This window comes from Phoca vitulina, unplaced genomic scaffold, assembly GCF_004348235.1.
Source record: "Phoca vitulina isolate PV1807 unplaced genomic scaffold, GSC_HSeal_1.0 scaffold33, whole genome shotgun sequence".
NCBI lineage: Eukaryota > Metazoa > Chordata > Mammalia > Carnivora > Phocidae > Phoca > Phoca vitulina.
Window position 1 is genome coordinate 18,796,990 of NW_022589736.1, and position 144,179 is coordinate 18,941,168.

At 38.4% G+C, this 144,179-nt stretch overlaps 1 protein-coding gene across 1 annotated transcript; it reads left to right on the top strand.

Moving 5' to 3' along the window:
* The first annotated feature begins 9,617 nt into the window (after window positions 1–9,617).
* Window positions 9,618–117,792, top strand: MRC1 (mannose receptor C-type 1). Its single transcript, XM_032425886.1, has 30 exons — window positions 9,618–9,800; window positions 22,236–22,637; window positions 26,270–26,443; window positions 30,525–30,689; window positions 39,461–39,574; window positions 42,540–42,686; window positions 46,097–46,282; window positions 62,173–62,330; window positions 63,903–64,013; window positions 70,120–70,235; window positions 72,497–72,645; window positions 74,843–75,042; window positions 77,563–77,690; window positions 78,165–78,252; window positions 80,196–80,340; window positions 81,908–81,949; window positions 83,120–83,283; window positions 84,871–84,938; window positions 86,229–86,329; window positions 87,009–87,151; window positions 87,535–87,649; window positions 93,011–93,177; window positions 96,173–96,275; window positions 99,334–99,566; window positions 101,711–101,876; window positions 102,824–102,973; window positions 113,567–113,680; window positions 114,214–114,378; window positions 115,487–115,528; window positions 116,650–117,792. Exons 1-30 carry the CDS (start codon window positions 9,740–9,742, stop codon window positions 116,898–116,900), a joined length of 4,368 nt encoding a protein of 1,455 aa, XP_032281777.1. The 5' UTR covers window positions 9,618–9,739; the 3' UTR covers window positions 116,901–117,792.
* Window positions 117,793–144,179: the final 26,387 nt, after the last annotated feature.

The following is a 144,179-nucleotide window of genomic DNA, read 5'->3' on the forward strand; positions in this document are numbered from 1 at the left end:
GAAAAAGAAAAGCAAAGCTGGTGGCATCACAATTCTGGACTTCCAGCTCTTATACAAAGCTGTCATCATCAAGACAGTATGGTACTGGCACAAAAACAGACACATAGATCGATGGAACAGAATAGAGAGCCCAGAAATGGACCCTCAACTCTATGGTCAACTCATCTTTGACAAAGCAGGAAAGAATGTCCAGTGGAAAAAAGACAGTCTCTTCAGCAAATGGTGTTGGGAAAATTGGACAGTCACATGCAGAAGAATAAAACTGGACCATTTCCTTACACCACACACAAAAATAGACTCCAAATGGTTGAAAGACCTCAATGTGAGACAGGAGTCCATCAAAATCCTAAAGGAGAACACAGGCAGCAACCTCTTCGACCTCAGCCACAGCAACTTCTTCCTAGAAACCTCGCCAAAGGCAAGGGAAACAAGGGCAAAAATGAACTATTGGGACTTCATCAAGATAAAAAGCTTTTGCACAGCAAAAGAAACAGTCAACAAAACCAAAAGACAACCGACAGAATGGGAGAAGATATTTGCAAATGACATATCAGATAAAGGGCTAGTATCCAAAATCTATAAAGAACTTACCAGACTCAACACCCAAAGAACAAATAATCCAATCAAGAAATGGGCAGAAGACATGAACAGACATTTTTCCAAAGAAGACATCCAAATGGCCAACAGACACATGAAAAAGTGCTCAACATCACTCGGCATCAGAGAAATCCAAATCAAAACCTCAATGAGATACCACCTCACACCAGTCAGAATGGCTAAAATTAACAAGTCAGGAAATGACAGATGTTGGCGGGGATGCGGAGAAAGGGGAACCCTCCTACACTGTTGGTGGGAATGCAAGCTGGTGCAGCCACTCTGGAAAACAGTATGGAGGTTCCTCAAAAAGTTGAAAATAGAGCTACCCTACGACCCAGCAACTGCACTACTGGGTATTTACCCCAAAGATACAAATGTAGGGATCCAAAGGGGTACGTGAACCCCGATGTTTATAGCAGCAATGTCCACAATAGCCAAACTGTGGAAAGAGCCAAGATGTCCATCGACAGATGAATGGATAAAGAAGAGGTGGTATATATATACAATGGAATATTATGCAGCCATCAGAAGGAATGAGATCTTGCCATTTGCAACGATGTGGATGGAACTGGAGGGTGTTATGCTGAGTGAAATAAGTCAATCAGAGAAAGACATGTATCATATGACCTCACTGATATGAGGAATTCTTAATCTCAGGAAACAAACTGAGGGTTGCTGGAGTGGTGGGGGGTGGGAGGGATGGGGTGGCCGGGTTATAGACATTGGGGAGGGTATGTGCTATGGTGAGCGCTGTGAATTGTGCAAGACTGTTGAATCACAGATCTGTACCTCTGAAACAAATAATGCAATATATGTTAAGAAAAAAAGAAGAAGAAGATAGCAGGAGGGGAAGAATGAAGGGGGGAAATCGGAGGGGGAGACGAACCATGAGAGACGATGGACTCTGAAAAACAAACTGAGGGTTCTAGAGGGGAGGGGGGTGGGAGGATGGGTTGGCCTGGTGATGGGTATTAAAGAGGGCACGTTCTGCATGGAGCACTGGGTGTTATGCACAAACAATGAATCATGGAACACTACATCAAAAACTAATGATGTAATGTATGGTGATTAACATAACAATAAAAAATTTAAAAAAATAAAAATAAAAAAATAAAAAGCCTCTGCTTTGTGAAAGACAATATCAAAATTGGAAGACAAACCACAGATTGGAAGAAAATAATTGCAAAAGTCATATCTGATAAAGACTGTTATCCAAAATATACAAAGAACTCTTAAAACACAACACTAAGAAAACAAGCAACCCTGGAGATAAACCATGAGAGATGCTCGAGTCCAGGAAACAAACTGAGGGTTGCAGAAAGCGAGATGGGTGGGGGGATGGGGTAACTGGGTGATGGGCAGTAAGGAGGGCATGTGATGTGATGAGCACTGGGTGTTATATGCAACTAATGAATCATTGAACATTATATAAAAAACTAATGATATGTGAATTTAAATTAAAAAAAAAGAAAACAAGCAACCCAATTTAAAAATGGAAAAGGACCTCACCAAATGAATAGACACCTCACAGATGGCAAGTTAACATAGAAAGAAATGTTCCAGATCATATGTCATCAGGGAAATGCAAATTAAAACAACAATGAGAAACTACTACACCTCAATTAGAATGGCCAAAATCACAACACTGGCAACACCAAATGCTGGGGAGGATATGGAACAGAAGAAATTGTCATTCATTGCTGGTGGGAGAACAAAATGGTATAGACACTTTGGAAGACAGAAAGATGGTTTCTTACAAAATAAACATACTCCTACCATACCATCCAGCAATCATGCTTCTTGGCATTTACCCAAAGGAGTTGGAAACTTATGTCAGCACAAAAGCTTGAACATGGATATTTTTAGCAGCTTTATTCATAATTGTCAAAACTTGGAAGCAAGAAAGATGTCCTCCTATAGGTAAATAGGTAGGTAAAATGGTTAAATAAACTGTGGTAATTCTGATAATGGAATATTATTCAGCACTAAAAAGAAATGAGTGGGCGCCTGGGTGGCTCAGTCGTTAAGCGTCTGCCTTCGGCTCAGGTCATGATCCCAGGGTCCTGGGATCGAGTCCCACATCGGGCTCCCTGCTCCGCGGGAAGCCTGCTTCTCCCTCTCCCACTCCCCCTGCTTGTGTTCCCTCTCTCGCTGTGTCTCTCTCTGTCAAATAAATAAATAAAATCTTTAAAAAAAAAAAAAAAAGAAATGAGCTAGCAAGCCATGAAAAGCCATGAAGGAAACTTACCTGAATATTACTAAATATAAGAAGCCAGTTTGAGAAGGCTGCATGCTGTATGATTCAAATTATATGACATTCTAGGAAAGCCAAAACTACAGGGACAATATAAAAAGATGAACAAGCAGGGGCACCTGGGTGGCTCAGTCGTTAAGCGTCTGCCTTCGGCTCAGGTCATGGTCCCAGGGTCCTGGGATCGAGCCCCGCATTGGGCTCCCTGCTCCGCAGGAAGCCTGCTTCTCCCTCTCCCACTCCCCCTACTGGTGTTCCCTCTCTCACTATATCTCTCTCTGTCAAATAAATAAATAAAATCTTTAAAAAAAAAAAAAAGATGAACAAGCAGAGTACAGAAGATGATTATAATCAAGGAGGCTATGCACATGTAGGGCAGGGGAGTAAATGAAAAATTTGTGTACCTTCCTCTCAGTTTTGTTGTAAACTAAGTGTCTTAAAAAATAATCTTAAAAAAAGGTAGTGTAGTCTTAAATATATAAAAAAAATGATTTTATATGTGCTTGGGATAATATTTACTATAGTAATATTTGCTGTGAAAGTTTGCATTTATGTATCTACAAATCTTAATTTTTCAGGATGTGCCTATTAAAAAACTCATAATTTCTCATGTGTTGAAATTAAAATATTAATGGATTTTTCAGGAATGCCTTCTTCCTCTATAATGTATTTCTTTTTTTTTTTTTTTAAGATTTAGATACCTTAGAGAACATTTCATACCTTAGAGAACACAGATTATTTCAGTGAATAGATATAACATTTACATTCTGTATTGCTAAATATTATAGGTAACATTACACATTTGTGTAGTTCTGGAGAAGAAATCTAATGTTTTTGTCTTGGCTTCCAACTATAAAGTCTCGGTCATTTTCAGACCATAAAGTACATTTTTAATCTTATTCTTAAATTTTTTTTCAAATATAAAATGGATCAAGTAACATTCTAATTAAATTATTTTGCAAAGTTAAATAAGTTTATTATAAAGATGTGTGCGGTGCCAAACAAAACAAAATATAACACCAATTAGAGAACTATAAAACTCACAGGCCCTCAAATAGTCTACATATACATATACATATATATATATATATATATACTGTAAATTATAATCAATCTAAATATTCTATCTGAAGAGAATTACAATTAAAGTCAAATTTTAGATAAAAATCCAATACAAAGATTTTTTTTTATTGCAGAAAGGCAATTGTTTTCTATTAAACTGTAAATGCATTATTGATGTTTTGACATATTTTGGTAAGGGTTGGAAAATATGAGGAATAAGAACATAAAGAAACAGTGTTCCATACTTTAAATTTTTAAGTTTATACTCAGCTGCATCATTACATCTTTTTTTTCTGGGTCATAATTATTGTGATACCATTTGAGCAAATTTGCCCATCAAAAGACAGGCTTGCTTAAACAAAACAAACTTCTGAATGAGAAATGATAGAACAGGTTACAAAAAATGTGTTGAGCTAATTTTCTTGGAACTGTTTCAGAGCAAAAGAGTCATCAAGTTCATCTTTTATGGAATTGAGTGGGTGTGAAGTACGTGATGCTTGAGAAAGAGAATGTCTAGGAGGAAATGAAATAGTTCAGCAATTATCTTGCCAATTAAAAAAGTAAGAATTTTCTTAATTTTGTAGAAATACTTCATTAGCTTGAAGGAAGTGCCAGTTAAAAGCTACCACCATCAACAGCTAAGCAAAAACCAGAACCAAAACTTAGTAGAAGAATATGGTAACAGATTTTATTCTAACGTGGTAAAATATTCATAACATAAAATTTCCCACTTTAACTGTTTTTATGTGTACAATTCAGTAGCTTTAAATATGTTCACAATATTGTGTAACTATCACCACTATCTATTTTTAGAACATTTCATCATCTCAAACAGAAACTCTGTACCCACTAAACAATAACATCCACTCTCCCTTCCTCACCAGTCCCTGGTAACCTCTATTCTTTCTGTCTCTTATGAATTTGCCTGTTCTACATACATCATATAAGTGGAATCATACAATATGTGCCCTTTTGTGCCTGGATTATTTCACTTAGCATAGTGTTTTCAAGGTTGTACTTCTTTTCTTTTAATTTTTTTATTGTTATGTTAATCCCCATACATTACATCATTAGTTTTAGATATAGTGTTCCATGATTCATTGTTTGTGCATAACACCCAGTGCTCCATGCAGAACGTGCCCTCCTCAATACCCATCACCAGGCTAACCCATCCTCCCAACCCCCTCCCCTCTAGAACCCTCAGTTTGTTTTTCAGAGTCCATTGTCTCTCATGGTTCTTCTCCCCCTCCGATTACCCCCCTTCATTCTTCCCCTCCTGCTACATTCTTCTTCTTCTTTTTTTCTTTCTTAACATATATTGCATTATTTGTTTCAGAGGTACAGATCTGAGATTCAACAGTCTTGCACAATACAAGGTTGTACTTCTTGTAGCAGGTATCAGATTCCTTTTTACGACTGAATAATATTCCATTGTGTGAGTGACAAACACTACACTTCGTTTATCCATTCATCTGCTGATAGACTCTTGGGTTGCTTCTATCTTTTGGCTAGTATGAATAATGCTGCTATGAATGTTGGTGTACAAATACCTGTGTTAGTCTTTGTTTTCAGTTCTTTGGAATTGCTGGATCACATGACAATGATATGTTTAACTTTTTGAGGAATGGCCAAACTATTTTCCACAGTGGCTATATCATTTTACATTCCCTCCAGCAGTGCACAAGGGGTCCAATTTCTCCACATCCTCATCAACACTTATTATTTTCTGTTTTGGTTTTCTGATAGTAGCCATCCCAATGGGTGTGAAGTGATATGCCACGGTGGTTTGGTTTGTACTTCCCTAATCACTAGTGATGTTGAATATCTTTTCATGTGCTTATTGGCTATTTGTGTGTCTTCTTTGGAGAAATGTCTGCTCAAGCTCATTGTCATTTTTAAAATTGATTGTGTTGTTGCTATTGAGTTGTACTTCTTTATATATTATGGATATTAATCCCTTATCGGATATGTGATTTGCAAATAATTTCTCCCATTCTCTAGATTGTCTTTTCACTCTTTTGATTGTATCCTTTGATGTACAATTTTTAAAATTTTGGTGAAGCCCAATTTATGTATTTTTTCTTTCATTTTCTGTGCTTTTGGTGTCATATCCGCCACCACCCCCAAAAAACTCATTGCTGAATCCAATGGCATGAAGATTTTTCCTGATGTTTTCTTCTAAAAGTTTTATAGTTTTAGCTCTTAAATTTAGGCTTTTGATCTATTTTGAGTTAATTTTTGTATATGGTATAAGATAAAAGCCCAATTTCATTCTTTTGTATGTGGATATACAGTTTTCCCAGCACAATTTGTTGAAGAGACTTCTTTCTTCATTGAATGGTCTTGGCACCCTTCTGAAAAATCAATTGACTACATATGTGAGAATTGGGCTTTCTATTCTATTCTATTGGTCTCATGTTTCCCCTATGCCAGCACCACACTATTTGGATTACTGTAGCTTTGTGGTAAGTTTTGAAATCAGGAAGTATGAATTGAGTTCTCCAACTATATTCTTTTTCAAGATTGTTTTGCCTATGTGGTATCTCTTGAGATTTCATGTGATTTTTATGATGGTTGTTTTTATTTCTACAAAAAGTATCATTGGGATTTTTATAGAAATTGCATGAATCTATAGAACTCTTTGGATAGTACTGTCATCTTAATGATATTAAGTCTTCTTAATATCTACGAACATGGAATTCTATGAACATGGGATATCTTCCCATTTTTTTAGGTCTTCTTTAATTTCTTTCAGCAATATTTTGTAGCTTTCATTGTATGAGTCTTTTGCCTCCTTGGTTAAACTTATTCCTAAGTACTTTATTCTTTTTGATGCTATTGTAAATGGAAATGTTTTCCTTAATTTCCTTTTCAGATTTTTCATTAACAGTATATAGAAATACAACTGATTTTTGTGTTTTGATTTTGTATCTTTCAACTGTGTTTCATTTGTTTCTTAGCTCTGACAATTTTTTTGGTGGAAGCTTTAGGGTTTTCCACATATAAAATCATGCCATCTGTGAAAAGAGGTAATTTCACTTCTTGAGAGATACTTTTACTTCTTTTCCAGTTTGATACTTTTAATTTTTTTTTTTCTTGCCTAATTACTCAAGCTAGAACTTCTAATACTATGTTGAATAAAAGTGTTGAAAGCAATTAAAAGCAGTGGTCAAGCTTCAGAACCCATAACTGATATTTTGAAAGACAACGTCCTTAGTATCCACCCTGGCTCTAGCAAGCTGCACCAGAAACACAGTATGCCACCCTCACACCACCAGCCACAAAGACTGGGGATGGAGCATGGTAGCCACTACCATAAGGGAAAGGTTGAAATTCATTGAAATTTACCAGTTCTCCACTGGGTGTTCCAAGGTTTCTACTAGAGTCCAGAGTTCCAAAACAGTTACTTCAGACAGTTCCTGCCAGTTCAATAGTTGTTTAGAAGAAATGTGTATTCCTAGAGCTTCCTATTCCATCATATTCTGTGTTGGATTTCTTTTTGCCTGTCCACCCCTTCTAGCCTGATATATTTTTGTTTCAATAAGGTCAAGGCCTTGGGGTAAATTCTTTGTGGGACAGTTGGCTTCCTTTTGTTTCAAAGTCACAGATTTACCACTGATCTTGGTTGGCCATGTGACAGACACATTTGTGTAATTCAAAAAACCTTGAGGGTGAGTATAGAGAGAATACAATTACATTTTCTTTGCTTCTGAAATTGATATAAATCCAAATTAGGCAAAATTTTTTGAATTTATATAAATTATTTACATTTAAAGGCCATGAATGATTCATTTAAAATATCTTTTGTGTGTGTGTGTGATAAATCAGTGAAACAGTATTTCAGAAACAACCATTTTGTTTCATCTGTTTCTTTTTTTTTTTTTTTTTAAGATTTTATTTATTTATTTGACAGAGAGAGAGAACACAAGAAGGGGAAGCAGGAGAGGGAGAAGCAGACTCTCCTCTGAGCAGGGAGCCCAATGCGGGGCTCAATCCCAGGATCTGGGGATCATGAGCTGAGCCAAAGGCAGATGCTTAATGACTGAGCCACCCAGGCACCCCTCATCTGTTTCATAACCAACTTTGTCAGTCAAGTCTTAGCTTAATGAAAAAAAAACCCAAACTTTTGTCCTGTGTCCTACATTTTTACCGCCTTTTGCATCCTGTCTGAATAATCTTAAATTTAGAATGTTTAAAAAAAATTCAGTAAGCAGACTATATCACGTTTCTTCCTAGGAAGCAGTTTATAACTTTTATAACTTTCACAAAAATGGTCAATCTTGGGGCTCTCCACTTGATGATAAACTACTTATTTAAAATTTCAAAAAGGGCGCCTGGGTGGCTCAGTCGGTTAAGTGTCTGCCTTTAGCTCAGGTCATGATCCCAGGGTCCTGGGATTAAATCCTGTGTCGGGCTCCCTGCTCAGCGGAGAGCCTGCTTCTCCCTCTCCCTATGCCTCTCCCCTCTCCTCCACTTATGCTCTCTCTCTGGCTCTCTTTCTCTCTCTCAAATAAATAAATAAAATCTTTAAAAAAATTTTTTCAAGAAAATGCAATGTTTCTAGCAGCTTCATTTTGAATTGCTAATCTTTACCACATTCTAGGTGTGGGTTGGCTATCTAATTACTGATATCCGTATCAAGATATTCTTAATCCATGTTTTACTTCTGAAAAATAAAAGTAGATGTTTAGGGGTTCATATTGTGTTTAATGAACACTTTTGTTTTTATTTTTATTTATTTTTAAAATTATCATTATTTTTTAAGTAGGTTCCACACCCAGCATGGAGCCCAATGCAGGGCTTGAACTCACAACCCTGAGATCAAGACCTGAGCTGAGATCTAGAGTCAGACGCTTAACCAACTGAGCCATCCAGGTGCTCCAATTTTTGTTTTTAAAGAAAGAATTACACCCATCATGTAATGAATATACATCCTTGTGACAAAATGAGCAGATTTTCTCCTCTAAGAGGACCTTTCTGAAGTTGAAGAAAACCAGTATTGTTGAGGCTGGGCATCAAGGATCTTTTGTCACTGTTTTCTATGTTTTTCTGGAGAACTTTCTAGAGAAAGCCTTCTACAACTTTCTGCTTCCCAGCCGTGAGGAGATTCCCTTTTAGGTTTAGCCTCTTACTTTTCTTCTGGCTAAACGAACAAAGCTCTGTGAGAACTGTGTCTTTTGAATCCAAGAAAAAAAAGGCACTCCAAGCACTGAATATAGATAATGAAGGGAATCAGTTACAGCCCTTAAGAAAAGGTTTCCAGCATGAAACTGTCCTTTTCAGTGCCTGCCATTTCTGTCACTCTAGGTTGGGGTTGTCTGCTGAGGGACCATGGGTTCAGCTGCTTCCCAGAGGGAACCCGAGCTTTCCAGCCCAGGTAATGGCCTCCTGCTTGCTCTTCACACAGCCCCTTCTGAACCAGCCCTGAGGCAAACAGCTGTTTCACTTCTCCCCTTCTCTGCAGGCCAGCCTGTCTCTGCGTTTCTCACCATCACCCTTTCGCCACCCCCCCTTCCTCACCCCTCTCCCACATGTGTCCCTTTCTTCCCTTCCTCTGTGTCTGCTCTTCTCAGAAGTTAGCTTACAAAGCAAAGTTGTAACTTTGAATTCCTGTTTTTCCAACTACCCTCATGTGACAGGATATCTCCTTATTGGAGGTTTTCCCTAATTTCAGAAGCCCTTTAAAAGTGAGAGCTTCCTCCACACCTCTTTTCAGCAGGGCAGCTCTGAGAACAGAGTAGCGGAAGGGGTGATTGGGTGCCTGCATTGTTTTGGTTCCTTCTTACCCCCTCCTCTCCATCAGTGCAAGCGAAGGATAAACTCTGGGACATGAGGCTGTCCCTGCTCCTGGTTTTCCTCTCTCTCATTCCGGTCGCTGTACAGCTGTTGGGTAAGTTGACTGAAGCGGAAGCTTTCTGACTTGGGGCCTGGGGGCGATGGCACACCTTCCCTTTTGGGTCAAGGTTAATGGATTCCTTTCAATACCTGTGGTGAGGAGGAAAGCAAAAGTCCCCTGCACCACCGGCTCTGCGGGGAAACCGGTTGCCTCCTCCTGGAAGCCAGGGACCAGGAGTAGGGAGGCTGCTTCTCAGGCCAGAGGAGCCACCTGGCCCCCAGCCCCACAGAACCCCCGTCTCCTCCTGACTTCTCTCATGTCCCATTGTTCCTTCCCTGCTCTGTTCTTAGAAGCATTTCCTCTGTAGTTTGTGTGTTCTGGTTTTCAATTCACAATATTCCTGTCTAACCACCAAGAAATATCTTCTGAAAGTTTTTGGCCAAAAGGAGGGAGGCACTGTTGTCTTTCTTCACGGTGGGTCTAAGGATCGGATCATAAATGATCCTCCAAAGATGGATTCCATGAGATTTTCACAATGCGTCTTTTTCTGTGAACAAACTTTTTAATCATCCGTAGTTTTTTACAGCTACAAAGTTCATCCTTATCAGTATTCTAAGTTGTTCAAACTGACTTACGCTTGTTTTCTTCCTCTTCCCCTCCCCGCCCCTCCCCGAGACTGATGATTACTCAGGAGGAACAGATTCACAGCTTTTCAATTCTCAAAGACGTTGTTGAGTCTCTCTTTTCTAGTTCTCTAGACTCAACCTATTTAACTTCAGAAAGAAAGTACCTTAGAATTTTCATTCCCTTTTTTTTTTTTTTTTTTGAAACGAGATCGAAGGGATCTCAACTTTGAACTTTTCGTTCCTGATCCCCCTTCTTTTCTCCCAAATCAGCACAGGTCATCTGTGTGCAGTCTGTGCAAACGGCACTCCATACTCTCCATGTAATGGTGGGGGCAGGACTGGGAGCACAACAATAACACAGAAACGGCCACCACCAGGAGACTTCCAGAGAGGGTGCAGACCACAGAAAACATTAAATCATAATGAGCATTAAGTAGCAGTGATTATATGGGGCACCTGGGTGGCTCAGTCAGTTAAGCATCCAGCTCTTGATTTCAGCTCAGGTCTTGATCATGGGGTGGTGGGTTCAAACCCCATGCTGGACTCCATGCTGGGTGTGGAGCCTACTTAAAAAAAAAGAAAAAAGAAGTAGCGGTGATTATAAAAGCACAAGTGAAAGTCCCCTGCCCCTGCCAGGAACTTACTCTGTGTTGTAGTTTCCCTGTTCCTAAAATGGGGAGCATAATGTTACCTGCACCATGTTTTTGCAAGATTCAGTGAGTTACAAAATGGAAAATGTTGGGCGCCTGGGTGGCTCAGTTGGTTAAGCGACTGCCTTCGGCTCAGGTCATGATCCTGGAGTCCCTGGATCGAGTCCCGCATCGGGCTCCCTGCTCGGCAGGGAGTCTGCTTCTCCCTCTGACCCTCCCCCTCTCATGTGCTTGCTCTCTCTCATTCTCTCTCTCTCAAATAAATAAATAAAAAATCTTTAAAAAAAAAAAAAAAAAAAAAAAAAAAGGAAAATGTTTAGAACATAGTGTGGCCCATAGGAATTGCTTCCTAAGTGCTAGCTATTAAAAGTAGTGACTTCTTGTACCCACAGTAGTAACAAATTATCCAATAAAAGCAGTATATTAAGCATTTAAAGGAAAGATTTCCCATTAAAGGAGAGATTAAGCATTTAAAGGAGAGATTTCCCAAGAAAGCATGCTGAGGTTCTTGGAGTCTGAAAAGGTATTTTGCCTTATTCCTGATTACAAAGCCTATCTCTCAGTGAGTAAGGGGTGCTGAAGGAGGAGATGCTTAATCCAAATGGGAGAAGACCACAGGCTGATGTTAGACATTAACACAGTGTTCATCTTGGAAGTCTGTCTTGTGGCCCCAAAGGTTAAAATTAAAACCAATGAAAATCTAAGAGTTGTACTGTCTCAAATAGAATAGTCTGCTTAGGAGTAAGTTCCCTGTCACTGGAGGTCTTCAAACAGAATCTGGATGAACAGTTCAAGGGCTCTGTGTGGGACCTGGATTCTAGCCCAGGCAGTCCAATAGAAACATCATTGGTTACATTATGTAGCCACACTAAAAAAAAGTAAAAAGAAACAGATGACACTGATTTTATGAATATATTTTATTTAACCCAATATATCCAAAATACCTCTAGTGAAGATTAATCAGTATAAAATGTATTGGGATATTTTTACATTTATTTTTTAAAAGTTAAATTTTCAAAATCCAGTGTGTATTTTGTACTTAGAACACATTTCAATTCAGACTGGCCTCATTTCAAGTGTACAATAGACCCTTAGGGCTAATGGCTACCATATTGGGCAGCATAGATACTAATTTTCTTCAAACTGACTCTTAATGTTCTGGGGCAAGAAATGTTTCTCAATTTGTTTAGGAAAGTTTCCCTCCTTGAGACAGCAGGATGCCTTACTCTGATGAATGTCTTCCTCTTCATGGGCATAAATATGGGGGAAGCAGGGAGGTGCTGAAGATCTGTTTACTCAAGGAATAAAAAACAAACAAAAACATGGGTGAGGGAGCCCCTTCCGGAATTTTTTTCCTTGAGAGCCTATAATTCTGATTTTACCTCTTTCTTGGTACTTTGTTACTTTGTAACTTAGTACTAAGTACTAAGTAACTGGTACTTAGTAACAAAGCAGTAGAACAAAGGGTATATGAATTCCCTTACCCCCTGTACCCCCTGCCCTGGCTCCCGACCCATGAAGAAAACCCACAGAAAGGTCTCCCTACTTTCTGTGGTTTATTTTTTTTTTCAACCGAGAACTCTTTCTCCCACCTCCCCGAGCGCATATCACATCATCAGCACTGTGAGCATCCATGTCATACCTCGAGGGGCCAGGAGGCCAAGCTTAAAGGGGAGGGAAGTTCTCACCCTTTTCTTGCCCTGCTATCTGTTAGCAAGAAGAATTCGATTTCAAACTACCAATGTGATGTCACTGGAGGCAGAGTTGGAAAAGATGCCAACAATAGGACCTCACTAGCCAGTGAATGTAAAACAAATACAGTGAATTTGATCTCTGGCACAGTCTCATGCTGCATCCAACCTCCATGTTTTATAGGTAAGAACACTGAAGTCCTGACAGGTTAAGTGATCTTTCCAGAGTCTCACAACTAGTTAATGGCACAACACATTTAGCACTCAGGACTCCTGACTCCCAATAGAGTATTCTTTCTGTTAAACAGAAGCAATTCTTTTTTTTTTTTTTTTTTTTTTTTTGCTGAATGAGTGATTGGTTAATACCAATCTAGAATTTCTTCAAGAAACAATTCCCCACTGCCATTCCCGTCATCATTTTAATTTTCATAAAATTTTCCTTATGATATTTCTAATTTTCTTTATTTCTAGTCTCTTCATTTCTTCCTTTACATATGACTTCTTTTAGATGCCGGATTTAAGACATACTTTTTAAAGTTATTGAGCAAAACCAAGTTCTTGTCATCTTTCTTTTTTTCCATTGTTCTTATATTTGTCTATTTTTTGTGTTATTGTTCCAAACTTCATCTGACTTTTCTGAAATTGAGAAATGGAGATCTGTGTATGTAGGATATTGCAGTTAAAGATAAGATGACAATTGCTTTGTTACATGACAATTCAGTGCCTTGTGAGGGTGCTGAACCTAATTTCTCAGTAGGAGGAGTCATCATTGGTTAAATGTGAACTTTACAGAGTCAAATGTGCTCAACCTCAGTTAAAGACAAAGACCCTTGTCTTCAAAAGGGAGCTAGAGAGCACAGGCATCCTTCAACACTCAGATCTGGCCGGTGGGACTGGGACACGAGCAGCCAAGGGAGAACTAAGAGGTCACCGAGGCCACAAGAGGAGTGTAACAAAAGAAAGTAGCTTCTGAGGTAGCATATTTCCATGGCAGAAAGGGAGTCAAACTGATGTCAAAATGAGACCACTAATGTCCTCTTGCCTCTTGGCTACCATCAAGCATTGTTGGATGGAAACATCATGTGGTTAGTTTGGTCCATAGAGGAGACTAGTGGAAATCAGTCAGAACAAAAGTGAGGGTAAAGCAGGTAAGAAAGCAAGTACCCTTTCAAAAAGAATTGAAACTGACCTCGAAAGGAGAAAGTATTCGAAGACAAATTTGTCCACTTAAAAACCAAGCTAAAGTCACAGAGCCCATTCAGATCCTTAGTCCCATTCATTAATCATCTTCAGATCCTTAACAATAGCCCCATGAGGTAAGATGGGTAGATGTTACCATCCACATTTTACTGCATGAGAAAACAGGCTCAGAAGTCAGCTAGCCAATAAGGACCAGAGCTGATTCTTGACTATTGTCTTCTGGCTCTGAGGCTAAGAGTTTGCCAGCTGGAGTGTGTTGACAAGGAAAGACATAAAATGTGTTCAAAACAACAGTACGTCAAAGAAGGACTTAGTCCCTCTATTTGTGTCAACTGTTTAGACTTTTCACTCGGGGAGGAGAAGGAGGGCATTACTCCTGGAATGTTTACTATATGCAAAATGATATGCTGGGTGTTTTATATAAATTATCTCATTTAGAAGTTCATAGCAACTCTATCATGGAGCATTATTATCCCTATTTTACAGATGAGGAAATCGAGGCAGGAATGATTAATTTAACTGAGCAACACAACCAGCGAATGGTGGAACCAGAATTTGATCACAAATTTGCTGACCCCAAAGAATATACCTTTCTCCACCACATTAACTGGTCTCTAGAGTTTGGAATCTCTGGAGTCTCCACCATCTCTGTTCTTCTGTTCCTGTCTCTGAGCTGCAACAGCTCTATTTTCTCTAGTCTCATCCTCTTCTCAACCATTCCATGCTGTCTTCAAGACTGATTTTCCCAAATTAATGATAATACTTAACATGTAGATAGCAGTTTCTATGTGTCAGGAACTGTTCTCAGTGCCTTATTTAGATGATCTCATTGAATCCTCACAACAACCAGCAGGTCCTATTATTTTCCCCTCATTTTTCAGATGGAAAAAAGGAAGCACAGAGTGGTTTAGAAACTTGACCAAAGTCACACAGCCAGTGTGATTATGTCATGATCAGATGGACACGATACATAAAGATTAATTAGGTAGTTAGCATGACTGTGAGGGGAAGAAGGAAGAGTGGTGGAGGTCAACTTCTTACCTACAGATTTTGTTTGTTTGTCCTAGAATTGGGGGAGTGGCTGGCATTCTGAGGTTGAAGATCTAGGAGAGAAAGGAAGGGAGAACAAGTGGAGAGGTAGAAGGGGGTAGAATCCAGGACCCAGGTAAAGAGATCAGCAGACTCAGTAGGGAGACCTACTGAGATGGGAGTGAACAAACCCAGGAAGGGTGTTGCTGTTCATATCTTTAGGAAGGGAGACAGGAAGTTGGAGAAATTCCTTACTCCTGCCCTCTCCTTTCTCCTGAGGTCATAACCCCTATTGGATTCACCCTTGGACCTCCCCAAACAGCCAAATGCAGTGACTTAAATTATTAGGTTCTCTGAATATTTGGTGAATAAATGAAGGATCAATGTGAAAACTAAAATAACTCTCAATTTTTCCTTTATTCTTCTGTTCGACATTGCCAAACCTAACACTGTGATCCTTAGTCTGCCCTCCACCCCCGCCCCCAGCACTTGGCATAGTTTTTTGCAGGTACTTGGTGCATGATAAATATCTGCTTTTCACTTAACTTTAGTTCTTGGAGGACACCTATGTAGGTTTTACATTCATTTACTGAGGCTTTAGGGACAGAATTCTTGGTTTGGGTTGTTTAAGACACTATCTCTGACAGTGATTGGAGTGAAGTAGTTCACGTGGGAAACAGTCCCAGGAAACACTGGCAGAGGAGTGTGAAGGTGAGACTGGGAAGGGGAGGAGCCAGTGACCACTGTGGACACCTGGAGTTCAGCCCTGCTGGGGTGCTCTGGGTGACAATGTAGACTATGTGCCTCAGAGTCATCCCACTCAACATGGCAAGGATTGGGGGTGTTTATTCATCAATTGCTATCAGTCAGTGGTGAAGGGCTACTCCAGGGGGGCCTCCATTCTCTGACCTTTCTTGTCTTCGCGGCATGTAGGCACAGGGTCCTCTGATGCGCCCCAGGCCCAGAGATACTGTGCTGACATTGAGGAGTGGGACTCATAGGCACTGAACTGGCAAAAGGCAAGAAGAAATAAGTAGAGTTCTGGCAGCATCTGCTACAAAATATCCACTTATTTTCCTCATATCCAGCTTCTCTGTCTTGCAAAAGATTGTTTTTCATGTTAGTAGATCAGCATTTGATTTATCGATAGTGGGGAAAGTCTACAAATGTATAAGGAAATAGAGCACATAATAGTTCTATCTCTAGGTAGTCGAATTTAATAACCTCATTTTCTTTGCTAGTCAATTTAGAAATTTAATTATTTGCTCAATGTTATGGAAAAACTTTAAACTGTTAAAATATGCTTAAACGAGTATTCACCCTCATGGGGTGCCTGGGTGGCTCAGTTAGCTAGGCATCTGACTCTTGATCTCAGCTCCAATCTTGATCTCGGGGTCGTGGGTTTGGGCCCTGAGTTGGGCTCCTTGCTGGGTGTGGAACGTATTTAAAAAAAAAGAATATTCAAACTTATGTTATTGGATATCTAATCTTCAGTTATTTTGACTTGAGATATTGAATTGAAACTTACTGCTTCTTTCCTGAGTGTATTTTGACCTTTGAGGTTTCTGCCTTTGAATTAACTACAGGTGGTAGGAGCTCAGTGGGGCACAGAAGTTGTCTCTGGTTTGTCCTTGCAATATCACCTACACAGCACCTGCACATATTTCTTGAAAAATTAATACGAGATGAGGAAGATAGAGATAAGATGGAAGAAGGGTCTCCTCAATTCTATAAATAAATTTCTGATGTGTAAGTATTTAAAAAGCAGAAAGAAAAACACACATTCAATCTCATAATTGAGATGGCAGAGAAATGAATAGAGCAATTTCATTGTCCTCATTTGTTAGCTTTGTACGGTTTCTATTGTAATAACATAATTAGTATAGACAGAGAACAGAATGTTTATACATAGAAAACGTTGGTGTGGTTCATAGTGGCAAAAATACCACAAGTTGCCTTTCGGTCAAGGCCTTGAATCCGTTTCAGAGGAAGAAATCAGAGACAACTGCACAGAGACCATGATAAAAGGAAAACTCCGTGTTGATTAGTGGGGGAGAGGAATAGTGGATGACTGGAATCATAAAGTGATAATGTTACATTTCCTTATATTGTCTAGCAAAGACAATATCAAACTTGCACTGCTCCCTAATGTCAAAGATAAATAAAGGAAACCAGAATAGATAAGGTTGAATTGAAATAGAAACTTTTCATTTCCAAGTACTCCTTTATAAATATTTATAAATTGTTCTTTGCTAAAAATAAACTTTTAAGGGAAGAGGCAACATTAAATACACCCATCATCATTCATCTGTTATTAAATAAAATAATGCATCTGGGTTATTCGTCAAGATGCTTCAGATTAAATTAATGTTCTTTCATTCATTCAACTAATATTTGTGGACAGACTATTTTGCTCCAAAAAGAGAGGATACAGTCCTGAACCAGAAAGATTAAGTCTTTCTACTTGTGGGATTTACATTCCAGTAGAAGGACATGGACAAAACATAACTAAATGATTTTTTAAAAAGAATATATTTTAAGATGGTTATGAATATTATATAGAAAATAAAAGAGCAAAATTTGGATAGTCTGCTCACTAAGGAGTTGACACTTGAGCTGGGACCTTAAAGAGCATTCCAAGAAGAGAGAATTTGAAATATGAAGTTTCTCAAGTGGAAATGAAGTGTTTGAGGAACAGAAAGGCCTTGTGGCTGGAAGGTGGTGGGTGAGAGCAGGGACAGGATCATGTCCCCCCCAGGGAGCTAGGATGTGGAGGTTGATGTTTTTCTCTTGTGTACAGTAGCACACTCTTGAAGGATTTAAATTGTTGGGAAAATATAGTTGGGGCACCTGGGTGGCTCAGTTGGTTAAGCGTCTGCCTTCAGCTCAGGTCATGATCCCAGGGTCCTGGGATCAAGCCCCGCATCGGGCTCCCTGCTCTGCAGGAAGACTGCTTCTCCCTCTCCCACTCCCCCTGCTTGTGTTTCCTCTCTTGCTGTGTCTCTCTCTGTCAAATAAGTAAATAAAATCTTTAAAAAAAGAAAATACAGTTAAAAACAAAATCTCCTCCCAACTTAGAAAACCTCTCACAAAGGTAGAAGAATAAGAAAACATGTTATGGTTGAATAAGCATTCAGCCAGAATGGGATGCACATCACAGGTAATCCGCTAAAGAGCCTGCAAAAACAGAGAGAAATCTGACTCTTTTATATAGTTAAGTGGAAACAACCCATTACATTAGGGAGGTACTGCAATTTGGAGTCAGGTAGCAAATTAGACCCATCTCACCCAGGAAACTGGGAGATCAAGTGTTATCTTCTTTTTTTTTAATATTTTATTTATTTATTTATTCATTTGAGAGAGCAAGAATGAGAGAGAGAGAGCACATGAGAGCGGGGAGGGTCAGAGGGAGAAGCAGACTTCCTGCTGAGCAGGGAGCCCGATGCGGGACTCGATCCCAGGACTCCAGGATCATGACCTGAGCCGAAGGCAGTCGCTTAACCAACTGAGCCACCCAGGCGCCCCGATCAAGTGTTATCTTCTTTGCATTTCAAAGAGAGGAAGACTGGAGTAAGACTATGGTGGCTTGGTCTAGGGTGAAAAGAAAGAAAAGAATGGATTAGAGTGTATATATATTTGTCAGGGTTCTCCAGAGAAACAGAACCAAAAGGGTATGTGAGTGTGTTTATATGTGTGTGTATCCCTCTATCTATCTATCTATCTATCTATCTATCTATCTATCCATCCATCTACCATCTATCCATGTATCAATCATCTTCTGTCTATCGTTTGAGAGATATTGAAGGAATTGGCTCATGCAGTTGTGAAGGCTGGTGAGTCCAAAATCTACAGGGGTAAACTGGCAGGCTGGAAACTCAAGAAGGAGTTGATACTGCATTTCAATTCCGAAGGCAATCTGGAGGTAGGGATTTTTCCTCTTTAGGGACCTCTGTCTGTTATCTCTAAAGGCCTTCAACTGACTGGATAAGGCCCACCCACAGTACTGAGGATAATCTACTTTACTCAAAGTCTACTGATTCAAATGTTAATCTTATCAAACAAACGAATGAACAAACAAACCTTCACAGCAACATCCAGACTGGTGTTTTTGTTTGTTTGTTTGTTTGTTTTAAAGATTTTATTTATTTATTCATGAGAGACAGAGAGAGAGAGAGAGGCAGAGGGAGAAGCAGGCTCCCCGCAGAGCGGGGAGCCCGATGCGGGACTCAATCCCAGGACTCTGGGATCATGACTTGAGCCGAAGGCAGACGCTTAACCATCTGAGCCACCCAGGTGCCCCAGACTGGTGTTTGACCAAATATCTGGGTACTGTGTCCTAGCCAAGCTGACACATAAAATTGTCACAGTATATTTCTGGGTAGAGCCAGGAGATTCTGCTTTTGTTCTAGAAAGTGAAGGAAAGCTGGGTATCCAGGATGTCCTAGGTTTTTGGCTTAGGGATATGAGTGGATGATGGTGCCATTAATGAAAAACAGAAGATTGGATGTTTGCTCATTAAATGCCATGATATTTAGAGAAAAATTAAGATGGAACTGCAGATGAAAATAAAGTACATGAAATAAAAGTCAAATAAGGATAAAAAATCTCTGAAGGAAGAACACTATTTGTGCATGAAAACTCTCAAGCACCTTACCTTAAATGGCTGGTGACCAATGGGTTATATGACTAAATTTGGGTGATGAATAAATGTCGGCTGTTCAATAATGCTGAAGTATGAGGTGGAAGATATTTCTGTTGATGAGATGTTACTGAGCAAAACTATCTGAAAAGTGGAAGATAAGTCTAGATAGGAAAACAATAGGCAGAATAGCAAGGAAATTAAATGTAAAGGGTAGTATAGTTGAGTTTACAGATCTATATGACAAAATTTTCAGACTTCATTACCGTTTTAGATTAGAAGAGCCTAGATTTACATTTGTGTGTGGTAAATGATCACAGTAATTGTTTTTTTTTTTAACTTTTTGTTTTCCTATCTACTGTGTTTTATTATGAACAAAACAGCATATTTGTAATATTTTAATTTTATTGCCAATGCAGAAAGTTACTCATCTTGTCACACTATGGCATGAGCAACAACAAGATGAGATCAAGCCGGGGAAGGAGTTCAGCTAAATGGGAGGAGCTCCGGCCGGGCATTGAACGCTGAGTTGACAGATGTCAACTCCAGAGAAGCCAACAGAAGCAGGTGTTCTGAATTGAGACTCTATTGAGTCCCAATTCCAAGAAATCAAACCAACAGAAATGAGAAACCCAGCCAAGGAAGTCCGGCTAAGATTCAAAGTAGCACCAAATTAGGAACCCAGACAGGAGGTCTCTAACAAGTGTGGGACAAGAGCAGATGCAGGAGCAGGGCAGGGGAAAATAATCTTTCAAGGCAAAGATCCATCGTAAGCCCTAAATTGATGGCCCAAGAACTGATCTCAGAATGCAATGGTGCTAACCTGACAGGGGTGTTGAGGACAGTAAATAGAATATGGTTTGTGAAAATGTTTAGTAAACGGTGAAGGACTCTGCCAGTAGTACTTTTATTACTTTGTTATATTTCACTGGGATGATTTGATTAAAAATAACGAGCTAATTTAGTCAGACCCTCGAATACCTGCAGTACTACCAGCTCATTTTGAAAGAACACTTACGTAGAAGGAATTTAGTAGATCTTCCGAGGTAATGTTTGATATTTGTGTCGTAAAATGAAAAGTACGTTCATTTGTCTATTCTTAAAAAAAATAAACAAAAAGGAAAAACCTTTACATGAATTCAGTTTTAAGTGGAAAAATATGCTTTTCAGATGCTTTTTTTTTCTTTTTCTTCTTCTTCTTCTTCTTTTTTTTTTTTTTTGGCAACAGGAAGTTCAGTTTTGCCAGCTAGCCACTGTGTACCATAAGCCATCTATGCATATTTATTTAAATTACCAGCCCCAAATTATAAGAATAAAACAACACTTTATTTGTAGTTATTCTCATAAGTATTACCTCAAATGAAATAAAAACTTGTATTTATTTAACCTTTACTGCAAACTTGATAAATTATTACACTTATAAGTACATTTTTGTATCTTCTTGTTATACAAAAGCTAGCTTGAGTATGCCAATAAAATGAAAGTTAAAATTATTTTTTTAAGATTTTATTTATTTATTTGACAGGGAAAACACAGCGAGAGAGGGAACACGAGCAGGAGGAGTGGGAAAGGGAGAAGCAGGCTTCCCGCTGAGGAGGGAGCCCGATGTGGGGCTCGATCCCAGGACCCTGGGACCATGACCTGAGCCGAAGGCAGATGCTTAACGACTGAGCCACTCAGGCTCCCCGAAAGTTAAAATTATATAACAGATACTAACTTAGCTCTAGATGCTACATTACTAAGTTATCTATTGTTGCAAGGGAAAACAAAACAAAACAAAACAAAATAAAACACTTCTCTAGCAGGGCTATTTGGAAAGCATTTAGTTCAAAGATTTGCTGGACATAAGGGTAAAATTTCCTAAAATGAAATTATCTTTTAAGTTACAAAAAACCTTGCTAATGTTATAATTAGAATAATTACATATGAGCTTCCTCTATCTCAAAGAGAGTAGGGATGAATCAGACTTCAAAATTCTATTCCAGGGTACACATATATTTAATTCTACAGCTTATTGTATTCATGTATAAATTTTCTTTTTTTTTTAAGATTTTATTTATTTATTTGCCAGAAAGAGAGAGAGCAAGAGAGTGTGAGAGTGCAAGCAGGGGGAGCGGCAGAGGCAGAGGGAGAAGCTGACTCCCCGCTGAGCAAGGAGCCCCATGCAGGGCTCGATCCCAGCACCCTGGGCTCATGACCTGAGCTGAAGGCAGACATTTAACCTTCTGAGCCACCCAGGCATCCCTTATATCTAAATTTTCTTTTCTCAGATGGTTATTATTTCTTTCTCTGTTCTCTACCTTTTATGTTTGCTACACTACAATTTGTGTGCATTTAAGGCAGGCCTTTTTGTAATACTCCCCCTAATGAACTAGCATGTTGTGAGGATTTCCAGCCAGTTGCTGGGGCCCTGTGCTCTTCCAGGAGAGGTCTTTCCCCCCAGTCTCTCTCTCCAGCCTCAAGGACTGCCCCCTCCACCATCCCCAGCCCCTCACAGAGGGAGCTGAGCTGGCCCAGAGTCCCCTTCACACCTTCTCCTGGGATCATAAATTTTATGGAAATGGAAACATTGGGAATTTTGACCTAAAATATTCTTTGTCACATGTATCCACTTAAGCATCTTTTCTTGTTTCTTTCTTTTATTTTTTAAACAGACACTAAGCAATTTTTGATATATAATGAAGATCACAAGCGCTGCGTGGAAGCATTAAGTCCCAGTGCAGTCCAAACAGCAGTTTGCAACCAGGACAATGAGGCACAGAAATTCCGATGGGTGTCTGAATCCCGGATTATGAGTGTTGCTTTTAAATTATGTTTGGGGGTACCATCAAAAACGGATTGGGTTGCTGTCACTCTATATGCCTGTGACCCGAAGAGCGAATTTCAGAAATGGGAGTGCAAAAATGACACACTTTTGGGGATCAAGGGAGAAGATTTATTTTTTAACTATGGCAATAAACAAGAAAAGAATATTATGCTCTACAAGGGTTCTGGTTTATGGAGCAGATGGAAAATCTATGGAACCACAGATGATTTATGCTCTAGAGGTTATGAAGGTAAGAAGCATGGAATGTCTTGACTTTCTGTCCAATTTTTCTCATCTTCTTAGTTGGAACCTAATTCAAGAAAATAAGCATATTCTTGTTTAGTCTGTGCTAGAATTATTAATTGATTATGTTTGTGTTTTAAACTATTCTGTGTTCTATGAGAAAATGACAGTGAATAAGTATAGTAAAAAGTCTTGAATGATATTTTAGCTGTTTATAATTAATGGAATGACTGCTTTGTGTGTGTGTGTGTGTGTGCGCGTAACTTTTGCTAAAGTTTTTTTTTAAACTATGGATTACAATTTTTATTTTTATTTTTTTATTTTTTAAAAAGATTTTATTTATTTTTTGACACAGAGAGATAGCGAGAGCAGGAACACAAGCAGGGGGAGTGGGAGAGGGAGAAGCAGACTTCCCGCAGAGCAGGGAGCCTGATGCGGGGCTCTATCCCAGGACCCTGGGACCATGACCTGAGCCGAAGGCAGATGCTTAATGATGGAGCCACCCAGGCACCCCTATGGATTACAATTTTTAGAAATGAATTCAGAGTGCCTAAAATGAAATCTTGGCATTCCATGATCTTTTAAGTTTCTCAGTGTTTCTCTGTCACTTTATGGGTATTAAAAGACTATAATAATCAGGGAGCGCCTGGGTGGCTTAGTCGTTAAGCGTCTGCCTTCAGCTCGGATCATGATCCGAGGGTCCTGGAATCGAGCCCCGCATCGGGCTCCCTGCTCCGCGGGAAGCCTGCTTCTCCCTCTCCCACTCCCCCTGCTTGTGTTCCCTCTCTCGCTGTGTCTGTCAAATAAATAAATAAAATCTTTTAAAAAAAAAAGACTATAATAATCAGAAGATTAGAAAAGCTAAGAAATTGGCCTGTAAATTAACATGCAACATAGTCAGCTATTTTAGAAAGTGGTTGCACCTGTGGAGCAGAAAATAATTTTATATGAAGTTGGTTCCATAAGCTCTAGAAGGTTAAATAAAACCAGAGTATTTAGTTTTCTCTTATCTTGGCCAAATTTCATTCTCTGGTGGCTGCGCAGAGACAACACAAACAAAACAGAACTTGAAGGCTTTTACAAAGCCTCCTTGTGTCAGATGATGTTATAACCACATTCCAGGTTTGGACACTTAGTCATTTGGAAGTGTTATCGAGAACAACCTCAAGGTCAGATGAAGAGCCTGCCATTTGGGATAAGAGATTACCTGTTTCCAAAATTACTATGTTACTGAGGCTACAAAGATTGGTTGAACCTAGTTGTCATAGCTAATCAGAGCTTGGGAGTTTAGATCTTTGTGAGGCCATAATTTGTCAGCTTTCCATTTTCCTTCATTATGAAGAGGAGGAATAGTAGGCATTGAAGAGTGAGATGAAGAGTTCAGAAAGAGGCTATTTTGAGGCATTTATTGAACATAATGAAGGTTTAGAAGTTACAGGCGAGGCAGCCTAAGTAGAGTAACCTTTCAGGAGAAACTTGATGGAAAACTCTAGCAGGAAAAGAGTGAACCAAACTTGACTGAGTCAAATTCCACAGATGGGACAGTAGTCCTAATTGAGGGATTCAAAACAAGGAAGATTGGTGCTAAGACATTGGACTTCTTATTTTATTTAAAAATACATCACTGAAGTTACATAGACCCCATCCCTAATCCCCACCACCCTTTGTGTTTTCCTGCTTATTTGAGAAGAATATGCATAGGGTTTAGGATAGCGGTTCTCAAACTGTAATATGTTTAAGGATCACCAGGAAAGCTTGTTAAAAGTGAAGATACCAAAGTTCCCCTCCCACCTAGAAGCTAAATTAGGACATGGGGGAAGGGGGGAAAGTTCTAAGAATCTATTGAGTTATTTCTATGAGCACTTGGGTAGTTGGATGAAGTTGGTCCATTGACCACATTTTGCCTGCTCCCCAAGTCTCTCTCAGTACTTAAGATTTTCCTGCTCGAAGATCTAGCCCTTCAGAGTGATCTTGCAATCTACTCATTGGATTACACATTCAATCAGAAGACAATGTAGAGAGGGTCTATGTAGAGTCTGTCTCTCTAAAGAAAACTTGAGGAAGACAACTGGCCGGGGCCAGGGATTATTTTAGAATACTACTAGAATCAGAATTGTAGACTTAGAAGCATCTGAGTGTTGTCTGAGAGTTTGGACCACAGAGGAAGAACAATCGACTGCAGTTACATGACTTGTCAGTAAAGTCGCTGGAATGGAACTTGGTTCTTTTGGCCTCATCAGGGCTTTGTTAAATAAATCGGGTTACTCCTAAAAAGGCCATTTCTGACTGAGAACTATAAATCCAGCACTGAAAATTTCTTGGCTAATTTAATGAACAGTATAACTAGCCCTGAGGTGGTCTTAATAGGTTTTCTTCATATGAAGGAACAGAAACCCCAGTGATTAAGAGTGGCATAATTAAATCTAAATCCAGCATGTTCCTTATACAATATATAATTTGGGAAACTGGTTCTGTAACGTAGTGGGACAAAAGCTAGAATTGCATTTTGAAGTTCCTAACAACTAGCCAATCAATGAAAAAGTAATTTTGCAGTAAATGAAAATAAGCCTAGCTTGTCAGGAGGATTGGTAAGTACAGTGAGGAAAGAGAAAGGAAAGGGTAAGGAACTTAACGTGCATTATGATTTTAATATATGTTAGGTATTGTGCTATATGTTTTACAAACTTTATATTGTCTAAATTGGATTTTGAGATGTCTTTTAGGGACTTTTTAAAGTCACAGAATCTACAAAATTTAATTAAGGAAAGAGTATTTTTATCTAGGACAAATTCTGAATATTAGCTGGTGGTAAGAGGCAAAATACTTCCCTATAGAAGGTTATGGTTTCCCCAGGGGTGTCCCTACAGAGACAGAGACACTAAACATTGTGGAGAATGTGGTTAAGGGAGTGGTGTGGTTGTCAGTGGAGATATAAGCTTCTCTAATTCTTTGGCTTAAGCCAAACCATAGTCAACGATGATTTTTTATTTGTTTCAATTTTCTCTTCTAGGTAAACCCAGAGCTTCTCATTTTGCTCTGTCTGAATTCAGTTTTAAGAAAGACAAATATTGATTGTCAATGGTATCCACTGGCTTTGAGTGCTTCCTTTCCATGATGTGGATTAGAGGGTTATGTCCAAATTCTGACCCTTTCTCATTGTCATTGTGGAGGGACTCCAGTAGAGGCTGGCTTGACAGGAAGTGGTAGGAGGGGATTTCACTTTTGGCTACATGTTTGAGTCACACAGCTGTAATGCTATTTTTCATTCTAGAGATTCAATCATTCTGTAATTCCAAGCAAGAGGAAGACTTGCCTCTTCTCTGTTTCGGGGGAAATGCAGAAGTCAAGGCAGGTGTTAGTAGAGCGGACTACTTTTCCCTCACACGAGGAAAGAGGAAAATCTGTCCTAAAAGAGCAGAAATGAGGTGGCACTAGAGTTGTTCCTAACAGAGACTGCTGTGTGTACTCAGCAAAAGACGGGGGTAGAGAGAGAAAGGAAAGAGAAAAGAATTCCCCGTGTGGGGACCTCAAATGTGGTCAGAAGAGTCAGACTCCATTCTTTTGGCATCCTTCTTATTGGAAAGCCACCGACCAGAAGATTGACTGACATTCTAAGTGCGATCAATACGTCTCTTCTAGACATGTACACGCTGCTGGGCAATGCCAATGGGGCAACGTGCGCCTTTCCATTCAAGTTTGAAAACAAGTGGTATGCAGATTGTACAAGCGCTGGGCGATCAGATGGGTGGCTCTGGTGTGGGACCACAGCAGACTATGACGCGGACAAGCTATTTGGATACTGTCCCTTGAAATGTAAGTAGTGTGATCACCGAGAAGGGTTTGCTACATTTAGTACAGCACCGTGGCGATAATACCATGTGTTTATTGAGACCATTTCCCCCCTCAAAGTTATTTCCCATTTATTAACTTGTCACACGCCACCACAACCCTGTGCAGATGTCATTGTCCCCACTTTACAATGGAGAAGGTGATCCATATTGGCTGAAGACCAGACACAGATCTGACGCTCAGCCCTGGGCTGCATCACATGACCCCTTTATTTCCACCAACTGTTTCTTTCCTTCAACTTTTACTGCTAAGACTGTAGGGCAAATTATACCGCATATGATACAATATATACTGAATACCCCCCCCCCCCGGGGATTTACCTTTATTAAACCATAGATCCATAGATCAAAAATAAAACTTAAACAATGCCATAGACATGTGGTTTGATACAACAAAAGAGATGGGAGGGGCTCCTGACTTTTTGCCAAAGTAATGAAAAGGGTTCCTTTCTCTGAAAGGGATAGTAATGAATAGTAATGATAGTAAATTTAATTTAAGAATGGTATCATTTAATTTAACATAGCTCTGAATCAAATGGAAGTGGATTATTTTTATGCTTGAAGGGATTTTTAAAATGAAAACATATTATTGCAGTAATAACAAAATAAGTGGCTTTTCATGATACTGATGGGAAGCAGCCAGAACAGAAGAATTCTCCTGTGTTCTTTCCACACTCAAGAATCTGTAAAGAGGGACACCTGGGTGGCTCAGTCGGTTAAGCATCTGCCTTCGTTCGGCTCAGGTCATGATCCCAGGGTCCTGAGATCGAGCCGATGTTGGGCTCCCTGCTCAGCGGTGAGCCTGCTGCGCCCTCTGCCTCTCCCCCTGCTCATGCTCTTACTTGCTCATTCTCTCTCTCAAATAAATAAAATCTTAAAAAAAAAAAAAAAAGAATCTGTAGAGAAACAGTGTAGCAGGTTTGGGTGCGGTGGAGGGGCGGGTGGAGGAGGGCATCAGCCTTGGGAGGCAGGCTGGGACTGAAGAAGGAGGCAAGGGAGGGGTCCTTTCACTTTCCCTGTTACCCCACATTCTCAGTCTGTGGCCAGCTATGCCCTTCCCTTTCTACCCCCTAAATTTCTTGCTCCCTGACCTCTTGCTCTTCAGACTATGGATCACAGCAGCTCCCATTTTGTGCTATTACTCAGAACTCTTTCTCCTGCTGACCTGCAGAGGGGTGGGTGCTGGGGGAGAATCTGGGTGCAGATGAAGTCTGGGATGGTTGCAAGGCCACCTGAATTGCAATAGCGTTGCTTACAACTGAGTTTTGGGGACCACACATCCACACACAATCACATTATTCCAAGCATTATTGTGAAATAATTCACAAAAATATTTTAGTGTCTTGAGTTAAATCCCAAAGTCTAAGAATCATACTTATTTCTCTCTTTTGATTTATAATCCCACTTAAAATAAATTTGATTTTTCAGCTCCATATATTATTGTAATTCTGTTCTGTGTGCTGTTCCTATGTTCTGGGTGAATATCTACAAAAACAGGCTTCCCATTCATGGCGACATTGCTCTCCTGTTCTTGGGTGAAATAATTATATTTGCCTCTCTTATAACAACTCTTAAAGGTCTGATTCCTGTGAAAGGTTTATAGAGGTGTGACCACTATATTAGATGTCTTTTTGTCAGAATCGAGCTATTTTTTTCCCTTAAGATGAAGCAATACTTGTTTTCCAATGATTGAGGAGTGTCTTTCACCTTTACTTAGTAGGAATTGTATTTTCTAAATCTGTTATTATGGAGTTTCTTGGGGGTGTGGATTTCGTGGGTCTAACTATAGCATCTTGCACTTAAGTGGTATTGATGAAGGAGTTGTTGGATATATGTGTGATTTAATCAATCATTAAATGCAAGACAAATGGCTAGTCACTAATCACACAAAAAAAACCCCACAAAAAAAAATCTCACAACCTTGGGATCCTGAGTATTCTCTTAAATAACCTTTTAGTCTTATTACTTCTAATTTATGTCTTCAAAGCCTATATACTATATATAGTATATATATATGTATATAAATTTAAATATATATAGTTTAGCTATATATATACATAGTTAAATGTAAAAGTAAAATAACTATGGGGAATAAAAAGTTGTTTGATTTCAACGTGCATTAAAAATTTAAAGCACATTTTATACATTTCATGCCTTTCTTAAAGGGCTTTGTGATTTCCCAATCTACTTCATTTTCCTTGCTTTGTGTTCCTTTCAAAAGAACACTATTTTATATTAGCCTTAAACTAGCAGGCTTAATACAGGAAGATGAGGTACCAGTTATTGACCTAGTGACATTTTAATAATTTCACTCTTCATTGTCCTTTGCATTGTTTATTGTAATGTTTTCCTTCTGTTTAGACGTTGATTTTGAAGTATCATGAGAACAGGAAAAGGAAAAGACCCTTTCTCTCAATTCTCCATAGCTTGCAACTTTAGCTTTCCACATTAGTTATGCTGGTTTACTGCAGGAATTTGAACAATCCAGGGAGGTGTAGAGTCAGCAAGCCTATACATTCATTGAGAAATCGATTTTAATTTCTTGATCTAAAGTGCAAAATATACTTTCTTTAAATGAAGAGAAGAGTCAAATAGCATTTCCTTCTTTGGTCATGTATATCCCTCTCCTCCATTCCTGGGCAAAAAAATAAACCCCCCCCTTTTTTTGTGTGTGTCTGTGTCTCACATTTTCTACCATATTAGACCTCCAAATTTCTAAAAATATGTATTTAAAACATCTCCATCTTCAAATAGCCCTCAAATCAGTCTCATTTGAATGATCTCACTTAATGTGGAGAAGAATCCTTTTGGATATGGAACTAGTAAGATCTCAGATCACGATCATTTAAATTGAACATTACCAATTCAAATTTATTTTTATGTAAATATATAGCAATTTTATAATGAAAACATCTTAGAAATTTCTATGTTGTTGCCTGAATGGAATTTTGATTTATTTTTCTTCCTCTTTTATGTGCCATGGAACCACAAGTTTCATATCATAGTATGTGGTGTGTGATGAAAAAGGTCACATACAAAGATTCATGGCATAGGTTATATGCTTACGGGAAACTGGCCAACTTCTTGGCAAGTTGAACACTTACCAGAAAATTTGAGAAGTTACATGATTCCTTCTTTCCTTCACAAATAAGTGAAGAAATTATTGCTCCCTAGGATTTGTAGGTAGAATTTTATATTGTTAAAAAGAGAAAAGGGACATTTTTATAACACGAAGCACACAGAAATACTTGATTTGTTGACTCATTTCCCAAACATCTTATAGGGAACACACTATAAATAATATTTATCCGTTGATACTATTGGCCTTTCATAAGGTATAACTAAGTTTATAGAGTGTATTGGGAATCATAAAATAGCAAAGGCAAAAATAAGCTCAAAGAATTATTTTTTACTCTGAAGGAAGAAAAACTAACAATCAGCTTCTTCTATTGCCTAGGGCCACACAGATTTAATACATCCTAGAGGTGGGAAAATGAGGCTTAAGAACTAAGGACAAAGCAGTAGTGAGTGACGGTGCCTGGATGTAGGTCCAGGTTAGCCTGGTTGGTGGTAGAGTCCATGACTTTGCCTTCTAACGCCCATGCCTTTGGTCTAAAAAGACCCAACTAGAATGTGCAGGCAAAATATACGCTTATTGAGAGAAGATTTATACATTCTCTTTACCCTATATTTTTTTCTAGATTAAGGAATTTGGGCTGACATCCCTATTCTTAGTATTTGCATTTGCCTCACTTCCCAACTCAATTGATCCCAAACATCCCAACACAAAAGTAGGGAGACAATGCCTCTCTTTCCTTTCTTAGGCATGTGAAAAGAATGAGATGCCAGTCGATCTTTTGAAAACTCCCCCTCTTCATCAGAAAAGCGAAGAAAATCTCATAGGCACTTCAAAAATAAGTAAAAGAAAAGAAAGGAAAACAAATACGCTTCAGGCAGAAATGCTACTAGAATCGTTTAAGAAATATTTTTCCCTGAAAGTCTCTTTTATGCCTAATGCAGCCAATCGCATTTGACTTCTTTTATAGTCGAGGGCAGTGAAAGCTTATGGAATAAAGACCCGCTGACTGGCATTTCCTACCAGATAAACTCCAAATCTGCTTTAACTTGGCACCAGGCGAGGAGAAGCTGCCAGCAACAGAGTGCTGAACTCTTGAGTATCACGGAGATTCACGAGCAAACGTACCTGACAGGTAATGACGGGAAAAGAAAAGAAAGTTGTAAGTAAGATTGTGATGATTTTATTTCTGTTTAGTTTAGCTTAGAAGCAGATGGTACATGTGATTATAGACATCAGGATAGAGTCAGTCCTGAACAGATGTTACAAAGGGTGGGGGTGGGGTGGGAATGTGCCCCTGCAATGGCAAATAGGTTTTGTCTCAGGAGCCAGCTTTCTTCCATCAGTTGTAACAGTCTCCAGAAGGATTCTGAGACTTGATCTGGGCTCAGAGTAGAAAATGTCACAATCTGTAGGTGATGTTCTTGGACACGGCAAGGGGACCATGCCAGTCAGGTATTACAGGTCTAACCTGAAGCCAAAGTTTTTGCATCAGCATCACGGAAGTCAAAAAGGAGAAAAGGAAGTAAAAGCTCTTACCACGAGCAGGGGCGAGTCAAGAGCAGCTCAGAAACCACGTCCTTTTGGCTTCCTGTCTCTCAAACTCCCAGGCTGTACAGGATTTCAGGACTAACTGGTATTCTTTCCATGACGTGTTTGCTTTTTAAGCGTTTGTTCTCGTAGGCTTGTGAAGATGGAAAGAACGCATGTTTGCTTGAGATGAAAGTATTTGTTGTAGCTTCTGAGATCCACACTTGGGAAACAGAGAGATTAGGAGCAGAAATGAGCAGGGAGAAAAAGCATCCTCAGGCCCCTGTTCCAGAATTCCCTTCCTCCAGTTCACCCTGACGCTGCTACCAGATTAATAGAGCTCTGATCCTATGACTTACCATGTTCAAAAACCCTTAGTGGCTTATTTCCTATCAAATAATTAAGAAAACACCTTTGCCTGGCATTCAGAGGCTGTTGTCTGTTCCCTGAATGCTATTCCCCTTCATGCATTTTGCAGTCTTGACAGAAGAGTTTTGGGTTTCTCATCTTTATCTAATACTTTCTCCCATGCCATTCCTTGTACCTGGAATTCCTAAAATTTCATACAGCTGAAGTGCAATCTTAACCATTTCTATCTGCGTTTCTCTTATTTGTTTACTACTTTTATAATAGCTACATACATTTATGTCCCACTTCCCCTACAAGACTAGAAATGCATTCATTTGTTATTTTTTGTTCATTCATTCATTCATTCATTCATTCAACATGGTGGCTGGTATATGTGTGTGAGGTATTATGCTAGGTCCTAGGGACACAATGGTGACCAAAGCCAGTCCTGTCCTGTCTACAAGGAGCTTAAAGTCCAGTGGGGAAAACAGACATAAACAAGAAAACAAACAGATAAATTTTAGTAAGTGCCATGAACAAAGCAAATGGAAGGCTGTGTGGAGAATGGATTATAGGGGCAAATAGCTGAAAATCGGGAATGTCTTACGAGTATTTATGCTCCCCAACCCCCAAAGAGATTCACATGGAACCTTCCAAGGAAGAGAGTCTCAACGAATGTTTGCTGACTGACAAATGATGGTGGAGCCCAATGAAAAGAATTATTTAGAAATTCAGCCTCATGTGTGGACAGGTGGTCAGTTTATGGCAAGAAGACAGTGCCGTGGTTCTTCAATGTGAAGGTGCTTATTAATCACTGGGGAGCTTTGTTAAAATGAAGATGCGTGGGCACAAACTCGAGAGATGCTGGATCAGTAGAGGTGACATGGGGCCCAGGAAGCTGCATATTGTCCACCTTCCAGGTGCTTCTGGGGCAAGTGGTTGAGGGAGCACCATGTTAGCACCTGCTGCTCAGCGCTGCCTACACATTCCAACCGACTAGACCCCAGGCAGCAGAGTGCAGGAGTAAAGGGAGTCAAGCCTGGAGCCACACTGCCTGGGTCTCAGCTCTCTGATGCTGGGAAGCGTCTGAGCCTCAGTGACTTCATCTGTTAAAGGGGAGAGTGTGTGAACCAATACGATGGCTGGAGCGTGTCCCCACCTTGGCCTCTTTTTCTCTTTTTGGGTGATACTCTTTATTAACCAGACCATGTTTCTCCTGTAAGTTATTATTATTTTTAATTGAATTTGCAGATGTTTATTGCAATGTCTTTTTGGAGAAAAGAAGTAACACACATTTATTCAGCACAACCTTGTGAAATGCATTTTTCTATTCTTCCCCCCTCCCTGAGGACCAAAGCACGAACTGCTCCACTGTAATGAAATCTTTCTTGCAATAGTTGGGTGCCAAGTTTAACATTTATTAATGGTCTCCTTTCAGTAGAGGCAGCAGTTGACCATTTTCTTTCCATTATTGTTACCGAGACTGACAGGAGAAAAGCAATCTGACCTCACTGTGTATTCATAAACTCAGAGAAGGAATTATGCCTCAAGTCTGCTCAATTATTCTGTTTTGTGTTGGTCTGGGGGGGCCTTCCTAGGATTGGGGCATAGTATCAGAGTGATTAATATTTATAACCATGTCTAAAAATAAGGACAGAAAGCACGGAAAGAGACAAAACTAAATTCATGTAGATGACCAAGGAAGAGAAAAGATGACTTAGGACAACCCGGGTCTTTTCTGTGCGTGCTGACATGGGTGAGAGAAAACTCTGTCAAAGTTGAGGTGGTTTCTAAGTCAGTGAGAGGAAGACGAATATCATAGGATTTCACTCATATGTGGAATCTGAGAAACAAAACGAACGAGCAAAAGGCAAAGGAGAAAAAAAGAGAGAGAGAGACAAGCCAAGAAACAGACTTTAACTACAGAGAGCAGTGTTGCTGGTCACCAGAGGGGAGGAGGGTGGGGGGTTGGGGGAAATAGGTGATGGGGGTTAAGGAGGGCATTTGTGGCGATGAGCAGAGGGCGATATATGGAATTAAAATAAAAACTTAAAAAAAAGTTGAAATGGTTTCAGTTGGCTTTTTTTTTTTTTTAAGGGAATCTGTTTATGGGTTGTATTCTCTTGACTCTTCCAAGTTTTACTTGTTTTCTGACTTTCTGGAAGCCACAGGACAGAACACAGGTTACTTTTTACCTGCCTTCGGCAGCTGCCTGGAGGAAAGGGGTGAGGCGGGTGGAACAGCGGCTCCAGCTCCGGCTGCAGAAAATGCTTTCCTAATCAGCCAGTGCTATTACTGCAGTAGTCCCTCAGGAGCATAGACAAGCACTAAGAGATTCCGCGGCCCGGTTCCCCTCAGATACGTCTTTGAGTCTTATCTAAGCCTCCGGAATTTTAGTCAGCAAATTTTAACTGAAATCTGGACAAGAATGATTTCACTAATGAGATTTGTAGTATTTCCTGCTTGTCTTTAAGTCAAAAATATCATGCTTTAGGGGGGAAAAAAAAAGCCTAAAGGGGGAATTCATAAAGTGAAACAGAACTTTGGTTTTTGGAAGGAAGATATTCATGACTTTCAGGATTTATTGGGATGTAGTGGGGAAGAATCTAGAAAATAATGGTGTGAGTGAAGGATTGTGATCTATACTCCCTTTGGGGAAATATGCCACTAAAATAAAAAATACATACCCATAAATAGTTATCCTTTTAAAATAAGATTTATTCTATGTGAGTATTGTGAGCAGTGTAAATATTTTTTTAGCGAAATTAGTCAATCAGCGAAAGACATTTATTATATGATCTCACTGATATGAGGAATTCTTAATCTCAGGAAACAAACAGGGTTGCTGGAGTGGTGGGGGCTGGGAGGGATGGGGTGGCTGGGTGACAGACATTGGGGAGGGTATGTGCTATGGTGAGTGCTGTGAATTGTGTAAGACTGTTGAATCACAGATCTGTACCTCTGAAACAAATAATACATTAAATGTTAAAAAAAAAAAAAAAGAAGAAGATAGTAGGAAGGGAAAAATGAAGGGGGGGAAATCAGAGGGGGAGACGAACCATGAGAGACTATGGACTCTGAGAAACAAACTGAGGGTTCTAGAGGGGAGGGTGGTGGGGGAATGGGTTAGCCTGGTGATGGGTATTAAGGAGGGCACATATTGAATGGAGCACCGGGTGATATACGCAAACAATGAATCATGGAACACTACATCAAAAAAAATTAATTAACTAAAAAAAAAAGGTGTAAACTGTTTTTATGACCCGAATCCATTTAGCTGTCATTTGTTGATCAGCTGCTGTGTGCCAGACACTGGGCTTTGTTTCTAAAGCTCACACCAACCTCCTAAATGAATACTATTGTCTCCGCTTTATAGATGAAATAACAGGGAGAACCTAGAAACTTGCCTCATGCCTCCTGTTCAGAAAATAGTTGGATTGGAACTGAGCACTGTCTTTCTATTTCATTCTGCCTGGGTCCCAACCACTCACTGGTGGTCCCCAAAGCACTAAAGAGAATCCTTAATTTAGGTGTCAGCTGCTCCTTGTTCTGGTGAACTTAGTCTTAAACCTGCAATCTGATTCCCCCTTGTCTGCAGGGCTTAGCGTCTGCCCAGCAGCAACTTCTTACATCATTCACGATGATTGCATCGTCCTCACTTTTGTTTCTACCCCAAAATGTTGGGAAGCTATTTAATCCTCAATTCCTGAATCAGAGTTATAACTACATATGTGCAGGATTAGGATTTACAGAACTGAAATAAGATGTAAGAAGTGAAAGTTGGCTTGCTACCTTGATTGTTTTTGGTGTTGGCTGGGAAATGAATTGGACCACAATGCAGAAGAGGTTTAGGAGGTTTAAGCAGAGGCTAATGTTGGACCTGAGTACATCTTCTATTATAAGTAGGTTTGAAAGTAGGTGCATAACTGTTTCAGATAATATATGCAGAAAAATCAAGAATTAAAAAGTTCAGCATGTGGAATTGATATTTTGTGTAGTAATGCTAAAAAAAAAAACAAAAAACAACCCTTGGTCTCTCTATGCATTACAAAAGCACATTAGAGAAAGAAATTTGTGGATGATGCTCATTTGCTTTAAGTGATGATATATTTAACATAAAATTTGAATTTTGTTTCTAATCCTACTTTTTGCCAACTCTGATTCAACATAGAGTACTACTACTAATAATAATACTAATAACAACTTATATTTACTGGGCACAGATTATGTGTTAGGCCCTGGTTTAAGAAGTATTTATTAATTCAGTTCTTCAAAACAAGCCTAGAAGTACCTATGGCAGACTCGGGATGTCAGGGGATAGATAAGTCCTTTAAGAAGCTAACATCTTTGCTTTGCTATGCCAAACACAGTAATTTAAGCAATCTCTGACAAAATCTACTTTAATTCTTCCTATAGTCAGTGAATTGCTTATAGTTCTGAAAACTTATAAATGCTTATTTTCTTAACCAATAAATTTTTTTAAAATACAAGAGTATTTGAATTGGGGGAATAGCTATATTTAGCATTTGTGAAATGCTACTTTCAGCATCATTTTCTCTAGTATACCCCTCTGTAAGTATAGAGATTATTATTCAGGGGACTCCAACTTCAAATAATCTATGAAAAAAAAATCATTCAGTGTTCAGTAGTATTTAACAGAGTAATTACTAATGTAAAATGTAGTGTCAGTATGACACTGATCCCAGAATGACATTTCTAAGGCACAGACTAGTAGACAAGTGTTTCCTCTTGACACATTATAAATTACCTATTACATAAATGAGATAGGATAGAACTTTTTAGTTGATTAATTTATCCTAAAGTGACTGAAGTAATAATACAGTACTCATATACTTTTAATAACTATATGTAAAAAATAATAAACTAAAAGGTAACCATTGATAAGATAAATAATTATAAAATTAATTTCATATGAATGATTTTTTATCACATTATTATTTTTTCAAATGAATGCAGTCATACTTGGTGATGCTCATCCCAGAAATTTAAGACTAAAGAAATACAAAGACTTACCCTTTCGATAATTTCATCTCCTTGGTAGAGTTTACAATAAACATTTCTGTTTTTTGGTAAGATTTCAACTTCGGAGAACGAAAAGCTGAGTCTTCACAGGTGTTAGGAGTGAGTTCTGGCTATTGTTTGGAGAGGAATGCCATGTATCAGAAATAGCTGTCTCATTGGGGAGGGTATGTGCTATGGTGAGCACTGTGAGTTGTGTAAGACTGTTGAATCACAGACCTGTACCTCTGAAACAAATAATACATTATATGTTAAAAAAAAAAAAAGAAGAAGAAGAAGATAGTAGGAAGGGAAAAATGAAGGGGGGGAAATCGGAGGGGGAGATGAACCATGAGAGACTATGGACTCTGAGAAACAAACTGAGGGTTCTAGAGGGGAGGGGGGCGGGGGGATGGGTTAGCCCAGTGATGGGTATTAAAGAGGGCATGTACTGAATGGAGCACTGGGTGTTATATGCAAACAATGAATCATGGAACACTACATCAAAAACTAATGATGTAATGTATGGTGATTAACATAACATAATAAAAAAATATCTATTGGCAAAGGAAAAAAGAAAGAAATAACTGTCTCGTTCATTGTTGTTTATATAAAGGTGCTCTAACATTTAAAGTTATCTAGAAAGGGTACTATAGTAATAACTCACAGGCAAAATTAATTTAAACAGGGATTGAATCCACTGGAGAAACCACATTGAACCCTGGGTTTCAATCCTGATCTGCTGATCCTCTGCCTCTCCCCATGTTTCTTAATCTCTCTGTCTTTAGTTTCTTCCTCTGTAAAATGAAGAGATTGGACTAGATACCTCCCAAGGTACAGAAAGTACCTGTCTGTAAGAACTGTGCTAACTCAAACATTTTTTCTAGAACATTTATAAAAATGAGTGAATCGGAATTAATTTTCACTGATTTTTACATTCCAGTATTTAATTTCATCCCATTATTATTTTATTACTTTATTTAAAGAAATCGCACAATAGGGTTTACTTTTCAGTAAGTAATTCCAGTATTATTAAGTATCAACCTACTTAATCAATATCAACCTAATCAATATCCTCAAGTGGATATTTGGACCACCCTTTGCAAGTGCCTCTCTGCCAGATGCTGAATAAACAGAGTGCAACATTCAGGCCACATGATCTCTAAGACCATCATCTGCACTTTAATGCAAGTGGGTGCAATAAATGTGAGATCTGATTATTTGGCACTGAGTCACTGTGACCTCCATTCATTTGAATTGGTGACATGAATATGTGTATCCGTGAGCTAATGAAAAATTGGGGAAAATATTAGTGACTTTGAGATAGCTCAGTTGGTTACATGAGAACTATAGAGTCTGGGCTTTGATGTCACGAGACACCTTTCATAGTTTGTGAGGATTAAATGAATACATACAGTGCTCCTAATAGAGTAAGTGGTAATTCTCGCATTGACAAGAGTACCAACTTAAATTTAGTATTTTATTGAAGACAAAGGATAGTTTTATTTTTTATGAACTCTTTTTTTAAATTATGTTCAATTAGCCAGCATATAGTACATCATTAGTTTTTGATGTAGTGTTCAATGATTCATTAGCTGCAGATAACGCCCAGTGCTCATCACCACACGTGCCCTCCTTAATACCCATCACCCAGTTATCCCATCCCCCCCACCCCCTCCCTTCTGTAACCCTCAATTTTGTTCCTGGAGTGCAGGGTCTCTCATGGTTTGTCTCCCTTTCTGATTTCTTCCCATTCAGTTTTCCCTTCCTTCCCCTGTGGTCCTCTTTTTAATCAACTAAAAACAATGTAGAAAGAACAGACAATCTGTGGTTTTTTAAAAGTATAGGTAGCAACAAATGAGAGTGTTTGACATCAGAAGATTGAGGTCCCTGTGGCTTGTTTATTTATTTATTTATTTATTTATTTTATTATGTTAATCAGCATACATTACATCATTAGTTTTTGATGTAGTGTTCCATGGTTCATTGTGTGCATATAACACCCAGTGCTCCATTCCATACGTGCCCTCTTTAATACCCATCACCAAGCTAACCCATCCCCCCACCCCCTCCCCTCTAGAACCCTCAGTTTGTTTCTCAGAGTCCATAGTCTCTCATGTTTTTTTATTCTACATGAGCCTCCACCAACCCCCCACCCGCCTAACCGCACAGTTTGAAACATTGTAATTATGATTTTTGAAGTGCCTAAACAAAGTGTTGTTCATGTTAGCCAAAGAATTTTGCTTTGACTTTAAGCAAAATATTAATGAAAAGAAAAATTGATTTTTAAAAAATGTCATGAAATACAATTCTTAGACTAAGTTCTGGAATGTAAGGTTAGGTAAGAATTTGTGAGAATGATAGATTGAAATGTTTATTGAACATTTTTGTGATAGAAAACTTTGAATTTTTTTCATAATAAATCTTATTTGTACTCTAGGGGTGCCTGGGTGGTTCAGCTGGGTAAGTGTCTGACTCTTGATTCCTGCTCAGGTCATGGTCTCAGGGTCATGCGATGGAGCCCGGCATCAGGCTCTGCGCTTAGCATGGAGTCTGCTTGTCCCTCTCTCTCTGCCCGTCCCCCTGCTCACTTGTGCGCTCTCAAATAAATAAAATCTTAAAAAATCTTTTTGTACTCTAAAAGTAAGTAAAAATATTATTTGATGATAGAGTCTTATCCAAATTAAAACACACTGATACCATCCAATAGGAATATTCCAAGATGATGGGGTTGAAGCCTGGTCATATCTGGGCTAGAAGCTTAGCAAGAATCTTACTAGATCTTACTAAGAATCTTACTTAGACTCTCACCGCTGTTTCTTTATCTGCCAATGGAGGTAGTAGTTGTACTTACCTCCAGAGAATCCAAGAAGTGTTAGGCGTGGTTTTTTTATTGCTTCCTTCTTATACATTTTGATCCAACCACTTAATTCTGAATTCGATTCTATTGTCTTTTCCAAATGTCAGTTTCGTTTTTTTTGTTTGTTTGTTTTTGCTTTTGTTCCATAGGATTAACCAGTTCCTTGACCTCAGGACTCTGGATTGGTCTTAACAGCCTGAGTTTCAACAGTGGATGGCAATGGAGTGGTGGCAGTCCATTCAGATATTTGAACTGGTTACCAGGTAGGGTCCAGCTTGTCTGTGGCTAAATACATCTAGTTTTAATTTGTCTGGATACCATAAAGATCTTCATCATCTCGCATGGGGAGCTCAAAGAAAAGAATTGGGAGACTTTACCAAATATAGTCCATTTCTCACGTTGCTTTGAAATCTGCCAACTGGATTTGCATATACTAAAACTGTAAGGTTATACCTGCTTCCCAGGTTGGGGATTTGTCTGGCAGGATTATCACACAAATCAATACAGGACTCTGTTAAAGTACATATTCTCTGAGTACCCTTGATTTGCTAGCTATTATATTCAAAATCAATTTTTTGAATTTTACAATGTTCCAGTTGAAAGTGCTTATACATAATATGTATACTTATGAGATATATATACTATATAATGCTATATAGTATATTCAAAGATTTTATATGTATTTATTTATATTTATACATACACAAACTATGAATTTAAGTGAATATGAATTATTTGGGGCTGGACAGTTTCTCATTATCTTGAGCCCTGAGATATTTGCGATATTTCTATCATTGTTATAATGACCTTAACATCATTTTCTCCTGTTGTTAATCTAATATAGTTGGATTAAAATAGTATTTCAGATACAAATGATAATATTCCATGCTAGCATCATAATTCATTAGCACTTTTGTTGGCAATTTGTGGTTTAATTTAAAAAAAATACAGTTGGGGATGATTAAGCCTTCAACATCTTTCTAATTTTTTGGAGGACAGAAAATGCTCTGAACTAATTATGTCTACATTGTCATAGCATACAGGTAAGAGAACATAAAGGAGGCTAAGTAATAAATGTGTTTTACATATACAGCAGTTATTCAGAGAAAACAAAAAGACCAATGATGACAAAAAACTTTTAACTTATTCACAAATGCCAACGATTAGAAGCTGCTTGAGGCGCTCTATAGAGTGTGATTCAGAACTCCCCACCCCCATTTCCAACCCCAGCCCATACTAATGTTGGTTTATTAGCAAAGAGTACAATAATTATTGATTACTAATGTCTGCATGGGTGTGGAAAAGGATGGGTCACATTTTCAATCACTAGTTCTGCTATGAGCAAATACTGATGTAGTGTTTCTTCATATGGTCTGACTTCCTTCTTAAAAGCCACTGAATGGTTTTTGCATTTGGCTTAGGAAATTAAACTCTTTTCTATGTTACTAATTTATGGTATTTAAAGAAATGAAAGCTTTGAAAATAAGAAAGAGAGAGAAAGGATAAAGAAAGAAAGGAAGGAAGAAAGAAAGCAAGAATATTCAGAATAGATGCTAAAACACAAGAGGGAAACTTTAGAGGATATATTTTAGCTTAAACTGATGTGCTTTTACTATGAAATTCCACTTCCAATGCATTCCTTCAATGCATAGTTACAGGGCTGTCACTAGAACCAGCTCTGGTTTCCTCTGCCAAATGGAAACTAAACATTACTACAAGGGAATATAAGATGTCCTTCTCATGAGTGAGGATTTGATTTGTCTGCTTACTCACTCAGTCAAATTAAATTGGAGAATGCCAGTTGGACTCCATCAGATCATTAGATAATAATGATCATTTTTTAAAGGAACAAAAGTTTATTCTTTGCTGTTGAATTATTGCACGTTTGGCAAGTCACTTTATTTATTATGCAATTTTGGAGTAATTATTGTAATATTTAATCACTTGCATTCCAAGAGTTCAGTGAGAAAACTGGGGGGTTAACTTCAGTGAATGTGAGGAATGAAATTGGAATATTGATGAGAAAGGAAAAGAAATGTCCTCCCTTATTAAACCAAATTGCTGAGAAGTAAGAGGTGCAAGGTTAAATCACCTTCTGAAATAATATGAGAGTTTCTTCAAATGAAAATCAGAAATCTTGTGGAATATTAGAAGCTGTTATTGCATGAAACATTTGATTAAGCATTCAACTGAGTACTTACCAAGTAATGCATCTATTAAAATACATTCACATTTGAAGTGAGGATATTTTACACAAATGCTGTAGAAGTGTGAATTCAAATAACTTTGGTAGCTATTTAAAGACAACTAATTGATATATTAAAGTCCTTATCACTAACAATGTTTTTCGTTGTGTACTCTTCCACAACTTTAAAAAAATGTTGACAAAAGCTTTATGGAGCAGGTGATATGATTCCCATCTAGCAGGAAGGCAAAGTGAGGTCCAGGGCCAGGTTATATACATGTCAGAGATCACAAAACAGAGTTGTTAACAAAATGTGGCTTATCACCCTGTCTTCAGGTGAGAGATGGAGCTAGTTTTCCATGTATCCATTGTATTCCCAAAGTTGACTTTATCTGGTTCTTTTATCAATTTTCAGCAAGATATGGGATGAAGGGTTAGTACTTAAAAATCTTCAGTAGGCTGGGTTGAAAATCTTGAGGAAGTCTGACTTTGGGGTGGACTTTATCAGCATTTCCCATGTCATGTTGCTTCTGAAGCTCCCCTTCCTTGTCTTTCTCCTCTTTGCTGTCTTCCTCTTCCGTCTCCTCTCTTTAGTTGGAGAAAGTTTTCCCATGTTCAGAAATTCTCTAGTTTGCTCCACACAGTTAGCCTTACTTAGCTTTTTGGTAGGTATTTACAGTGCTTAATATGGCTGGTTTGGAACATCATGTGTTGTGCATTTTGTTACACATAACAAAACCCAATGTGAAGATTTTTCAAGATTATAAGGTCTAGCTTTATTGTTGATATTGTGAAAAAAGTTATTTCAAAGAAGTAAACTTGTATAATCAACATTTTAGACATCGGAATGATCCAAAGACAAGAAAAGAAATAGATACCCAACGTATCTTTTGCTCTGCAGTCAGTAAAGATTTATTGGTGAATGTGAAGCCAGAGACAGAATGGGATTCATTAAATCCCAAGGATGAAGCCGTGAGGTTGTGGGGACTATCTGCTTGTAATACCTATAATAATCCCAATTTGATTTTTCCTTTTCCCCAAAGGAAGTCCATCAACAGAACCTGGAAAAAGCTGTGTGTCACTAAATCCTGGGAAAAATGCTAAATGGGAAAATCTGGAATGTGTTCAGAGACTAGGCTATATTTGTAAGAAGGGCAACACAACTTTGAATTCTTTTGTGATTCCCTCCGGTAAGCGGTCTATTTGATCTGAAGTGTAGAAGATATTATAATTGAAAGAAAATTGCAGCCTAGCATAACTGTGTGAAATGATAGGTTTTGTTGATAATTTATGGAGTAAACTTAATGATATTCCTACGGAATTTCTTTTTGTTGGCTACTAGTAATGGTCACTAACATTTCCTGAGTGTGCCGTAGTGTTCAGACACGTTCAAAGCCTTTGGAAGAACATAAATAAGAATTCTATCCTCATAGCAGCCCTATGAGCAAGGCATTATTATTCACACATTCTCGATGAGGAAGAGGATATTCAGAGGATATATAAAACTTGCACATGTGATGAAACTGGAATCCAAGCTAGGAAATAAATATCTGCAAAGGATGTTTTTATTATATTCTTGCTATTTAAGGATACATCTGGGCTCTAGTGCCATAAGTTTAGCATCCTCAATGGAAGTCTTCAGAGAAATGGGATAAAACATCCAAAAAGTACTAACTGAATTTTATATATAGGCTAGACTCTGGGCAAAGAATTCAATTATGGTCTCTCTCATAATTTTATAAAAGAAATAAGTTACTAACACAAGAATGCACCCCTTTTTTCAAATTGACAGAAAGCAAACAACCTACACTTTTTTCTCTATCAGCTGTTTTAATACTCTAAAGGGATGTATGTATGTAGGTATGTATTCTGCTTGAGAAATCGGACAGTGTAGCATTCTTGACTTTTCTCCTTGACTTTTAAAGTCAGTAAAATTGACTTTAAAATATGATTGACATGGCTGGAAATTCAAAAGGTACAAAATGATAGAAAATAATAATATTTTCCTTCTACTTCTTAACCTCTAAACCCAGTTGTCCTCCCTGATAAATAACTGTTTCTGGGTGTTTATCCTTATCTGGTTATTCTATAAATATATAAACAAATATGTTTATGATCATTTCTGTCTGTTTTATACAAATGGCAGCATAAAATATGTATCTTCTTCACTTTTTTCAGATAAAAAATTTGGACATCTTTCCATACGGTACATAAATAGCCTCTTGGTTTATTTTTATGGCCACATGATAGCCATTATAGAGAGAGACCATGTATACTTTTTGACCAGTCACCTATTAACGGACATTCAATTTACTTCCAATTTTTTATTATTATCCTACCATGAATAACTTTATACACGTCATTTCATGTATGTGATCATTCCTAGGAATGGAGTTGCCAGACCAAAGAGTAGATGTGTTTGCAGTTTTAATAGAGACAGATACAGTCAAGATCTCCAATGTGTACAGACGAGGGTCCTGGTTCTTGGGTTCGATGATATTTACAAAGGCACCATTATGACTGTAAGCATGTGTCTAGGAGACCTCAATCATTTTGTACTTCATCTCCTCTATTCCTCCCGTAGAGAAATAGTATAATTCTTTCTCCTTGGGAAAGCTCATAGAATTCTCCTTCAGAAGATTTGGAATTGCCACTTAGGGGAAGAGGAGAATGGTTTTTTTGTTGGTTTGTTTGTTTGTTTGTTTTAATAGCTTCCCCGGTACAGGAAGCAGAATTCTGGAACTTGGCCCTGTTACTTAACCCCCAGTTTTGGATTCCTCATCTATAAAGGGAAATATTAATACCTGTTTTTCCTGTGAAAATTTGTTCATACATTCAGTAAATTAGCATAATTTCTCTACTATGCCCCACCTTGTTTCACTTCCTAACCTTCACTTGACATGGGGTTTTGAATTTCTCTGTATTTCCTGGATGAATCATTCTGTCTTATCTATAAACTCAAATAAACCAGAGCTTGGAAAAGCCAATGAGAGTTAAAATTATGCAGCACGCATGATTGGTGAGCCCCTGGGGCAAGAGTTCTACCTTTTACCCTGGTGGTCCCTGCAATGCTACCTCACTCATCAAAATTCCTAGGTTTCTAGAACCTCACCGTCCATTTCAGTAGCCACGTAACCATAAGTGGTTATTGAGAGCATGAAGTGGGGCTAGTTTGACCTGAGATGTGCTATAAGTATAAATTACAGACGGCAGTTTCAAGACTGCCCAAGCAAACAAGTAAAATATCTCGTCATTTCTTTTTTATTGATTACATGTTGAAATGATAATATTTTAGAACAAGCAATCTTTTCTGGCTACCCCACGGACCTCCTTTTCTTTGGTTGTCATCATGTTTTAAGATATTTTTAAAGGTTACCTGTCCAGTTTTTGAGGGCCTCAGCATTTGCTGACATTATTTTCGCTGTCCTGGGTAGCAAAATCAAAATATCCCACCAGAGGGCTCCAGAGCTATACTAACTTTTTTTTTTTTCCCCTAACACGGCAGTATAAAATATCTAAGTTGTATTGAAGGGCTAGAATTTTTTAAGCATGCGTATTTTTTCTGTGACAATAATGCAGTGTTTGGTCATCATGGGTGACTGTTTACTTACATGACTACTGTAAACAGAATCTTAGACTCAAAGATGTGGCAGGCAGTCCTGGTCTGTAAGGAAAAATGGCTTTAAGGGATTCATTAAATGAATAACAAACATTTACTGTATTGAGCATTTGCTAAGCAGCACATTTGAGAACATTCACTACCAAACAAATGTATAAATTAACATTCATTTGGTAATATGGTCCCTCTTTAAGCAAGGTACATTGCTAAATTGCAGTTTGAAAGAGTATCTGTAAATGATAATGATAAGCTGCTGCATATCAAATGTATTTTCTCGACCGACATTCATTACACCTGCCACGTGCCGGGCCCCGTGCCAGTTCTAGCGCATACAAGGGTGAATAACGGGAGTTTCTGCCTTCAAACATCTTTCCCTTCCCTTTCCCCAGCTCATTACTATTACAGTTCATTTTTGCAATATGAAATCAAGATTTATGAAATTGGACCATAACTCTTAGTAGCCGTAATTAGGATGTTGGCCGCTATTACTCATTGACTTAAATAATAATTGTGTGGTGTTTGTAATTTAGAGTAACATGATCACAAATGTTTTCTAGTTCAGAAGGACACAGTGAGGATGGGTAGCTTCCTATTAGTATTATTTATCAATATTATTGAAATGTTTTTACATGTATGGGTACTTTGGTTCCTGTGATGTGACTTGCCCAAGACCACGGAACTTGTGGCAAATTCAGAAGACTTCTGGCTCTAAATCCCTGCAGTCACCACAGTATCATACGCCATCTTGCAGAAGCAAGCCAGAGGTGGCCAGCTCATGCTATTCCGGTTTCTGTAGCTCCTTGGTGGCCCTTGTGTCCCCACCTCATTTACGTTTTGTGAATATATATGCCAGAAAGGAAAAATAAATATTACCTTGAAATGCTTATAACTATCGTTTTGTATATTGAATGATAGAAAATTTTTTTTTTAATTTTAAAAAGTCTTCCCTTTTAAATGTTTTCCAAACTCTTTTTTCTCTAGAAAGCGATGTGCCTTCTAACTGTCCAAGTCAGTGGTGGCCATATGCAGGTCACTGCTACAAGATTCACAGAGAGGAGAAGAAAATCCAAAGAGATGCCTTGACTGCATGTCGGAAGGAAGGTGGTGATCTAGCCAGTATCCACAGCATCGAGGAATTTGATTTTATCATCTCCCAACTGGGATATGGTAAGAAACCTGACAGCAGTAATATGCTTGCCTCTCCCCCACTCTCCACCCATCTCTGGAAAATTTAATCATAAATGTTAATTTTAATTTAATAATTTAAAATTAATGAGATCATTTAATACATGTAATAAATATTAATCATGCATAAAAGTAAAAATTGTTTAGAAATTTAAAGAAATTTTTAAAAGATTTTATTTATTTATTTTAGAGAGAGAGAGAGAGAGCACGAGCAGGGGGAGGGGCAGAGGGAGAGGGAGAATCCCAAACAGATTCTGCGCTAAGCATGGAGCCCAAAGCGGGGTTTGATCCTAAGACCCTGAGATCATGATGTGAGCTGAAATCAAGAGTCGAACACTGAACTGACTGACCCACACAGGCACTCCGAAATTTAAAGAATTTTTTATCAAAGAGATAATTTGACTTATTTTTCTTTTAATATGGAATCAATTGACAGTTTTAAAAATATTTTTCTCTATATAATCTGTATTCACAGCATTCTACCTTAAATTTGTCAATAATATTTCATTTATTGGCAGTATTGATGCGTATGTATTTTCTTTTTTAATGCCCATATTTTCTCTCACCAGAAACATCTCTAAGTGAACCATCTCATATTCTGGATTTTATTTTCTTTATTAATCTAGCTAGCACTGCTAGTGTTGAGCAGTGAAAGAAACAGAATATTTTATTGGGGTGGTTAAATGTTGGCCTCAAACTTTTGAAGAAATGTATGCCTCATGGGGTGCCTGGGTGGCTCAGTCGGTTAAGCGTCTGCCTTCGGCTCAGGTCATGATCCGAGGGTCCTGGGATCGAGCCCCGCATCAGGCTCCTTGCTCAGCGGGGAGCCTGCTTCTCCCTCTCTCTCTGCCTGCAGCTCCCCCTGCTTGTGCGCGCTCTCTCTCTCTGACAAATAAATAAAATCTTTAAAAAAAAAAAAAAAGAAATGTATGCCTCAATTTTAGGTATGTAATTTAAAGATTATATAGAAAATGTACTAAATATTGTAAAGTTTTCAAAAATTGATTCTATCCAAAAGAAAAAAAAAACCCAAAAACAAAACCAGGGAAAATTGGCTGGGAACACTCCTCCGAAGAGGAGGCAGGCGAGGAGGCACAGAACGCTAACTGGTACTCAGGGGTACCTGCTGGTTAAATGATGATCATTTTCTGCTTCCCCCCACCGAGCCTGCTGACTAGCTGCAGCTGTTCATTTCCAGCCAGCAAAACAAGAGGAAATGGATGGTGGCAATGGTGGGGACTGCTTCCTGACCCTTACTGCCTGAAAACTGATAGGAGTGGGGGGGGGGGGGGAGAAGGGGAGGGAAGGGGAGAAAAAAAAACAGTTGACAAATAGACGGGAATTAGCAGAGTAGTCTCAGAGGGCAAATGCAAAGACCCCCAAACACCAGTACTTCTAGCACCTGTGCCAAATGGAATCCGTTCTCCTCTGTGTACTTCACTCCGTTTAATAGGCCCTGATAATAGCCTGCGGCAGCCTGTAAACAATTTCTTGATATTCTCTATTTACCCATTCTGGAGAATTCAGACTAGATGATAATAATGTAAGCAGGACTGGTATGTCTGAATAATATCATGGCATACAAGTCATGATACTTATAGCAGGTAAAAAAGTTTGCAAAGGAATCACTGGAAAACAGATTAGTTAAGATGCCGTCCACCCGAAATGCAAATTTTTCTCTACTTTACATAACGTGATATAGGAATAGGAAAAGCTTATATGTTTATTGCTATAGTTATTATATAGGGAAGTTGGCTGACAAAGGTGGCCTTTATTTATTTATTTTTTATTGAAGTATAATTGACGTACATTTTGTTAGTTTCAGGTATATAACATAATGATTCCACAATTGGGAAATGATCACCACAGTAAACCTACTTACCAATATTGACTATGGTCACCACGCTGCACATTACATCTCCATGACTTTTTAATTTTATCACTGGAAGTTTGTACCTCTTTTTTTTTTTTTAAGATTTTATTTATTTTTTTGAGAGAGAGAGAGAGAGAGAGAGAGAGAGAGAGAGACAAAAAGTGGGGGGAGGGGCAGAGGGACAAACAGACTCCCTGCTGAGTGGGGAGCCTGACGCCCAGGACCCAGAGATTGTGACCTGATACTTAACTGAGCCAGCCAGGTGCCCCTGAAGTTTGTACCTCTTGATCCCCTCACCCATCTCTCCCCAACACCCCCTCTCTCCTTTACGTCTGGAAACCACAAATCTATTCTCTGTATCTATGAGTTTTGTTTTGTTTGTTCATTTGTTTTGCTTTTTAGATTTCACATGTAAGTGAGATCAAGTGGTATTTTTTTCTCTCTGATTTATTTCACGTAACATAATGCCCTCAAGGTCCATCCATGTCGTTGCAAATGGAAAGATTTTATTCTTTTTTGTGGCTTTTTAGTATTCCAGTTTGTGCCTGTGTGTGTGTGTGTGTGTGCGCACACAGTGGAATATGTATATGCCGTATCTTCTTTATTTATTCATCCATAGATAGACACCTAGTGTTTCTATATCTTGGCTATTGTAGCTAATGCTGCAGCGAACACTGGGGCGGGGGGCGGCATATGTCTTTTTGAGTTAGTGTTTGTTTTCTTTGGATAAATACCCAGAAGTGGAATTGCTGTATCATATGGTAGTCCTATTTTTAATTTGTTGAGGAACCTTCATACTGTTTTCCATAGTGGCTACACCAATTTATACTCCTACTAACAGTGCACAAATGTTCCCTTTTCTCCACGTTGCTGCCAACACTTGTTATTTCTTGTCCTTTTGATAATAGTCATTCTGACAGGTGTTAGGTAATATCTCATTATGGTTTTGATTTGCATTTCCCTGATGATTGGTGGTTTTGAGCATCTTTTCATATGTCTTTTGGCCATATGGATGTACTCTCTGGGAAAATGTCTATTCATTTCCTCTGCCTATTTTTAAATCAGATTTTTTTGTTTTGTTTTGTTACTGACCTATATGAATTCTTTATATAGTTTAGATAAAAACCTTTAATGAATATATGGTTTGCAAATATCATCTTCCATTCAGTAGGATGCCTTTTTATTTGGTTGATGTTTTCCTTTTCTATGCAGAAGCTTTTTCATTTCATGTAGTCCCATTTGCTTTTTTTTGCTTTTGTTGCCATTGCCTTTTGAGTCAGATCCAAAAAAATACTGCCAAGACCAATGTCAAGGAGCTTAATGCTTAAGTTTTCTTCTAAGAGTTTTATGGTGTCCAGACTTATATTTAAGGCTTTATTTATTTTATTTTATTTTATTTTATTATTATGTTATCTTAATCACCATACATTACATCATTAGTTTTTGATGTAGTGTTCCATGATTCATTGTTTGTGCATAACACCCTGTGCTCCATGCAGTACGTGCCCTCTTTAATACCCATCACCAGGCCCCCTCTCCCCCTACCCCCCTCCCCTCTAGAACCCTCAGTTTGTTTCTCAAAGTCCATAGTCTCTCATGGTTTGTCTCCCCCTCCGATTTCCCCCCTTCATTCTTCCCTTCCTGCTATCTTCTTCTTCTTCTTCTTCTTCTTCTTCTTCTTTTTTTTTTTTTTTAACATATAATGTATTATTTGTTTCAGAGGTACAGGTCTGTGATTCAACAGTCTTACACAATTCACAGCACTCACCAAAGCACATACCCTCCCCAATATCTATCACCCAGCCACCCCATCCCTCCCACCCCCCACCATTCCACCAACCCTCAGTTTGTTTCTTGAGATTAAGAAGTCCTCATATCAGTGAGGTCATATGATACATGTCTTTCTCTGATTGACTTATTTCGCTCAACATAATACCCTCCAGTTCCATCCACTTCATTGCAAATGGCAAGATTTCATTCCTTTTGATGGCTGCATAATATTCCATTGTATATGTATACCACCTCTTCTTTATCCATTCATCTGTCGATGGACATCTTGGCTCTTTCCGTAGTTTGGCTATTGTGGACATTGCTGCTATAAACATCGGGGTGCAGGTGCCCCTTCGGATCACTCCATTTGTATCTTTGGGGTAAATACCCAGTAGTGCAATTGCTGGGTTGTAGGGTAGCTCTATTTTCAACTTTTAGAGGAAGCTCCATACTGTTTTCCAGAGTGGCTGCACCAGCTTGCATTCCCACCAACAGTGTAGGAGGGTTCCCCTTTCTCTGCATCCCCGCCAACATCTGTCGTTTCCTGGCTTGTTAATTTTAGCCATTCTGACTGGTGTGAGGTGGTATCTCATTGAGGTTTTGATTTGGATTTCTCTGATGCGGAGTGACGTTGAGCACTTTTTCATGTGTCTGTTGGCCATTTGGATGTCTTCTTTGGAAAAATGTCTGTTCATGTCTTCTGCCCATTTCTTGATTGGATTATTTGTTCTTTGGGTGTTGAGTTTGATAAGTTCTTTATAGATTTTGGATACTGGCCCTTTATCTGATATGTCATTTGCAAATATCTTCTCCCATTCTGTCGGTTGTCTTTTGGTTTTGTTGACTGTTTCTTTTGCTGTGCAAAAGCTTCTTATCTTGATGAAGTCCCAATACTTCATTTTTGTATCCTTGCTTCCCTTGCCTTTGGCCATGTTTCTAGGAAGAAGTTGCTGTGGCTGAGGTCGAAGAGGTTGCTTCCTGTAGGATTTTGATGGACTTCCATCTCACATTTAGGATTTTGATGGACTCCTGTCTCACATTTAGGTCTTTCAACTATTTTGAGTCTATTTTGATGTGTTGTGTAAGGAAATGGTCCAGTTTCATTCTTCTGCATGTGGCTGTCCAATTTTCCCAACACCATTTGTTGAAGAGACTGTCTTTTTTCCACTGGACATTCTTTCCTGCTTTGTCAAAGATGAGTTGACCATAGAGTTGAGGGTCCATTTCTGGGCTCTCTATTCTGTTCCATCGATCTATGTGTCTGTTTTTGTGCCAGTACCATACTGTCTTGATGATGACAGCTTTGTAATAGAGCTTGAAGTCCGGGATTGTGATGCCACCAGCTTTGCTTTTCTTTTTCAACATCCGTCTGGCTATTCGGGGTCTTTTCTGGTTCCATACCAATTTTAGGATTATTTGCTCCATTTCTCTGAAAAAAGTGGATGGTATTTTGATGGGGATTGCATTGAATGTGTAGATTGCTCTAGGTAGCATTGACATCTTCACAATATTGGTTCTTCCATGAGCACATGAGCATGGAACGTTTTTCCCTTTCTCTCATGAGTATTTTCTAGTTTTCTGAGTACAGATCCTTTGCCTCTTTGGTTAGATTTATTCCTAGGTATCTTAGGGTTTTGGGTGCCATTTTAAATGGGATTGACTCCTTAATTTCTCTTTCTTCTGTCTTCTTGTTGGTGTATAGGAATGCCACTGATTTCTATGCATTGATTTTATAGCCTGCCACTTTACTGAATTCCTGTATAAGTTCTAGCAGTTTTGGGGTGGAGTCTTTTGGGTTTTCCACATAAAGTATCATATCATCTGCAAAGAGTGAGAGTTTGACTTCTTCTTTGCCGATTTGGATGCCTTTTATTTCTTTTTGTTGTCTGATTGCTGTGGCTAGGACTTCTAGTACTATGTTGAATAGCAGTGGTGATAGTGGACATCCCTGCCGTGTTCCTGAGCTTAGGGGGAAAGCTCTCAGTTTTTCCCCATTGAGAATGATATTTGCTGTGGGTTTTTCATAGATGGCTTTTATGATGTTGAGGTATGTACCCTCTATCCCTGTACTCTGAAGAGTTTTGATCAAGAAAGGATGCTGTACTATGTCAAATGCTTTTTCTGCATCTATTGAGAGGATCCTATGGTTCTTGTTCTTTCTTTTGTTAATGTATTGTATCACACTGATTGATTTGTGGATGTTGAACCAACCTTGCAGCCCAGGGATAAATCCCACTTGGTTGTGGTGAATAATCCTTTAATGTACTGTTGGATCCTATTGGCTAGTATTTTGGTGAGAATTTTTGTATCCATGTTCATCAAGGATATTGGTCTGTAATTCTCCTTTTCGATGGGATCTTTGTCTGGTTTTGGGATCAAGGTAATGGTGGCTTCATAAAATGAATTTGGAAGTTTTCCTTCCATTTCTATTTTTTGGAACAGTTTCAGAAGAATAGGTATTAATTCTTCTTTAAATGTTTGGTAGAACTCCCCTGGGAAGCCATCTGGCCCTCGGCTCTTGTTTGTTGGGAGATTTTTGATGACTGCTTCAATTTCCTTAGTGGTTATAGGTCTGTTCAGGTTTTCTATTTTTTCCTGGTTCAGTTTTGGTAGTTGATACATCTCTAAGAAAGCATCCATTTCTTCCAGATTATCTAATTTGTTGGCATAGAGTTGCTCATAATATGTTCTTATTATTGTTTGTATTTCTTTGGTGTTGGTTGTGATCTCTCCTCTTTCATTCATGATTTTATTTATTTGGATCCTTTCTCTTTTGTTTTTGATAAGTCTGGCCAGGGGTTTATCAATCTTGTTAATTCTTTCAAAGAACCAGCTCCTAGTTTCGTGGATCTGTTCTACTGTTCTTTTGGTTTCTATTTCATTGATTTCTGCTCTGATCTTTATTATTTCTCTTCTCCTGCTGGGTTTAGGCTTTATTTGCTGTTCTTTCTCCAGCTCCTTTAGGTGTAGGGTTAGGTTGTGAATTTGAGACCTTTCTTGTTTCTTGAGAAAGGCTTGTATTGCTATATACTTTCCTCTTAGGACTGCCTTTGCTGCATCCCAAAGATTTTGAACAGTTGTGTTTTCGTTTTCATTGGTTTCCAAGAATTTTTTAAATTCTTCTTTCATTTCCTGGTTGACCCATTCATTCTTTAGTAGGATGCTCTTTAGCCTCCATGTATTTGAGTTCTTTCCAACTTTCCTCTTGTGATTGAGTTCTAGTTTCAAAGCATTGTGGTCTGAAAATAGGCAGGGAATGATCCCAATCTTTTGGTACCGGTTGAGACCTGATTTGTGACCTAGGATGTGATCGATTCTGGAGAATGTTCCATGGGCACTAGAGAAGAATGTGTATTCCGTTGCTTTAGGATGGAATCTTCTGAATATGTCTGTGAAGTCCATTTGGTCCAGTGTGTCATTTAAAGTCTTTACTTCCTTGTTGATCTTTTGCTTAGATGATCTGTCCATTTCAGTGAGGGGGCTGTTAAAGTCCCCCACTATTATTGTGTTGTTGTCAATGTGTTTCTTTGTTTTTGTTATTAATTGCCTTATATAATTAGCTGCTCCCATGTTAGGGGCATAGATATTTACAATTGTTTGATCTTCTTGTTGGATAGACCCTTTAAGTAGGATATAGTGTCCTTCCTCATCTCTTATTACAGTCTTTGGTTTAAAATCTAATTTGTCTGATCTAAGGATTGCCACCCCGGCTTTCTTTTGGTATCCATTAGCATGGTAAATGGTTTTCCACCCCCTCACTTTCAATCTGGGGATGTCTTTGGGTCTAAAATGAGTCTCTTGCAGACAGCATATAGATGGGTCTTGTTTTTTAATCCAATCTGATAGCCTTTGTCTTTTGATTGGGGCATTTAGCCCATTTACATTCAGGGGAACTATCAAAAGATATGAATTTAGTGTCATTGTATTGCCTGTAAGGTGACTATTACTGTATATTGTCTGTGTTCCTTTCTGGTCTATGTTGCTTTTAGGCTCTCTCTTTGCTTAGAGGACCCCTTTCAAGATTTCTTGTAGGGCTGGTTTTGTGTTTGCAAATTCCTTTAGTTTTTGTTTGTCCTGGAAGCTTTTTACCTCTCCTTCTATTTTCAATGACAGCCTAGCTGGATATGGTATTCTTGGCTGCATATTTTTCTCATTTAGTGCTCTGAATATAACATGCCAGCCCTTTCTGGCCTGCCAGGTCTCTGTGGATAGGTCTGTTGCCAATCTAATGTTTCTACCATTGTAGGTTACATATCTCTTCTCCCGAGCTGCTTTCAGGATTTTCTCTTTGTCTCTGAGACTCGTAAGTTTTACTATTAAATGTCAGGGTGTTGACCTATTTTTATTGATTTTGAGAGGGGTTCTCTGTGCCTCCTGGATTTTGATGCCTGTTTCCTTCCCCAAATTAGGGAAGTTCTCTGCTATAATTTGCTCCAATATACCTTCTGCCCCTCTCTCTCTTTCTTCTTCTTCTGGGATCCCAATTATTTCTAATGTTGTTTCATCTTATGGTATCACTTATCTCTCAAATTCTGCCCTTGTGATCCAGTAGTTTTTTCTCTCTCTTTTTCTCAGCTGCTTTATTTTCCATGATTTGGTCTTCTATATCACTAATTCTCTCTTCTGCCTCATTTATCCTAGCAATTAGAGCCTCCATTTTTTATTGCACCTCATTAATAGCCTTTTTGATTTTGATTGGTTAGATTTTAGTTCTTTTATTTCTCCAGAAAGGGTTTCTCTAATATCTTCTATGCTTTTTTCAAGTCCAGCTAGTATCTTTAAATTCATCATTCTGAACTCTAGTTCTGACATCTTACTAATGTCTGTATTGATTAGGTTCCTGGCAGTCGGTACTGCCTCTTGTTCTTTTTGTTGAGGTGATTTTTTCCATCTTGTCATTTTGTCCAGAGGCGAATAGATGAATGAGAGAACAAAATGCTAACAGGGTAACAACGTCCCCAGAAAAATATACACTAAACAAATCAGAAGAGACCTGAAACTGGGGGAAAAGAAAGGGAAAGAAAGAAAAAAGAAAAAAAAAAGAAAAAGATAAAAACAAACAAACAAACAAAAAACCAAAAAAAACAGAATATGATCAAATATGATCAGGCTGGTGTATAGATCAGTGCCACACACTAGATTTTGGGCATATTTTGGTCTGTTAGAAGAAAGTGCCTCCCAAAATCTTAAAGAAAGAAGAACTTATATATGTACAAAACTAAGGGTTAATACAGTGAAGGGACGGAATATGACTGTAAAGATGAAAATTATAAAAGCTTTTATAAAAGGAATTGATAAGATAAGAAGTTGGTTGAAAAAAGAAAGAAGAGGATTTAAAAAAATAAAAGGAGAGAATGTGATCAAGCAGAAGACTAGAACAAAGCCATACACTAGAGATTTAGGGTATATTTTGATCTGTTAGAAGAAACTGTATCCCAAAATTTTAAAGAGAGAACAACTTATACATATATACCAAAAATAAGGTTAACTACTATGAAGGGATGGAATATGACTCTAAAAATGAAAAACAAAAAAGATTTTTTAAAAAAGGGATTGATAAGATGTTGGTTGAACAAGGAAAAAGAACAATTCAAAAAAAAAATTAACTTTGAAAGACTAAAGAATCATGGTAAAAAAGCCATGAATTATATGTGCAGTATTCCCCTAGTGCTGGCGTTCTGCCGTTCTCATTGATAGGTAAACTTGGTCTTGGCTGGCTGTTCTTGCTGATCTTCTGGGGGGGGGACCTTTTGCCGTGGTTCCCAGATGTCGTTGCCGGAGGCAGAATTGCCCCGCTCTTGCCCTGTCCGGGCTAAGTAATCTGCTCGGGTTTGCTCTCAGGAGCTTTTGTTCCTTGCAAGCTTTCCGAGCAGCTTTGGAGGATGAGAGTGAAAATGGCGGCTCCCAATCTCCACCCTGGAGAAGCCGAGAACTCAGGGCCCCACTCCTCAGTGCGTCCCCAGAGAAAAGCAGTCAGTCACTCCCATCTCCCCGGTCTCCGGCCGTACTCCGTGCTCATCCGGCCTGTGATCGAGCATTTCTATCTCTGGCACACGACCCTGCGTGGAGTCTCCCAACCCAGCAGATCCCTGCGGTGCGCTCCCGTGCTGCTCCTCCCGGGGGAGGAAGGTGAGTCTCCCCGGATCTGCCGCTTGTTGGGTCCCTGTTGGAGGAGCAGTGGCCCGACTGTGCTGTGGATCACAGTTTATGGCAACACCGAGCTGAGAGCCCACACCTCTGCTCTGTCTCTGCAGCCAGCTTCCCCGCTCCGATACCTGGGAGCTCTGCCACACTCAGGCACCCCCGGTGTTCCTGTGACCGAGGGTCCTGAGACCACACTGTACCACGAGGGTTCCACCCCCTGCTTAGCCACTGGGGCGACGTTCCTCAGCGGAGCCGACTTCTAAAAGTTCCAATTTTGTGCTCTGCTGCTCTATCACTTGCTGGTAGCGACAGATGGGTCCCCCTCCCCTGCTGTCTATCCTCCCGAATATCGCCTCGGATTCACTTCTCCACACATCCTACCTTCCGGAAAGTGGTCGCTTTTCTGTTCAGACAGTTGTTGCTATTCCTTTCTTTGATCTCCTGTTGAGTTCGTAGGTGTTCAGAATGGTTTGATCCCTATCTAGCTGAATTCCTGGGACCAGATGAAATCCAGGTCTCCTCCTCCTCCACCATCTTGCTCCTCCTTAAGTCTTTATTTTTAATTAATTTGTGTGTATGGTACGGTCCTGTTTTATTCTTTTGTAAGTGAATTCCAGTTTCCTAACACCATTTACTGAAGAGACTATCCTTACCTTCTTTGTTGTAGATTAATTGACCATATATGTGTGGGTTTATTTCTGGGCTCTCTATTCTGTTCCATTGATCGGTGTCTGCTTTTATGCCAATCCCATGCTATTTTGATTACTTTGGCTTTGTAATATAGTTTGAAATCTTGGAGTGTGATACCTTCAGCTTTGTTCTTTCTCAAGATTGCTTTGGCTATTTGGGATCTTTTGTGGTTCCATACAAATTTTAGGTTTGTTCTTTTCTGTGAAAAATGCCATTGATATTTTGATAGGGATTACATTGAATCTGTGTGTTGCTTTGGGTAACAGGGACACTTTTATAATATTAATTCTCCAATCCATGAACATGGACTATCTTTCTCTTTATTTGTGTCTTCTTCAATTTCTTTCATCAATTCTTATAATTTTCAGTGTACAGATCTTTTACCTTCTTGGTTAAATTATTCCTAGGTATTTTATTCTTTTGATGCAATTGAAAATGGGATTGTTTTCTTAATTTCTCTTTCTTATAGTTCCTTGTTAGTGCATAAAAAGGCAACAGAGTTTTATATATGGATTTTGTATCCTGCAACTTTATTGAATTTTTTATTAGTTTTAACAGTTTTTTTTTTTTCTTTTTGGTGGAGTCTTTAGGGTTGTCTATAAAACCATATCATCTGCAAATAGTGAAAGTTTTATTTCTTCCTTTCTAACTTAGGTGCCTCTTATTTCTTATTCCTGCCTAAGCTCTGACTAGGACTTCCAATATTATGTTGAATAAAAGTGGCAAAAGTGGTCATCCTTGTCTTTTTCATGTTCTTAAGGGAAAAGCTTTCAGCATTTGAGTATGTTAGTTGTGGGCTCACCATATATGGCCTTTATTATGTTAAGGTACATTCTGTCTATTCCCAATTGAGTGAGAGATTTTTCATAAATGGATATTGATTTTGTCAATTGCTTTTTCTGCTTCTATTGAGATGATAGTATGATTTATTTTTATTTTTATTTTTTTAGAGAGAGGGAGAGTAAGTGTGAGTAAGGGGGGGGGCAGGGAGAGACAGAATCTTAAGCAGATTCCATGCACAGGATGGAACCCAATGTGGGGCTCCATCTCACAACACTAAGATCATGACCTGAGCCAAAATCAAGAGTTGAACTCTTAACTGACTGAGCCACCCAGGTGCCCCAAGATGATAATGATTTTTTATTTTCATTTTGTTAATGTGGTGTATCACATTGATTGATTTGCATATATTGAACTATCTTTGCATCCTGAAATAAATCCTATTTGATCATGGTTTATGATCCTTTTAAGGCATTGTTAAATTCTGTTTGTTAACATTTTGTGAGGATTTTTGCATCTGTGTTCATCATGGATATTGGCCTATAATTTTCTTTCTTTCTTTCTTTTGTGATGTCTTTGCGTGGTTTTGGTATCAAGGTAATGCTGGACTCATAAAATGAGTTTGGGAGTTTTCCTTCCTCTTCAATTTTTTGGAAGAGTTGAGAAAAATAAGTTTCAGCTCTTCTTTGAATGTTTGGTAGAATTCACTGGTGAAACCATCTGATCCTGGACTTTTGTTTGTTGGGGGTTTTTTGATTACTGATGCATTCTCTTTACTAGTAATTGGTCTGTTCAGATTTTATATTTCTTCATGATCCAGTCTTGGAAGATTGTATATGTCTAGGAATTTATCCATTTCTTCTAGGTTGTCCAATTTGTAGGAATATAATTGTTCATAGTAGTCTCTTTTGATACTTTGTATTTCTTTGGTATCAGTTGTAATTTTTCCTCTTTCTTTTCTGTTTTTATTTATTTGCACCTTCTTTCTTTTTATCTGATTGATTCTAGCTAAAGGTTTGTCAGTTTTGTTCATCTTTTCAAAGAACCAACTGTTAGTTTCATTGATCTTTTCATTGTCTTTTTCATCTCTCTTTCATTTATTTTTGTTCTGATCTTTATTATTTCCTTCCTTCTACTAACTTTGGGCTTCATTTGTTCTTCTTTTTCTAGTTCCTTTAGGTATACAGTTAGATCATTTATTTGAGATTTTTCTTGTTTCTTGAGGTAGGCCTCTATAGCTATGAACTTCCCTCTTAGAATGTTTTTGCTGAATCACATGGATTTTGGTCTGTTTATTTACATTTCATTTCTCTGAAGATATTTTCTGATTTCTCCTTTGATTTTTTCATTGACTTCTTCATTGTTCAGTAGCATATTTTAAAATCTCAACTCATTTATGATTTTTCCAGTTTTCTTTTTGTAGTTGATTTCTGGTTTCATACCATTGTGTTTGAATAAGATGCTTGATATGATTTCAGTTTTCTTAAATTTATTGAGACTTATTTTGTGGCCTAGCATATGACCTATCTTGGAGAATATTCCTTGTGTACTTGAGAAGAATGTATATTCAGCTGTTTGGGGAAGGATTGTTCTTTATATGTAAATTACTTATCTCCATTTCCTTAAGTTTTTTTCTGGGGTTTTATCTTGGTTTTGTTTGTTTGTTTGTTTGTTTGAAACATATTCCTCTAGTTCCTCATTTTGTTTAACTCTCTGCGTTTGATTCTGTGGGTCAGGTGAAACAGCTATCTTTCTCAGTCTTAAAGTGGTGGCCCTGTGTGGGCAATGATCCTTGCCATTTAACTTTGCTCTAGTCATTAGCTGTTTCTTGAATTGTCTCTCCAGGTGTTTCAGACTTATGGAGCCCAGAAACACAGTCCCTCCTGGCTACCAAAGCCCAGGACTCAAGGGGGTCCTTTGTGTGGACTGTGCGTGGAAGGACTATGGGGAGGTAGAGTGCTGCCTGCTCTTTCTGGGGGGCTGCAGTAGTGGAATGGGGGGCTTTCACCTGCCTCTGGCAAGGCTGCAGCATCAGTATGGTTGGGTGGGTGGGCACTAGCTGGGTAGATTGATAGTGCAAAAATAGCACCCACTAGTGCCAGCACTAGCAAAGTAGAGGAAGAATGCAAAAATTTTTGCAGTTTTCTCTGGAGAGAGTTCCAACAGGCTTTTGCGTCTCTGGTGGAATTTTTAAGATTAGCAAGTGAATCTCCTTTGCATATGGTCTGTTTTTTCAAACTGCTGCTTTTGCCCTGGGCCCTGGGGTGAGTGAGTTTGTGTATGAGATCTTTAAGAGTAGACTTTCTATTCCCTACATCCCTATTCTCTTGGATTTAAAACCCATTGGTTTTCAAAACCAGATGTTTTGGGGGCTCATCTCTAGTACACATCCTGAGAGTTGGGGTGCCTGATGTTAGACACAAATCTTTCTCTCCCTGGGAAGGAGTTCCACATTTGTGAGACCCTTCCTGATGGTGGGTCACTACACCCTGGTGGGGTTTTTGGCAAGACTAGGTCTCTGCTTCTGCTACCCATCTCAACATGGCCTTTTTATCCTTTGTTGTAGAGTAATTGTTCAGCTAGTTATCAAGTTCCTTTCAGAGGGAATTGTTCCATATGTAGCTATAGATTTGTTGTATCCATGGGAGGAGGTTAGTTCAGGATCTTCCTATGCTGCCATCTTGAACCACCTCTGGCAAAGGTTGCTTTAAAATTCAGCTTAGGAATTAATTAATTTTCACTAGGGAAATCTTCCCTTTCTTTATTATTGATAAGGCTTATTTATTTAAAACAGTAAAAATAATGTTGATAAAGGTAAATAAAAGTTAGAAAATTATTGTTTCTAAATCAAAAGCCTAGAAAAACTTATTAGGTAGTTGAGAAAATATAATTTTTAATATCTTTTATATTAATTGTGGAAGTACAGTGGAGAAATTGGGACTTGCACAGGTAAGTTATGGCTACATCAACTAAGACAGCTTCCCTAACTGACTCATAACAATTGGTCTAACAACTTTTTACACTCATGTATTATATATTTTTATAGAGTCTAGATTGTGCTTAGGAATTACAAAAACTAGAGGGAGATGCACAATTTAGTGAGAAAAAATGTTTATAGGGAACTCTTAATACTTTAATGTGGGACTTGAGAGTTTAGGTTTTTATTAGTCTTGAACGTAAATCCTAGAAGGGCACATGAGGTCATTTTGAAGCCTATATTTGCTGCTCAAAAGATCATGATCTGCCAAATTAAGTGAAAGGAAAAGGGGATCATCCTGGCCATGTCATTCATGCCTCATGGCACTGGAAACATCTGTTGGAGTTGGCAATGGGCCAATCAGGGACTTCTCCAAAAGCAAAGTCTAGTGACAACTTTTAGGAGGAAGAGATGAAACCATTTAGGGAAATTCTTATATAGTGTGGCATTTTTCTCATTTCTACTACAACATCATCTTTATAATCCTTTCACAAGTAATTTTATTTTTACCATTTAAAGAACATAAATTAAGCATTCATGATGAAATTTCCAGTAGTAAAAATTAAATAGATGTTGAATTGTGTATTCTTTCATTTTTTTGAATTTGTTAATATATATGTTTCTAGCCATGAAAATGTAGGCCTTAAATTTTGTCCCATTTTAGTTATAATATTTAGAATTTTTAGAGTTCTAACTACAGATAAGGTCAATAATGTTCTTCATAGAATAAAACAAAATGATCACATTTTTATCTGTACCTGGTTGTTTTTGTTTTAACCTTTATTTGTTATTTGAGTTTTTCTGGTATTTTATGTGAAAATGATTACAGATTCATTTATATTTATATACTAATAAATAAGTCCCAAATGTCAAGAGAGACAGCTCAGCCCCTCAGTTTATGTATCTTCTCACTCCTATTACAGATATTGAGCTTCAATGGAAACACTAGAATGTTCTTAATAACAACATAGTAATAAAATAGAAGTGTTTTTTTTTTTAAGATTTTATTTATTTATTTGACAGAGAGAGACACAGTGAGAGAGGGAACACAAGCGGGGGGAGTGGAAGAGGGAGAAGCAGGCTTCCCACTGAGCAGGGAGCCCGATGCGGGGCTCGATCCCAGGACCCTGGGATCATGACCTGAGCCAAAGGCAGACGCTTAACGATTGAGTCACCCAGGTGCCCCAGAAGTGGTTTTTAATAGTACTTTAAAACATTCATGAGATTAAATAATAGTCAAGTAGATTAATATATAAGTAAGCTATCATGTTTCCAATACTGTGAGTGCAGTTGTTAAAGAACTATAACAAAAAAGTAGCTTCACAAGAGGGGGGTAAAGATGGACCAAATTTAGGCTCATTTTAGCAAATTCCAGGAGATATATTATACTCCCACAATAAGAGAATAAAGTTGCATTCACAATGTAAAGAATACATTGTGCAATTAAACTAATACTGACAACATAAAATGTAGTTGACATCTCAGGTTAACACGCAAGAGGATGGTCTTTTATCCGTTATAATATTAAGGGGGTAGAACTTTCGTTAATAAAGCAGGGGGCCTTCCTTTCCTGATAACCTCCTGATTTTTGGAAAGAAAACATGTGTACATTACATTTGTGTTTTTCTTCCTGTTCAGAGCCAAATGATGAGTTATGGATCGGCTTAAATGACATCAAGATTCAAATGTATTTTGAGTGGAGTGATGGGACCCCTGTTACATTTACTAAATGGCTTCGTGGGGAACCAAGCCATGAAAACAACAGGCAGGAAGACTGTGTTGTAATGAAAGGCAAGGTAAGGCAACTTTATTTGCTGATATCTAGCAAAAACCAGAGGGTATTTTTCTTCCTGCCTCACTCACTACATATCATCATTTCGATTGTTTCTAATCTAGGTGATCTATCTATATTTCAATTGTTTAGCAAAGTCAAATTTTCAAGAGGACTAGAAAAGCAACAGGCAGAAACTTTCAGTTCAAGGATGAAAGTAACCAGTAACCCATATTCATCTGGTTCCTGTGCTGGGTTCTCAGTGGCAATACATATAGCTTGACTTATCAAATGAGAGCTTTGGTTTTATTTTTGACTGGTTGCTCTGAGTAGATGTCTTTAGGTCTATTCTGGGTTCCACAATCTGCAGTCTGTGCTTGGAGAGCTACATTTGTTCTTTTAGGTTACATGGAGATGTTGCATATGAAAAGATGGCGTCCATGTCCTAAATATGACTTTAGTGACTGAAGAATATCATCAAATTATCTTTTGCTAATGGATAATGAACTTGGTGGTTGAGAGGCTGGGTTTTGATGCATGGCTTATTCTCTCATTTATAAGATGGGCATAATAATTGTACCCAGCTTAATGGTGGCTATAAGGATTGAATAGGTTAATGCATATAACAAGCACAGTGACTGACCCAAACTTATTGTTCAGTAGGTATTAGCTGTTTCGTCATTGGGGTTGTTTTCATTGTGATTAATTGAAAGCTTAAGAAAAAAGTAGGTGTTAACTATTGAAAGGATAGGCAGAAGTGTGTCCTAGGAAGAGGAAACCAGGAAGCATCGTTCTTGTAAAGAACTGAAAGACAATATGGCTGAAAGCCCAGAGTTAGAGGTGGAAGGGTGGTAGGAACACTAGCGAGTGTTGAGGTGGAGAAAATATGCCTTAGCCCAGGAGTGGCAAGAACAATTTTTCAATTTAGAAATACTACTCTGGCTGAAAGTTGAGTACCAGATGGCAGTGGGTTGCAACTGAGTGAGAAATGAGGGATCAGAGGCAGAGATATAGAAAACATTTTTCAAGGTGGTTAGTAGTTACATGAAGGAGAGGAGAGGCCATTTTGATGTGAAGTCTCTCAGGAAGGGGGAACAGGTAGAATCTGAAGCTGAGCAGGAAGTAGAGCCTTAGACCCAGGAGGACAGTCATTAATATGAATTGGAAAAGGGAGGAGAGATGACTGGTTTTGGGGTGTTTTCAAGTTTGGTGTGTTGGGCGAGGGAGTTTTTCTGGATGGCTCTCTATGTACTTGGTTAACTTGAAAACAGCCAACAGGAGAGGCTGCGTGTAGACCTTCTTTTGGCACCATCACTTCAAGGCTTACAAACTTCTTTAGTTTCTCTCTAGATTCCTCTACACAGTGGCAGGGACAGCCAAAATATAAAAACATATTGGGGGTCTGCAATCTCTTTTCACATCTTTGTAGCCAGAACCAAATTTGCTGTTGACTTATAAAATGTCAATTTACCTTTCCTTTCAGAGATGCCATTTTTCTCTTAAGAACCTTTGTTTTCCTTTCCTGAGGTCCAATTACAAGAAAACAGTCTCAGAGTCAAACAACTGATAAACATTTTTTTCTCTTTGCTTTCTGCAGGATGGGTACTGGGCAGATCGGGCCTGTGAGCGACCTCTTGACTACATCTGTAAGATGAAATCTCAAACCCAACCCTCGGGAACAGTGGAGGTAGAACAAGGCTGCCAAAAAGTGAGTATTGAGCATGCACAGTAAGTTCAGACCTCAAAACATTATGTGATATCTTGGATTTATTTTTTGGCAGCAGAAGAGTTTTATTATTGTCATAGCCAAGTGTTCTAGCTGTTTAGATGTTCAACAGGTTCTTGTTAGGGTTTGGCATCATTGTTCTTCCTGAAGGCCTCTTTGGGTGTTCTCTACAGTTACCATGGGTGCATGTGGTCAGCAGACTTTCAGAACCCCATGGGAATTCTCCCACTCCAATGGGGGAGTGAGAACAGAGAATAAAACCACACACCCAGGGAGCCTGGTGAGGGTAATGAGATTCAGGTGGGTTATGGTCATGGAAGAAAGGTCATTGAAGCCTTGGTAGTTGATGATCCATCCTATGGGTTGTAGAAACATTTCCAGTAGATAACCATTAAGTTTCAGATAGCAAACTATCCTGTCATTTTCTCCATTTATAAGGACGTCCTCCATTGAGGACGCTGCTTCTGATGGGGATTCCTCCCAACAGATCCCTGTAGCAAGAGGCAGGAGATCAAACTAGCTGGTGGTAGCCAGCAGTAACCAGTTACACTGAATAAAGCCATGCCATCTTAGTATCTATCAATCTTGCCTATACCTCAGTACTACCTCCCTGCAGCTCTTATAATTCTTTGAGGTTGAAGTAAATGATCTCTTTGAAACAATTTCTAACAGCATAAAGAAACTACAAAATACAGGGTGTATGGTTATCATTTTCCTGTTTAACTGCTGAGTTGCTTGTCTTCCTCTTTTTTCCTTTCTCACTTCTCTTGGATAAAAATAAAGTAGAAACTAATTTTCTTTCCAAGCATGTCATGTTGTGATCAGATCATCCTGTCACAAACACCAGAAGGCTGAGAGTTCATGAAACATAATTTAGGACTGTCCAAATAAATCATCAAGAAACATCAAGCAGACATAAAATCAGAGACTGTTAGAGATATAGGGGATCTTTGTGATAATTGAAATCCCCCCTTTAATTTTTATGTTCTGGAAATTCAGCCCAGAGAAGCTATGACTTTCTTGGAGTGACAGAAACAAGGCTAGAACCCCGGTCTCCTGACCCCACATCTCTAAACTGAAACTAATGGGTTCCCTACCAGTGTATTTACATATTTTTTGCCTAATCATATGGATATACAAGTGAGTGTATATTCTTGTAATTTTATATAAATAAGAAATAATCCTTAAATGTTATTACTTCTATACAATTGATCAAAGTTTGTATACATGTAACAGTTTATATAGATAATAAGTTATATATATATAGTCTAGTAATTGTCATATGTACAATGTCTGATAAAATCCAGTTTAATCAGTAGGGTGGTAATAAGAAAAATAAGACAATATCCATAACTCTTTGTTGAGTGTAGTTACTATGCTGCCAATGATCTTAAAGGATAAATATTATGTTCCTAATTAGACAGAAGGGGAAACTGAAGCTCAGAGGCATTAAATAATTTGGCCAGTTTAAAAATACCTGCTGCTATAGGTTGCTTTCCTCAGAGGGCTGGGAAGACTCGAACAACAACAACAAAAATCCACTCACTAGCTAAGAAAGATAACAAGACTTTTTTTTCTTTCTTTTTTTTTCTGTCTGGGCCTGGGCACTCGGTGATGTGGGGACCTTTTTGAGAATTCAAAACCATAGGCGTGTTATACAGATCTGGGGTTCAGTTTTCAATTCACTGCTACCTTTGTGGGATATCTGGGGCAAAGTGGTCCTGAGTCTCTGAGATTCCAAGATGTCTGACAGATGCAAATGTTAAGCTATTTTATATTGAAGCTCCCTTTTCCAGGCTGAGGAGGAATCCCATGGATGAGTTTGAAATCTGAAATTATAAAATCTACTACCAGGAGCTTTAGATGGTAGGATTAATGGATGTGACATTCACATGAATGTGTTTTTAAATACAGAAGTGAAAGGTGGACTTGGAACCCTGGACCAACCAACCAAGTTTTCTTATCGAGTGCTTTCATTATGATTCACTTCCAAATATTTTTAATTTCCATTAAGATTTCTTTGATCCTTGAATTATTTAGAAGTGTGTGTGTGTGTGTGTGTGTGTGTGTGTGTTGATATTGGTTGGGGGTTTTGGTGGTAATGATGGGAATTTTGTTTTTCAGTTTCTAAATAATTAGAGACTATTGATTTCACTGCACTGTGGATCATAGAGAGTTTTGGTTGTTGTTACTTGTTGAGACTTTATGGTCTAGTTCATAGTTTTTGTAAATAATCAGTGTGCTTTAACAGAATGATCTTTGCTTGTTCAGTTCAGGGTCCGTATATGTTGACTAGGAAAAAGCTTAATAATTTATATTATTTTAGATGTTCTATATTCCTAATATTTTGTCTGCTCAACAAAATATTCTCCTTGCGATTCTGTCAGTTTTTGTTTTATACACTTTCATCTGTGTCATATCTTCCTGATACATCAGTCCTTTAATTATGTAATTACTTTCCTTATTCGTATTGCTTTTTTTAACCATAAAGTCAATTTTAAATAATATCAATATTGCCACAGAAGCTATCTTTTGCTTGGTATTTCCCTAGAATCTCTTTTTCCAACTAATTGCTTTTAATTATTCTATGTCATGGGATGGCTCTTGTAAATATATATCGGCATTTTTATTTTTTATCTCATTTGAGGAACTCTGTCTTTTTATTGGCAAACATGAGTTCAGACTTTTTTTTTTTGCATACTGATATATTTGCATTTGTTTCTACCATCTTATTTTGAATTTTATTTTATTTACTGTTCTGATTTCTTTTCTCTCTTGTTTGTCCTGTCCTGCATTCCACTGGTTCTATTGAATGTTTTGATCCCATTTTCCTCTTCTACTTCTATTATTCATAATACATTCCACTTTTTTTTTTTTAATGGTTAACCTTGGGTTTTGTGTTTTTTTTAAAAAGATTTAATTTATTTATTTGAGAGAGAGAGAGAGGTCACAAGCAGTGGGGAGGGGTAGAGGGAGAAGCAGGGAGTCGGATGCAGGACTCAATCCCAGGGATCATAACCTGAGCTGAAGGCAGACGCTTCACCGACTGAGCCACCCAGGCGCCCTAACCTTAGGTTTTTAACATACATTTCTGACTTGAAGTTAATCAGTATCTCTCTCTGCTTCCTGAACAAAATGAAGTTTATTATTCCACGTAAACATTAACATTTTTTTTTTATCTTGGAAATAATGTTAGACTCACAAGGAACTGAAAAAGAAAGTACAGAGAATTCCCTGTACCATCTACTCTCCTCCCCGCAGTGAGAACTTAGGTAACTAGAGTTCGAACAGCTACGTAATTGACATGGGTACAGTATATTAAGGAAACTATACATCTTGTTAATTTCCCATTCCCTAACTTCCCACCTGCAATTAGTTATCTCTGCTATTCATACAGACATTTAGACCTGGATTCACTAAGACATTTATTGGTTTCTTTGTTCAGTGTGACTTTCAGGCTGTTTATTCCTCCTGACTTAAAATTCCTTCTTGCCAAAGTAAATCTTTTCGTGATTTTTTTTCACTGGTGATATGGGAGTGGAACACTTTCTGTCTTTATCTGAAAATGTTCTGATCCCTCCTCACCTTGCATAATAATTTAGGTAGGTTTTAAAATGCTAGGTTGACAGCAATTTTCAGACAGCGCTGTGTATATATCATTTCATTTTCTCCTGGCCTTTATTTTTTGCCATTGGAATTCCTGTTACTAGGCTAATTTTTCTTTTTTAAAAGTGGGTACTCTATTTTCTCTCTGATTGATTTCAAGATCTACTAATTGTCATTCTGCAGGCTTTTAGTACAATATGTTGAGATTTGGATTAATTTTCTTTTGTTTGGTACTCATTGTGTTTCATTTTTAGAATTTGTCTCTTTTAATTCTTGAAAATTATCAGTCATTAATTTTATTTGATGATTCTGAAACTTTTCTTAGGTTGATTTTCAACCTTTTCATTCTATTTTTTGTTTTCTCTCCATCTTTAAAAAATCTCTTTTCATATGTTCATCTCTCTGTTACATTCATTCAAATGACTAATCTTTCTGAAACCATATTTTCTATATTTAATCTGGCCCTTGAGTTTTTAACTTTATATTTTTCTTTTCTAGAAATTCTATTTTTTGTGTGTTCAGATCATCTTGTTCTTTGTTCAGAGCATTTTGATCTTTCATTATTGATTTTCCTTCTTTTGTCTTCTTTTGTTAAATCATCTGAAACATGTTTTTTGTTTTTTAAAGATTTTATTCCTTTATTTAAGAGAATGAAAGAGACTACATGTGGGATGGAGGGGCAGAGGGAGAAGGAAAAGCAGACTCCCCACTGAGCAGGGAGCCCGACGTGGGGCTCGATCCCAGGACTCTGAGATCATGACCCGGACTGAAGACAGATACTTAACTGACTAAGCCACCCAGGCACCCCTGAAACATGCTTATATATATATATATATTCCAGATTGTTTTATTATATTACATTGCTGTCTTTCCCTTAAAATGAGCCTCATGTGGTTTGTAGTTTTTGGCTGTGATTAGTCCCCATCCCATCCCCACCCTAAGCCTCAAATGTCATAGTCTTATGTGACCTGTGTTGTGGAAATATTTCTATTGTGTGGTTCTGCATTTTACTTCTCTGAGTGCCTAGGAATTTCTCCTTTTGTAGACAAGATTTATTTTATGTTTTTGGCTGTGGATTCTAGTACAACGTGAATAGTGTCAAATTGGAACCAGCACCCATCTCTGGCACAGAATCCGTATTTATTTATTTTTATTTATTTATTTATTTAATTTATTTTTTAAAGATTTTATTTATTTATTTGACAGAGAGAGAGAGATAGCGAGAGCAGGAACACAAGCAGGGGGAGTGGGAGAGGGAGAAGCAGGCTTCCCACCGAGCAGGGAGCCCGATGCGGGGCTCGATCCCAGGACCCTGATATCATGACCTGAGCTGAAGGCAGACGCTTAACAACTGAGCCACCCAGGAGCCCCCAGTATTTATTTTTAACAGAGGATTTTTTTTCCCCCTGCACCTAGAACCCCAGGCAGATGACAAGAATCTGCTATTGTCTGGTTTTGTGAATAGAGTTTTCTCAGTCTCCTTTCCCATAGGGGCTCCCCTTAGTGGGTATCATCTTTTTTTAAAAAAAGATTTATTTATTTATTTGAGAGAGAGAGAGAGAGAGAGTGAGCATGAGCAGGGGGAGGGGCAGAGAGAGAGAGAGAATCCTGAAGCCAACTCCCCAGTGAGCATGGAGCCCGACGTGGGGCTTGATCCCAGGACCCTGAGATCATGACCTGAGCTGAAATCAGGAGTCAGCCGCTTATCTGACTGAGCCACTCCGGCACCGCAGTGGGGATCATCTTTATGTAAGGACTTCAGTTCCATTTCCCTGCCTCAAGTGGGCTGATGGACAAATACCCTCATTTGTGTGGACATTAGTACCCCTGCCTCTAGAGCCTAGTATCCTAGTCTAGGTCTGGTACATAATGGGGCAACGATAGTCTCGGCTTGAGCATTTCCCATTCTAGCGTTTTAGTTTTCTATATGTTTTTGGTATCTGAAGATTTCCTGAAATATGAATTTTTTGTTTATTGTTATGTTTTTATTTAGCATTTCCATGTGTTTGAAGTATGGGAGAGAAACCATGCCGAATCACGTTGCCAGAAGTTTGATAAGTATTGTCCTAGGACCAGATGACACAGCTTTATAGTCACTACCTACTTTTGGCTTCAGTAGGAAACTAGGTCTGCTACTCGGCAAACTATTTCCTGTGGTTACCTATTCTAATACAGAAATCTTAGTCATTCTGTTCAGGTTCCTCAGTATGCATTTCACAAATCACTTTTGTTGGAAGATGTATCAGGAGGGGAGAGAATGAATGCCCTGACCCGTTTTGTGTCATAAGAAGAACAATGTACTACTGTTTTCTTTATTCATATAAATATTTTTCATTGCATTTCAAATTTTCCATATTTGTGTTCTCTACATACTTCTGTGATTTATAAATGTATGTTTCATGATATGTGTCATGATAGTACAATTATTAAAATAATATTATTTAATTAATATCCCTGATAATCTGCTTGATAACATTAATAGGGCTGGAAAAGACATGGCTTCTACTGCTATTTGATTGGACACACACTTTCAACATTTATGGAAGCAAATCAAACCTGTATAAATGAGAAGGCTTACTTAACAACTGTTGAAGACAGGTATGTAACTATTTTAATTTTATTTGAATGTATGTCAAATAATGAAATGTTTTCAGAGAAGCCTAAATATCAACATGCTCTAAATTTCTGTAAATTTCTCTAAATTCTATAAATCAACATGCTCTAAATTTCTGTACATCTTGAGGTATGGCTTGCAAAAGTAGGAGCATTAAAAATCATATCCTTATTTGGATTCTTCATTGCAGCACTATAAAATATTTTGTTCCTTTTAGAACTATAAAGCAATATTCAGAACAGTTCATTAATATTCTAGTAAATATAGTTTGTGGATCTGACTTTTTTTCTGATCTAGTATATATCAAATTTTTTCAAGAAGGGAAACTAAGTAAAATTTATTAGTTCAAAAATGCCGCTTTCTATCTTTACCAGTACCTCCACCAAAAAATGTGGTAGAGAGATTTACTGAATATTTTGTTATTCCTTTACATTCTTCTGGGTTTTTGTTGTTGTTGTTGTTTGTTTTTGTTTTTGTTTCCTTTTTTTTTTTTTTTGCTTTGCTAGGTTTGTTAGACTGATAGGTCCAGAAAAATCAAAATCACATAGACGTAGAGCATTTTATACAACTTTTTGACTTCTAGAGTCCCAGCCATCTTTGAGGTTTTAGTTTTTATTTATTTTTCCCTTAATCTTTGCAAAGCACTGGATTAGGCATGGAATAAACTTAAAAGAAATTTTAAAATGTGCATTTGACTTGTAATAAAAAGGTAAAAAGGTATCTAGTTTTAATACAATAAGTTATATCTATTGGCCTTTCAAGGCATACCCAATAAAATGTAAAGAATGCTATTGATATGAGGGCACCTGGGTGGCTCAGTCGTTAAGCATCTGCCTTCGGCTCAGGTCATGATCCCAGTGTCCTGGGATAGAGTCCCGCATCGGGCTCCCTGCTCAGTGGGAGGCCTGCTTCTCACTCTCCCACTCCCCCTGCTTGTGTTCCTGCTCTCGCTGTCTCTCTCTCTGTCAAATAAATAAATAAAATCTTAAAAAAAAAAATGCTATTGATATGAAAAAATCCTTTGATAAAGCCAAAAAAAGGAAGATATAGAATTTGTATAGTCTTTGTAAAAGAGCTTGTAGTTCAACCATATCCTTTTTTATGTACAATTAAATGTCTAATATATTGTAGCACACATATAATGCTAATGCCTGAAAATCCGAACGTAGATAATTTTTGTCTTATGACAAGATGAACTTTACATCTTTAAGTACTATGGGAACATATTCTTAGCTGCCCTGTAATTGATCTTTTGGTTTATTGGAGCAGAGATTTCCCTACATTTTATATTTTAGGTTTGTTTTGCTTTATGTTTTCTTGATATTTATATTCAGGAGCTCACTAACTCTGTGGTTAAATTTGTTGCTAGACATTTGAGAAAAATTGAATTTAGGACTTTTAAATTTTTTTGTTTGTTCTATTTAGGGAATGAAATTACTCAGATTAGGGTCATATAAATGTTCTGTCATGGTAACCTCTACATTTCCCTCTCTGCTCTCTCTGGAGTCATCTACCTCTCTTTGTTCCTGGAACCTTTGAGTCTCACTTTTTTTTTTGCTCCAAAGAAAGATTTTTGCCTACATTGCTGCCTTATTGTGTAATGTTTGTCCGTGAAGACAAACTTTGGTTGCTTTACTAACCAAACTGTGTCATTACCAGATTATGCCAAATACATGGATGAGATCCAAAGGGAGAGAAAATGTGGGACTCTGCTCCCAGTTCTTTCTAGAGATTGAATCTCTGCCTCTCTATTTTTCTCAATAATTTTCTCTTCTGTTTCAGACCTGAGCTGAGAGAATAAAATTGAGGGGGAAATCTGCACAGATTTTTCTATCTGTATCATCCTTGATAATGTTATGACCTTACGATTTACTTAACAAGAACTGTGTAGAGCATTTGAAATATTTGGAAAGTGGACTAATTTTTTAAACAATGTCTTTTGAAATGCTGTAGTTTTCTCCTTTGCCATTTCAGAATTCTTTTACATTTTGAGGAAGGGCAGTGGGGCTGGTGAGGAATAGAGAGAAATGGTTTGAGTATATTTGAATGATTTTATTCAGTAGGCTCTCTGGTATTTTCCCCTCGTTTCCTTAGTAGAAATTCGCATAATTTAAATGACCTATCCACATAACACAAGATGTTTGGATTACCAACTAAATCATAACTCAAACATACAACTGAGATACCTTTCACGTGGCTAATTGGAAAAATTCACATTTCTAAAATTTAATTTTTTTTTCTTAAGATATGAACAAGCCTTTCTGACTAGTTTGGTTGGATTGAGGCCTGAAAGATATTTTTGGACAGGACTTTCAGATGTGCAAAACAAAGGGACCTTTCAGTGGACCATTGAGGAAAAAGTTCAGTTCACCCACTGGAATTCAGATATGCCAGGTATGTGCGGTGCTTGGGGCTGAGGTTTTCATTCACCCTACAAGTCCATTATCCTCCCATGTACCTTTCCAGATAGACTGTGTGCATTAATTATGTTCTCAGCATTTTATATTTCATTCTCTCTCTCTCTCTTTTTTAATTTTCTAATTAGTTCACATTGGTCTGAGAAAACAGGGAGGATAAAACTACTCACTGTCGGCTACTACCCTGTTTGAAAAATATTTAGGAAATCCTAAATGGCCACAGATGTTCCAAGTGGTTAACTTATTTCTGTAACTTAAAATATATGAAAGGGATTTAAAACTTTCGAGTGCAATGATGAATGGAACTTTTAGTGGGCTTCCGTGGTGGGACAAGGAGTCGTGCGCGGTTCCACATGGAACGCATTATTCCACTGTCTTGTATGTACCGCCTTGTTTAGGCTTTTATATGTCCTGGATTTTATTTTATCCTTATAAGAAACCTGCCAGGTAAGTTGAAGTACCTTCATTTTAAAGATGTGGAAGCTAGAACTCAGAAAATGTATGTGACTAGAAATACTCCAAGCGTGGATTTAGGCTAGCCCGTGTGATTCCCAAATCTGTGTCACTTGCCCGAACAACACCGTACCTCCCTATTAGTTTGGATTTGCCTTCCCTAGGAAGTAGTTCTGGAAATAGCCTCTGAAATATGGTTTACCTTCTTTATACACTGATATCACAGCATATGACATTATTCAGTGTGACACCATCCGGAAATTCTATACCCTTTATAGCAAATATTTCGTTGTGTCTTCGCTAAAAGCTAAAGCAAGACCATTAGCTCAAGTGCATGAATTTACTACTTGGCCTCATAAGTCTTAATCTTCAGAAGTCCTTTTAATTTGTATTCTCAAATTATGGACAAATAAGGAAAATAGATAATAATTTGGATAGTGTGATTCTTGGTGAATTATTGAATGTTCTGAAAGGCAATACGATCTCAGTTTATTTTAAAATTAACTGGGCAGGATATTAAGAACTGAGTATACACTTTTTTTTTTTTTTTTTTTAACATCAGTAGGAGGGGTAATTCTTACTCTCTAGGCCAAACTCCTTATTTTTACTGGTGTTGCTCATTCAGCAGTGGGACTCTGAGAGATTAATCTTGGAATGTCCTTAGGGAATAAAAATGGATGAAATCAAAGCCATAGAGGATCAGAGATCTTAGAGAAAATGTTTTGGAAAAGATGTACCTCCCCAGAACTTTGAGAGTTACCTCTAAACACTTAATGTCCATTAAGAGAATAATAATAAAAGATGATCTCATTCTAGCAGCAAAGACTCCTGCTGTTTTCAAAGTTCCATCTTAATGAATTACTATTAGGAAATAATCACAACTGTAAAACAGATTTATAAATTATTAAGCTGACTTTAGTCCTCATTTTATGTACCTTTTTATCCACTCAAGCTGGCCCTCATGACAGCTCTGTAAGGTAGGTAGTGATACTTGCATTTTAAGGTGAGGAAACAAGTCCAAGGTAGTTGCATATTTAATGAATAACTAAAATCTCTAGCTCAGTTGTATTTCATTTTGGAGTGTGTGAAGAACTTCTGTTCTGAGAGACCTACAAGGGCCCTGTGGGGGGAGAAATGGCTTTTAAAAAAATTAAACCACTATTTTTGCCACTATGGTAAACTTTATCATACTAAAATTATTATATTGTTAAATATCTATATGGGGGACACCCTGACAGATGTCAGAAATACAAAATGTTATCAAAACCCTGACATAGGGGATCAAAATTCTGTTAGGGATGTAGGCCACACAAATAAAAGGTAAGTAACAGTTCAGAATAGCATAAATGAATTGCCAAATGCTGCCGGATTTCTCCTATTTTCTCTTCACATGCAGACTTTTTTTTTAAGAAAAAGATTTTATTTATTTATTTGTCGGAGAGAGAGAAAGAGAGCACAAGCAGGGGTAGTGGCAGGCAGAGGGAGAGGGAGAAGCAGACTCCCCACCGAGCAGGAACCCGATGTGGGACTCCATCCCAGGACCCTGGGACCATGACCGGAGCTGAAGGCAGACCTTTAGCCAACTGAGCCACCCAGGCGCCCCTCTCCACACTCAGACTTTACCGTGTAGTTTCACAGTCTGGTTTGTACTGTCTTCTGCGAACACGATCGGCCATCAGTAGCACCTGTTAAGTGAATTCTACTTGACGTATTTAATACAGGGCGGAAAACAGGATGCGTTGCCATGAGAACTGGAGTTGCAGGGGGCTTGTGGGATGTTTTGAGATGTGAAGAAAAAGCAAAATTTGTGTGCAAACACTGGGCAGAAGGAGTCACTCGCCCGCCGGAGCCCACGACAACTCCCGAACCCAAATGTCCAGAGGATTGGGGCACCAGCAGTAAAACAAGCTTGTGTTTCAAGGTGAGTATCAACTGCTAAGCTAATGAAGAATGTGGAATATGTTTCGGCCTAAAGAATCACGTGAGGAATTAAAACAGAACCCAAAACCACGGTGCTCAGGCTCAACCAGTAGAAATTCTAATTTTATTAATCTGGAAGGGGAGCCGGGTTTCAGTTTTTTAAAAAGCTCTCCTTGGATGCATGCTAATGACCAACTGCATTTCGACCCACAGACACTCACGGAAGCTTTCTTCACACGCTTTGCCTTCATCACCCTCCCTCTGTCTCTCCTCTCTCCCAAGCTTCCTTGCCTTAGTCTGAGCTCCCACCTCTTTGCATCTTAATGAAACTTTCTGGTTCCCCTTCTGCTCTCCCACTGCATTTCATTTTGCCCTGTTCTTAGAGCCTAAGGGTTTAGGTAAGTGCACTGATCATGCCACATAGGCATCCTAGAGGTAATGCTCCATTGTTCTAATTTAACCCCTGATTGTTACACCTGCTGGGAGAGTGAGGCTTGGCTAGGGAGGGGCACTTGGCTGTTCTGGGCCCTTTAAATGATAATTTGATATTCTGCTATCATTTTATCCATTCCGAGGTCACACCATCCATTTTCTCCTTAGGGAGTCAAGTTGACCAAAACAAATGAGACAAAAACCTCAATGAATTATGCATTGGGGTGTTTTTTCATTCTTGTAAGGCATATCCTTTCTTGAGAAGGTTAGATTTAGTCAAATACAGAAATGTGCTTGTCTCCTGCTTGATGATACTCTTCTCTAGTGTACCACTCTCAGGACCTCTTTTATTCAGTCCCTTTGGTGGCATATGGCCATGGCATGCCTTGTAAGATAGGGAAGGTTGAGGGAAAACTTGAATTACTAACATGTATCAGAATGAGGGTATTTAGTCTTCTGGAACTCAAGGGGTGTGGCTAGTTGGGTTAGTCACTCCCACTACTAGCCATAGAGATAGCTAACCTGTTCAATCCTGATTAGCCAGTCTGGGCTAAACACATAATTTACCTAGAAGGGAATGTATAGGGCCAAGACAGGAGAGGCTTTTGTAAATGGGTTAATTGAGGATGAACACAAAGCAAATCAGGTGTTTATTGTGACATCAGGAAACTTTGGAATTAACTACACAAAGACCAGTTTCATCCTGTACACCACCATTCCCCCGAGGGTGGTAGGCTGTGGAGATTTGTTGCAGGATTTTGAGAGAAGTGGCAGAATTCTCCAGAGCTGGGAAGTGAACTGGGTTCTGGTAGAGATGTTATCCAGGTGGATATTTCAACAAGTCGGAATATGTGCTTCACTAGAAATTTATATAGTTTTAGAGGTGCTTAGGTAGGGTTTGTTTGGAAATACATGGACCATCCTTGTACATATTAAGATAGGGAAGTTATTAATAAAATTTAGGTGATAGTAAATTCATTTAAGAAAATAAAATCTTACATCACAGTCAAGCAGGTTGAGGCTCACAGGAGTCTTGGGAGTTACTGATGTGGAAACTTGCTCAAGGTACTTTTGTCTAGATGGCTTAAGTTAAGGTCAAGGTGAAGATTGCCTTGGGTTGCTTGGTGACAGCTGGGCAGCCATAGTCCGTTGGGAGCAAATCCCATTTCCCACAAGCTTGTGATGGTGGGGACCATGACTCATGAGAAACAATCAATGAAAATTACAAAAGTTGGTGGATACAATGGACTCCTATACTATTTGCATACAGATAGGTATTTCCCAGTCTGGGATTTCATTTCACTGCAGACCTCTGGATAATATGAGATATTCCCTAATTTATATAATCTATTAAATTTAGTTCAGCTTATAACTTTTTTAAATGCTTTGCCAAATAAGTGTCTTTTGTGGCATGTGCTCCAATAGTTGTTAAAATATGCAACTCTAAGGAAAAAAGACAAGACCTAAAGGACACCAACAACAAAGTATTGAAAGACTGCCAGGTTATTCATTGTTTAAGCTAAATAGGATAACAAACTGTGGCATAATTTTTGTTTGCTTGGAAGTTTTTTCCTTATTTGTGTTTACTTTCTCTGCATCAAAAGTTTTTCGGGGCCTCTGGCTAGCTCAGTCAGTTAAGTGTCTGGCTCCTGATCTCAGATCAGGTGGAACCTGCTTGAGATTCTCTCTCTTCCTCTCCCTCTGCCCCTCCCCTCCCCCTGCTTGCACATGTTCTCTCTCTAAAAATAAATAAATAAATAAATAAAGTTCTTCTTTCTTTCCCATCTCAGTGCTACTTTTCACTTTAACCAAAAACTAACCCATATGCCTGAAACTTCTAAGATTTTAATCTAATTTCTCCTTTGCTATAAAATGCTTTTATTTTCTAAGGTTTTCTCAACAAAATATAATCCCATACCTTTTGTTACCCAAACACTTACTCCTAAATTGATTTTCAACCAAATTGCTTTGCACCATAGCAGTGTCTTACTTTCTATCGAATGAAATCTCATCAAAAGTAAATAATTATTTCTCTTGATTTGATAAGCAATCGAGTATAAAATAACTTCTGAAACTATATCATCTTTAGCTGTTTGCAAAAGGAAAACATGAGAAGAAAACCTGGTTTGAATCTCGAGATTTTTGTAAAGCTCTGGGCGGTGACCTAGCTAGTATCAATAATAAAGAAGAACAGCAAGCAATATGGCGATTAATAGCGTAAGTGTCTTTTCTGTATAATACTCCTTTCTTTTACCTATTTGGTGCTAATGATGTTGAGAAAATTCTTGTATTTCTGAAATTGTTGGCTCAAAATGCTACTTTAAGTGCCTGTATTATATTCCAAAACCATAGGAACTCTTTGTCTGGTTTCACTTCCAAATGCTTTCATTTTATAGGTATAAATCCTGTGATGAATTGCTCTATAAAAGTACAAGACACTCAATACATTTTATTAAATGAATAGATGAATTACTATCTTTCGGTGCTTTATAATTATATATTCTCAAACGGGGTCTTGTTTTCAGTATATTTATGGGCTATACCAAAATGCAATTGCATAATGCTTATATTTAGTCATTGAATCTCATTACCTGGTTTGGAAGATAACTTTCAAATTTGATTAGCTCTTATAGGTAACCAGACTTGTTTCATCCAATAGTATAAGCTCTCTTTATGTCTTGTAAATTGCAGGGCTAGCGGAAGCTATCATGAACTGTTTTGGTTGGGATTGACATATGGAAGTCCTTCAGAAGGCTTTACTTGGAGTGATGGTTCTCCTGTGAGTAATTTGATTTAATACATCATTTTCTTGCTTTATCCTGTATTGATTTTGATGTTATCCTTGGGCTTAATCCAAATTTTTGGTAAAACAGGTTATTATGATAGCTAGAAACATTTTTCTAGGCAAAAGTCAGTGTTATTTTGGATCATTAATCTGCTCCTGCCCTGATAGAGTTCTCCTGTTCACCCAAGGTATAAGCACGGTGGAATGGTGGACTGGATGAAAAAAAATTAGAAAACTCATTTCACTAGTTTAAATAAAATAATGTTTTCATTCTATCACGCAAAATTGGTGTGCAAGTAGTTAAACTTCTTAAAAATTGAGTTCTAAACAAGTGTTGGCGAGGATGTGGAGAAAATGGAACCCTTGTGCACTGTTGGTGGGAATGCAAACTGATGCAGCCACTGTGGGAAACAGTATGGAAGTTCCTCAAAAAATTGAAAATAGAAGTACCCTATGCCCCAGCAATTGCACTACTGGGTATTTACCCCCCAAATACAAAAACACTAATTCAAATGGATACATGCACCCCTATGTTTATTGCAGCATTATTTACAATAGCTAAACTATGGAAGCAGTCCAAGTGTCACATTGATAGATGAATGAGTAAAGAAGATGTGGTGTGTGTATATATCTATATACAATGGAATACTATTCAGCCCTAAAAAAGAATGAAATCTTGCATTTATAACAACATGGATGGAGCTAGAGAGATAATGCTAGGTGAAATAAGTCAGTCAGAGAAAGACAAATACCGTATGATTGCACTCGTATGTGAAATTTAAGAAACAAAACAAACAAGAGAAGGAAAAAAAGAGAGAGAAACAAAAACCAATGAACAGACTCTTAACTATGGAGAACAAACTAGTGGTCACCAGAGGGGAGGTGGGTGAGGGGATGGGTGAAATAGGGGAGGGGGATGAAGAGCACACTTACCGCAATGAGCCCTGAGTAATGTGTAGAACTGTTGAATCACTATATTGTACATGTGAAACTAATATAACACTGTATGTTAACTATACTGGAATTAAAATTTAAAACTTAATATAAAAATTGAGTGTTTTATAGCTTCTTATAGATCAGGAGATCTGGAAACAACTTTCGAGAATCCACTGGTAACCACTGGGCCTTGTCAGCCTTCCCCATTCTCAGGAATGGAGAAGTGAGAGGCTCGGGGACATGCTGGCAACATTTAGTGGTCTAGTCATCCCAGGAAGTGATTTGATGTAATTTCAGTTCTACCTCCTCTTATAAACCATCAGCAGCTTTTCAAGGCACTTGAGTAAACTGATTTATTTGATAGCTCCATTGACACTTGGATTTCATATTGCTATTTCTGGAAAATGCTTTGTCTAAAACTCTGTTGGCTCTAATTTCCATACTGAAAACTGCAAAGGGGACCTGAACCCGTTGATTTCCACTGTTAATTTAGGTGAAGTGTGGTAGGTTTGTTAGCAGTATTTTGTAAGTCTTTTTTCTTTTATAAGAAGAACTAATTATACTTCTCTATCCTACCTATCTAATGAAGAGAAAGTTTCCAACATCACACTGAAACACTATCCCTTAAGAATTAGGGATATTAGAGATTGAGGAACTCCCAATACTGAGAAGTGGGGCTTTTTTTTTTCTTTTGCCAAGTTTTTCCTATATATGAATCCCACTTTTGTGGCCCTGGATCCATTCTATCAATAAGACCAAAGAAGATTTTATAATCATTAATAGCATATTCTCTTCAACTTTGAAAGTTTCCATGTAATTAATGAAAGCTATTTCTTTCCCACCCATTTTCATAAACCTTGCTTTCAAAACCAAGTTATTGCAAAGAAAAGTAAATAGATTTTTTAAAAATGTTAATATACCTTTCCTTTCTTATTGGATCAACAATAGGAAATGGCCTGATATAAATGATTAACAGTTGCAATGTAATGTTTCGGACATAGGTTTCATATGAAAATTGGGCTTATGGAGAACCCAACAATTATCAAAATGTCGAATACTGTGGTGAATTGAAAGGTGACTCTGGTATGTCCTGGAATGATATTAACTGTGAACATCTCAACAACTGGATTTGCCAAATACAAAAAGGTATGGTAACCTGTCCTTTATTTTATCTTACATTGGAGAATGAACCTCCTGATATCCCAATATTTTCCCTTTATGAGCAGAACCAAACAAACAAAATCACAAAATAAGGGAACTGGCAGGGGACATCATTCACAGGATAAGAATGAAGTCACTGAGCACAGATAAATGTTCCAAAGGAACAGAAGATCAAAAGGCCACCCGGGAATCCTGGACAAGAGTCACGTCCTCTGAAATAGTTCCCACAAGCTGTGATTCTGGCTCAGATTCTATAGGGGTGGGAGTGGGTGGGTAGTCTCCTCTGTAAGCAGAGTAATGCAAATGCCATTTCCTTTTTGGAATATTTACCCTCTGACTTATGTTAGCTGTCCAAAAGGTGAAAGTTTCCCAAATATTCTAAAGACAGATTTCTTAAATAAATATTTTCAGCACAAAGAACAAGCACCATTTTGAGGCACCTGGTGCTGTTATACCTACCGTGTTATTGGGGTGGTCAAAAAAATATCACCGCATGCTGTCAGTCATGATCTGGGACTCAGAAAGTTCCACAAATCCAAGTCAGGCATTGAGGTCAGAGGATCCCGGTTCTTATATTAAGATAAAGGAATAAACAGATCTTCCCTTGAACCACAATAGACATAATCTTCCTCCTTCGTAAACAGTCAAGTGGAACCACATTGCCCTCTGCTGTTGGGGACCTTGGCTACCGTCCCAGCTCCACTACTAGAGACACTTGCTCTCTCACCATCTGTCTGAGTATTTTCCGCACTTCCGCATAGATTAGTGTTTCACAGTTTTCAGAATGGAGGACTAAATAGTGGCCAGTTTTTCTTTAGAGGTCTCCTAGCTACCAATGACTAGTTTTTTATGTGTTGTTGGTAGCTCTATTCTTACAGATGTGAACTACATGAAGCCAAGCTGGGGAACCTGAGTCCTTTTATCAGGTTCCAGCAAAGTCCAGATAGATCATTAACTACTTGGAAAGAAAAATATTTCATTCACCTTTTAGCAAAACATACATTTAATAAAAATAAGATTCTTTGAAGAAAACATTTTATAAATAAATAATTCATCTTCAATGGTTTCTGATAATGAAATTTTAAGTATTTCACAGCTAATTTTAAGATGCATAACTGTCAACCCAACATCTATTGAGCACCTTCTGCATACCAACAGCACATGTATTTTACCCTACCTCTCTACACATACTACTAACTCCTTTTAGCAGTTGACAGAATTGAAGGTAGGCAATTCCCACTCTGAGATCTGAACCTAGGCTTTCTGAATCCAAAACTTGGTTCCTTTCTTTCCTTTCCATGACACCATTTGTTGGACCTGAAAAGTGTCTTCCAATTTCTGGTGGCTATGACTTACCTAATTCTGCTGTCCTTCCTTCTCCAACTCCATGACATTATGGGAGCACTGGGGAGTGGAAGAGAGGGAGAGAAGGAGAAAGAGAGAACAGTTATGTTTTTAGCTATTTTGACCCAGGAAAATAGTAAAATTAGAAGGATATGTGATTGCAGAAGTTCAAGCACACTTTATAATCTGATTTCCTTTTGTTTTCCAGGACAAACACCAAAACCTGAGCCAACACCAGCTCCTCAAGACAGTAGGTGTTTCCTTACTTTGTGATTTCCATATTGATAGCCTTTTTTCTCTTTCTTTTCTCTATGAAACATACTTAATCTGGGAAGAACAGAGTTCTCAGTATCTTTGAGAATCTTGTGGATCTTTTCCTCTAGACAGATGCTTACATGCACAAACACAAGGCATTTTAATACAATGTCTCAAGGGCTCTTGAATCATATCCAAGGGCCCAGATCTCCTCTTTAGTACTGTATTGGTTTCCAGTGGTTGCTGTCACAAATTACCACAAACTCAGTGCCTTAAAGCAATGTACACTTATTCAGAAATATGAACTCAGTTTCACTGGGCCAAAATTGGCAGGACTGTGCTTCCTTCAGAGGCTCTAAGGGAGAATCTGATTCCTTGACTTTATTAACTTCTAGAACTGCATTCCTTGCATTTGTTAGTTCGTGGCCCCATTCTCCATCTTGAAAAACCAGCAGTGTAGCCTCTTGCTTCATCTATCACATTGCATTCTTCTTCTGTAGTCAGATCTCCCTATTTAAGGATACTTGTGGTTACATTAGGGCCCACCAGATAATCCAGGATCATCTCTCCATCTCAAGACCCTTAAATTAATCACATGTACAAAGTGCCTCTTTCTATATAAGGTAACATTTATGGATTCCAGAGATTAGGACATGGATATCTTTGGGGGCTCTGATTCAACCTACAATAGCACAGAACTGTAGAATACCGTGGTTTGGAAAAAGGCTTAGGAGCCCACCTGGTGTGTGAATTCCTTGGTTCTCCAGTTATACACTGAAGCACCCAAGTCCATCTGTTACAAGCTCTTTGTTATATTAAGATGAAAGCTGATTTCTCCCAGCTTCCATTTCTTGAACTCAGAACATCAAGGGTGCAGGTATGCGATCCTATTGATAAAAGTAACATTGAGACTTCTTTTACCCAATGACCATACTTGGAACTTAATTGAAGAGAAAAAGTTCCAGAGTTGGTACAAAGTGGATATCTGGCCTTAGGTAATTCAGTCTGTGTTTGGCATAAACATCCTACTTACTCTGGGCTCTCAGAGTTGCAGATACCACTGATAAAGCTACTCTGTCCTTTTCACTCTTGTGTACCACACACAGACCAGATTCTTGAATTTGTCTAAGTAAAATTCATCACCTGTTTTTCATTAATTTTTCAGATCCACCAGTCACTGAAGATGGGTGGGTGATTTACAAAGACTACCAGTATTATTTTAGCAAAGAGAAGGAAACCATGGACAATGCCCGAGAATTTTGCAAGAGGAACTTTGGTGATCTTGTTTCTATTCAAAGTGAAAGTAAAAAGAAGTTTCTATGGAAATATGTAAGAATTTGATTCATTGAAGAATGAAACAGTGACGTGATAAAAAAAGATAATGTCTACTATTGGTACCCCATGGTGCAGTTTCAAATTATGGGCTGAATTTGAATATTCTAAGGTCATGAGAAAGATGTCAATGCCAGAGGAGAGGTGGGTGGTAGCCATAACAGAAATGAGGGACCTGATTGCTTAAATATTCAGTGCAGAATCATAGAATCCAGAAAGTTTTTAGTCGAGTCTTTTTGTAAGGACCCAGACATGATGGCTTTGAGTTCACTAATTTGATTTTCAAAGATCGTAATTCTTAACTAGTTGTTATATATCAATCCTGGATTTTTGTGTATATAGTATAGGTTGGTTATTTAAAAATCTATCTTAGTTGGACCAAATTGTTGGTTAAAAGTACAGCTTGACTATTCACATAAACATCTTCTTGGTTGTACCAAAATTGTCACATTACAGTAAGAGCATAGTTTATTCTTTCCAAAGGTACTTGGCTTAGTATTTCTTTTTCAAAATCTTCATTGCATCCTTGTTGCTTACCAAAAGAGAGGTAAGAGGGAGAGCAGAAAAAAATAAGGTGAACATAATGAAAGTATAAATATTCATTTGCTTACAAAGGTATTAAAGTGTAGTCTGACTTATCTTCATATTTGTGGATATATTTTGGTTTGAAATTTTTAGGATATTTTCTAATATTACACAAATATACATGTGTATGAAGTCTTTCCTTAGAAGCAAAATACCAAATGGTTACTTTGTTTTAAAGAATATCTTCAACAACCTAATTACTATAGGCATTTGGTATTATAGAGAATGATTTAAGGTATTTGTTTTATAAATTCAGGTTCTTATATGGTTTGCATATTTTTTTCTTTTTTTTAATTTTTTATTATTATTATTTTTAAAGATTTTATTTATTTATTCATAAGAGACAGAGAGAGAGAGGCAGAGGGAGAAGTAGGCTCCCCACTGAGCAGGGAGCCCGATGCGGTACTCGATCCCAGGACCCTGGGATCATGACCTGAGCCGAAAGGAGACACTTAACCATCTGAGCCACCCAGGCACCCTTTTTTTTTTTTTTTAAAGCGTATTTATTTAAGTAATTTTTACATCCAACGTGGGGCTCAAATTCACAACCCCAAAATCAAGAGTCGCATGCTCCTCTGACTCAGCCAGCCAAGCACCCCAATATTTTTCTTATTATTTCTATGAAAAACATCACTTTGAATGTACAACAAAATTTCTGCATGAATCCCTCCTTAGAAAAAGTCCTAAATGGGCTGCCTCATTAATAATTAGGTTTTGTTTAAGAATTTTCTTATTATAGGAGCACCTGGGTGGCTCAGTTGGTTGAGCGTCAACTCTTGGTTTTCGGCACAGGTCATAATCTTGGGGTCCTGAGATCGAGCCCCACATTGGGCTCTGCACTCAGCATGGAGTCTGCTTGAGATTCTCTCTCTCCCTCTCCCTCTGCCCCTCTCCCTGCTCATGCTCTTTCAAATATATATATATAAATCTTTTTTTAAAAAAAGAATTTTCTTACTATATAAGTATGGATTGACCTATATGTAAACTTCCATCTTTTAGGTAAACAGGAATGATGCACAGCCAGCATATTTTATTGGCTTACTGATCAGCTTGGATAAAAAGTTTATGTAAGTACATCAAAATGAAACAACTTTGCTTCAGAGAGTGATCTGATAAACATCTAAGAATTATTTTGAGACTTTTGTTTCGCTGAATACATTTTTAAAGATCCTACTGAGTTCTCAATCTAAGAAGCATCTTCAAAAAACAAAAAGAATTTTTAAAAATCCTCTTAAATGTTTTCAACCTCATAATTCTCAAACAAACAACTCAAAGTCTGATTTAATCTTGCAAAACTCGACCTATCTTTGTTTTCGGGTATTATCACATGTTAGCCAGTGATCTACTAAGAAGATATACATATATGAACACTGAACTTATTTTGAAAATTATGATTCCCATTTGGACCATCCTTGGCGCACAGAATTAAAGGGTCCTTTTATGTTGCCCCACTTACTGTTTTCACAGCGCTGCTTTGAAATACCCTTTCAACTGCCTGAAATGCTTTCCCTTCAAAGGAATGACTGTACTGTTTTCCATTAGATACAGGGGCCAGGAAAAGCTGTGGGAGGGAGGAAATTAGTACATTTTTGGGGTTTCTTTCCTTGTTCATTAATACACATGTTCTCCTAAGTTTGAAGAGCAGATATGTCTTCCTGGCTCATGCACAGATGTTTTAGCCGCATATGTTCTGCTTGACCATTAATTGCCATTTTTGAGCAACAGAGACCCAAAACTCACACTCATTATTTTTAAAGATCAGAAATGCTTGATGCTTCTTTGGACAAGCACCCATTTTAATCATCTCTAAAATAAGAGGGTCAGTCACATTTGATGATTTCTTGCTGTCTTTCCAGCTAACAGTCTCTGAATTTCCATAACTTATGAAAATAAGCATTGGCCCACATACCTTAGGAGAAACCTGGAATAAACATGGAAATCAGAGTATGGGCTTAATGAGAAACTCTGAATTCTTGGTCTCTCTCTATGGGTGGTTTTGTTTTGTGGGAATCATGCCTACTAAGTACTCTCAGAGGCTGTTTGCTTCTGGCCTACTTCCAGAGAAACCGGGATCTCCTTGACCTCTCTCCCTTCAAGACTAAAGGTAGCTTCTTCAGAGAGGGAGAAGAAGACAGACAAGCCAGGGCACTGGGTTGCCACAGAGGAGCACAATACCATGGGCAGCACCAACCACCTGGGAGTTTCCCTTTTGGTCTCTCTAGAATCCTCTTTTCTCTTTGCTTAAAATCCTGTGCCCCATTCATCTTCATTGACGCATCTGTTCCGCACACCAGGCTGTAGTCAGTTATCCTAATGTTTGGATTATTATTGCTAAATGCCTGAATTTTCTTTTCCAGTTGGATGGATGGGAGCAAAGTGGATTACGTGGCTTGGGCCACAGGTGAACCTAATTTTGCAAATGACGATGAAAACTGTGTGACCATGTATTCAAATTCAGGTAGACAATGTAAAAATGTTGAGTTTGCCTTGTGGTGTGATGTGTCATTTGCTACATCCCTAGGCTAAAGGTAGCAAGTCGTGCACTCAAATCGGGCAAGAGAAGCAGAGAAAATAAAGAAGTTTAATTTCAGCAGCATCACTGTTCGGTTTGTGAGAGTGGATGCTTAATATTTCCTCTAATGCATGACACAACCTTCTCACTTCTCATTTTATGAAACATTTCTTCATGTTTTGATTTGAGCAAAATATCCAGAATGTTTATCTATCTCCTTTATCCCTCCACACATCTTTGTCTGTAAAATGAGAATAATCACAGAACTTGCCTGTTGTTGAGAAGATTAAACATGCCGTATACCTAAAACCCTAAGCAAATGCTTGGTACATCTAAGGTGAGGTATTATTAGATTATTGTTATTAGCTCTTAGTGGCTATTTAGATAATACATCTGCAACATCAGGTTTATTCTGGGCTCATAGGAAGCTCTCTATAAAGTTGAACTATTATCGGCGTAAGTGAAAGAACAAAAGGGTCGGGCATAGATCTTTCTAGTCACTTGTGTAAAAATGTCTAAGCCATTTCTGAGAATCCTATAAAACGTAAGTGGATTTTTTTTTAAAAAAGGAATGTTTTTCAATGCAAATATGTAAGTCTAACTTGGCTCTTTTGTCCTTTGCCAGGGTTTTGGAATGACATTAATTGTGGTTATCCAAATGCCTTCATCTGCCAGAGACATAACAACAGCATCAACACCACCATTACTCCAACGGTGCCTTCAGTCCCAGGAGGCTGTAAGGAAGGCTGGAATTTTTACAATAACAAGGTACTAAGAAAATTAGTTGTAGTCTTGGTATTGATCAATGCGGAGAGTGACAATGCACATCGTTCAGTTCAGAGGTAACTTTTGCTTACCTAATGCCTTCAGAAAATGTTAGGTGAGAATAGAGAGAAGTTCCTATGTCAAATTCTTTATGGAAATGGAGAGAATACGTGGAGCTATTTTCCAAGTGGGTGTGTCCTTTGTTCTGAGGAAGAAAAAAACTTGGCCAAGGAAGTTCATGGGTGATAAAACTCACTTAACCTTTTCGATCTCTATTTGGCTGGAGAAAATGTATATGCAGCTATAATCTTCGTGAAAATTTTACATTTCTTTAGAGCAAGCACTATTATCTGTACTTAGTCCCTTTTTTTTCTCTTTCATCCGAGTGTTTCAAAATCTTTGGATTTGTTGAAGACGAAAGAAAAAGTTGGCAAGAGGCACGAAAAGCTTGCATAGGATTTGGGGGAAATCTGGTATCAATCCGCAATGAAAAGGAGCAAGGTATGCAGACATTGTATGATCAGTGATGCACTTAAATATGTAATTTTTTTTCCCCTGCTGATAGTAAATGACATTTTGGTTTTCCAGAGTAAACACTAGGCAGGGGAGAAAACCTAACCACACGTGGAGAACTATTTTATTCAGTGTAGGCACCGCGCTGGGCATTTAACAAAGAAAGTCCCTTTTCATTGTTAGGACAACTCTGTGAAGCCGGTTATCATCACCCTACTTGTGAATGAGGAAGTGGTGTTCAGGGAACCCGCTGCTAAGTGGGAGGGTTGGGAATTAAACTGGCTGTTCAACTGACACTCCATTCTGTTCCCACCAAACCAGTTTATTCCCCAAAGAGCCAAAGAAGTAGAGTAGTTCTAGGAGTGAAATGGACAATTGCTAATTTTCCATTTATTGCACTTTTAATCACTTGATCACATACCCTAAAAGGCAAAAGAACTAATTTTTAAATAGGAACTTTGAACAAATTGAGACTTTTTCCCCCATAAAACATAAGGGTAATTCAGAGCTTTGAAGAAAACATTGAAGGAGAAAACTCACCGTATCCATATAGCAGATTGTAAAATTTATTATGTTGTCAAGAGAAAAATAGTTGACCAATTTTGTATGGTCTCTTCATGGCCACCTTACCTGAAATAGATACTAAGCTAAATTAGTGACTTGTCACTTGAAGGAGGATGCTAACCACCTGCAGAGCAGCCGGATGAAGTAACTAAATTCATGGAGGGTTTGGAAGCCACAGCAGGCTGTAAGTGAGGCATGTTTGAAAGACCTTCAGCTTTCAGAGCCTGGAAAAGTGTGGGCTTTGAAAAGAGAAGATGTGGACCTGTATAGTTCCGGAACAAATACTTAGCACCAATGAACTGCTGTTACAAAGAAATAGATTTAGGCTCAAAATCTGGAGGTCATTCTCACAATTAGAACTGATTTTTTTTTATGTTATGTTAATCACCATACATTACATCATTAGTTTTTGATGTAGTGTTCCATGATTCATTGTTTGCATATAACACCCAGTGCTCCATGCAGAACGTGCCCTCCTTAATACCCATCACCAGGCTAACCCATCCCCCACCACCGTCCCCTCTAGAACCCTCAGTTTGTTTTTCAGAGTCCATCGTCTCTCATGGTTCGTCTCCCCCTCCGATTTCTCCCCCTTCATTCTTCCCCTCCTGCTATCTTCTTCTTCTTCTTTTTTTTTTAAACATATATTGTATTATTTGTTTCAGAGGTACAGATCTGTGATTCAACAGTTTTGCACAATTCACAGGGCTCACCATACCACATACCCTCCCCAATGTCTATCACCCAGCCACCCTATCCCCCCCACCCCCCACCATTCCACCAACCCTCAGTTTGTTTCCTGAGATTAAGAATTCCTCGTATCAGTGAGGTCATATGATACATGTCTTTCTCTGATTGACTTATTTCGCTCAGCATAACACCCCCCAGTTCCATCCACGTCGTTGCAAATGGCAAGGTTTCATTCCTTTTGATGGCTGCATAACATTCCATTGTGTATATATATCACATCTTCTTTATCCATTCATCTGTTGATGGACATCTTGGCTCTTTCCAGAGTTTGGCTATTGTGGACATTGCTGCTATAAACATCGGGATGCATGTACCCCTTTGGATCCCTACATTTATATCTTTGGGGTAAATACCCAGTAGTGCAATTGCTGGGTCATAGGGTAGCTCTATTTTCAACTTTTTGAGGAACCTCCATACTGTTTTCCAGAGTGGCTGCACCAGCTTGCGTTCCCACCAACAGTGTAGGAGGGTTCCCCTTTCTCTGCATCCCCGCCAACATCTGTCATTTCCCGACTTGTTAATTTTAGCCATTCTGACTGGTGTGAGGTGATATCTCATTGAGGTTTTGATTTGGATTTCCCTGATGCCGAGTGATGTTGAGCACTTTTTCATGTGTCTGTTGGCCATTTGGATGTCTTCTTTGGAAAAATGTCTGTTCATGTAATAAAGATCAGAGCAGAAATCAATGAAATAGAAACCAAAAGAACAGTAAAACAGATCAATGAAACTAGGAGCTGGTTCTTTGAAAGAATTAACAAGATTGATAAACCCCTGGCCAGACTTATCAAAAACAAAAGAGAAAGGACCTAAATAAATAAAATCATGAATGAAAGAGGAGAGATCACAACCAACACCAAAGAAATACAAACAATTATAAGAACATATTATGAGCAGCTATATGCCAGCAAATTAGATAATCTGGAAGAAATGGATGCTTTCTTAGAGATGTATCAACTACCAAAACTGAACCAGGAAGAAATAGAAAACCTGAACAGACCTATAACCACTAAGGAAATTGAAGCCTTCATCAAAAATCTCCCAACAAACAAAAGCCCAGGGCCAGATGGCTTCCCAGGGGAATTCTACCAAACATTTAAAGAAGAATTAATACCTATTCTTCTGAAACTGTTCCAAAAAATAGAAATGGAAGGAAAACTTCCAAACTCGTTTTATGAAGCCACCATTACCTTGATCCCAAAACCAGACAAAGACCCCATCAAAAAGGAGAATTACAGACCAATATCCTTGATGAACACGGATGCAAAAATTCTCACCAAAATACTAGCCAATAGGATCCAAGAGTACATTAAAAGGATTATTCACCACGACCAAGTGGGATTTATCCCTGGGCTGCAAGGTTGGTTCAACATTCGCAAATCAATCAACATGATACAATACATTAATAAAAGAAAGAACAAGAACCTTATGATCCTCTCAATAGATGCAGAAAAAGCATTTGACAAAGTACAGCATCCTTTTTTGATCAAAACTCTTCAGAGTACAGGGATAGAGGGTACATACCTCAATATCATAAAAGCCATCTATGAAAAACTTACAGCAAATATCATTCTCAATGGGGAAAAACTGAGAGCTTTCCCCCTAAGCTCAGGAACGCGGCAGGGGTGTCCACTATCACCACTGCTATTCAACATAGTATTAGAAGTCCTAGCCACAGCAATCAGACAACAGAAAGAAATAAAAGGCATCCAAATCGGCAAAGAAGAAGTCAAACTCTCACTCTTTGCAGATGATATGATACTTTATGTGGAAAACCCAAAAGACTCCACCCCAAAACTGCTAGAACTCATACAGGAATTCAGTAAAGTGGCAGGATATAAAATCAGTGCACAGAAATCAGTGGCATTCCTATACACCAACAACAAGACAGAAGAAAGAGAAATTAAAGAGTCAATCCCATTTACAATGGCACCCAAAGCCATAAGATACCTAGGAATAAATCTAACCAAAGAGGCAAAGAAACAGTTAAACTGATTAAATGAGCTGCTTTGTGAGTTCTCTAAAGGGCTGTGAAAATGATTACGTTGGAAAGTTCTCAATTGGGTGCTATAGAGTCACACAGACTGGTACATAGAATGAAAGATGTTCAATAAATATTTGTATGAATGAATTTATGTGAGATGTTAAGAGGGAGATGAGGAACTGCATAATTTCTAAGTTCCCTTCTGGTTTTGAGATTCTTTGACTTCCAAAATCACTTACTGGAAAACATGGTATGTCTCAGAAAATCTACAAAGAAGAAAGACCCAGGAACCTTCCATGGCCTTTTCTCAAATGTTTCCTCTACTCTGTAAATGCAGCCATGTGCTCTCTTGGAACACATGATGCAGTAAATCAACCAAGGTTTCACTGAGAGCCTTTGTCAAGTTCAGCAACTTGCCAGACCCTGAAAGAAAAGGGTCAAACCATAGCACACAATAGAAACATTTTCAGAATAGAATATTCATATTTTTCTAACTGGCCTACCACATTTTGGGCTTAGCTACCCAACAGAGAAACATAATAATTGACTTCTTTTCTTAACCACAAAGTGCTGATTCCTGGCATCACAAAATTAGAACCTGGGTAATAGAGATGTGCAGAAGGAAACAATTTTCAGATAAAATAACATTATTCCTGGCAAACCCGGCACACGATGTTGAATTCTTATTGTGGTTGTTGGCAGAAAAAAAAGTCAGTGCTGAAATATTGGCAGGTAGGGCTTTTCCACATTCATTTTAATTTGGGGATGGGGAAAGTTAAGATCTTATTTAGGAAATAAAACAAAACCAAAATAAATATCTAGCCATGCTCTTCTCCCTCTGAAAAATGTTGAAAGAAAAAAAAAATTTTTTTTTAACTTTAGTTGAGAAATAAGCAAATCTCTGAGCAGAGCGGTTATTTCCTCTGCTACTCTAGCAGGAGAATAAACACGTAACCATGGCCCTTCCATGGAATTGTTTGTTTCATGAATAAACCGATGATTGTGTCTCTTTGGGCCTCTCTCTATTTTGCATTTTCTTTGAGTTACCCAGATGCTTAGTCACTCCATATCCTATTTGCATTCAGGAGTCGGGTGTAAGCCTAAGTGTTTGGAAATTGTTCTGTTGAGTTGGTGCTCATTCACCTGGGCATCCTCGGCTCCTGGCAGACGAGGTTGCTAGCTGTGGCAGGCAGCCGGCTGGTGTGGGAGGCGTGTGCAAGGCCAAGTAGACAGGGGATGGGGCACGTGTTCGTTGAAGCCTTTTACAGCTTCTGGATATTTGCCACCCTCCTCTGTGCCACAGAACGGGCAAGGAAGAAAGAGGCCACACTGGCTCTACATTCTCTGCATTCTTCTATATCTTCTCTCCTAATGATGCAAGTGCTTAATGTCAGGATGCCCCCTTGGTCCGGGCACATGGGGTGGGATGGCTGCTGACCCCTTAGCAGTTGCTGCCGAGAGGGAGTTCCAATCGGGTAGCTCTTTTGGTTTGGAAATCCGAAGTAGTGATAACTTGACAGCCTCATGCTTCTTGTTTTGACAAGTAGGTTTCATTTTTAGACGTTTTCTGGATTAAGAGCCCTATTTGCCCCCTAGTTCTTATGATCAGATTATCTTATTGAAAGAATCAGGACACCTGCTAACTCATAGGATGAGTGTGTGTGAATTAGAAACCGTACCCTCTTCCTGCAGGATGGCAGGCAGCCACAGCCCAGATCGGGGTGTATGACATGGCGCGCGGCACGTGGGTTGGACTCAGCCACCCTTGTCCCAGTTCCCCACTGCCCCTGGGCATGGCCCAGTCTGTCCAGCTGTCTGCAGTGGCCCAGATAAAACCTAGACTTTTATTATACAAAACTTTCCGAAGTACGAACTGAAGTGATAAGGTGATATTAAGGTTAGAATGTGTTTGTTTTCATGGTAAGTGGTTTTAAATAATAATAAAGACCTTAATCACATACACAGTATTTTACAAATATGTATTTTGAATATTTTCCCATATTTTGAGTATTTTCCCCCAAAGGTTAAAATTATCTTGTGGAAATTTCTTTCAGCATTTCTTACCTATCATATGAAGGACTCCGCTTTTAATGCCTGGACTGGGCTGAATGATGTGAATTCAGAGCACACGTTCCTTTGGACGGATGGGCGAGGAGTTCATTATACAAACTGGGGGAAAGGTTATCCTGGCGGAAGAAGGAGCAGTCTTTCCTATGAAGATGTAAATATCAGTTTCAGGTCAACTCTCGGTGTACTGTCAGCCTGCTGCTTATTGGCTGCGTATTAGTGATTCATCTTCTGTGAAACATCTACCAGAGTTCTCCTTGATCTGGTTCATTCTTGCAGATCTTAAGTGTTTCAGACTGAGCCAGCCTTAAGAGAAGGGGTATAAATTCAATTACAAACTCTTCAACTTGTGGGGTAGCTGATGGAGGTCTCAAGGGATGGGAAAGCCAGCTCCAATCTGGGTCTATGTTGCGGTCAGGAGGTACACTTGAATCCAGAGTTATCAATTTTATTTGCATCACCTGCCTCTAAACTCTTGAAGCTTGTAGTATTAAGGCTGTAAGTCTGACAGCAACTACTCCTTCCAAAGATAGAAGTTAACATGATTGAGCTGCCATCTGTAGGATACTTACTACGTGCCAAACACAGTGCTAGGTGCTTTCATACATTAACCTAAGAGACAGATGAGTGTGTCATTATTGTAGTACTTTTAATCTTGCATCAATTAACAGCCAACCAGTCAATGTTAAACACCACACTAGGCATTGAGAAAAACACGAAGAAACGGCAGATTTTGTTCTGACCTTAAAGAAGCTTACATTTATGTAAGACCACAAGTCTGATACAGGAAAGAAGGGAGTAAGAAATGCAAGTATATGATGACAGGATCAGTTATAAAGCCCTATAGTAGTTAGGAGTAAAGAAGCTTACTGTGGGATAACGTGATCTAATCAGTCAATACTTATTTAGGGAGGCTTTCATTTGATGAAGAGAAGGAATATGAGAAAAAAAAAATCAGCTATGGGTCTTTTCCTCAAGAGGTTTAAAACAATGATCAGGAAAGTTGGGTATGTGGGGTGGGGAAGACCATGCTAAGTGGGCAAGGTGAATAAAATCTTCAAGAAAAAAGCACCAGGTGGGTCTGGGCAGGAGAAAAATGACTTGGGATATAGCAGGGTTTTTATACAGAAAAGAAGTAGTCGTAAACTTTGCAAGGTTGACAGCAGAATTTAGAGAAATTTAGTTGCCCCAGGAGTGAGTTTGGACTTTGTCAGATGGGCAGTGAGAAAAGGTTAGAGCAGAAAAATGATCTGATCAAAATGGTGCCTTTATGATAGTTAATTGGGTTAGCTCTGTTAGGGTAGATACATTTAGATGATGGGTTAGTGATTTTCTGTGGAGAAATTCTTTGCATCTTCATTACATTCATGAGGGCTAAAAACTTACTGAAGAAGTTAAAGTAGAATGGAGTGAGGTGAGGTTTGCTTAGAAAAATTTCTGGATGGGGGTGAATTTTGTGTAAAGCAAAAAAATTTTATTGTTGCCCAAGTTTTGTTTTGTTTTGAGAACATAAAGACAAGCAGAGACAACAAAAGCAAAATCTGCTATCTCACCATCCAGGGAAAAAACACTGTTAATTTTTTGTTGAATTTATTTCTAGACTTTTTCTTAGTGCATGAAAAATAGTTTATTTCTCAAAAATGGAATCAAAACACACATACTGTGTTGTTACAATTTCAGGACTTGAAAAATGACGAGGATTAAATACAGTGTGATAAAGAGAGTGTGAGAGAACTTTTCTTACGGATTTTGTGGTGGAAACATGCTTGCTCTCTACAGGTTTTCTGGAGTAGAGCACAGACTGTAAGCAAGGGTAATGGAAGATAAGAATAGCTAAGAAGGAAGATGGGAATGAGTGGAGCATCTAAATGTAGGATTGGGAGTTCCCGGAAGTTGAAGTTCATGGGATAATGAGGCTGGAGGCAGGGAGGTTGCAAAGGCATTGCAACCATGGATCAGGGAATGGGGGCACAAAGCTAAGGATTGGGATTCTTTCCATCTTTCTGCTAGGCATCACTGCGTGCTGGCCTAGCTCTTCATTACTGCCTGGGAGAGAAGTTCCAGTCGTTCTGTCCATTCAAGATAATATGCAATCTTCCCTTCTTTTGTGGCTCTTTATCAACAAGAAACCCTTCCTGGGGAGCACTCCTGCTCACAGCATGCTTTGCATTCCTCACTTGCTGAGAAGCACGATAGTACAGTGGCCAAGGTCTATGCCAGGAGACTGCATGCCTGGGGTTTGAATCCTAACTCTTATTTATTAGCTGTGTAACCGTGGGCAAGTTAACCTGTGCCTCAATGAACCTGCGCCTCAGATCTTTCATCTATGAAATGGGCATACTCATAGGACCAACCACTAAGGATGGATGTGAGTTTACGGGAATTAATATGTATATAGTACTTAGAACAATGTCAGATATTATAGGTGTGAGCTATAATTATTAGAACCAATGGGTTAAAGAAGCCCAACACATGATAAATCAAAATCTTCATCTGACACTGGATGAAAACTTCGGCAGGGGCAGGTTTCTTGACTTCTTTACTTGCTTTGGCTCATAGATTGTCCTATGGAAGCTTGATATTGCAAACATATTCACAACAAAAAATAAAAAAACTCTTTCCAGCCTGGCGTACTTCCCTGTAAGATTGCAAATAACATGTGAAACTTTCTAGCTGCACACCAGCAATTTGCTCTGAATCCATAATGGTACTTGTATAAATTAAATTAGCAATGAAAAAATATAGATTATACTTATTTCTCTTTAACAGTAGGATACCTGTTTGGGGGTTTGAATCATGAGAATTTATATGGAGAAGATATTGTATTCTCCTAACACTTGATTGTTAAATTTTGGTAGAGATTTATACCATTTCTGATAGCAAAGTTTCTCAGACCTGTCTCTAAAATTACCCAAATCTATCTGATTTTTAATTAAAAATAGCAAGAGTTCAGTGTGAGAGATTCCCTTGAAAAGTGTGAGCAGTTGCATGGAAAAGTAAGGATGAATTGAAAGTGACTGTAAATGAATTAGGATGATCTTTAGATTTGGTGGTTAGGCATGAGGGATATTCTTGGCTTATTAATGAATAGATTTAAACAATTATTGATTCACACTGCTTTTTATTTTCCTTTCTCCACAAATGTACAGGCTGACTGTGTGGTTATTATTGGAGGGAAATCAAGGGATGCAGGAAAATGGATGGATGACACATGTGACAGTAAACGAGGTTACATATGCCAGACACTTTCTGGTAAGTTCTACCAAACCTTGCCTGCCCATAGAGCTGGGTTATTTAATATATTTTAAAAAATGACCTTCTTCTCAATTTTGCTCTAAACCTTAAACAGCTCTAAAAACATAAAGTTTTATTTAAAGAATGGCCATTCCCATGCACATTGTTTCTCAACTCAATCCATGTGCTTCTGTGAAAGAGCAAAAGGGTGACATTTTCTAGAAACTATTCATGAGTGTACCCCTTCATCCGTTACCAAAAAATTTTGTGCAGATTACACTTGAAGTTGGAACTTTTTCTAACTTCATAAGAAATGTAGGATATTTGCCTACCTGTACCTTTTTTAAAATGTCACAGTAAGAATACTTGGTTCTGTTTGCCTAATTTGAGAACCTTTGGCACAAATCATCATATATACCTCATTGGTTCTGTATTCTCTGCCTTTAAAAATGTAGATATCCTTTTTTTCTTAAAAATTTTAAGTAATCTCTATACCCCACATGTGGCTTGAACTCATAACCCCGAGATCAAGAGTCGCATGTTCTACCGACTGAGCCAGCCAGGCGCCCCTAAAAATGTAGACACCTGATTTGTGTTTCATTTTGTATCTTAGGAAGCCCTATGGTTAAACAAAAATAAAACAGAATATGTGCACATTTACTGAGAGTCCAGATTATGGTTGTACGTACTGTAGTCTCCAGCGAAAGAAGGATACAAATGTCTAGCTACACAAAAAGAGGGCCAGAAATTAAAAGGTGGTTTAGAGAGGAGGGTGCAGAGTGGGGTGGGCTGCTCTCATTCTGAGAACAGCTCTTAGAGTTTGAATTAGAAGGTACTTGTTCTAATGCATCAAACCGATTTTTCTACACTTTCTAGGGAATCAGGGAACTAAGGTCAACTCATGACCATGAGTGAAAATCACTTGAGGTATTTTCAGATGATTGAAAAGTACTGCAGAAATTCTAAGCTTTCATTAATTCAGAAGCTGGTCCAGGACCTGTTGCTTTCCCCTCTATGCTCTGTCCTCTGGCAGCAGAATCTTAGGCCACCAGAAAGCACACATGCCATTTGTGCCCAGGTTTTGAGTAAAAGGAGCGAGTATCCTTCCAGGAGTGAATGATGACTCACAAGCTCTTTGAAAATCTTTTTCTTCCTATTATAAACATAAGTGGTAGAATATTTGCCCCTAGTAAAAGCTTATTAAAAAATAAAAATATTTATCATCATTCACCTATACATTCATGTTTTTATTTATATATATATTCATATATATATAAACCTACCATTTTAAAAAATATGTAACACATGTTCTTTGTTGATGTTTTAGAAAATGCAGAAAAGCATAAAGAAGGGGAAAAATTACCTACAATCCAACCACCTGAAAATAACCCCTCAATATTTTAGTTTTTCCTTATAATTGTTTTATGAGTGTTTTAATAAACAAACCAGTCGGACAGATGAGCTGTTTCCTAATTGCATATAGCCTTCCATGAAACTTTTTTTAAAGCTTTACCTCAAGCCTCATTTGCCACTTTTAGTGGTCGCCAAATTTCCCACGGGTATTGAGACAAACCCAGACCTCCCCAAGCTGGGAAATGGTAAGACTATTCAGTGTCTACAAGCTGTACCATGTGAAGGGTGCTGGTCGGGGTCTCTTGGTTTAATGATATTCTTCTACCAACACAAGGTGGCAGCAGCAGTAGAAGAAAGGGGAAGCTGCCCTTGCTGAAATAAAGTCATTACCATACTAGGCGTAATCAAAAGCACGTTTGGCATTGGGATAGTGACAGAACAAGGCAGATGGTAGATTAGGTCAATATATAGTGGAACAGGTCTGAGAATTAACCAAGACAAAATTGGTAAGCAAGGACATCTAGAACCCTAGAATAGGAGTTGGCAATTTTTTTCTGTAGAGAGACCCATTGTAGATATTTTAGGCTGTAAATACACATTCTCTGTTGCAACTACTCAACTCTGACATGATACTAGGCAGTCATAGACAACACGTAAACAAGTGAACGTGGCTGTGTTCCAATAAAATTTTATTTATGGACACAAATTTGAATTTCATACAATGTTTATATGTCACAAAGTATTATTCTTATTTGATTTTTTTTTTTTTTTTTTTTTTTTTTTGGTCAGCCATTTAGAAGACATTCTGGGCTCATTGGCTACAAAAACAACAGGCCAGATTTCACCCTCTGGCTGTCATTTGCTAACCTCTTACTTTAGGACATCCGTTAAGGGACACAAAAAGAAACTCTTTTTTGGGGTGTTGACAGTAAGTGGCACGAAGGATGGGTGGGCCTACAACAGCCATTAGAAACTCATACTGGAAGACTGAGGAAAGAAGTTCAGAAAGCCAAAGTGACTCTGTCTTAGGCTCCAGCCCCTGAGTCAGTTTGGTCAAGATATGGGAGGCCTGGCTGAAAGGCATAGGCAATCATTAGTAGGAGAAAAGCCTGATCCTGGGATAAGGGTTAAATGAACCCAGGACTGGTGTCTGGCTTCATGCCAAAACTTAAAGCAGGCTCTCGAAGGTGAGTTAACAGTAGAGTCAAATAGATACAAAGAGATGCAAATTCATGGAGAGGGTACAACAGATGAAGGAGGGGGAGGAAGACTGTTGGTGGCCTTGAAATATGACTGAGGTGGTAAAATAAAGATTAGTAATGACAGAATGATAGATATTCTTTAATTGATGGGATTAAACTGTGTCATTTCTTTTGTTCAGATACTAGATCTCATTGAATTTGCAAGCCTTTGGGTTTTTTTTTTTTCTTTTCATTTTTTGGTTTTTGGGATTTTTTTAGTTTAGAAACTTGATTACATATCTGTATTAATGGTCTAAATACAGTTTGGAAATTATTTCATTCAACCAGCCATACTGATTAAAAAACAGAGCTTTGTTTTTTGGTGTGAAATGACTCATGAAAATATTTTTAGCACCCGATGGTTTAGATTTATGCTATTCTGATTATTTTTATAATGTATGAGATATGGTAGTAAAGTGTACCATTAACACTCAAAGTATGTTTATTGAGAATGCTAATGAAAATGAATCTTTTTGTTCCAGACTCTTCCTTGCCTAATCCTCCAACAACAATTCCAACAGATGGCTTTATTAAATATGGTGAAAGTAACTATTCACTCATGAAATTAAAGTTAGAGTGGAATGAAGCAGAGAAGTATTGCAAGCTTCACAGTTCCCTTATTGCTAGCATTCTAGATCCCTATAGTAATGCATTTGCATGGATGCAAATGCAAAAATTTAATGAACCTGTGTGGATCGCCCTGAACAGTAACTTGGTAAGATGCTGGAAATATGTGTGACTTGACATGATTGATACATTGTGATTAAACATGATTCTCTTTCTGTTCATTCTGTTGGACGTTTGTTATATGTAAGACACTGTGCTGGGCAATGTGAATGATGTGAAGGTGAACTAGACCCAATCTTGCAAGGATCCAATGCCTTCAAGGATCTCACAAGCTAGTGATATGAGTCAGAAATCAAACTAAGATTTATATAGCTTATATTAACTTTAATATTGCTTTTGAATATTAAAATTAGATTCTGCATCTAAACATTTTTATTTATTAATTTACTCCTCTCTAGTGTCCCAATTACAACTGTGCCATCAGAATTAAGAAAACAGATCAGGGGCATGGTTCTTGGATCATGAGGACACTTTTTACTTTTTTTGTGGCAAGCCATTCTAGAGTGATCAGTCCTAAAGTTGTGTGAAGAATTTCACTGCAGTCAATTCTCTGTGTTCCATAAAAGAAAAAGGCAGGTTGGCAGAGAATTGGGGTGGGGGGAGGGGGTGGGGGGCACAGAACTAAGAGTGGTGATGAAGTTGCCAAAATATACCTATAATGAGTCTTCTCTGATGCCCTGTGATCCATCTATCCTCCATCTATTTAGCTAGCCAGGCAGCAAACTTCCTAATAGAAGAAATAGAGATATCTGCAAGTAACTAAGAGACAAGATTGAAAATGTCAAAGAGAGGTATATAAAAGTGCTAACAAGAGGAGAGAAAAGAGATGGGTTGAGTCAGGGAAGAAGGCCGAGAAGGCTTCTCAGAGAAAGCGGGCTTTATAGATGTCATCTGGGATGGTGGAACATAAAGAAAGAGTACCACTAAGAGAGAAAAAGGCAGAAGGAGATAGAACTGGAAAGTAGTTGGTGTCAGATTTGATTGAGCTTCTAATGTTGTGCTGCAGAGGTCAAAAGGTACACTTCATGCACAGAGTAATTCCTGAGTAAGGAAGTGAACATTTAAAAGTAAGTGGTTCCACGATGATTTCTGTGATTAAACTTAGGCAAGACATTTTTATGTCTATATTGACTCTATTTTTAGTGATTAATTTGCTTGATAGTTCACTCGTTTTCTTCTTGTAGACATGGTCACAATTCTCTCATGAGTTTAAAATAGGCTTTTATTTATTTTTGGAAAGATTAAGTAGCTTTTCCACTATACCAACATTTGTAATTAAAACAGTAGTATTATCTTTCTTATATCTGTGGAATTAATGACTATGTAAGCATTATGCGATTAAACGTGGTAGAATACTACAAAATCCTAACTTGGGATAGCACATGCTTTTGAATTTGTCATTAAATCTTTGGTAATTGGCTAGGTAAGTTAAATAATGCAGTTAAAATGGGGACTATTTGAATTATTTTGAAATTCATTTATCTCATTAATACTATGTATCATATCATGTTTTTTAAGCATTACTTGTAAAATCTCTCTTAGGCTGTTAATGGATATTATTGATAAGTAATATTTTTGATGTTATTAACTAATTTTTATGTGATCATAAATTCATTCTACTAAATGTAATAAGAAAGTAAGTGTGTAAATTGATTAAAAAATCAGCTGTGTAAAAATTACTATCATGATTTGTTGAAAGACCACCTTACTGGAAAGCAAGCCACCTAGTCTCCTGTCATCTGTCCAGCTGACCTCACCTGTCATTTGCATGTGCACTTTTTCAAAAGCTAAACAATGAGAAGATCAGAAGAGATTAGTGTTTCTCTCTAAGGTCTATAAGTTCAATGAAAACTACTTAATTTTTATTATCATTTCAGTGATAATATAATACATATTTTATTTGTTCTGAAGACAAAATTTGTATTTTACACTGAAAACCTGTGACGAAAAAGTTTCATAGAATAAGACATAGGTTTCTTTAAGTCTGTGTTTTTCAAATTACCTTTCAAGGATGTAGTTATGGGGAACTCCAAGAGTCTCTCTTAAAGAAAGGTGACATTTCCTGAATTTAAGTTGGTAGAAATGATTTATAAAATGTCCTTTTTGTTCCCAAATGTTGAAGATCGTTTGTCAAATCACAGTCTTAAATATACTTTTACTCCTCACTAGGTTCTTTTGGTGTTTTCTAAATGAGACAAGACTCCATGTTAATGGTTGCTTTTGTCCTTGCAGACCAATAATGAGTATGCTTGGACTGACAAATGGAGGATGAGGTACACTAACTGGGCTGCTGATGAGCCCAGACTGAAATCAGCATGCGTTTATCTGGATCCTGATGGCTACTGGAAGACAGCATCTTGCAATGAAAGTTTTTATTTTCTCTGCAAAAGATCAGATGGTAATTGAATACAAAAAAAGACAATCAAGGGATTTGAAATTTTCTCAATTAGCCAATACATACCACTACTGGTATTATTAAACAGTAACATGTCTTGGAGGTCTTAAGAATAAGATAATAAAACATATCCCTTCACTGAACAAAAGACTGACTTGGTAATAAACAAGTATATATAGATCCAAATAATAACAAATATATATAGATCCAAACAAATATATATAGATCCAAATAAAATAGATCCAAATAATCCAAATAATCCAATTCTATCTCCATCCAATAATGGAGATAGAAAATTTTCTTCAGTGCTAGAGTTTATTTGCATTTTTTAGATTTTTGAGTTTTTATTATTGAGATTATCCTCTGCATCTCTGATGTCAGATTTGTCAGGAAATTATGATTACCTTTTATATCAACAGCACATCTGTATCAAAATAATTTTTATCAGAATGCATATAGATTAATCAGAATCAGTGATATTATGGTTTTAGCTTTCCTAGACTATAGTTCTAGAAGGGGACAGGGATACAGTCCTAGAGTTTTAACTGTCCCATTTAGTTCTATCATAGACATCAGTCATAGCTAACAAGCATTAATAGGGGTTAGGATTTCAGAAAAGAGTGTCTTGAAGGGGGGCTTCCTTTGCAAATTGTTTTTAGGTGATCTTTTTAAGGGACCTAACATCTTTATAAGTATTTATAGATCTGCCTTCTTCAGTATGACTGTGATTTATTTCTAATCTACCAGAATACAGTCTATTGAAATATATTTAAAATGACAACAAAAAGATAAAGTACAAAGAACACCCAATAACAAAAATGGCAGATCCAAATGATCCATCAGAACTTCTTAAAAATAATGATTGGCGATAAAATTTTCCTTAGCTGCTACTATATCATATTGCAGAAACTTCAGGTTTTATTTTATTTTAAATGTCTTTTTATTAACAGAAATCCCTGCCACTGAACCCCCACAGCTGCCCGGCAGATGCCCAGAGTCAGAACACACAGCATGGATTCCTTTCCATGGTCACTGCTACTATATTGAGTCTTCATACACAAGAAACTGGGGTCAAGCCTCTCTGGAATGCCTCCGAATGGGTAAGTGCCACCTTAACTGTAAGGAAATCCCATCATCATCTATTCTGGACTACCATGATACTAGTAACACTGTACATTAAAATCATATGGAATGTAAAGATACTTATTTTTCTCCATAATTTATATTGTAATAGAACGGGCAACATCATGTCCCCCCCCAATGTAATTGATAACACTGTAGCCTCAAAATTTTCAAGAATTACAGTAGAAAGTAATCATTTGTGGAACAAGTCTTTCGGACTTTCTGCCCTAATCTTCGAAATGGTTAGGATTGTCATTCTCAGTTGTCCAAAGTGTTGTGTTCCCCTCTTCTCACTATTAGCTTGGGTTCCACAGTGCCCAGGGGCCATTTTGCTTTACCATTAATAGAAAAGCATTTAGCTCAGGTTATCTTATCTGTGAAGAAAAACAAGACAAAACTCAGACATGACATAGATGGATAATTTTCCTCTCAAAATAAAAATGTTAAAGTTAATTTTTCAGAATGCATTTAAAAATCCACTTAATTAAATCCCACTTAAAAAATTACTGAATTATTCTTTTACTACATTTTGATTGTCTTCTAAGTCAGTGGTTTTTTTTTTTTAAGATTTTATTTATTTATTTGACAGAGAGACAAGCAAGAGAGGGAACACAAGCAGGGGGAGTGGGAGAGGGAGAAGGAGGCTTCCCGTGGAGCAGGGAGCCTGATGCAGGGCTTGATCCCAGGACCCTGGGATCATGACCTGAGCCAAAAGTAGTCACTTAACCAACTGAGCCACCCAGGTGGCCCTAAGTCAGTGTTCTCTATCCAACAGTGATATATATACAAGAGCTATATTCTCATTTCCTTCAAATTCATTCAAAAGTCAACCTTGAGTTTTGACCTTTTCTTTTTACTTTTAGGCTTTTTCCCCCTTCAGTTCTATTGAGGTATAATGGATAAATAAAATTATAAGACATTTAAAGTGTACACTGTGATAATTTGATTGTGAAGGGATTCTCACCATCAAGTTAATTAACACATCCATCATATCACATATATACCCTTTTTTATTCTTTTCTGATGAGAACACTTAAGTTCTACTCTCTGGGCAAATCTCAATTTTAAATATAGCATTATCAGCTATAGTCACCATGTTATCCATTCGATCCTAAAACCTTATTCATCTTATAACTTAAACATTGTACCCTTTCACCAGCATCTCCCTCCCCCCTACCCCACAGTCCCTGGCAACCACCATTCTTTCTCTCTCTTTTTTTTTAATTTTACATATAAGTGATACTATGGAGAGTTCATCTGTCTCTGTCTGGCTTGTTTCCTCAGAATGGTATGGTTAGTCAGTGTTGTCACAAATAAATAAATATATATGTCACAAATATATATATACACACTATATTTTCTTTATGCATCCATCTGTGATGGACACTTAGGTTGTTTTTGTACCTTGGCTATTGTGAATAATGCTGCAGTGAACATGGAAGTAGAGAGATATCTTTGAGAAATGATTTCATCGCCTTTGGATATATATACCCAGAAGTGGGACTGCTGGATCATATGATAGTTCTCTTTAATTTCTTGAGGAACCTTCATGCTGTTTTCCATAGGAGCTGTATCAGTTTAGATTCCCACCAATAGTGTACAAGGGGTCTCTTCTCTCTACATTCTTGCTAGGATTTATCTTGTCTTTTTGGTAATAGCCAGTCTAACAGGTGTGAAGTGATGCCTCATCTCATCGTGGTTTTGATTTGTATTTTCTTGATGATTAGTGACGTTGAGAATTTTTCATGTACCTGTTAGCCATTTTTAAGTCTTCTTTGGGAAAAAAAATGTCTATTTAGTTCTATTTGCCTATTTTTTAATTGGGTCATTTGTTTTTTTGCTATTGAATTGTGTAAGTTCCTTGTACATTTTAGATCTTAAACCTCTATTAGGATATGCAGTTTGCAAATACTGCCTTTTCATTTTGTTGATGGTTTCCTTGGTTGTGCAGAAGCTTTTTAGTTTGTTGCAGTCCCACTTATTTATTTTTGTTTTTGTTGCTTTTGCTTTTGGTGTCAAAAAAAAAAAAAAATTATCCCCAAGAACAATGACAAGGAACTTGCCACCTGTTTTCTTCTTTTTGCTCTTCTGGGTATATTTGACTGGCCCTTCTTGGAGGCCATTGTTTCTTGCTTCCACTTTATCTGGTCTGCCATTGAATCCCACCCACTCTTGTATGTTTCAGTTCAGTTATTCTTTAGCCCTGTGGTTTCTGTTTGGTACTTTTTGATTCTTTCTCTCTGTGTGTTGAAATTTTCACTTTGTTTGCACATTGCTTTCTTGACCTAAATGAGCATCTTTATAACTGTTATTTTGAACTCTGTCAGATAAATCGTCATCTCTGTTTCATTAAGATCTGTTTGGAGATTTATCTTGTTCTTTTGTTTGCAACATATTTCTCCTTTTCTTCATTTTCCTGGACTCTCTGTGTTGGTTTCTGCACACTGGATAAAACAAACACCTCTCCCAGTTTTGAAAGTCTGGTGTCATGTAGGAGATGAACCTCATCAATTAACCCAACCCAACCTCCTGTTTGTCTCTCAAAACTTTGTGATGGTCTAAGCTGCCATCTTTGTTTTTTAGTGGCTCCCAGTAGTTGAGGGTGTGCAAGGGCCCTATGATGTTCCAAAGGAGAAAATCACAGTCAGCATATAAATGCAGGCTGATTAGAAGCTGGACCCTCAAGTGGCAGCTAGGAAAGTATATAAGCCAGGTGTGTGTACATGCTCCTTCCAGAGAAATATTGGTGACCTGCTTTTGTCATTGTGGCAAGCCAGGGAAAAAAGGTGGTGGAAGTACCCCCCCCAGGTACCCCAGGCTCTGTGGAAAATCACACCTTGCTCATAGATGCATGTAAATTAGCAGCTGGACCACAGGGCAGTGGGTTGTAAAGTATGCAGTTAGTCCCTCTCCAAGAAAAGGCTGAAAAAATGGGCATTTTTCCTGTTTCCTCTTAGCTGAGTCCTGGGGAGATAGCTGTAGTGAATTCTCACGTGCCCATTAAGAACTATTTCTTTGTTTTCTGTAGTCCTGTGGGTCTTTTGGCTGCAAACCCCATTGGTTTTCAGAGCGAGATGGTTTGGTGGCCTGTCCCTTAGGTGGGAGCCCTAAAACTTGGAGTGCTAGAGGTATGGTCCAAACCCTTCTCTCTTCAGGGAAAAGCTGGGAGTTGGGTATTCCCTCCTGATTGTGTGGTGGTCTACTGGAGATAGGGTTTATAGAGAAAGTATGTCTCAGCCTTTCCTACTCCTTTAGAAGTAGAGATATTCTCAGTCACCCTAAATGTCAGAGTAACTCAGCTTGTTTCTGGGTTCTCTGAGGTAGTTGCTCCATGTGTAGCTGTTCATTGGTGTGTCTATGAAAGAGGGAGTTTCAGGAACCTCCTATTTTGCCATCTTAGTCCCTTGCTATTAGTTTTGGCTTTAAATTCTGAGTCAAGTGAAGTCTCTTTGCCTGTTTTTGGTTCATTTATTTGGGAACTTTATTGTAAGGGGGGTGTGTGTGTGTGTGTGTGTATATATATATATATATATATATATATATGGTGTAAGGTGTATATATATATATATATATAAGGTATATACATGGTGTATGTGTATATATATATAACCTATTTGTAACAGATATATATAACCTATCCTTATATAGATATCAATATATAACATATCTATATATATAACAGGTATATATATAACATATCTATAACATCTATATATATAACATATCTATAACAATTATAGACATATATATGTAATATACATACATATATGTATATTACATACGTATATGTGTATACGTGTATATATATACATATACGTACGTATATGTATGTATATTACATATATATGTCTATAATTGTTATATCTTCTTAATGAGTTGAAACTTAAATCATTATAAATGTCCTTATTTGTCTCTAGCAACAATATTTTTTTTTTTTTTAAGATTTTTTATTTATTTATTTGAGAGAGAGAGAATGAGAGACAGAGAGCATGAGAGGGAGGAGGGTCAGAGGGAGAAGCAGACTCCCTGCCGAGCAGGGAGCCTGATGCGGGACTCAATCCCGGGACTCCAGGATCATGACCTGAGCCGAAGGCAGTCGCTTAACCAACTGAGCCACCCAGGCACCCTCTAGCAACAATTTTTGTTTAAAAGTTTATTTTGTCCAATATCAGTATAGCTGATAAAGGTACCTACCTTGGAATTTTTTAATTAAAAAATATTTTTCCTCTTCATGTTGCTAAGTGTTTTTTTTAAAAACTTGCAATGAATATGGAGAAACTTTGTTTTCAACTTTAGGTGACTATGTTTTCCTATAAATAAGATGAATGATTCTTTCATCTTAGGCCTTCAACTTTTTTTTAAGTTACTATTTGCATGGTGTATCTCTTTCCATGCTCTTACTTTCAATCTTTTTGTGTCTTTGAATCTCAAGTGTGTATTTTATAGATGGCATATAGTTAGATACTTTAAATTTTTATTTTTATTTACTTATTTTAATTTTTAAATTTATTCTGCCAATCTGTTTTTTGATTGGAGTGGTTAATCCATTTACATGTAATGTAATTATTGATAAGGTAGGATTTTTATCTGCCATTTTATTTATTTTCTGTATGTCTTGTGTCTTTTGGTTCCTCTATTTCTCCATTTCTACTTTCTTTCACGTTAAATAGATAATCTCTAGTGTACATTTTAATTTCCTTGTTATTTATTTACTAGGTATAGTTTATTTTCTTAGTGGTTGCCCTGGGGTTGATAATTGCCATTTTAATATGAAATAATCTAGTTCAGATTAATATGAATTTAATTTTAATAGTATATGAAACTTTTGCACTTATATAACTCTATTCCCTCCACAATCCTTTGTGTGTTATTGTCATACAAACACATTTTATATATTGTATGCCCACCAGTACAGACTTATAATTATTAACTTTATGTAGTTAATCTTTAAATCATGTTTTAAAAATGAGTTATAAACAAAAAATAAATTAATACTGTCTTTTATTTTTACTTAGGTAGGTACCTTTATTAGTGCTTTTTATATCTTCCTGTGGATTTGAGTTTCTGTCAAGTATCGTCTCATTTTAGCCTTAAGAACTCTCTTTAGAATTTTTATAGAGTAAATCTGCTTGTGACAATTTCTCTCCATTTTTGTTTATCTAGAATGTCTTAAAATTTCCCTCACTTTTGAAGGATAGTTTTGCTGGATAGAAAGTTGTTGGTCAACAATCATTTTTTTTCCAACCTTTTTTAGTATCTTGTGCACTGCCCTCTGGCCTCCATGTTTTCTGTTGAGAAATCAGTGTTAGTTTTTTTGAGGATCTCTTGTACATGATGAGTTACCTCTCTCTTGCTGATTTTAAGAATCTCTATCTTTTGACAGTTTGTGATGTGAATTTCCTTGCAATTGTCTTACTTGGAGCTTGGATAGATGTGGAGTTTCCTAGATGTATACATTAATGTTTTTCATCAAATTTCAGAATTTTTGGCTATTATTTCTTCAAGTGTTCTTTTTGCTTCTTTCTCTGTCTTTTCCTTCTCAGATACCCATTATGTATATTTTGATACACTTGATAATATCCCACAAATCTCTGAGGCTCTGTAAATTTTCTTTTTTTCCCCCCCATTATTCAGACTGGATAATTTCAATTTACCTGTTTTCATGGGTTTTTTTGGTTATTTCTTTTGCTTAATCATATCAGCTCTTAGGCTGCTCTAGTAAATTGTTCCTTTCAATTATTGTAATTTTCAACTCCAGAATTTTAAGAAATAATTTCTATCTCTCTCTTAATATTCTCTATTTGGTGAGGCATTACATACTTTTTTTTCATTCTTTATACATGTTTTCCTTTATTTCTTTAACATAGCTGATTTGGTCTTTGGTAAATCGAAGGTGTGGCTTTCTCAGGAACAGTTGGTATTGACTGTTTTGTTTCTTGGTATGGGCCATATGTTCTTGTTTTTTGCATTTTCTGTAATTTTTTGTTGAAAACTGGACATTTTAAATAATATGATGGGCAACTCTGGAAATGAGATTCTTTCCATTCCACAGAGTATGCCATTGTTGCTGTTTGTTGTTTTTTTCTGGTTTAGTGATTTTCCTTCACTAATTCTGTAAAGCTTGTATTCTTTTTCATGTGTGGTCACTGCAGTCACTGCTAGCTTAGTGGTCAGCTAATGATTGGGAACAGATTTCCTTAAATGCCTAGAACCAATAAGTCTCCCAGGTTTTCCTGAGGGACTCTGCCTGAAGATACTGCCTTCCACGTTCATTCAAGTAGTTTAAAACTCTGCCTTAGTCCTCGCTTCCTGTTTGTGCAGACCCTCAAGGTCAGCCAGGGGTGAGAGCTTAGGAGTCCCTCAGATTTTTCATAAGCATGCATGTGGTCCCGGCTGTGTACATGCCCCAGTGCCTGTCTGTGGCCTTCTAGATTCCCAAGAATGGATTGAAGGTTTTTGGAGCTCACTATGGACCGCTTATTCCCATTTTTCCTTTTAAGCTTTTTTTCTTTGTTATCCTCTTTTCCTCACCTGTTATCCCTACCTCAGGCATCTATGATGTTAGACAATTGCCACTGAAAGTTTTTGAAAAATGCCCTCAGAAAGAAGGCTATTGACACAGTTGAGTTCTGAATTAGGACAAATAAAGCCAAGCTTTGCAAGTGAGACTTTCCACTGAACTCTCAGAGAGATAAAATAATGGAAATTCATTGAATTGGGACTTTGAAAGAGCTCCAACCCCATTCCGACTATTCTGGTGGCTTCTAGGCTGCTGGTTTTCACTGTGATTTGGGTGCTGTTTGTTTTTAAGGTAAACCGAAAGCTGAGGATAAGGCAATGAAATTAGAACAAGTCAAAAAACCATGAAGCTCACTCTTCATCCAAAGACTGACTATTTTTTAAATAAATACTTCCTGGATTGTTACAACCTGTTGATTAATTTTTAGGGTTCTGAAATTTGTCAGTGTTCTTACTGCTTTTGTAGAGGACAGGATTTTCATGGATAGTTATTCTGCCATTCCTTATGGTGTCACCAAAGTCTGCTTCAGAATTTTTTAATTAAAAAATATTTTTCCTCTTCATGTTGCTAAGTGTTTTTTTTAAAAACTTGCAATGAATATGGAGAAACTTTGTTTTCAACTTTAGGTGACTATGTTTTCCTATAAATAAGATGAATGATTCTCATTTATCAAAACATGTCACAAATATTTTGAAATGGTTATTATCTTTGAAATCTGTTAAATGGTGGAATATGTAATCATGCAATAAAAACAATCATCAAGGGGATCATCCAGGACCCAGTAACATGGGATGCAGGCATATGGTTAAGTGTAGGGTTTTGAGATTCAGAACGCCTGGATCATGCTATGACTCAGCCCATCACTGGATCTTGACAAATTACCCTCTGTACTTTTGGGTCTTTATCTATTATAAAGTGAGGTAATGGTAGTGCTCATTTAAGAAGGTGGTTGTAAATTTCTAGTGAGACCATACTTGTAAAGCACAATGTGAAATGTCTGGCATAAAGTGCTTAAAATATATTAGTTGTTATTCTTATAAAGCTATAGATATTTACTATAAACTCTAATGCTGACACTGAATCAACCCTAATGTAATGTGAGATGTTGATGCCATAGTAATCTAACCAGTCTTTCAGTTTTCCTCTCTCTTTTTACTTTGTACAGTCCTATACCTAACAGCAGGATTAATAATTAATCCTGCTGCCTGAAGAGACTAAGTGTTCTTTATCACTACCTTAAATACCAATCTCTTTCCATCTGCAGAGAGGCCTAACCCAAGTCTTTTTTTCACCTGTTGACCAGAGTATTCCAGCCAAACTGAGCCATCTATTAACACTCTAGGTTCCTCCCAGTAGATAGATCTATCTATCCATCATTTGTCTATATCCTATCATCATAAACCAAATATGGAGGAATCCATGTATCTGTGTGCCATGTTCTTTTTTTTTAATGTTATGTTAAACACCATACATTACATCATGAGTTTTTGATGTAGTGTTCCATGATTCATTGTTTGTGCATAACACCCAGTGCTCCATGCAGAACGTGCCCTCCTTAATACCCATCACCAGGCTAACCCATCCCCTCATCCCCCTCCCCTCTAGAACCCTCAGTTTGTTTTTCAGAGTCCATAGCCTCTCATGGTTCGTCTCCCCCTCCGATTTCCACCCCCTTCATTCTTCCCCTCCTGCTATCTTCTTCTTCTTTTTTTTTTTTTTTAACATATAATGTATTATTTGTTTCAGAGGTACAGGTCTGTGATTCAACAGTCTTACACAATTCACAGCACTCACCATAGCACATACCCTCCCCAATGTCTATCACCCAGCCACCCAATGTGTGCCATGTTCTTGAAGAAGCTCTATGCTTCCCTCTCTGTCTCCTCTCTCATTCCTTCTCTTCTTGGAATTATTTTCTATTCTTTCCACTTGAAATCCTATGCTTCTTAATATCTTAAATTCTACTTTCTCCATGCTCCCCTTTAGTTGCTCCACCTAAAACAAATCTTCCCCTCATTTGACATATTAATTACATATCATACATATTTTCTCTTCTAACCCATGCTTCTATCTATGCTATCTCCTGAACCATAACCTTGTTAAGACATACTCTGTGATGACTTGAATAGACATTTTTCCAAAGAAGACATCCAGATGGCCAACAGACATATGAAAAGATGCTCAACATCATTAATCATTAGGGAAATAGAAATCCAAGCCACAATGAGGTATCATCTCACACCTGTCAGAATGGCTAAAATCAAAAAGAAAAGAAATAACAAGTGTTGGTGAGGATGTGGAGAAAAAGGAACCCTCACAGACTGTTGGTGGGCATGAAAATTGGTGCAGCCACTGTGGAAAATGGTATGGAAATTCCTCAAAAAATTAAAAATAGAACTATCATATCATCCAATAATTCCACTATTGGGTATTTACCCAGAGAAAACAAAAACACTACCTCAAAAAGAATATATGCACCCCTATGTTTATTGCAGCATTATTTATAATAGCCAAGACATGGAAGCAACCTAAGTGTCTATCAATAGACAAGTGGATAAGGAAAATGTAGTATGTATACACACACACACACACACACACACACACACACACACAATGGAATATTACACAGCCATAAAAAAGGATGAGATTGTGCTTTTTTTTAAACAGCATGGATGGACCTAGAGGGTATTTTGCCAAGTGAAATAAGTCAAACAAATACCATATGATTCCACTCACAGATGGAATCTAAAAAAAATAATAAACAAACAAAAAGCAGAATCAGAACTCTAAATACAGAGAACAAACTGATGGTTGCCAGAGGGAGGGAGGTAGAAGGTTGGGCAAAATGGGTGAAGGTGAGAGAGGGAGAGATACAGGCCTCGAGTTATGGAATGAGTAAGTAAAGGGAATGAAAGAGCAAAAGGAATGCAGTGATATTATATTAGTGATGTAATGGGACAGATGGTAACTATACTTGTGGTGAATATAGCATAATATATAAACTTGTCAAGTCACTAATTTGTACACCTGAAACTAATGTAACATTGTGTGTCAACTGTACTCAAATTTAAAAAATTCACACACACACACACACACACACACACACACACATCGCTATACCCAAACCCACACTCAAGAGGAGGATATTACATAAATGCTTATATATCAGGAGGCAGGGATCAAAGTGAACCATCTTAGATTCTGTCTACCACAAGAGCTAGTGCGATAATTTGAGTATGAGATGCTAGTGCCCATTCTTAAGGTAGAGGTAGTAGAAACAGGGAGAAGCAGACAGATGTGACAACTATTGAAACAGTAAAATCACAACAGAATTTGGGCATAGGCACTAGAAAGGGTGGAAGTCAAGAATGACTCATGTTCACGCTTGAGTGAGTGGAAAGGATATATTTGTAAAGGATCAAAAAGTAAGAATTTTCCTTGCAGTACCTATATTCACAGGCCATATCAGCTGCTTGCTGATATGTCAACAGCTAAGGAGAAATAAGATTTCTAGGCAAAAATTTTATGAGTTTGTTTTGTACATGTTGAGCTTCAAGTGCCTGTGAAACATTAAAGCAGAATTAAAAAAAAAAAAAAAAAAGACACATTGTCCTACTGGTCTTTGCATGTCTTGCCACAGCTCATCCAGTGCTTATACAAAAATTATGCTTAAAAAAAATCTTTTTTTTTTTAAGAGAGCATGAGCAGGGGAGGGGCAATGGGAGAGGGAGAGAGAGAATCTTAAGCAGGCTCCACACCTAGAGCAGAGCCCAATGCAGGGCCCGACCTCATGACCCTGAGATCATGACTTGAGCCAAAATCAAGAGTTGGCTGCTTAACCGACTGAGCCACCCAGGTGCTCCCCCCCAATCATATTTTCAGAAGGGAAACTGAAATTTTGAGAAGTCAAATGTCTACTCTTTGAAATTCTTCACCTTAAGTGGAGATGTTAGGGTGATTTTTATTGCTCTTGCTATCAATACTATCATTATAAAAATATTTTTAGTTACTTAAATGTAGTTCCATCACATTGTTTCTTCATACTTTGCAGGCTCCTCTTTGGTTTCCATTGAAAGTGCTGCTGAATCAAGTTTTCTGTCCTATCGAGTAGAACCACTTCAAAGCAAAACCAATTTTTGGATAGGATTGTTCAGAAATGTTGAAGGTAAATTTGCAGAACAATTATTTAATCACAAATATTTCAAAATGCTCTGTGCAAAACAAGTTTTCTGTTCCAGAAAGTCTTGCCTTAAATAATGATTAATTTGTGAAGAGTTTGAAAATTCAAACTTATATTTTCATTTAAAATAAGAACTGAAATTTTAAATGACTCACATATTATGCTATCTTAAAGGCTATTGATTAAAGGAGTGTTGTGTAGCTAAGTTAGTTTAAGAAGCTTTAAAAAATAATTTCTATCTTTTGCCAGAAAAAAAAAATTAGGGAAGGATAAGCATATGTATTTGTACTAATTAGGAATCAGTTTTCAACTAAAGCTATATAAGAAACATATTCTTTTCAGTTTTTTTCCCTGCAATAATTGGTCAGTGTAATCTTGCATACTAAAAGTCTGGTTGTAAACAACTATTGATTATAGTATAAAATAATATGCTTAGAAATTCTGCATGAATAGGTTGATTTTATTTGAAGGTGGGTAATTTTTAACTTCTCTTTTTACTGACTTCATTTGATCATCAGGAAAGTGGCTGTGGGTAAACAACAATCCAGTCTCCTTTGTCAACTGGAACACAGGAGATCCCTCTGGTGAACGAAATGATTGTGTAGCTTTATCCGCATCTTCTGGATTTTGGAATAATATTCACTGTTCTTCCTACAAAGGATATATTTGTAAAAGACCAAAAAGTAAGAATTTTCCTTGCAGTACCTATGTTCACAGGCCATTGTTTCTTTCAAATATTAAGGGGTCACACGTGGGATTATAATGTGGTTACAGGTCTCATGCAAGCTCTCTCCCTGAGTAAGTGAAGAATCCCTAGTGATTAGTTGTTGTCTGCAGCTCTGTGGGAGCAAACTCTGTCTGTGTAGCTGCCATAATGATTTAGGTATATCAATACATTTATGATGGGATACCCAGGCATATGGACTGTGGAGTTGCAGGTGGTTTGAAGAGTCAGCTTATAAAGCCTTACGGCATAAAAGGAAAAGGGGGTAAAGTTTGTCATCTCCACCAAACCAGAAGGTATTAAGATTCTGGAGAGGAATCAGAATTTACTATGGAATAAATCATGTAAGACCAATTAAATCTCCGTCTGAGATTAAGTAGCAGATCATGTAAAGACAAGGATTGGAGGAATTAATGGTGTTCCATGCCCACCATGTAGTACTCTCTAGACTTTAATAATATTTTATGCCAATCTACTTCACATAATATGCTTCCCAAGAGATAAAATTATTAATTAAATAATAGATTTAAATATAGGAATTAGAGAAGTTAACACTCTATCTCAGTAGATTTTATTATTTTGGAATTGTGTAGTTCTTCAGTCTTTTAAAACTCTCTTTGAGACACTTTGGTGCAGTGTGGGAGTCTTGTTTTACTTTTCATTCAAACGCCTTGTGGTACCTTAGGCTTCCGTGGGCCAATTTCAAAACAGCCTAGAATACGTTATTTTTGGATAGATTGGTTAGATTTTGAGGGTCAGTATCAGTGGGTCAAATGCAACTCAGTGGACTGTATTTTCAGAATTGTCTTTGTATTCAAACTCTCCCTACAGCTATAGGATGCTGATACAGGATGGGTGGATGGATGGATGGATCGATAGTTACATACATACACACGTACATAGGTCTTCTAGATTCTATTTGTCTATCATCTATCATCTATATATCATATCACCATGAACCAAATATGGAGGATTCCATGTGTCTGCGAACCAAATAATAGTCACTATCTGCATGCAATTATTATGGGCTTTTATAAATATTTAATTTTTTTTTATTTCACAAACAGTTGTTGATGCTGAACCTACTCATACATTAATTACCACAAAAGGTAAGACCATTATGAAATTTTAAGTTCTTAGTAATATATCAATACAATTTGCTTGTTTTAAAAACCGTAATAATCCTTTCCTATACCCCCTGTATTCTCAGTAGAATTGCTTGAGCTGCATTAGCCTTTGTCATTATGTCATCAACCTCCCTTGAATAATGCTCTAAGAGAGCAGACCTTGGAGTCAGGTTGGTGTTTTTACCATAGATACTATCGAAGACATTGCTGCATTACAGAGGTGCCTTGTGGAAACGACAGGAGAGATTTCTCTGGAATCCTTGTGGGTTTTTTTTCTTTTTTTTTAAGCAATGTTTTAAATTTTATTTTTATAGACGACTTGAATCAGGTAACTGATGGTAACTGATCTTATTTTGCCAATTTTGTTGGCAGCTAAAAAACCCTCAGATTTATGGTTTGCCTGCAACCTCCTTACTAACCTCCTGGGTGCTATTTGTTAACTGATTATACTCATGAGTTCAGTTTGCTACTACTCTTATTTTCTCTTTTCCCTAATTTTCTCCCTTGCTTTTTTTTATCATCATTATTATTACTATTTATCTTCATATGATGGATTTGTAAGCAGCATTAAATTATTTTGAAACAGGGGTGCATATTTTAAAACATTGATGTTAACTGGGGTGCCTGGGTGGCTCAGTTGGTTGAGCATCCGACTCCTGGTTTTGGCTTTGATTGTGATCTCATAGGTCCTGGGATCGAGCCCTGTGCAGGGCTCCGTGCTCAGTGCAGAGTCTGCTTGAGATTCTCTCTGCCCCTCCCCCTGCTCTCACTCTCGCTCACACTCTCATTCTCTCTCTCTCTCTCAAATAAATAAATACATCTTTAAAAAACACAACAACAACAACAAAAACATTGATTTAAAACTAACAGATGGAATATTCCTGCAACTGAACAATAATCTTAACATCTAAAACAATCCTCTATGTCACATGGACTCCTGTTTTCATGTCCTTCATTTCTGTCTGACAAATGTCAAAAAACATTTGAAATGAAAGGACATTCATGCATTTTAGCTTTTCAAAAAAGAAAGTTGTCTTGTTCTCCATAGCATTCTACCTTTTGCCTCCCTCCACCTTTCTCCTCATTATTTTATTTATTTCTAGCTGACCCAAGGAAGATGGGTCCTTCCAAACCTTCTTCCAGCCTGGCAGGAGTCGTTGTCATGGTGGTCCTCCTGATCATAGCGGGTGCTGGCCTCGCGGCGTATTTCTTTTATAAGAAAAGACGTGTGCACTTACCTCAAGAGAACACTTTTGAAAACACTCTCTATTTTAATAGCAGATCAAGTCCAGGAATGAGTGATACGAAAGATCTCGTGGGCAACATTGAACAGAATGAACACGCAGGCATCTAGTATCCTAATGTGATTTAGATATATTTGAATCTCATAACATTGTAACTAAAATGTTAAGGTCTTTAATGCAATGTGATTGTTTCCTTTAAAATTAGTACTGTAGTGAACTGGCCTGTCCTTTTTCTTTGCCTAATTGAAGAAATAATTGCTCATGTTCTATCTGGCAAGGGATTTTCATAGAAGAGGGATAAGGATACTGACTACCACTTGAAAAAAATAGCTTAGGTGAACACACAGCACAAGAATGCCAACTTAAAATTTAAGCATCACTGGTGTGTAGCCAGCGTCGACCACATGCAGGTTAGAAGAACCCCAAAGACCTAAGCATCCTGAAGTAGTTTAAGGAGCTCCCAAAGAAATGTTACCTATTGAATTGTAATTCGGTAATCAGAAGACTGTTTTAAAAATCAAGTACAAATAACCTCAGGTGGCATGAAAATTTAGTCACTGTTTTCTCTTACCAATCTTGATTTTTACTTCAGTTATTTAGAATTGTATTTGTACACATGCAGAAAGAATGAGGCAGCTGAGAATCTTGTTTTCTCTGAGCAGGGTTTTCCAGGCTGAATCTTGCATATGTGTTCTTTGTCCTGTTATATGTATATCAGGAACAAAAGATGTGAAATAAAAATGTAAATTTGCATAACTGGATGTACTTAGATAATGTGAAATAAACATCAAAGACAAGGTCTATTTTTAATATATGTGTATTTTGGTGATCTTGGTAAATGTCAATTTCCTTTTAAGTGTGACTTATTTATCTATTTACTTTGTACTTAACTTTACTCTGAAAATAAACAATATGATTAGTAGAGAAATTCTTTAAACCCTCCATCTATTTGGAAAAGATAAGTTGCTAAAACACTAGGTGATTGTATAATTTCCCCAGATCTTCCCCTGTAACACTGATTCAAGTCAGAATTCAACAAAGGTTCTGTTACTGAGAATTAGGTCTCTAAATATCTTTTTCTCACTTTAATAATTAAGAATTCATTTTTGCATTAAAAATGTTGCCTTAGATAAAGCTTCCTGTACATTGTGCAATACTTTGGAGGTTCCGTATCTCACACAGGTACCACACTATCAGCTCATCCTTGCCTTTATCGAGGGATTGCTCCTGGGCAGAAGTTCCTTAACTGAGGTCCCCAGCGGGACTCAGATGGTGTTAAAGAGGTCTAGGAATGTCCAAAAATTGCATGCAAAATGCTGTACCAATTTGTGTTTGTGCCTTTTTTCTTTTTTCTGAGAAGAAAATAGCAGATTTTCAGGTAAGTCTGTAATTCAAAACAGATGAAGAAGCTGATCATTGGGTAGGAATATGATGGAGTTTCTAATACCCCAACTCAGATGAGTAACAGGTGGAAAGAAATAGGAAGTGAGAGGTAGGCAGTTGTGGAAAAGGTAGTTGAGCACCAACATTCCCTCTTGTACCTGGAACAGTAGAAAACAAGTTGCTTTTTATTTTCTTGGTAAGAACGAAGCATATTCCATTTGAAAACATTCCAGTGGGAATGATTGCTATAGTATCACTGCTGTCTGTGATGAACTATATTAAAGAAATGACTTTCCTAATATATATATTAGGATATATGTATTAAGACTATGTGCTATATATATTATATATATACATATATATACTAATATATACTATGCATATATTACATATATACTGCATATAGTATCTGTTATAGATATTAGATATATACTATATATATATAATTATATATATTATAGATTATATAGATACTGTATACAGAGTATATAGTATATATAGATATAGATATATATTATAGATATATATACATATGCATAGTATATATATAGTATCTATTATAGATATACAGTATATATAGATATATATATACTATACTATATATTATATATATAATCTATATTATAGTATCTATAATAAATACTATATATAGTATACATATAGTATGCATGGTATATATAGTATATATACTATACATAGAAAGATATATAGATACTATCTATATATATATAGTATATATATATGCAATATATATACTATACCATATATTATATATGTGTATATACTACATATACTAAAATATACTATACATATATACTATATATGTATAATATATATTATATATATTCCTAATATATATATACTATATATTCTCTCTATATATATCCTTTCCCTAATATATATATATATATATATTTTTTTTTTCCCTCAAGATACAAGAGAGAATTGGAAATATAAAATAAGGAGAAATACATAAGTGAGCATGTTTAAAAATTCTGTACAAAAGTCATTATAACTCAGAGCCGCATCCTCACAGAAAATATTTTGGACTCCAAACATGTATCTCAGACTTAAATGTCTTACCTTTTCAAGAAACAGTCTGTATTTGGCAGAGTGCTGAGCATTATATTTCACACTCACGTTATCCACTCAAACATAGTTTGAGTCATAGTTAAGTCATTTGTATCTACACATGTATCCAAATACAATACTAAAATATCAAGGGTATTTTGTGGGTCAGGGAGAGGCGTCTAGGGTGGACAAGAGCAGTTTTATGCACTTTTGGTTGTTGGAGTTGAGTTGTTTCGTTTCTTAACCAGAAATTCTATCTGGTGGATTAAATGTTTAAGTACTCTCCTCAATGGCTTACTTGCTTCAGGTTTGCATCAGAATCCAGCAGCTGGAAGAGTCTTAAGGATATTTCTTCCCCCAGTTGAGCTCAGACAATGTGAATAGTCTGTAACTTCAACTCTAAAATTAAAATTGGTATCTGTAGAGACTGGCAGACTCTTAATTCATTTTCAGTATTCGCTAGTGCATCTGGTTGTGTATTTGCCCATTCAACCGTCAGCTATTTCTGGATCATCTGTCACATGTGCTAGACATTGAGCTACCCCCTGGAGATTCAAATATGGGTGAGGAGCAGTGCCTGTCCACAAGATGTGCACAGCCTAGTGGAGGTCAAGACACAGATCATTTTATAACAATGTGGAAGATGCACTGGTAGAAATAGGCTTAAGATATTTTCTCAGCTTGGGATGCCTGGGTGTCTCAGTTGGTTAAGCGTCTGTCTTCGGCTCAGGTCATGATCCTGGGACTGAGCCCTGCATCAGGCTCCCCACTCAGCAGGGAGTCTGCTTCTCCCTCTATCCCTCCCCCTGCTCATGCTAACTCTCTCTTACTCTCTCTCTCAAGTAAATAAATAAACTCTTTAAAAAAATTTTTTCAACTTTATTGAGCTGTAATTGACATATAACTGTGTAAATTTAAGATGTACAACATAATGATTTGATATTTGTATATATTGCAAAATGATGACCGCAGTAAGAATAGGTAGCATATCCCTCACTTCACATAATTACAATTTGAAATACAAGTTGTCTAAGACATTAATGGAGCAGTGACAGATGCAGACATGGTTTCAGCAGTGCAAGAGCTGAGTTTTGTGGGTCTGAGGAGTTAACTTTGGGGGGCCCTCTTGAAGAAAGATAATACAAAGAAGTAGGTACAAAAGTGAAAATTTATTCAAAATGAAAAAAGAAATGAGAAATTACAATTTTTTTAAAGATGGCAGCTACAACAAATATCCTAAATTCAGGACAATGATGTTTTATTTTTAATAATTAACTGCCTGATATACTTTGTATTTGTTTTCTAGGATCTACCATAACAAAATATCACAGACTGGTGGCTTAAACAATGCAAGTTTATTTTCTCTCAGCTTTCCTACAGCTTACGGTTCTGGAGGCTGGAGTCCAAGGTCACGGTACTGGCGGTTGGGGGGCGGGGTGGTCCTCTGATGCCCCTCTCTCTGGCTTGCAGATGGCTGCCCACTTGCTGCCCCTTCATATAGCTGTCTCTCTGTGTGCACGAGTCCCTGGTGTCTCTGTGTGTATCCTACCTCCTCTTACAAAGATGCCAGTTAGATTGGACTAGGTATACCTTAAAGACTTTGTTTTTAACTTAATACCCTCCTTAAAGATCCTATCTTCAAATAGTCACATTCTGAAGTACTAAGGGTTAGGGCTCCAACATTTGAATTTGGCAGGGGGGGGGGCACAGTTCAGCCTATCACATACTTCAGAACACTTCTTTTTGATTATCCCTCGTGTCAGAATTTTCCAGAGAAACTGAACCAATAGAATCTATCTATCTATTATCTATCTATCATCTATCTATCATCTATCTTTCATTCATCTATATTTTTATCTACTTAGCTATCATCTATCTAAATGGAGAAAGATATATTTTAAGGAAAAGCCTCATGCAATTGCAAATGCCTGGTAAATCCAAAATGTACAGGATAGGTGAGCAGGCTGAAGACTCAGGGAAGAGTTGCAGTTTGAGTCCAAAAGCAGTTTGCTGGCAGACTCACTCAAGGAAGAAGGTCCATCTTTGTTCTATTAGGGCCTTCAACTGATTAGACAAGACTCACCCTCACTAAGGAGGGTAATGTGCTTTGCTCAAAGTCCACTGATTTAAATGTTAATCTCATCCAAAATAACTCCTTCATAGAAACATCCAGAATAATACTTGAGCAAATATCTGGGCACCATGGCCCAGCCAAGTGGACACGTAAAATTAACCATCACACCCCTTTATATGGCAATGGTTTTGCAATATTTTTATATAGAGAATAGAAAGATAATGCAGTCTTCAGCATGATAGAGCAAATATTTGAAAAATTCTTTGATAGTTAATAGTTTTACTCTATAACTTGTTATTGATAATGTAGTATAAATTTTAGGACTAAGGTCAAATATGGGAAAACCTCTTGAATTTCAGGGCATTTATTTTGAGTGTGTGCATATGTGTATAACGAGTAATTGTAAATACCTCTGAATCTGGTGATAAACACTGATCAGTTTGTTGACATTTTTATAATGGCATATTATGAGTGCTTGGTGAGGTTGGTATTTTGTGTCAAACCTAGATCTAATATGTTCATATAATTCAGTTCTCTTCATTCTCATCATTAACTAAATTATCATATAACCCAAGAGTCTCTTCACTACTTCAACTTTGAAATTAATCTCTTCCTGTTAATAAATTATTACTTTGGGAATGATCTGAAAATTTTCTTGTTCCTACTTGCATCTTGATGTCAGAATAATTTCTATTGGTTTCATTTTGCAATTTTCAAAATTTTCATTTTCAATTTTCTATTGGTTAATTTTTTGCTTTGTTTCATATTCCCATTCATTTGACTTGCATTTTATTCTAATTCTTTAACAAATAAATTTTATTTTTTTTAAATTTTTATTTATTTATTTGAAAGAAAGGGAGAGAGCACAAGAGAGCATGAGAGAGCACAAGCAGGGAGAGTGGCAGGCAGAGGGAGAAGCAGGCTCCCCAATGAACAGGGAGCCCGATGCGGGGCTTGATCCCAGGACCCTGGGATCAGGGGCTGAGCTGAAGGCAGGTACTTAACTGACTGAGCCACCCAGACACCACTTTAACAAATAAATTTTAAAATGACAAAATAAAGTATATTTTCTACACATCCAAATGTGCACTCTGCCCGCACCTATACAAGAATTGCTCAGTTGTTTTTTTGAGATGTTCCAAAAATATTTTTCCATGTTACAGGTAAAGTAGCATCTTTGATAAAGCTCTGTACCACATTCCCAGCAAACAAAAAAAAAAGAGAGAGAGAGAGAGAGAAAGAGAAAGGAAAACCACATAGTGTTTTTATATTGTATAGGCTGCATTACTTCACCCTTCCATTTTAATTCGGCTTTGATGACAACTGAAATTTCTACTTCAATTTTTTTCTCCCTGTGATAATTGAAGGAATTTCTGTAAAGTAGCATCTGGTTTCAAATATTTTAAAAGTTGTTTCTTCTCTAAATCCACTTACTTTGGCCCTGGTACCTGAGGATATGCTCATACTGGTTCACAACCAAGGCTGGATGATCTGATATGGTGGATGGCAGGTGCATTCCCAGAAGCTGTGACGTGGCTGATTGATGTCACAGTTTCCTGAGGCTGAACCACAGGACTCAGTTAATCCAACAGGAGTCTAAATGCTCTATGAAGGGATTTTGCAGAAGTAAATAAAGTCCCTAATCAGGTGACTTTAAGTTGGGGATATTATCCTGTGTGGGCCTGACTTAATCAGTTAAATGATCTCTCAAATTGGGTCTAGGCTTTCCCTGGGGTGGGGGTTAGGGGCAAACTCCTGCTTTTAGGAAACTGTTTTGGCCCATGGAGTTCCCGCTTGTTCCTGATCTTCCCTTTCTGATGGCCTGCCTTGTGGACTTCAGACTTGCTTAGTCAGTCTGCCACAGTTACATAAGCCAATTCCTTATGTTTCTAGAGATGTTTGCCTACTATCTATCTACCATCTATCTATCATCTATCTATCATCTATCTATCTATCTATCATCTATCTCTATCATCCATCTATCTATCATGTTAATATTTCCTACTGGTCCTCTTTCTTTGCCTGAATCCTGACTGATACCCCATTCCTATACTGACAACCACATAAATATATTATTCCATTAAACCAACCAAATGTGTTCCAAACTCAATGTCCCTTTACCCCGATTCCCAAAAGTGCTCACAGTCACTCCCACGCTACCCAACACAAGAAGGAGTTTAATGGAAGGGTAGTTGGAGTAGAGAGTCTGAAACAATTAGGGTTAGAATATCTTACTTCTGCACAACTTATTTTAAAAACACAACTGTGTGAAAACACGGCTAGGACCCTGTCCACCAGCTTCGAAGGGACACGTGCAAGTGAGGGCCTCCCAAATTATGCTTCATTTGAAAGCTTCACTAGAGAACCACTCTGAATGTCAGGAGTAGTTTCTGAGAGAGGGGCCCCTGGAGAGGAGACCTGAGCACAGTCCGATAAGATGAGAGAAGAGCGTGTCTCAGTGGGGAGGGGGAAGGTAGGAACAGATGCCAAACAGACGAAATTTTGAGCAAAACCAGAGATGAGAACCCACTGTAGACAGGGAGTAAAGTGGGGTGAATGTAAGGACTAGAATTTAGGGGTCACACTGTCAAACACTGACAGCAGGCAGTCTTCTGTTTGGTCCTCCCCTTGTTTCATCTGCATTCAAAGCACCTTCTTTTTTTTTTTTTTTTTAAGGATTTTATTTATTTATTTGACAGAACAGCTGGCTTGTTGGCATAACAAAATTGGAGGCTGAAAAATCTTAATTTAGAAACCCTTGAATTATGAAAAATGTAGGGCACCTCTATTAGTGAGAATTTCTTTTCTGGTAATATCTTAGGGTAAATATATTGCATTGGCTATAAATAGGCATCTCAATCCTGGTTGCACTTTGTAATTGCCTGGGCCTCACCTCGGACCCGTAAAAGGAGAATCTGGGAGTGGACCAGCAGAACAGAACAGGGCAAACCAGCAAAAACTTCCTAGGTGACACTATGAACTGGATAATGAAGAAATAAGCTTAAATAGTACAGGTTTGAAGGTGTTAATTATTCTTCAGCTTTCCCTAGTAAGTCAAAATTCTTGAGAACATGAATACAGTAATATTTCTCAAAATTAGCAGAGGGCAGTTGGTAAATTTCACGATGTATTTACCCTTAACATAACTTTTTGTTTTTTACTAAAAAGAAGATATAACCAAAAATAGTAATATTATAATTTGTTCTTGCATACTTCTGGTTTTTCTTAGAGAATTCATATTGTATCCAAATATCAAATAAGAAATTTTCCTTAAAACATTGTTTTTGGTAAAGCCTAAATAGATGTTGTCATAAAAATGTTTCAGGAGATTCCTTCCACTGAAACTTTTGTCCAAACTGGTGCAACACATATTTTGGTATTAGAATTTCCGTAGCATTCTATAAATAAGGTTTTTGATTTGGAAGGGCCCCTGATAGGCAGCAATTTTAAACAAAAGATGGCACTGACATTGGAAAGGCTCCCTGAGTTGGCTGGAGATCCTGGCTATGCTGTGGGGGCTTTAAAATATTAAAGTTATTCATGGCAGCTCTGCACGATTAGATTTTGGCAAAGATCGTTGATCTCATTCAACTAGCTCTGTGGGTTGAGTGAAAACCATTCCTATTACTGCTTTCTCCTTATGGGTCTGATTACAGCTCATGTACATATAGTTCTCCCGGTGTTTGAGAGAACTCCACAGAGCAATCATGCTCTCTTTTCTGTTAACTTTTTGTTTTTGTTTTTGTTTTTTAAGGACAGGAAAAGTTCGAGACTCCTTGGGCTTGCTCCTGATTGGGGGCTTCGGCAGGGGTTCTCAAACTGTTATGGGCATAAGAGCCACATAGTGAGTTTATTCAAAATACAGATTCCTCTGGAATCATGGTTATGATTCTGATTAAGTAGAGCTGGGTTGGAGTCCTGGAATCTGCCTTTCAGCCCGCAATCCGAGAGATTCTGATGGCCTCGGGCTATGATTTTGATGAACTCTATTTCGGAATCATTTTGCATCGAGATAGCATTTCCTCAAAGCTGTTAGAAATCTCACAGAATCCCATAATCCGTGAGGTAAAAGCAGGATAGCCAAATAGCATGGGAGTTAACCAAAGTTTCAGTTTCTCCATTCTTTCTGTTAATTAACCAGGAACTGTTGATGCTAAAATCTTTTCTGCACTACTTTTCATGAACTCCCCTATACTCTCTGCTCTCTACTGAATGTTTGCATCTCACTACCCCAACCCCATTCGTATATTTGAGACCTAATTCCCAATGTGATGATCTTAGGAGGTGGGGTCTTCGGGAGGTGGTTAGGTGATGAAGGTGGAGCCCTTGTCAATGGAATTAATGCCCTTATCAAAGAGACCCCAGGGGCACCTGGGTGGCTCAGTCGTTAAGTGTCTGCCTTCGGCTCAGGTCATGATTCCAGGTCCTGGGATCGAGCCCCGCATCGGGCTCCCTGCTCGGCGGGAAGCCTGCTTCTCCCTCTCCCACTCCCCCTGCTTGTGTTCCCTCTCTCGCTGCCTTTCTGTCAAATAAATAAAATCTTAAAAAAAAAAAAGAAGAAGATACTTTAAAAAAAAAAAAAAAAAAGAGACCCCAGAGAGCTCCCTGTCCCTTCCATCATATGAAGACACAGAAAGAAGACTACTGTCTATGAACCAGGAAGCGGGTTCTCACCCGACACTGAATCTGCTGGCAACTTGATCTTAGACTTCCCAGCCTCCAGAACTGTGAGAAATAAATGTTTGTTGTTTCTGGGAGCAGCCCAAATGGTCTAAGACATTCTCCCAATGCTATCCTGTGCCTACATCCCCTTTATAATTACCATTAATGAATATGTGTGAGCTGATGATTTGTCTCTCTTGTCCAATCTTAGAATATTAACTCAGGGAAGGGAAAAGCCAGACATTATGTGGTCCTGGGCAGAACCTTAGATCCTTTCTATTTGCTATGGGAGAAAGCAAAGAAATTATCCTAGAGAGACTCCCAGCTCATGAAAATGTCAGTTGCTGTGGGTCAGGGTTTGCTCATGTTATAAAAGGAAGTGCATGGAAACCTTCTAATGCTGTGACCATCAGAACTCTGTAATTTACCTTTATTTTCTTGAGAAGATGGAAAAAAACCTCATCAGCTTCTTTGATAAAAATTGCAGTGAATATTTCAAAGAGGATTCTGTCTCTTATTTTCCCTCAATTTTCTGGAAATCAGGAGCAGCTCTTGGCAATGAAGGTAATAGGGAGCCTGATTAAGTTCCTGTCATGCTGGACACAATGGCCCACAGCTGAGTAATTCCAGATGGGCCTGCAGTGTGTTCTGCTGACTGCCATGTGCCACCTTAGGGGTGAACTCCAAGGACCCCCCCACCCCCTTGAGCTGTGGGGACAGAGGAGGAGATTTGAAGTTTCTAAAAGAGAAGAAGGAAGGTTGTGGGATTGAGACTCTCTAGGTATCCACGTCTCTGAATATGACAGTTTGCTTATCAGGCAAGATTTGACTCCCTTGAGGAAATACCGGGTTAAGAGATGAGCAAAATCTCTATGTGTTTTGTGTTATTGATCTTGGGTCTCAATAAAAAGTCCTGATTTTCTCTGGATGTGTCTGGACTTCTCTCCGGGCCTTTGTTCCCACATGTCAGTAGGCTGTAACTAGATATGGATTATGCAAGAACTGCTTTTGTCAGAAGAGTCTGCTTCCATATCCCATGTACCCCGTCGGCTGCTGACGGCTATGGCTGGATGGTAGCCATGCTGGAAACACCTGGACTCAAGCACCTGTGGTGTGTGTGCCACAAAGCAGGTAGTGGGACTCCTGCTTTTACCATCCCGGGCGCCACGCCTCACCCAGTGAGGACCCCCAGGCCAACCTGGCAGAGCATGAAGAAGGAAGCGGATCCAGTGTGGGGCCTTCTTCGCTTGAGCAGCTGACAGAGATTCTACTGCCAAGCAACAGAGAATCTGGCATAATCTCTGAAGAGCCTTGGCCAACTGGAACTTCGGAAACCACAGCTTTCCTCTGAGCTCCCCCTCAAGATGTGTATAGTCATCGTGCCTGTTTTGCTTCCTCCGTGTTCTTGTTTAAAAGCCAGATTTCTCCCTGGACAGGAAGCAAAATCTCAGTCTTCTGGGGTTGCCATGAGGGCAGAGAGGAACAGGGAGAACAAGTTTGGGGAGGTTAGGGCAGTATCAGGTAACCTTTCCTGAAGTCGATCTTTACAGTATCCAAGCCACTGTGTTCTTTTGGACTGTCTTCAACCAAGCATTTTCCACAGTGCCAAGCCTCAGGATATCAAAGAACTGCTCACAAAATATTCTCTCTCTCTCTCTCGTAAGCAGCAGAATGATTTAGCTAAGAGGACATTTCTGCCAACACATATCACATAGACTGAGACAATAAAAAAAAGAAAGAAAAGAAAAGAAAAGAAAAAATTAAAAAAAGACCAAAGAGAATGAGAGTGAGTTCTTGGTGGAAAGAACACAGTCACCCCCCCCCCCAAGAGTTCCTGTAATTGGCCAACCTAAGCTACTTTGGTGGCTGCTGTCACCCCTGTGGCGCTCAAAAATGACTAAGACAATGGGAAACGTGGTACCTCAATGACCATAACAGGTACCACAACTGGGTAGCCATCAACATCCACAATCATGCGTTTTTTAGCTCTCACTTTGTTTTCTTCATTCAATGATATTTCAGTTTCCATTGTATCTAATAGTAGTGTCCAGAAGTCAAGTGCTGTAAAGAACCACAACAGAAAAATGACAACAATGTAAGCTACAAACTCAAAAGCTGTTGCTGGTACCTAGGCAAGGTAGGTACATGGTCAAATAGACACACTCTGTTCTTCTGAACACACCAATCGTAACCTGACAACTTCCCCAAATATTTGACAAATCTGCAAAGGTGGTCACCCCCGCACTTCTGGCAGGCCATTCTGTAGTTAGTACAGAACGCAGAGTTACATCCGTTTGGTTGAGTGTTGAGGCCAAAACCACCATCACAGGGATGATCAACACTATCACCCATCACCCCTAAGGAGTCCTGTCTAAGACAGCAGTGATCACTACCAAGGCATGAAGAGTTGAGTCAGAAATGAAGATACCATCCATACCGACCATGGGCCTGAAGGCCACACCCAGTATCACATGCACATTATGAAACCTTACAACTTTCAAGAAGCAGGTTGAGATAGTATGCGGATTACTGATGACAGAAAAATCCAGAGTTGAGGCCATTGTCGGCACTGTCTTGACAGAGCTTATAAAAATGCTAAAGAGGCCAACAACAAACTCAAGACAGCACGGATCCATTGAGTCATATATGCTTGTTGTCACAAAGCTTCCAGATGGCACTAAACAGATTTTACCCTTGGAGGCCCTTTTAATTTCTCTTGTCATATTTATCTTTAAAAACTACAAGAAGAACTATCACCCAACAAAGTGCTTAACTAATAGACTTTAGATGATTATGAAGGAATTATTGGAAGGACACTTACACAAAAAACGATTTCTGTATTAAGTGTGCTGGGAAATCTGGGGGACATTTCTCCTTCCTTTGTGATCTGTTAAGTCTGAATCAGGTATTATTTTATGCATTATTTTGAGGCAATTTGAGAGCGATGCCAGATACTTAATAGATCTGTTATGAAATTAATGTATTATTAAAAGCTCTCTCCTCTTTTTGAAATTAAAAAAAAAGTTGTCATGGACCAGGAAAGTGTAGTAACTCTGTCAGCATAGATGTAAGTGATCCCAAGTTCATCATGGACTTAGTTTACTGGGTCATTTTTCAGCTTGATCACATCTAAAGAGAGAATTCTTGTGGATCTTGACTTTTTTCTCCCTTTTGATATGATGTTATGTTTATAGCCCATTCTAGTTAGAACTTCTGTGAAATGTATGGTAATTAGTTTTGTTTTTGTAAATAGTCATTTAAAGAAAAGAAAAATAAGATCCTAGAAAAATAAGTAAGTGTGAAAATGAATAAATACCATGTTCACGGGGTGCCTGGGTGGCTCAGTTGGCTAAGCATCTGCCTTCAGCTCAGGTCATGATCACAGGGTCCTGGGATCAAGCCCCGTGTCATTGGGCTCCTCCTCAACAGGGAGTCTGCTTCTTCCTCTGCCCCTCTCCCCACCCATCGCTTGTGCTCTCTCTCTCTCTCAAATAAATAAAATCTTTTAAAAAAATACTGTGTTCATGCTGATAAATCTCAAATTTATATCTTTAGCCTTAACTTCTGCTTGGAACTTTTAACTTGCCTACTTGACTGCTCTACTTGAATGTTTCATAGATAGTTCACATTTAACCAAATAGAACACAGCCTTGCCCCCACACTATTACTACTCCGATCTCCATTTTGTCAATGGCAACATGAGCTATCCAGCTGCTCACTCTAGACAACTTGGAGCCATTTTTGCTTCACCTCTTTCCCTCGCACTCTGTATCTGTCACCAAGTCTGTTCAATTCAACTCCCCAAATAAGCTCTTGGACTTGTCCATGTCTTCCTCTTTCTATGGCTGCTCCCTAGTCTAGCCCCCATTATCTCTTGCCTGAACTACAAAAGTAGCCTGCTCCTTGATCTCCCTGTTTCTGCTTCTATTGTCCTCCATTTGTCCTCCACTTTGCAGGAAGTGGCTTTATTAAAATATGAGTCATATTATGTCTCTCCACAACTCAACACCTTTCAATAGCTTTTAATTTCATTTAGAAGACCACTCAACATTCTTACCATGACTGGTAGGACCCATGTGATCTGCCCCTGGCTTGCCACATGCTCACCACCCATACTCCAGCCAACTAATCCTCTCTCAGCATTTCAGAAAGTAGAACTCTTTTACCCCAGGGACTTTCCACATATTGATCCCTCCACATGGAATGTGCTTTCTTCCCAGCTTCAAGAGCTAGAGCTATTAGATCCCTCAGGTCATTTTCATTAAGGTAGACTCCGATTCTGTTGGTCTTCAACTCAGCCTCCTGCTTGTTTCCATAACACTCATAATTCTTTAATAGTTCCTTTATTTGTTTGTTTCTTTCTTCTTCCACCTCCCAATGTAATGAAGGCAGGAACCAATGTCTAGTTTGATTCATCAGTGAATTTCTGGTGCCTTCTGCAGTCTTTGGCTCATGATGGTGTTCAATAACATTTGTTAACTCCACTGAATCAATGGAAGAATTTAAATAATAAAATAATAAAAGAGGGCAGCAGGCGGAATCCAGGGGAGTGCTAACATCAACATTGACGTGCAGGATACAAACCTACCAGGAAATTCAAAAGAAGCAGTCAGAGAGGAAGAATTCTGCTAGAACATTCTGAAAGCCAAGCAAAGGATGCACTTCAAGAAGGAAGGTAGGGGAGGGGTAGGCTCTGCCAGATGCTGCCAGATGTCAGGTGAGATATGGGTTGAAGCTGTCTGCTGGATTTAGCATTACAAGAGTCATTTGTGACCTTGGCAAGAGCAGATTCCATTTCTCAGTGCTGCTTGTTTCTGGGCAAATCTGTGCTGCTCATTTTATGTAAGATCAAGATAGACAGAGGCTTACAAGTTTCAAGGAGACTGGTGAAGGAGAAGAGACATCAGGCACAAGTTGCTGGAAGGAAAGATTTCAGTACAATTAAGTATAGGAAAGGACCTAGGAGAGAGGGAAAATGTAAGAGCCAGCAATGAGAGACTATGATTAATGGAATACAGCCTTCCTGGCATCCACTTCCGTGGAACCCAAAGCCCAGGTAGAAGAAAGAAAAGACTTCTCTAGAGTCACAGTGAAAGTCACCTGGGGGGCTTTTAAAAGTATCAATGTCTTTGGCCCTACTCTAATCCAATTAAATCAGATCTGTAGGGATGGGGTCTAGATATGATATTTTTATAAAGCATCCAGGCTCTTCCAATGAATGTGCAGACCATAGTTGAGAAATGCCAGTTTAAATAACTGTTTTTACCTTTCCTTCTTTTGTGTGTTGAAATAGCACTTGCAGTTGGGGGTAGTTTCTTTGCTAAGCAAACACTAAGTTAGGGTAGTTGACTGGTGTCAGCAGGAAGGGGTGAAGAAGTTAGTGGGTACCTTTACCTTTACCTAGCCAAATTGCTTTAAATCCATGCATACATTCATTATAAAATGTGGTAGAATACACATAAAATTTGCCACTGTCATCATTTTTATGTGTGTAGTTCAGTAGTCAGTATATTTACATTGTTGTGGAACCAATCTCCAAAACTCTTTTATCTTGCAAAACTAAGACTCTCTATCTGTTAAATAACTTTCCATTCCCTTAACCCTCAGCCCCAGGAAACTACCATGCTACTTTCTGACTCCGTGAATTTGACCTCTCTATGTAGCTCATATAAGTGAAATCATGCACATTTGCTCTTTTGTGACTGCCTTATTTCACTTAGCATAATGTTCTCAAGGTTCATCTATACTGTAGCATGTGTCAGAATTCCTTTCCTTTTTTTTTTTAAGATTTTATTTATTTATTTGAGAGAGAGAGAGAGCACGAGTGGAAGAGAGGGGAAGAGGGAGAAGCAGACTCCATGCTGAGTGCAGAGCCTGACACAGGGCTCGATCCCAGGACCCGGAGATCATGACCTAGCCAAAGGCAGATGCTTAATCAACTGAGCCACCCAGGCGCCCCAGAATTCCTTTCCTTTTAAAGGCTGAATAATATTCCATTGTACGTATAGACCATATTTTGTTTATCCATTCATTGGTCTTTTGACACTTGGTTGCTTCTACTCTTGGGGATTGTAAATAATGCTGCTATTAGCATGGGTGTACAAGTATCTCTTCAAGACCCGGCTTTTAATTCTTTTGAGTAGTGCCCAGAAGTGGAATTGCTGGATCATATGGTAATTCTATTTTTAATTTGTTGAGGAACGGCCATACTGTTTTCCACAGTGACTACAGCATTTTTTATTTCCACCAATAGTACATAAGGGGTCTAATTTCTTCACATCCTTGCCAACACTGTTTTCGGTTATTTATTTTTTGATAGTAGCTACCTAAAAGGTGTGAGGTGGTTACATCATTCATTTTTACTTTTGCTATTTTTTTATTTTTTTAAAGATTTACTTATTTATTTGAGAAAGAGAGCACGCATGAGTGGGGGGAGGGGCAGAGGGAGAGAATCTTCAAGGAGACTCCCTGCTGAGCAGAGACTCTCATGGGGGCTCAATCTCATGACCCTGAGATCATGACCTGAGCTAAAACCAAGAGTCAGACACTTAACTGACTAAGCCACCCAGGTGCCCCAACTTCTGCTTTTTTTTTTAAAAAAAGATCTGAATCTTTATTTATTTTTTTTTTTAAAGATCTGAATCTTTATTTATTTATTTGAGAAAGAGGGGATGTGTCTGCGAGTGGGGAGGGGAGGGGCAGAGAGAGAGAGAATCCCAAGTAGGCTCAATGCTTAGCACAGAGCCCAAAATGGGGCTCGATCCTATGACCCTGAGATCATGACCTGAGCCAAGATCAAGAGTGAGACACCTGGGGTGCCTGGGTGGCTCAGTTGGTTGGGCATCTGCCTTCAGCTCAGGTCATGATCCCCGAGTCCTGGGGTCAAGCCCGGTGTCAGGCTCCCTGCTCAGCATGCTCAGCCAGGAGTCTTCTTCTCCTCTGCCCCTCATCCCACTCGTGCTCTCTCTCTCTCTCACTCTCTCAAATAAATAAATAAAATCTTAAAAAAAAAAAAAAGAGTGAGACACTTAACCAACTGAGCCACCCAGACGCCCCTACTTTTGCTATTTTTGAGAACTTCTTGAGTCAGGCTATAGTGGGTACTGTTGGATTTTTCAATGGATCTCCACCCTGGGGGAGACTAGGATTGGGTAAATTGGACTTCAGGAAGGCCCTGGCTCTCCTTTTCTTGTAGAAGTTTTTGACATCTTGAAAATAAAGAAAACCTTACAGTTACAAATCATGTCCTCCGGTCAGGTTCTTCCTCTCTAGGCAAGACATGTGCACACAGGCTTGTCTAAAGTTTTCTGTCACTCTGAATCCCGGAGAGGTGTGAGGAGGGCAGATTCCATTTCTCAGTGCTGCTTGTTCCTGGGCAAATCTGTGCTGCTCATTTTATGTAAGATCAAGATAGACAGAGGCTTACAAAGTGTGCAAGGGAATAGATAAGCCAAGCCATTGACCCCTTTCTCTGGCCCCTTCTACAGAGGACAATGTCAGGCTGGGAGAGAAAATCATGATGTCTGCTGAGTTCATGGGTGGAGGCTTTAAAAATATATATATTTATTGACAATCTATGTACTTTACTATTATTCTATTATACCCCTGTTGACTTCAGCAAGCAGGACACACTTGATGAAAAAAAAAATGGAAAGAAAATATTAAGTTTGTGTTATGAAAGTTTTCATATCCAAGAGAGATGAGAATGTGGCACCTGATTATACCAGATTTCTGCTTAGATTACAGAAATGTGAATCCCAGTGCCATTCAGGATCTAACTTTTGTTACAAGAGGTAGAGTTGCCCTTGCCTTTCTCAGAGAAGCCTGTGCAGGCCAAGCCATTAGACCAAGGAAGTGCTTGAAGGCTTTTGTCTGCTCATGAGCCAGAATAAGCTGTGACTCCCCATGGGTTCACTTCAGAAGTCTTATTTATATGTCATATGAGGAAACCTTGAGAGTTGAAACTAGATGGCAATTTGTGCTCAGTGATAATCATTTTGTTCAAGGGCATTTCCTACCTCTCTGCTTCACTTGATTTCACACAGACCTCTCTATTTTACTAGTGTTCAAGTCTACTTGCCTTTTTTTGGCCCTCACGGAGCCCACACAGGATAAGAGACTCCCATAGAACATGCTGTACGTATCATAGTACTTACCCTGCTGCATGCTGTTGGACTGTTCGCCAGGCTTTTCTCTGACAAACTGTGATTGTGGGCAGGGATCATGCTCCATTCATCATTGTTTCACCAGCATATGGTGATGTAGGCATGCTCAATAAATATCTGAGTATGATAACAACGTAAATATGCAAATAACACCTAACGCTCATTGAGCACTTCCTATGTGCCATGTACAATCATTGATTGTATTAGTATTTAATTTAATTGTATTAGTATTTAATTTAATTTAGGTGAACCCTCACAACAGCTCTATGAAGGAAAGTTTCTGTTCTTATCCTCTCATCACTGAGAAAACTGATAGAAAGTTTAGGAAAGTCATCGAAGGTCACACAGCTAGCAAGTGGCTGAACCAAAAATGGAGCCTGGGCAGTTGGGCTCTTGAGTCAGTAAGCTGACTTTGGAAGAAATCAAAAAGGAAAGTAGGGAAAACAAGGACTTTTATCTGTCTGAACTCCCTTCCTGGCCAAGACAGAGCACAGGTCACCAAAGGTGGACTAGGTCAGGCTGGAATGGAACTGGCTATGAGGCAGTTCCTGGGGAAAAACCAAAGAGAAGGCCAGCACAACCCAAAGTCATCAGCAGCAAGGCAGTATTCACCAGAGACAGCCACCCAGAGCAGGGGGTCTTTGTGGTGGGGGTGCAAGGCCAGTGGGCTTCCCAGCTCCACCCACTCTTCCTTCTCCAGGATATCACTCTTCCCCTGGGCCATTGGGGTAGGGTGTGATATCAAGGACTTCAAGTTGAATTGCCAATATCAGCACTGAGAACGACCAATCAGGTATTTCACTGTATTTGTTACGTTTATCGTCATCCTCGTGAATGAATAGATAATGCATATATAGGTACACAAAAGATTCAAGAGGATGGTGAACCCCTGCACCACCCACCCCTACAATCCCATCCCTCAGCCACTGGCAACCACAGTTGATTCTTCTAGAGATCAACTATATATATGTATATATATATATACATATATAGAGGTGTGAAGAGGGCAGATTCCATATATAAGTGTATATATATATATATATATATATACACATACACACACACACAAATATGTATACATACACATACACACATATTTATATATGCACAGCATTTCTCTGGAAGAATATATAAGAAACTTTTAAAAGTAGTATATATACCCATATATACACACACATACATGTCTATATATAGGAGTGTCTACTCATCCATTTTCATCCTAAGGTTTTCTTCCTTTTTTTTTTTTCACACTGCTGTCCCTTCTCTGTTGTCTTTATTTGTTGAGTTATGCTTCTTTTTTTTATTGTCATTATAATGGAGTTTGGAGGATAGCTCTGAAATAAACACACACCACGTTTAACTAGAAGTCTTGTTAAAAGGTATTGATGGAGCACAGCTGGAGACGACAGGCCCAGGATTGGGCAGTCACAGATGATCTATGGGAAGCTGGGTCAACTCAAAGAAGAAAGCAATCTAACAAAATCCTGGTTTTAATAATAATAATAGTAATGTTCATTTGACATTATGAGTGCTAAGTGATGTACTTCACACGGTCTCTCTCATTTAATCCTCACATAAAATAGGTACTAAATCATCATCTGCATTTCAGAGATAAGAACACAGAAGCTTACAAAGATCCAGTAAACTGGCCAAGGTCATAAATCTTATGAATGACAGAGCCCAGGATTTAAATTGACATCTGCCTGAAACCTTTCTCTTAACTCTCTTAACCATATACTCTTCTGGCTAATTCCTGACCACCATGAATAGATTGGCTCATACTTTAGTTTTGTGAATGAATGTATGTCTGGGAGGACAGGATATGCTAAGTACGATTTTCCAGGGTCTGTTGTTCTCTTCAAACAGCATTTGAAAAATAAGAAGAGTATTATCTTAGGAACTGGTTGATGAGAACCAGTTTTAATTCTACTTGAAGGCATCCCAGCTATGATTTCTGAAGCCATCCCAAAGCACCCTACACCTCCAGTATTCCCCTGAATTAGCCTTAATCTTTTTACACTCTCTTCAACTCCAAAGTCTAAAGAAGTTCAAATGAGACATGCTATGTAGTTTCAAAGAGAAGCTGAGTTTCCAGAAGTTCTTAATATAACAGGAAGCTGGGTCTCAATAATATTATATTGATATGATAGTTAATATCATATGTCAACTTGACAGGACCATGAGTTGCCCAGGTAATTGGTTATACATAATTTCTAGAAGTGTCTGTGAGGGTGTTTCTGGATGAAATTAGCATTTGAATCAGTAGACGGAGTAAAGCAGATGGCCATCTTATGTGGGTAGGGCTCACATAGCCAGGTAAAGGCCTGAATAGAAAAAGGTGAAGGGAGAATTCATTCTCTCTATTTGAGGATTTCTGAGCTAGGACATCGGTCTTCTTCTGCCTTTGGACTTGGACTAGAACTTAATACCATCAGCTCTCCTGGTTCTAAGGCCTTTGGACTAGATGTCTTGGGACCTCTCAGCTTCCATAATCACATGAGCCAAGTCCTTAAAATCAATGAATCAGTATCTATCTATCTATCTATCTATCTATCTATATCTATCCATCATTTATCTAAACTTTATCTAAATATCTCCTACTGACTCTGTTTCTCTGGAGAAAGTGACTAATCTAATTGGATGGGTGGTCCCCAAAATACAGTGAATAGGGCCACCGCACTGCACATCTCTGGGGGGCCCCATTCACCTCATGGACTATGTGAATGATACTAGGTCAAGTTGAGACTTCCACTCTCATGAATCCAGGGCCCCAGCAGCCATGAGACCCCAACGAGGCTTCTCCTTATAATATAGAAATGCCCTCCAGTTCCAGGAATGTCTGATCTACGTGTTTGCAATATACCCTTCATAGCAGAAATCCTGGGATATAGCAGTTATTTGAACAAAGGTGTTCAGTTCAGCAAGCAAGGCCCAGACATTAGCTGGAGTTTTTTGGTTTTTTTCCTTCATTTCATCTATAGAAGAGGAGGATTGTAAGTAGAACAAGAGAACAGAGCATGGGTCCCCATGATAACATTTTCTCCTTTCAGCACCTTATTATCTTGACCATGACTTTTTCTTTTTCAGTGGTTGAACTATTTTCTTTTTAAAAGAGTCCTCTCCTTCCCCAGCGGCAGGTCTCCTGATCACATCCATTTTCTTTTATCCATACAGGGATCACACAGTTCTAATCTACTTTTCCTCCCCTGGCTCATTCATTCAATTATTTATTGATTCATTCATCAGATATTTATTCAGCATCCACTATAGGCAATGTACTTTGTGTGAAAACCGGGATACAGCAGGGACAGGAAGACATAGTCCTTCCTCCTATGGACCTTGGGGGACTGTAGGAAAGACAGGATTTAAATAAATGATTTCATTATTGAAGCAAGTATAATGGAGGAAACTTAGAGGAAGCCATGAAGGTACATATTGCGGTCAGAGAAGGCTTGAGAAAGTTAAAAAGGACAGAATGAGTCAGAGTTCAGGGTAATTGATAATTGGAGGGCTGGGGTGTGGGCAGGGAAGAGCGTGTGGGGAGAAGGTACAGAGGTGAAAAGGTATAGAGTGAGCAAGGTGGAAGGCCACTGTTCGGGGTGAGCCTGCCCCATTTCTTAGCTCCCAGTCTTTACAAACGCCTAGTTGAGATGATCTTTTTATTTTCCTTTAAATTCTCCAAAGTTTAATTAAAAAGGAGATCCCTGGATGGAGTTATTTTTCTCGTTGGATGTAGTTCACTAAAAATGAAGTCCTACCCTCTCTCCCTAATCAGAACTGAGAGATTCCTCCACCCCCACACACAACACAGGACGTTCCCTGAACCACTTTGTAGTATTGTTGTTTGGGGCTAGGCTGAGGTCTCCCAGCAGAAACGAGGGCCCGGGAGATCAGAGAGTGTAGGTCGTTGTATTTCACACAAGCTAGAACAGTAACTTGCACATAGCAGGTTCTAAACACGTGCTGGCTGAATTGAATTATTATGTGTGGATTTCAAGGTTTTCTGGAAATTATCTCCAGAAAATTTACTGTTAAGAACCATTTTCTCAGTAAATGGTATGGACAACTTCCGTTTTCTAACATTAACTCTTCCGGGATTATTTCTCCCAAACAACCCACTCTATTTCCTGCCCTATTCTGAACCAGAAGCTGGAATTTCAGTGCCCCTTCGCCCCAGGGGTTTTGCACAGAGATGATAAGATAAACATAGACATCACCACAGTGTGGGACAAGTAGGATAAAAACAAAGTATCACCAGGCACAGGTGGTGAGGATTCTACTACTACGGCATGGGAATCACGGGAGGCTTTTAAAAGAAAATGGTATCTGAGCTGGGTCTGAGGAAAAGCGACACAAACAAAAGGAACAACGATTTGGCAGCAGAGGGGAGAGAGGGCCATTTCTGCCTGAGAAAATAGCATGAATACTAGAACCTGGAGAAGTCCCGGGTAAGAGAAGTGAAGGAAAGTGGCCTGGAGAAGGAGCTGAAGAAAGAGAGGCCAGAGAGGGACTGTTCATGGAATTATTACTGTAGAGCTTGCAGAATAATTACAGAGTGATGACAGTCCATTTATTGAACTCACATACCAAAATGCCATAAAGGCAGGTGATAGCCCCATCTTAAAAACAAGGCTCAAAGGGCCCATACCATATCCTACGTGGGTCCAGCATTCTTTCCCCCAGATCTGTCTGATTCCTATTATCACCACACCCTGCTTTAAAGAACTCTAAAACCATCCCAGCTGGCGGTTTGAAAAAGTATTTCAAAGAGCCCTCAGCTGGTGTGGAGTTCCACAAACAATAAAAAATACTTTCCAAATCACAATTATCACTCTTCTCAGATTTATATATTAGGATTCCCTCCTTTAAAAGAAGCATTTTGATGCTAAAACAAATAAATGAATTAGAGAAGGAAAACCATTGATGTATTCCAATTGTCTTTTTAAATGATGATTTTTTCCCCCTGTTGTGCAAAATTGCACATATTTATTATAAAAAATGTAGAAAACATTAAAAAAATAGAAGGAAAAATCACCTATATTCCTACCACCAGTGAGGAACTATTACTAATTTATATTAATATTCTTGCCATGAATATATTTGACATAGTTATGATCTCTGTAACATTTTACACAAATGTGTAAAAATAACTTTTTCTTATTACACAATGTGCCTAATAACTGGATAAATACTGGAAAGATTTCTTTCCATACTGAGAATAAAACCCACCAAATAATAATCACCAAACAATTTATTGTGTAGAATTCTTGTGAATGCCATTAGTTAATATAAACAGTGTTGAATTATTCTTTCTGGCAAGAGTTGAGTTCAAAAAATTTTTTTAAATTGTCATTAACTTAAAGAATATTCAAAAGATAGAAATTTCAGCATATCACTAATTCTGAAATACCCATCCGTTGACACCAACATCTTAATCTTAAAAGCAGGCTAAAATGTTAAATCAGGATTTTGCCACTTTTCTAAAAATATTCTAGAAACTTCAGTGGTTTTGGTTTGTGGAGTAAAAAATATGTTCGAGGGTTATGTACCTTAATATCCTTTCATCTCAAATTATAAAGGATTAGTTCTTCATTTGAGGAACAAGCAAAGAAGACATTAAATTAAAAAGGAACACATTTCCAGTGTGTTAGACTAGCGCTGAAGATTCTGAATAAATACTAGATGTTGAATATTTCCTTTGTCATATTTGTGGCTGACTCCAGGAGGGCTTGAAAACAAGTGAAGCTGGGGTGTGGCTGGAAGATGGAGAAAGATGTTGTAAGACGTTCTACCATCTCCACTTCCCCAGAAAAGAGTACGGATGAAAAATACAGCCTTTTGGATGTGAACTATTGTAATTCCCCATGCTTCTCCCAATGACACTTTATGCCCCCCAGGGCTCCCCACCTCCTGGTATTCATCTCCTTCTGGTGCCCCTCCCAGTGTGGGTGGGACACGTGACTCCCTTCTGATGGGTGAAATAGGAAATGTCCCAACGTGATTAGAAGTCATAAGATGGCCAACAGTCGTGTGAGTCTGAAAGGCCCTCCTTCAACCCACAAGTCTTCCAGAGAAACCCCAGTGCTGCCCGACACCCAGGCTGCAGCCTGATGAAGCTCCGAATCACAGAGCACACAGGGGCCATGCCTGACCCACAGAAACTGTGAGATCATAGAGACTCTTAATCTCAGGAAACAAACTGAGGGTTGCTGGGGGGCGGTGAGGTGGGAGGGATGGTGTGGCTGGGTGACGGACACTGGGGAGGGTATGTGCTATGGTGAGCACTGGGTATTGTGTAAGACTAATGAATCACAGACCTGTATCCCTGAAAAAAATAATACATTATATGTTAATAATAAAAAAAAATGTGTCCTGTTTAGAGCCTCGATTTGTGTGACTCTGGTATGCAGAAATAGATGACTAATACACCTATTTACACAGTGATTCACCCAGAGTGAGTCAGAAACTCCTTATGAAATTAAGTGGTCAGCAGGCCTCTTCAAATCCACTCTCCATTTCCGTTAGCTTTTTCCCTCTCTGCAAGTGTCACTTCCAGAAACAGAAGATGACAAGACATATCATTGTTGTCTAAAGGGGTACCAGCATGTGCATGTGAACATGAACAGAACAAATGAACAGAAGCTTTGGCGAAATGGACCTCACAGGGGTCAGGGCCTGAAACTGCAGGGACAGGCCGCCAGGATTCCTGCGGTGACTTGGAGGAGAACTTTAGTGTTTAGGCTTCTTCTTCTGTCTTCCTGCTGCTCCAACTTGAGTGGGGAGGCCCTTGGCTTCCTGCTCCTTAGGTCACTGGGGCCACATTCAGTGTCACTTCTGCCTTCCAGACAGGATGCTCCCTTCGGCATCCCCAGCAGACTCCTACTCACATTCACCTCAGATCTGGGTCACACACCTCACTTCTAATGAGTCCAGAACAAAGTGAGGGGTTTTCGTTGGGTACTCTGTTGCCTTGAACAGATGGAAGGAGGAAGGATGGACATGGGGTAGATGTCCTAGCAAAGTTCTGCCACTTAAAGCTTTGTTCTTGCAGAAAGAACCACGGAAAGACAGGAAAAAGGAAGAGAGGAAATAAAAAGAGCAGAAACTAAAGACATGGAAAACAAGCTATAAATGGGGATTCATCAAAGCCAAATGGGAAGGTGAATTTTTAAAATGACTAATAAAATAGATTCATTTCCAGCAAGACTGACACAAGATAATGAGTAAAAATGATGAGTTTTAAAGTCATGCATATAACATAATCCAAATTAGGTTAAAATAATAAAAAGAGATACATTAAAAGGTAACAGATATAATACAGAGAGCACCTTCTTTTTTTATGTACTCTTAGGTATTTTCTATAGGTTTTTTTTTAATTAGTGATCATAGATGGCTTTTATAAAGAGAAGAAAATATTGTTTGAAAGTTGCACATAATAAAATGTATGTTTTATTTAAGTTATTTTTACTATCAGTTTCCAAATCAAAGATGGCTTAAAAGTCTAAGTTCAAAACAATTGACGTGTTCTAATTGTTTTTTTTAAAGATTTTATTTATTTATTTGACAGAGACACAGCGAGAGAGGGAACACAAGCAGGCAGAGTGGGAGAGGGAGAAGCAGGCTTCCCGCGGAGCAGGGAGCCTGATGCGGGGCTCGATCCCAGGACCCCGGGATCATGACCTGAGCAGAAGGCAGACGCTTAATGACTGAGCCACCCAGGCGCCCCAACGTGTTCTAACTGTTATTAATACAGTGATGTTGGTAATGTCACAGAATCAGAAGATGTGCAAGATAGTCCCTACCCCTTAGGGACTGCCTTCTCAGCGGAATATTCTGCTTTTCCTCTGATAAATCGTTTAGAGAACACATAGCATTTGTTTCAAATGCCTGGTAGGTAGTCCTGTTAAGTATCACACGAGAGTAGAGCCCAAGGTTCTGCTTACATTCTTTTTCCTCTGAGAGTTTTTGGACTGAAAGGTTTTGGGGAAGAATCGAAAAATCAGAATGTAGCAGATTATTTCCTTGATGATGGGCTCTCATCTGATTCATTTGTGCATCCCGCCCACCCCACGCTATGCTGTAAAAAAGCTTGCACTTACAAATAAAACCAAGGGAACTCATAGCACCAACTTCGATATGGACGGGCCTGGATTTCTGGTGACACCTACCAGCTGTGTGACACTGGGTATTTCTGAAATGGACAGTGAGAAGTTCGTTAGGTTCTACTGATATAACAGGAGAAAATATACATGAAGTTGCTTAGCACAGTGCCTAGGCATAGAACACACTCAAAAAGTGTTAATGAACATTTATTATTATTATTATTATTATTATTATTATTATTATTTAGAGAGGTTAGTGTCTTGGAAAAGAGGGAAGAAGACCATATAAAGGGGCACATGGGGAGAAACTGGGCCCAGAGGCAGCTCAGAACGGTAGGACCTCCTATTCCTGCCAGAGCTGGCCCCACAGGGAGTAGGCTGGATGCTGAAGAAGGGCACATACATCCCTCCACCAAAAACAAAGCCTCCTTTCCTCAGGAAATTTGCTGGAAAATTGTTGAAATAAATATAGAAATCCATGATAACTACGGAAGTGAATGATGATCCCTAAAGTTGTACAATGCCCAACGTGCAGAACTGTACAGGGCAGCCCTGAACTGGACCCACCAGATGGCTCTATCCTGGTTTCAGTCTCTTACGTTGCTGCCATTTATTTTAGGTTTCCTGGTGGGCCCCTTTAAATTCTTTCTAGCTCAAGGCAGGGTACACATATAAAGACATTATAAAACCTGTAGAGGAAGTTTGAAACACAGGCCATACCAAAAGGCAAAGAATTGGAACTGAAGGAAAGACCGGTCAGTCCCACCTTCTCTCCCACTTCTCGTCCACTATGTGTTTCTGTGAGAGCACAAAGTGTCTGTATATCAAGACATACTGCAGATGAGCATGGTCCCAAATGGGGCTAAATGCCTTGTAACTATCAATCAGGAGTAAATTAGCTCCTTCTTCATGCAGGGGGCTAGCTAACATCTGAAACTCATTACCCCTAGAGGTTGATTTGGTTTGCAGATACAAGCATGTTTAAGAAAGGTTGGTTTCAGGCAGGCTGCATGTACTAGCAGTTAAAGTTACAACCCAGAGTCAGGCCCACAAGGTGACGCCACCAGGTTCTGCTAAGTGTTCTGTTCCCTTATGACTCCTACTTTTTTCCTGCCGGCCCTCTACTGCTTGGCCGGACTTGGACCCTACATCCTGGGCTTCTGCCTGCCCCACCTGAAGGCCGCCTCACCAGGACAGGGACAGGACCGTGGCTGGTGGCTGACTGTGGGGTGCAGCAAGTCCTGGGGGCAAACGGAGCAGGCTTTGCCATGTGACATCAGGAGACAGTTCACGGCGGGGGGGGGGGGGGGTCCTGCGCCTGGGGGTGGGCTGGGGCGGGTGGTGGGAGCAGCTGAGAGTTCCTGCAGGAGGTAATGGCCTCGGGCCCTATTAGGAGGGAATCTGTAGCCACGCGGAGTCGGAGACTAGAAAACAGGGCTTCCAGGGTGGACATCGGCACAGAGGAATCGAGAAAGGTTCCCAGGGTCTCAGAAGGGCCACTGTCCTGGGGCCCCAGGTTAGAGCAAATCAAGATCCGGCCCTGCTGCACCCCACAGGTCATGCAGTAAAGACTTGGGCAGGGAGGACAGATTTCAGAACCTGCCAATTAGGGCAGGGCTGGGAAGCCAGGGCTTAATTCCAGAAACAAGGCCAAGCAGAGGTACTGAAATGTAGCACGTGACCGGAGGACTGGGTAATGTGCTCAGTAGGTTTTGGACAACTTTGCTTTAGATACCTCCCAACCAATCCCTGAGACAGATAAGGCAGAGGTGGTCCCCCCGGGGGTGGGGGGTGGTCACAGGTGATGAGCCTGAGCTGCAGGTAGCTTTCTCCATGCTCCTCTGCCCCAGCCCACTCCCTTCTCTGACCCGATTTGGGGCCCCAGCAGGGGAGCTCTGACCCGCTCCTCACTCCTCTCTCTGCTGGACTAAT

Coding starts and splice junctions, on each gene's coding strand:
- MRC1 (XM_032425886.1), top strand. CDS start 9,740: ATGAGGCTGTCCCTGCTCCTGGTTTTCCTCTCTCTCATTCCGGTCGCT. Junction 86,330..87,008: donor GACCATGTATTCAAATTCAG/GTAGACAATGTA, acceptor GTCCTTTGCCAG/GGTTTTGGAATGACATTAAT. Junction 114,379..115,486: donor TATTTGTAAAAGACCAAAAA/GTAAGAATTTTC, acceptor TTTCACAAACAG/TTGTTGATGCTGAACCTACT.